The sequence below is a fragment of the Canis lupus genome, chromosome 16, assembly GCF_048164855.1.
Source record: "Canis lupus baileyi chromosome 16, mCanLup2.hap1, whole genome shotgun sequence".
NCBI classification, from domain to species: domain Eukaryota; kingdom Metazoa; phylum Chordata; class Mammalia; order Carnivora; family Canidae; genus Canis; species Canis lupus.
Genome location: NC_132853.1, coordinates 6,275,490 through 6,415,955, shown reverse-complemented (window position 1 = coordinate 6,415,955; position 140,466 = coordinate 6,275,490). Strand labels below are relative to the sequence as shown.

The 140,466-nt window shown below is 47.8% G+C and overlaps 5 protein-coding genes across 30 annotated transcripts; 2 read left to right on the top strand and 3 right to left on the bottom strand.

Annotated features, from left to right (window-relative positions):
• Positions 1-688: 688 nt before the first annotated feature.
• NUP188 (nucleoporin 188) lies at positions 689-55,614 on the bottom strand. Its single transcript, XM_072778204.1, has 44 exons — positions 55,515-55,614; positions 48,000-48,054; positions 46,237-46,310; positions 43,395-43,479; positions 42,747-42,827; positions 42,021-42,065; positions 40,970-41,062; positions 40,700-40,819; positions 29,883-30,094; positions 27,810-27,924; positions 26,767-26,967; positions 25,758-25,847; positions 23,127-23,192; positions 22,029-22,148; positions 21,425-21,551; positions 20,423-20,575; positions 20,113-20,239; positions 19,814-19,901; positions 19,636-19,712; positions 18,975-19,089; positions 17,721-17,841; positions 17,527-17,593; positions 16,196-16,318; positions 15,731-15,870; positions 14,780-14,886; positions 12,612-12,818; positions 12,325-12,494; positions 11,507-11,576; positions 11,060-11,127; positions 10,435-10,630; positions 7,623-7,700; positions 7,244-7,329; positions 6,899-7,044; positions 6,430-6,611; positions 5,065-5,265; positions 4,775-4,867; positions 4,188-4,346; positions 3,844-3,981; positions 2,582-2,656; positions 2,264-2,500; positions 1,998-2,129; positions 1,665-1,738; positions 1,405-1,534; positions 689-1,299 (listed from the first exon to the last, which is right to left on the bottom strand). Exons 1-44 carry the CDS (start codon positions 55,544-55,546, stop codon positions 1,123-1,125), a joined length of 5,253 nt encoding a protein of 1,750 aa, XP_072634305.1. The 5' UTR covers positions 55,547-55,614; the 3' UTR covers positions 689-1,122.
• Positions 55,602-57,722, top strand: DOLK (dolichol kinase). The gene has a single exon (XM_072778227.1). It carries the CDS (start codon positions 55,958-55,960, stop codon positions 57,566-57,568), a length of 1,611 nt encoding a protein of 536 aa, XP_072634328.1. The 5' UTR covers positions 55,602-55,957; the 3' UTR covers positions 57,569-57,722.
• A 2,431-nt stretch (positions 57,723-60,153) lies between these two features.
• On the bottom strand, positions 60,154-73,029 carry PHYHD1 (phytanoyl-CoA dioxygenase domain containing 1). Of its 9 annotated transcripts, none has more exons than XM_072778243.1 (12): positions 72,797-73,023; positions 72,384-72,465; positions 69,721-69,896; positions 66,340-66,440; positions 66,155-66,202; positions 64,080-64,135; positions 63,933-63,995; positions 63,266-63,287; positions 61,914-62,042; positions 61,700-61,816; positions 60,714-60,840; positions 60,154-60,579 (listed from the first exon to the last, which is right to left on the bottom strand). In XM_072778243.1, the coding sequence occupies exons 2-12, from the start codon at positions 72,414-72,416 to the stop codon at positions 60,534-60,536; spliced, it is 918 nt and encodes a 305-aa protein (XP_072634344.1). In that variant the 5' UTR covers positions 72,417-72,465; positions 72,797-73,023; the 3' UTR covers positions 60,154-60,533. The 9 variants fall into 9 exon arrangements, 8 of the variants coding, with proteins under 8 accessions (XP_072634344.1, XP_072634347.1, XP_072634348.1 ...); XM_072778246.1 differs by having other exon boundaries at positions 61,914-62,028; positions 66,340-66,415; positions 72,797-73,022; XM_072778247.1 differs by having other exon boundaries at positions 66,340-66,415; positions 69,738-69,896; positions 72,797-73,019.
• A 2,793-nt stretch (positions 73,030-75,822) lies between these two features.
• Positions 75,823-103,081, bottom strand: LRRC8A (leucine rich repeat containing 8 VRAC subunit A). 4 transcript variants are annotated; one of them, XM_072778206.1, is made up of 5 exons: positions 102,935-103,081; positions 99,657-99,763; positions 99,359-99,416; positions 82,984-85,148; positions 75,823-77,764 (listed from the first exon to the last, which is right to left on the bottom strand). In XM_072778206.1, the coding sequence occupies exons 4-5, from the start codon at positions 85,138-85,140 to the stop codon at positions 77,489-77,491; spliced, it is 2,433 nt and encodes an 810-aa protein (XP_072634307.1). In that variant the 5' UTR covers positions 85,141-85,148; positions 99,359-99,416; positions 99,657-99,763; positions 102,935-103,081; the 3' UTR covers positions 75,823-77,488. The 4 variants fall into 4 exon arrangements, with proteins under 4 accessions (XP_072634307.1, XP_072634308.1, XP_072634306.1 ...); XM_072778207.1 differs by having other exon boundaries at positions 99,359-99,411; XM_072778205.1 differs by lacking the exon at positions 99,359-99,416.
• Positions 103,082-103,188: 107 nt separating this feature from the next.
• KYAT1 (kynurenine aminotransferase 1) lies at positions 103,189-139,830 on the top strand. Of its 15 annotated transcripts, XM_072778209.1 has the most exons (16): positions 103,195-103,347; positions 104,941-105,002; positions 105,515-105,659; positions 127,029-127,228; positions 129,437-129,495; positions 132,538-132,685; positions 135,074-135,223; positions 135,305-135,391; positions 135,633-135,761; positions 137,213-137,333; positions 137,673-137,749; positions 137,878-137,967; positions 138,074-138,260; positions 138,343-138,422; positions 139,094-139,180; positions 139,281-139,830. In XM_072778209.1, the coding sequence occupies exons 2-16, from the start codon at positions 104,958-104,960 to the stop codon at positions 139,344-139,346; spliced, it is 1,671 nt and encodes a 556-aa protein (XP_072634310.1). In that variant the 5' UTR covers positions 103,195-103,347; positions 104,941-104,957; the 3' UTR covers positions 139,347-139,830. The 15 variants fall into 15 exon arrangements, with proteins under 15 accessions (XP_072634312.1, XP_072634320.1, XP_072634324.1 ...); XM_072778210.1 differs by lacking the exon at positions 135,074-135,223 and having other exon boundaries at positions 103,193-103,347; XM_072778217.1 differs by lacking the exon at positions 127,029-127,228 and having other exon boundaries at positions 103,205-103,347.
• The last annotated feature ends 636 nt before the right edge of the window (positions 139,831-140,466 follow it).

The window sequence follows — 140,466 nt, the reverse complement described above, 5'->3', positions numbered from 1 at the left end:
CCCAGACGTGGGCCCAGTGGAGTGGACTGGACAGTACATGACGGTTTCAGCAGCTAATTGCTGGCTACCGGTGCTTCCTTCCTGTGGCCGGCCCCTGAGCCTTGTGCATTCATGTGTGCTTGTGTTGTCCTCACAGATGAGGGAAGAGAGCAGAAAGCCAGCCACCTCCTCAAGGTTCCATAACTGGCAAGTGGCCGCACTCAGGGACTCTAGCCCAGGTCAGTCTGGTTCTAGAAACCTCATGGGGTGGCTCTGGGCTACAAGCCAGGTTTCAGGTGAAGGCCCCTAACCAGGTCCCAGTCTCTCAGTATGAGGTCCTGAGGAGGCTGGAGGCAGATAAGCCACACCCCCCAGGCTTCTGAAGGGGGGCAACAAGGAGCTATAAATAGGAGTGGATCTTCTGGAAAGGCTACACCCCATGATATAAGTTCAGCCAGCTGGTAAATGGAGTGTGGCAGAGGTGAGGGGACGAGAACTGGGCGGGCCAAGGAAGGGAAAGTTAAAGTGTCCACCCAGCTCCCTCGCTTGCTCAGACATTAACAGAGGCATGTTAGCGAGTCAACCATCAATAAATACCCCGCGTGCCCCAAACTTCCACTCCACTTCCGGGTGCCTGGCCAAGGAAGACATGCTTGGTGCAGAAAGCTCGATGTTCATCCCGAGGCCTTGAAGACACGCCACACATCTGTCTATAAACAGCATTTTAATATTTGTATAAATAGACCACAGTATTACCAAAAACTGCAAGAACAGAGCATGGAAAACAGATTTTCAGACCCATGCACACAGCCTCTCCTGGCCGCACGTGACACTGGCTCCGGCCTCAGCTGGGTTGGGGTCCGGGGTCTGGTGCGGTGGGGAATGCTTGAGGGAAGGGCCACACCCTCACGACATTTTTAACTTGAGGGTGTGAGTGCAGCAGACTCCTGGCTCCCACCTGGCTGTGGACCTCTTGATCTATTAGAAAAATAATGGCAGCGGGTGGGCAGCTGGAGTCCTGGCTGCTCTGGGGGGCAGGAGACAGGTGCTGCTCTCAGCCCCACGTGGCTGTCGGGCCGGCTGGCAGCACCCCAGCTGTCCAGGGCTGCCACGCAGGCTGGTGGAGTGGGCCGGGTCGCCACCCTATCTCTGCACGTGCCGCACGAAGGCCTGCACCAGCTGGATCAGAGGCTCCTGGCTCTCTGGGCTGGCCTTGGAGAGAGACGTGGACTTGCCCTGAGGCGAGGGGAGGACGCCAGCAGCCGGGGAGCTGGGGGCCCCCCGGCGGAAGTAGCGGGAGAGGCTGGAGAGCAGCGTGCTCTAGGAGGTAAGAGGTACTAGGTGAGGCCCCTGCGGTGCCCTGGGAGGTGGGGGCCCGTCCCCAGCAGCCACCCCCTCTGGTCCGAGCCCTCTTTCCGTCTGTACCAACTCCGAGCTGAGCTCCTGCTTCATCCGCTGTTTGTCCCGGGGATGCACAGCTGGGTCCCTAAGGTAGCGCACGGCCTGAGAGATGAGCAGGTAGAAGCAGTTCTCCATGGTGAACATCAGGAGGGACCTGGGGAGAGGGCAGGGCGGGCTGCTGCGGAGAGCCATGCTGGCAGGCAGCAGGCATGCCTCCGAGCCAACGAGACGGCTGGCCCACAGCTGCCCGGACCCCAGCTCAAATCCTAGGAGGCCCTTCTTACTTCAGTGTCCTGGTCCCCTCTGCCTGTGTGCTGAGCCCCACAGCCTGGGTGAGCGGCTCCTTCTTCTTATCCAGCTGGAGGAAGAGGAACAGGGTAAAAAAGTAAGGGAACGGTAGCAGGTGTGGCTCAGCGCGAGCTTCCTACTCGGCAGGCTCCACGCGCAGCAGCCGCCTGCTGCCTCACTCGGTCCTCCAGAGAATCCTCCCGGGGAGGCTGAGTCACACTTGTTCAGGAAGAGGAACGGGCTCGGGAGGGCCAATAACGTGCAGGATGCCACAGACAGTGGGACGCTGGGAAGACTGGAAAGACGAGAGTCTAACAGCTGCAGCTTACCTCTCCGAGCATGTTTAGGGCCACATTCACTGTGGCCAGAAGGGTCCCGAAGGAGGGGGCCACTTCAGAGTCAAAGGTGGGAGTGGTAAAGCTCAGGGCAAATAGGAAGTTGTATTCAGCGAGGTCCAGAGACTGCAAGGCAAGACAGGAGCAACATAGAGTGCCGCCTGGAGCCCAGACAGCTCTAAGGGCAGAGCAGGGCACAGGAGAGCCTCGGCAGCTCACCGCTGGGAGGCTGCTGGCCTGGCACACGGGGCAGCCGGTACCTGGTCCAGCAGGATTTGGCAGACATCCGGGGTGAAGTGGCGCAGGGCCGCCAGGGTCCTGCTGAGGATCTTGAGAAGTCCATACTGGACGGTATGTAAGGCTCGCTGCTCGGAGGCCTCGGTGTCAGCAGTGGGCTGCTTGGAGGAGGAGGAGCAGGAGAAGGGAGCGGGGGCAGCAGCGGGGAGCCGCTGGACACGGGGGGCAACAGCTGAGGGAACGCCGTCCCCATTTTTGTTCTAAGGAGACAAGAAATGGAGGTGGGGTCCCGAGAGGCTGGGGTGAGGCCCCACAGGCTGCTGGGCAGGGAGGGCGTGTACCTGCAAGCAGTGCTGCAGCATCTTGCGGCTGTGCAGGAGCGACGTGCAGGCCTGGCACAGGTACCCCAGGCTGACCTGCGTCAGACACAGGGCCAAGGCGGGGGGCACTCAGCAGCAGCCTGACCCAAAGAACCCCAGCCCACTCCCAGTCCTGGTGTGCTTGCTCCATCCCCAAATTCCCATAGCACTTGCCTCCCTCCTTTCTCAGGCTGCAAATCTCACAGCCACTAAGGACACTTGACTACAAGCTGGGGCAAGAGGTGCCTGGGAGGGCTCCCCTGGGCCCTAGCTCGATGTCTAGCATGTGATGGGTTGTAAGGAAAGAAGTAAGAAGGGGGGCAGCCTGGGTAGCTCAGCGGTTTAGTGCCTGCCTCCTTCGGCCCAAGGGCCTGATCCTGGAGACCTGGGATTGAGTCCCATGTTGGGCTCCCTGAGTGGAGCCTGCTTCTCCCTCTGCCTGTGTGTCTGCCTCTGCCTCTCTCTCTCTCTCTCTCTGCCTCTCTCTCTCTCTCTCAATCTCTCATGAATAAATAAATAAAATTTAAAAAAAAAGAAAAAAGAAGGGGAGGGTGCCCCGCTGGCTCAGTTCGGGGAGCATGTGGCTTTGGATCTCAGGGTCATGAGTTCGAGCCCCAAGTTGGGGGTGGAGATTGCTTAAATCAACTTTAAACTATAAAGAAAGGGGATGCCTAGGTGGCTTAGCGGTTGAGCATCTGCCTTTGGCTCAGAGGGTGATCCCAGTCCTGGGATCGAGTCCCATATCGGGCTCCCTGCATGGAGCCTGCTTCTTCCTCTGCCTGTGTCTCTGCCTCTCTGTGTGTCTCTTATGAATAAATAAATAAAATCTTTAAAATAAATAAAAATAAAATGAAATAGAAAGAAAATGGGGATAGTTTCCCGTTTTATAGAAGAAAAAGGCTCAGGAACCATGAAATGACCTGGCCAAGGTCAGACAAATGGCAAGAGCCTGCCTGACTCCAGGACCCTCCAGCTCTGCTGGCCTATAACTAAGGGATGTGAACCAACGTCTCCAACTGAGCCCAAGTTCTTAAGCTACAAGGCTGCCCTTTCCTTGGGAAAGAAAATCTTAGCTTCAGAGAAAACAATGTGAAAAAACCAAAGTCTGTACGTGCTGAGCAAAATGCCCACGTTCTAGTAATGAGCCTGCAATTCACCAGAGGTGCCCCCCAGACAGTGCCCAATGCCCCTCACCCAAGCATATCCCCAGACCACCTCCCAAAGGAACCCAGTCTGAGGCCCACCTGGACATCCCGCATAAGCTGAGGCAGGTGGAAGTGCCATTCCTTCATGAAATTGGAGAGTTGCAGAATGAAGCCCACAGTGTGGTCTGCCTCCTCCAAGCAGGCCAGACTCTGCACTGTCCTCACTGCGCTGAGGCACTAGGAGGGGACAGACAAGGCAGGATGGGGTAAATCAGGAACCTGACCCCCCTGATCCTGCCCTCCTACAGGAGGACAGGCCCTCGGCCCACAAACATAGAGGTGATGGCACAACAGGAATCTTTGCTAAGGAGCTTCTGAATGGTTCTGAATGGCCCAACCCCTGTGACCCTGAGCCCCCACCCGTATGACTGACAGTCCCTTACCTGTAAGGTCCGCTCCTGGTGAACACCCACGAAGTCCAGGGCCTCGGTCAGGAAGTTGTAGCGCAGAGTTTTGAGGAGCCGCTCCATCAAAGACATGGATAGGCGGTAGACTCCTGGCCAAGAGGGGGCATCCACGGACTTCCGAGAGGTGCTAGGTGTCTAAGACACAAAGAGCAGACAAGACCAGGACACAGCACCATGAATCTAGTTGACAGGTACAGCGGGGCCTCCTTGCAACACAGCAGCTAAGGCAGCCTGGCTGCTTGGAGGAGAAAACCTGCAACGGTAACAGCCTGGTGACCAGCAGGGCCACAGAGGGTCCCAGGCCAGTGGTTACAGGGAAAGAGCACTCAGCAGAGGTAGAAGAAGCCTGGGGTCTAGACTCAGGTCAGCCACTAACTAGCTACATGAGCTTGTCTTGCTAGAAATCAGTGTGGGGCAGGGAGGAGTCCACACCATCAGTGCATCACACAGGCCACCAAAGAGCAATTTCCCAGGCAAGTAAAAAACCAAAGACAAGGATGCTTTTCCACTCTAACTGCAGTCTGGTGCCAGTCCAGGCCCCCTGGCAAGTCACTGGAACTCACCTGCACTGTCCCATTGGAGCTAAGCTGGTACACACTCAGGAGGGGCAGACAGATGCTCTGGGTGATGCCAGCTCCAGCTACTGCTGTGGCTCCCTGGGAGGGAAAGACCAGGAACAAGATGGAATTGGGTAAGACCCACTGTTCCTGGGACCCGTCCCCCGCAGCCACCCTGCCCAGGGGCAGCTGGAGCTCTCAGGGCAGACCAGAGCTTCTGGGAGGTCATAGGCAGCGCCAGAACCCACCTAGCACAAGCAAGGAGGCTCCCTTCGGCCCCTGGGCTTGCCTCCTACCTGCTGAGTGCGAGCCAGAGTGAGGAGCAGGTGCAGCGATGCCTCGGTGAAATGCAGGTTCTGCTTCATGCGCAGGCTCACCTCCAGAGTGGTGAAGAGGGTGGGCAGGATGGGGAGCCTGCGAGTCACCTGGAGCCACGAGTCACCATCCTCATCCACCTCACACAGCTCCTTGGCCAAGTGCAGGCCCAAGACACACACCTGCTGGGGCCCAGGGGCAGAGATGGGCAAGAGGGAAGAAAGCAGTGCAGGGGAGAAATATAGGAGGGGGACAGCCCTGCACTGGGCCGGCCCAACCCTCACTTGGTCACACATGTAACAAGTGAGCTTGACTAAAACAACTTGAAGTCTCTCCTGACCTGCTGGGTTCCCGCATCCCCTCATAGGGCTGCCAGCGACTCCATCCTCACTAATGAGCCACTGCCCCTGACCCAGTGATGGTTCTCAACTCCTCCCTCCCCCATTACCAAACTTTACTACCCACACCTGCTCACTGCACCCATCTTTGCCCCTCTTGCTGCACCACTGCACCCACCTCCCAGCTGGTCCTCCCCCAGCCTCCTGGGCCCTCTCCAATGGATTCTTCGTACCAGCGGCTTTTCAAGCTTATTTTTCACCACGATGCACAGTAATATTTTTTACACGTGTGACTGTATACACATGCTGATATATTTTCCTATCCTGCCTGCCTCCAAAGCACACTCATACTTACTTTTACACTTTATCCTACTTCATTAAAAAAAATTTTGGTTGTAACGAAACGAGCTCAGTTTGAGACTCACTATAGCAAGTCATGACCCAGTTTAAAAAACACTCTTCTATAGTGCATCCGGGGTGATCTTTCCAGAGTCCAAATCTGATCATTTCTCTCTCCCTTGCTTAACTCCTTGAGTCCTTTCCTCTTTCACTTGGAACCCAGATCAAAGACGCTGCTAAGGCCCCTGGTCATCCCACCCCCAGCTCTCCAGCCTCTCCTCTGTGTGCAGGGGACTTGGGCCCTGGCTCACAACCCCTGTGGTTGCTCCCCCATCTTCCCTGCTCACTTTGCCTGCCTGGCTCTACCCAAACTTTAAAGTCATGGCTGAAAGAGTCGTTTCTCACTGAGTCCCTCGGTTAGGTGAGAACCCCAAGCTGTAGGTTCTCCTGGTATTTCTCCCATGTGGGACTTGTCACCGTGGAATTCTGACATGTCTGCGTAGGCTGTGATCTGTTAATGTCCTCCACCAGACTGTGAACTCTGTAAGTGCAGGGACTAAGTGTCTCATTTGCTAATCACTCCCAGGGCCTGGCACAGAGCAGGCAGGCAGTGTGCATGTGCCGGATGTGCGTGAGCAGGACACAGTACTCCTCGGGGCGCCCCCTCACCCCATCACGCTGGTCCTTGTGCCGCGGCCGTGAGCAGTCATCCGTCTCCATGCTGTCCTTATCCTCTGTGGCACCGCCTGATGCCAGACTATGGCGGGTCTGGTCGAAGAGAGCAATCACCTCTTCCTGGAGCGTCTCGCAGACGTTCAGCACCAGCTGGGAATACTGGGGGATGTCACTCACTGCAGAGCACAGGCAGGGAAGGACAGTCACGTTCACCACGTTGACTCTCAGTGCATCGACGTTCCCTCCCCAGGCAGGGAGAGAGAACGTACAGTGCTGAGAGTGGGGGTTCTGCCCCGTCTGGGGGGACATACAGAACAGAGAGTCTTCTTGAAGACACATGTTCCAAGACTGACAGCTCAAACCACACAACAGAAACGTCTGGCTCGAAAGCAGGCGAAGCCCCACAAAACCAGCTGCCGGTGGGGTGGGGAGACCACGGTCCGCACTCCCCTCTGCCCCTCACCTCGCATCTCCTTCATCTGCAACACTGTGATGAATGCTGAGAACATCTTGGCCTTGGTCTTCTCCATGAGTTGTTGGTCTGCCTGCAGCACTCCCTCTAGAATCTCCGTCAAGGGCCCAAGGATTTCATCCACAGAACCTAACTCCCTAGAAACAATATGGGGCAGAGAGGGAGGGAGAACACACCCCACATAAAGGCCACAAAATGGCCCCCCCTCACCTCAGGATGCCCAGTGGGCATGTTTGATAGGTCAGTCCCGTCCCTATGATGGCGGGACTAGCCCGATTCACCCCCACTTTCTCCCCTTCAGGAAAGTGAAGGGTCAGTAAAGAGCACAGCGCTCACTTCTTCCACTGCCGGAGGAGGATGAGCAGCAGCGTGCACATCATGGAGCCAAGGCGGAGGCAGTTCACAGAGCCTGGGACCAGTAGCTGAGGAGAGATGGCACATCAGTCAGGAGTCGGTGGTCTTATGAGCTGACATGGCTTAAGGTTTGAGCTCCGCCCACAGGATCCCTCTCAACCTCATGCCTTTCCCTCCCAGCAGTGAGCTCAGAAGGCGTGGGACAAAGGTGAGAGATCACAGAGTAGCATGATGGCCTCAGGTCCCACAGGCTGCCTGAGCCCCCTGACCTGACCGTTGGGCAGCTTCACACTCATGAGCCATCCTGGGCTTTGGAGACCTTCTCCCTAGGAGGAATGTGAACTCTCCCAGACACACTTACTAACGCTTTGGTCCCATCAAGCACGTCGAGAAGGAGCTGGTGACGCACTGCAGAATCAGTCAAGTGCATTACCTCTGCCTGCAAAGGAACAGGAGAAACATGGCATTAGGGCAAATGTCCCAGGTTTTAAAAGCAATGATGAGATATAAGGGTCCTGTCAGACAGGCACAGTCATTGGTAAGCCAGTCTTCTAACTGTCTCCCTGCTGCTTCTTTGTCCACCCTCAGACATGCTCAAAATCGGGTCGGGTTCACCTCTTCCTCTTAATAACATCCCTCTTCTGCTCAGACCCTTGAAAGGTTTCCTTCTCAGTATTCTGGAAAAACAAACAAGGCCAAGAGGCCCCTGCCAGGATCTGGTCCAAATAATTCCGGTATCACCTCCTACTGGCCTCCTTCCTCCTGTTTGAACATAGCATGCCAAGCTCTTTTCCCCTCCGGACCCTTGTACATGTGATACCATCTCCTAAGACTACTCTTTTCCATGTGCTCTCCACCTGGAAGGCTCCTTTGTATATTCGGGTCTCAAGTGGGACATCACCTCCTTAGAGAGGGCCTCCCTGACTGCTCCTATCCTACTTAAGTGCTCACTACCACAGCATTCTGATTATTTCCTTCACAGTGAAATATAATCTCAAACTAGATTTCATTGGGAATCTGTTTACATTTTGCCTTTCTTATGGACCACTCTCCACCAGATCAAAGACCTTCTCTGCCTTATTCACTGCTGAATCCCCAGGTGCCTGAAACATGGTGAATGTTCTGTTAATATATTTTTTTAAGATTTTATTTATTTATTCATGAGAGACAGAGAAAGAGAGGCAGAGACATAAGCACAGAGAGAAGCAGGCTCCATGCAGAAAGCCCGACGTGGGACTCAATCCCGGGACTTCAGGATCATGCCCTGGGCTGAAGGCAGGTGCTCAACTGCTAAGCCACCCATGCGTCCCTCTGTTAATATTTCTTAAATGAATAAGCAAATGGTAGCTATCCTAGACTGAATCAGATAGTTCTGTTAAAAAGAAAGAGGATGGCAGGATTTTCAGAGCCACAACCCAAGACCTGTTGCCTATGTTTTACAGCCTGGGGAACATAGTTAAGAAAACTGTAGCAACTTCGTGTGGTAACGGACGGTAACTGGACTGATCATGGGAATATTTTCATGGTATATAAAATACTGAATTAGGGATCCCTGGGTGGCGTAGCGGTTTAGCTCCTGCCTTTGGCCCAGGGCACGATCCTGGAGACCCAGGATCGAATCCCACGTCGGGCTCCTGGTGCATGGAGCCTGCTTCTCCCTCTGCCTGTGTCTCTGCCTCTCTCTCTCTCACTGTGTGCCTATCATAAGTAAATAAAAATTAAAAAAAAATAAAATCTAAAAAAATAAAAATAAAAATAAAATAAAATTAAAATAAAATAAAATAAAATACTGAATTATTATGATATCCATCTGAAACTAAAAGAACATCATAGGGCAGCCCCAGTGGCACAGCGGTTTAGCGCCGCCTGCAGCCCAGGGCGTGATCCTGGAGACCCTGGATTGAGTCCCACGTCAGGCTCTCCATGGTGCCTGCTTCTCCCTCTGCCTGTGTCTCTGCCTCTCTCTCTCTCTCTCTCTCTCTCTGCATCTCTATGAATAAATAAATAAACTCTTTAAAATAAATAAATAAAAGAACGTTACAGATAAACTATAATAAAAAAAAGAATTAAAGCTTTAATAAAAAAAAGAAAGAAAAAGAGCTGCTGCCCAGCTAGGGCCTAGAGGCAGGTGACACACAGGCTCTCCAAGGAGGAATCGAACATTCTCCAAAGACCGCCGAGTGCTCTGTTGGGTTTGCAGTCTCCGGGGCCTGCAACCACTGTGATACAGCAAAGTCCCAAGGTTGTGGGCAGTCTGGCCCTGGGAACAAGTCATTCGTGGAGGATGTAAGAACACACTTGGAACAAGGGACTTCTATCAAGCCGAAGTTATTCATGAAGTCAAGATACCAATCTGGATTCCCCAAGGAAGAACAGTTCAACACTAAGTTCCCACTGCACAACAGGATAATGTGAAACCACACATACAGACACGCAAAAAAAAAAAAATGCACACACTCTCTCTCTAAAAGCAACTCTCGGGACGCCTGGGTGGCTCAGCAGTTGAGCATCTGCCTTTGGCTCAGGTCATGATCCTGGGGTCCCGGGATCGAGTCCCACATCGGACTCCCTGCATGGAGCTTGCTTCTCCCTTTGCCTGTGTCTCTCTCATAAATAAATAATAATAATAATAAAAATAATAATAATAATAAAAAAAAGAAAAACTCAGTAGACACACAGTGCATAGACAATGCCTCTGTTCTTTTTCTAAGACCAGGAAATGCAGTTTCTAGAAGCAATGAAAACAAACTGCTCTCTAGAGACGGTGTTGCCGCAGCTGTCACAGCTGCCTGCTGACCAGTCGACAAATATTTACTTAGTATGCGCAGGACACGCACCTGAGCAGGTGATGCTACCTGTGCACGAGAAGCAAATGAAGAAGGGGTCTCCTGAGACCCATCTAGGGCCACAAGGGCAGCTACAGGAGGCTGTCTCACAACTGTTGCAAGACATTTTAAATTCCTTCTCTGCGTTTTTCTTTAAGGTCCCTTGTTGGATCCAACATCCTAAATGGCCCACAGAAGCCCCCCCATCTACAAGCACAGAACTGTTACATTTTAGCTCTCAGGGAAAATCCTTGGTTCAACCTTCATCCCAAGGGGCTGTGTTTGTTAGGCATCCCAGCACAGAGTTGCTAGGATACCCAAGTGAAAACCACTCCAAGAGGCTCTTACGTGACTGGTGGCGATGATGAGGAGCATCCTCCAGGCGGAGACCAGCATCTGATACTCCACCAGGGAGGTGCAGCTGCTGCCCTCGGTGTCAGCTGTGTGAACCGCCAAAGACTTGACGTAGCCTGACCAGTAGGCAAAGCGTTTCTCGCTGGAAAATTTCTTAAGTGTATCTTTTAATGACTGATCTAATGAGCCCCTAGGATGTTAAGAAAAGACAAAGCCCACAGTTAGGTTTTGAAAGCAGATGGAGATGTAATGGGCACAGACCCTTGTCGAGGCAGAGAAAGCGACCTCACTTGGGCTTAAAGGCAGACGGCTCCGGTCACCTCCACTGTGAGGGGCTCATACTTCTTGCTCAACATAATGGGTTAGGTTGAGGCCTTTTCCAGGATTCCTCCTCCATAAAATCCCAGGCACATGGAGTTTGCTTCACAATAACTCTCTCTGACAATCATAAATGCCATCAATGGACTGGCCAGGGACACAAATCAGCGGCCCTCCATAAATGGCTCTGAACCAGCTCTCTCCTCTGCCTTGGCTCAAAGAGCCATGCACCCAGTGGCAGGCCACTGGACACCCCCCACCCAAATCTTAAATTCAAATCTCAAAAGGGGAAAAGACTCACTTAACTACATAGTATATCTCCAAGCAAATTATCTTCATGATGAGGGCACAGGTCTCCAGGATGCTGGGCTGTGGAGGGGAGAGCAGAGCACACATCAATCATGAGGAGAAACTCTTCTTTGGTGTCCTCCACAACGGAACAGAGCAGGGACATGATACTTGCAAACAGGGAAATCCAATCTCTAACAAATGTGAACCGCCATCTGCAGTGTTGGGTCCACAGAAGACCATAGAGCCATCAATGCAGAGCAGGGCATGCTACTTTCCTTCCCTTGGCAAGTTTCAAAGGGACAGGAAGCAAGCGTGCCTTTGAGAAAAAAAGTTTCCAGTAAAGAAAGTGCTCTGGTTGCTTAACTGAGAGGAGCTATCATTTCCTATCGCTCAGCCTCACCACCCAGCCTGTCCTTCAGGGACTCTCTGCCCCATCCCACCCTCCACCCCATCTTACCTCAGATGTTTCTGAGGGAGGAGAAAGGGTTCCAAACAGCGGACTGGTTAAATTCTCCCAAAACTTGGGTCTGAAAGGAAAGTACATTTGGAAATTATACTTTTCTCTCATGCGGGCCTTCTCGAAGTTCTGTCCACCCACCTCAGCTGGTTACTTGTCCTTACTGTACCCGTCTCAACCCTAACGTGTCTCATGAGTCACCTGCTCCTACATAAATGCAATAGGTTCCACAGATAAAAATTGTTTTCCTGTTAAGAAACACAATTGTATGTATGTTGTAGAGTCGACCGATAAAAAATGTCATGATTTGTGCTGCTGGACATTTCCCACAGCCTCACAAAGAAGAGAGCAGGGAGGGAAGAGGAAACAGACTCCCATGGTCAGGCTTTTTTAATGTCCCTTCCCTCTTTGCACAAGCAGGGTCCTGGAGAATTGGGGGTTTCATTCAGTTCAAGGGCTTGAACAAGCCACTCTCATCTAAAGCTACTGTTTCTCCACAACAATAGACTGTTTTTGTTTTTGTTTTTCACAACAATTGATTTTGAAGGGGTCAGCAGAGGGAAGAACACAAAAGGCCGGAAAAGGAGGGCACCTTAAGGTAAGGAAGCCTCTGCCTTCAGGTAAAGAGGACACCAGCCAGCGGCAGCACAGAAGAAGATGACTAAGGGGAAAGCTCCCAAACTCTGCATGAGGTACCAAGTGCTCCTCAGGCCTATGCTAAGCGACTGGTCACAAAAAACCCCAAAAGTATAAACTATCGTTACTCCCGTTTTACAGACATGACCTTGGAGATAAATCCCTCCTGGAGTCAGACTCACTTGGTTCTGAGGACCAGCATGGCACTATCGCGCCGGTCCTGCCACAGGGCATGCAGAAAGGCAATGGCTGCCCGATGCAGAAGTGGGGGACACCAGTAGCGGTCTTGCTGCTGGGAATCTATCAGCTCCAGCACCGCATGGAGGCAGCTCCACACCCCAAGGCTGAATTCCTGCAAGAAGGCCAAGCAGACATTCAGTCCTTCAGGTACCACTGGCAAGTGCACCTGTGGGGCCCACACCCACCTTCAGGGAGCTGTCTCCCAGCTTCATCCCCCACACAGGCTCACCTTGGAGCCATTGCTGCCATCCTTCACCTCCAGATTCAGAAACAGCTCAATGAGGCCAGGCTGAGTCTCTACTGCAACTGTTAGGAACTCCAGAATCATGACTTTGATGCGCATGTCCTCAATCTTGCTCTGCAGTCGGGTCAGGAAGGCATCTCGAATGGCGGCCGCATCATTGCCCAGGCAGGCATATACTGACATTGGGGCCACCTGGGAAACCAAACACAGACTTACAGCTCTACTTTCAGAAAAGCCTCAAGAAGCTCCTAGAGAAGGTATTGGAGAACTCGCAGAAAATGAGCAGAAAGGGAAACATCAGATGTATAGCTCCAGATTAGAAGGGACACTGCTTTAAACTACAGTACAAAACGTCCAAAAATTCACAGAAAAAATAGTAATTAACTTAAAAACACACGCGATCTCTCTCGTGGTTAAAGAAACACAGGGTAGAACATGAGACAATACCGATTTGCCTATTTGATTACCAAGTTAAAATATTCATGGGGGGGCAGCGCTCATGGCTCAGCGGTTTAGCGCCGCCTTCAGCCCAGGGCGTAATCCTGGAGACCTGGGACCGAGTTCCATGTCGGACTCCCTGCACGGAGCCTGCTTCTCTCCCTCTGCCTGTGTCTATGCCTCTCTCTCTCTGTGTCTCTCATGAATAAAGAAATAAAATCTTAAAAAAAACAAAACAAAACAAAAACAAAACTCATGGGGTTATCGCAACAAGGATACAAGGCTTGGTGTCTGGCGTACACACTGTCAGGACACCAGCTGGCTTGATCTTGGGGTGGTAAGTTCAAGCACTATGATGGGTGTGGGGTTACATTAAAAAAAAAAAAAAGGAGCATAAACTATTACAATCCTTTTTGGAGGACAACTTAGAAATGTCTAAAAAAAATTAAAACGTTCACTAATACCTAATTTTTAGGAACTGAAAACAGAAGTTTATGGAACTCTATGGACAAGAGCCCCCTGCAGCACTGCCTGTAATAGTGAAAGACAAAAAAAAAGTCCAAATCAATTAGGATGCACCATTCTGTGGCACAACATGTTAGCATTAAAGACAATAAAGTAGCCCAAATGTGCCCATGTGGAAAGACCACAAGATGTGGTATTCCGTGAAGAAAGTTAGTCACTAGTCATAAAACTATATATGGTGCCATTCTACTCTTGTAAAGAACAAAGAGCACACCAAACACCCTCTAATATATAATTACAGATAAAAAGAAATCTGGAGTGGGGCGCCTGGGTGGCTCAGTTGGTTGAGCAACTGACTCTCATTATTGACTCAGGTGATGATCTCGAGGTTATGAGATCAAGTTCCATGTCAGACTCCATGCCGGGTGTGAAACCTGCTTAAGATTCTCTCTGCCCGTTCTCTAGCTCTCAAAAAAAAAAAAAAAAAAAAAAAAAAAAGATAAAAAGAAATTGGAACAATGCATACCAATCTGCTCATAGGGACTCGTGGATCAAAGGGATCATAGAGGACCTTAACTTTCTATGTCACATTTATCTGTAACATTTCAGTATTTTAAAATGAATATGCATGTCTTTTGTAATAGGAAAAAAAACTCCTCATAAAACATCATTTATGTGTGTTGTGTATAGCAACACAATTTGTCTATTGTGCATATGACTGTATCACTTTAAAGTCAGAAAAGTCTTGGGGTACCTGGGTGGCTCAGTCAGTTGAGTGTCCGACTCTTGATTTTGGCTCAGGTTATGATCTCAGGGTCATGGGATCCGGCCCTGTATCAGGCTCTGTCCTGGGCATGGAGTCTGCTTGGGATTCTATCTCCCTCTGTACCCTCACCCCCACCCCCACACACATGTACACTCTCTTTCAAATAAACAAACAAACAAAATCTTTAAAAGTCAGAGAAGGGCAGCCTGGGTGGCTCAACAGTTTAGTGCCACCTTCAGCCTAGGAGTCCTGGGGCCCTGGAATCAAGTCCCATGTCAGGCTCCCTGCATGGAGCCTGCTTCTCCCTCTGTGTCTGTGCTTCTCTCTCTTTGTGTCTCTCATGAATAAATAAATAAAATCCTTAAAAATAAATAAATAAAAGTCAGAGAAGCCCAAGTCAGCTGTTCATCTTAAAAGAAGGCAGGAGCAGTCTAAAGCACAAAGTCAGTTTTCTGGGGCTTTGGCTGATTAAATGGGAACCTACCGTGGCCAGACGTTTCAGCAGCTGGATGGCAAGACGTGGCAAAGCAGGATCATGTTTGTGGTAGATGTATTTGGCAAGAACAGCAATGAGGTTGTTCCCATGGGCACCTGAAGCAGTGCAGGAAACAGGATAGGTATCAAGTGCACCCAAGTCAAGCTCCTAAGAGAGGCTTTAGTCACAAAGGCTCACACACTGAGTGAGTTTACTGCCCTCAAGTACCTGGAGGGCCAGAGCAAATACAGGTGGCCATACCATTCTCTCTTTTCAGTAGCCAAGGGAATAAGCAGGATTTAGAGGTAAAGAGCCCAATTCAATTCATTAAGAGCAGAAAGAGAGACATTTTGGAAAAAAACAAAAAAACAAAAAAACAGGTAGTCTCTTAACAAACAGGTTAGAAAAAGACACCACACTGAAGACCTGCACTGAAATGCAAAAATTATCAAAATCCCAAAATAACACAAGTAGAAGAGATCTCAGACATTACCCAAACAACTACTTAAAAATGAGGAAAACAGGGTCCCAAAGGGATTAAATGAATAGTGTAAGGGCAAAGAGCAAAACAGTCCATATATAACAGGTACCACGAACTTCTCTTCATGATTTACAAGGAGTAATCTTAGCTCCATTGCAATCTATTATCATCATTTTATAGACCAGAAACCTGAGGCAGAGTTTAATAATGAGCCCAAGGTAACATGGCTGATTAGAGCCAAAATCTGAAGCAAGGCAGTGTGACTTTGAACATGGGTTCTTAACTATTATCCTGTCATCAATGGAGGCAGAAGTGGAGGATATTCCACCCCTCTTGTTTCTAAGTCCAGGATGGGAGCTGGTGATCTTTCCCAAATTCCCTCCAGGAATTAGTCAGAATATGCTTCCAGCCTCTAACAACACAGCCTGAAGTATGTCCTTGTGGGCAGAAGCACTGTGGGTCAGAAGCGCAATACATACCATGCTGTGTGAGAGCCTGCTCCAGGGGGGACACCACATTAGAAGGCGGTTTCAGCCGAATAACATTGTTGGTGACGGAGAATGCCAGTTTCACTGTCTTGATCAGCAGCTGGCCCTGCCCCTGGCCCTCTGCCCCATCGCTAGGGTGCCAAATGGAAACCAAAGTGGATTCAGACAACATGACTTCATTCGCAACATATGTGCTCTCATGAATTAGATTCCAACAATAATCCCAGAGTTCAACAGCTTCTGTTACAGGCCCCAGTCCAAACTAGGAGAGAGGTGGAGCAATCAACTCCCTTTGCTGTGTGCCAGTCTACACAGCAGCCACTAGGGTATACAAAGGCTACATCCTAGGGGAAACAAGGCTGTCTTTAAAAAGCTATCGCACATTAACTTACACTAGAATTCTGAGAACATGCAGGCACAGTAAAGATAAATGGAGAGGGAGAGAGGTAGCCCTACCTGCGGGGCTGAGCAGCCATCACCATGTCAATGGTGTCCACACCGACGCCCATGATATTAATGACTGTCTGTCCCGCCTCTGTGTAGGCCAGGCTGCAGATGCAGAGAGACTGAAGACTGGGGCTGTGATGCAAGACAGACATGTCCCCAGTTACCAGGGAGCCGCCAAGTTTATTACCGAAAGGGAAGGGCACTGTCCAAACCAAACCAAGTGGACATCAGTCATACAGCTAAGCTTTGTGACAGATAAACACACTGATCACTTTCCTTAAGTAGACTTAGGGGCACCTGAGAGATTCAGTCAGTTAACATCTGTCTCCGGCTCAGGGCATAATCTTGGGGTCCTGGGATTGAGCCCCACATCAGACTCTCTGCTCAGTGGGGAGTCTGCTTCTCCTTATCCCTCTGCCCCTCTCCACAACTTGTGCTCTCAATCTCTCTCTTTCAAATAAATGGATAAAATCTTTTTTAAAAAATGACCTGATCTTAGAAACCACCCTGAGAAGCTCTCTCAATGTCCGATTAATTAACGGATAGATTTACTGAACTGAATCATTATCAACCCACACAACGGAATGCTCAGAACAAGATAGATCTATGTGAAATGGTATGGAATGAAATTCCAGACCAGTCAATACAAGCAGAGGAAAACACCTGGCAGAAAATATACTAAATTGTAGTCATCTCTGAGAAACAGGTTTTTTTGTTTTTATTTTATTTATATTTAAGATTTTATTTATTCATGAGAGACAGAGAAAAAGAGAGAGAGAGAGAGAGAGGGATAGGGGTAGAGACACAGGCAGAGGGAGAAGCAGGCTCCATGCAGGGAGCCTGACGTGGGACTCAATCCCAGGTCTCCACGATCACGCCCTGCGCTGAAGGTGGCGCTAAACTTCTGAGTCACCTGGGCTGCCCATGTTTTTATTTTTAAAAGATTTTATTCATCCATTTGACAGAGAGAGTGAGCAAGCAAGCACACAAGCAGGTGGAACAGCAGGCAGAGGTTGAAGAAGGACACTTCACAGATTAGTTCCCAATGAACATGTGTAACTTTTGTAAAGACCTTAAAAACAATTTGTGTGTGTGTGCACACGCAATCTCACTGGGGACAGGCTCGTTCCCACTTCATTTCTCTTTTCAACCCACAGGGAGAAAGGATACAGTCCAGTGGAAAGCAAATCAGAACCTCAAGAGTACTGTACTGAGCTCTGGGCTCAAGCAAGCTGAGTTCTCTGGAAGAACGAGGTGGTTCTGCACAGCAGAAACCCTAATACTTTTGGGGAGTGGCAGCATCCAGGTGTACCCTGCTCGAGCAATCACCCCACTCATACCTGCCATGTAGGTCGGCCTCATGGCACAGGTTCAGGATCGCATGAATCAGCTCCAGGATCAGGCAACCTGGATTCCAAAAAAGACACAGCAATGATGTGGCCTTGTGTGATGACCCTCATCCCAAGAAAGGGGAAGACAACATCTCCAGGGAGCCAGGAGTTGCTCAGGTTTTCCCTGTGAACTCCTTCCTTACCAATCTGTTCTCTCACACCATGGGAGTTGTAACGCCACTTGTGATAGCCGGGAAGCATCTCTTTCAGCACAAACATGACACAAGGCACCAGCCCTTGACTCTGGGTACTGCCAAGCTGCCCCTACAAGAAACCATGATGTGAGGACTTACGCCATTTAAGGAAGTCATTTAGCCATCAGAGATTTAACTTGAAACCCACAGGTCCACAGGAAATCGGGGCAAACTCTGGCAAACATCAGAACACTCTGGTTCAACAGGGTCCAAGCTGTGGGTTTCTCTGAAATAGGGAAAAAGACTAATAAGACAAAATTACAATGTCCCAAAAGGCAGCTACATGAAGAGGACAGGGGACTGTTAAACCTGGGGAGAGTGGAGGTACCGTAAACATGAAGGACATGGGGCTGTCAGGGACATTATGTCAGGGTCACAATGCTAGCCACGCCCTTAACCTCTACCCTGCCACTGGAATACCTGCCACTGGAATACCAGAAAGGAGCTCTGATACTCATAATTCTTTGTCTAATGTTACTCATTAACATCAGCTTCCTTACCTTGAAAGTGGGGATTCTTTACTTCTGTGTGAACATATCGATCTTCATCCCTATCTCCACACAGGATGGTTTCTACCTTTGTAAGCACTCGTTCAATGATCCTTGTAGGCAAGATGTAGGCTGAGTGCTTTTCATGTGTGGTCCTCTCCATAACTCCACGGAATAGAGACCATTTACTACTCCTATTTTACAGAGAGTCTAAGAAATTTTATATTCCCTTCTCAGGTCTGGACTGATCTAAGGCTGATGCAGCAGGCAGGTGGTCAACCTGAAACGTAAACCTAATTCTATGGGAATCAAAAATCTGTTTTTCAAACTGAGTTGTGATCCATTAGTGGATTGTGAAATCAGCTTATTAGAAAATAACAAAGTACCTTTTGTGTTGTCAGAGCAGCGCTGAGTTGTGAAACTCTGCTCCAGGGGTCCACACACACATATGTGCATATTGGGCCATGATATAAAACATACATATTACCTTGGGTGCCAATGAAAATAGCTTGATATTCACCAAATCATAGCTCCTGCCTCCGAGTATTACATAAATTAACACAGATAAGGTACTCCAAAAATCAGGCATACAGTCAATTCTCAATACACAGAAAACATTAACGCCATAACTTGAGGACAACTGCTGCGCCTGTAGACAAGAGGACTATAGTTGGAGAGGAAACTATTTGGATGATTCCATCTGACCGGCTCTAACCTTGACAAGAGTGGTGATTAAGCGCAGAAAGGCAACAGTGACCCCGTACTCGCCCTGGGGCTGCTCACTGTTCATCAAGAGGCTTCCGTACCCTCCAGCATTCATCCCCTCAGCGCTGGGAAAGAACAGAGGCAGAGGAATCAGGGTGGAGCAATCTTAGGGTTCCAGAAACTATCACAGAGCATTCTTGTTACTACCTAGATGGCTTGGGCCCCAAATAGAAAATCTGTGCTCAAGAATTTATCAAATCTAGGCTATTTTCTACCCCAGATGAGCATTAAAAACCTCAAAAGGCTTAAAGATCAAATAAACAAAAACGTAAACATAAAAAAAAAAATACTTGTCATAAAAGAGAAAAGAATACAAAGTAGGATATAGGAGGAGCCTGTGTAACAGTAGCTGTCCAGCAAGTACGTTCAAGTCGCTCAAGTAGCCATGAATCAAGGAAAGATACGAGTGACTACAGCCTCAGAAAGGGAAGCCAAGTCTGGATCTAGACACCTCTGGATTCTCCTGAATTTAAAGTTAACTCCCATGCACCTCAGGTGGTTGCCACTGGATACATCCACGGGGAAACTTCTTTGAAAGTAATGAAGCTAGTCTGGACCTGAAATGTGCCTGGTACTCCCATATGCTCTACCCAACCTAAGACGTGGCTTACCTAATCATCTGACTCATGTTGGAGACCTGGTGGGCCACGAAAGGTAAAAAGCCTGTGTGACGAAGATCAGTCCAGACCTGAGAAGGGAAAATAAGAGCCCAGTGTCCACATGTCTTCAGGTATACACCAAACAAGAACAACATTTTTTGGCTATGAGGAAGAGTTGGTTATCTCTCACCTTTGCTGGGTTCCGGGCAGCCAAAACAGTCAAGCAGTTGACACAAGAAGCAATGACATCCACTGGTGGGGAGATCACGGTCGTTAGCCTGGTTAAAGAACAGTGCACTATACTTGGTAAAATGAATAATACAACTTGTCCCACCACAAATATTTTCCAGTTCTCTCTGCCCAAGTCCCTCCTCTCAGCAGGGATGGAAAAACAGGAAGGCCCTCAGCTGGGGATTATATCACCCCAGGCCTTCCCAGAGGGAAAAGAGCATGAACATTAAGCCAGTGGGTGTGTGACCAGATGCTTACCGCTGCAGCAGCATGTAGATGCGAGACGTGATGGGCAAGAGACAGTCTGCTATGGACAGATCTGTGCTGATGACCTTATGGACCAGATCAATGATGGGTCTGACCCGCTGGCAGTGCTGGATTACATCTGTAGGCAAAGAAAGCAAACACTTCCTTTAAGATCACTGAGTAGTCTCTGAGGCCCAGATAAACATTACACTTAGCCCAGTCTGGATGGTTTTCAATTTTATCTTGAGATTCTGTTTGTCCTCCAAATCTAAGCAGGGCCAGTTTTCCTCCCCACAGTCACATTTCCCGGAGCAGACCTCACCTGCGGTGGAAACGACATGCAGCAGCATTTCAATCTCACAGGTAAAGAGGGTCCAGCTGCTGTACGAGTACTCCCAGCGTACCAGGTAAGCCCTGTCATCCAGTACCACTTGGCCCACAGTGCCCTGAGGTATGCGGAGGTTGGTCTGACCCCCTAAAGGAGAGAGGAAGAAAAATGGGTCAAATACCTGAGGATACAACAGGAAAAAGTGACCAGACACCAATACTTAGTGACACAGAGATGTACACTCTCTCTTCCTAGTAGCTAACACTGATAGACTGTTTTTTACCCAAGGTATAGCCTGTGTCAGAATTCCCTTTCTTCTCAAGGCTGGAGTAATATCCCACTCTATGTATGTACCACATTCTGTTTATCAATTTCATCTGCTGGTGGACACTTATTTAAAATTGTTATTATATATACCCTTTTACCCAACAACCTCACTTTGAGGACTCTGTGCACTAAAAGCAAAAGCACCAGTGTATAAAGGGACACGTACCCAAGGCAGCATTGTTTGTAGTGGCAAAAACCTGACACAGCCTACATGTCCTTTAAAAGGGAAAAGATACAAAATTCTGGGAAACTAAGAATAATTCTGTAGTTACTAAAAAGAATGAGTCAGATCCATACATAAAAAAAGCAACTTGCAGAATCTACGAAAATGTACATAGTATATAAAAGGACACACACCAGCTCTTAACACTGACTATCCAACAGACATGTCTGAACAAATGAACTTTGTAAAGCATAAATCTGCACTGTTTCTCATTACAATAAACACACATTATTTTTGAAATAAAACAATCTAATGTAAAAAAGGGAGAAATGCACTAATAAGTTCTCAAAAAGCATAGTGGAGAGAAGGAACTGCTCTAAAGGCAGCTTGTATGAAAAAGTTAAAGCCAAAAAAAAAAAAAAAAAGAAAAAGTTAAAGCAGCATATATGAATTCTAAACTGAGGCTGAGGAAAAGAGGCCACTCAACCGGGGTCTCTCCATCTTACCAAGAGGATAAAGGAGTTTGGACGTTTGCCTCCGCCAGAGTGTTCCATCTTCGTGGGAGACCACATCATGGGGCTTGTGCTTATAAAGTTCATTGTAGAAAGACATCTTATCCAAGAAACTATACACCTGTCAACACACAGAAAAAAATCCAGCCACGTGTTCACCTGGGGGACACACAACAGGTCCCACATCCACTTCTCTGCTCTTTAACCAAACCGTGTATGTGTGGACTCTCAAACTTCTCACAAACCTGCCTCCGCACTCCTTATAGCCCTCACCATTCTCAAACACTAAGCTCACGGACCCCTCACTATAGACAGTCCACTCTCCTGAACAGTGGGTCTCCACTACTCAAATGTCATCGACTGTGTGGCTTTGTTAGTTATTCCCTCGTGTCTACTGTTATTCTCGGCCAATGAGATAGTAAGGAACTTTATATGTTGTCCTACTCCCACAGCATCTACAACAGGTACTTATTTTATAGAACTGAGGCACTAACTCTGGCACTGTTCATTCAACTTCAGACTAATTCTTGCTGTGGTAGTGGCACCCCAAAAAATATCTCCCACACTCTGAATTCAGGCATCTAACTGAACCACCTACCTTTTTGGCAGTGGACTTCCCTGACACGAGGGCTCGTAGCAATTGCAGGAGTGGGGAGAGGAGATGGGGGAACATCCCACATACACTGTCCAGAATGATCCCAAGCCCAGAGGTCGGCTCCTATGGTGGAAGGAGAGAAATCACTGACCTTCATGTTATCCATGAAATTAACACATCTCTGAAGTGCCCAGCAATCTTAAGAAAACCTCAAATCAATCCTTTCCTTCAGACAGACATCTCTCCTCCCTTAACAATTTAGTAAGACTTCCATATGTTCATTGAAAATGACTATCAACAGCAGATCTTGTTAGGACCTGAAAAGAGAACACCACTGCCTCCAGTGACCTTTTCCTGGCCATCCTCCCTCTAGGAAGACAACGGTGTTCAACTCTGCGTGACATGTTGCCAATAAGATAAAAACCATCCAACAACATGTCAGCATTTAGCTACCACACATGGGCAACAGATCCTCAATCTAAATATTGCTTTATACCATCTTCTCCCAAGGAACGGTGTAAGAATGGATAGTAATTCCAGAAGGGGGGGGGAAGACATATAGGCATATCAATCAAGCCACAGCACAGAGGAGAACAGATTTATTCATCAGCTGGACCCTGGGCTTTGGGCTATTGTCAATGCTAAGCCTAAGTACTGGTTAGAAACTGTTCACTCCAAAGCTAAATTCTTATCTAACCAGTTACAATACTCTGACAACTCAGAGTTACAATCCCCCAACAGCATGTTCAAGAGTTATAGTAATACTGGTGTTTGAGACTGTCCATGTGAACAAAGACTTGATGTATAGGAGAGAACATGCTGGTTAGTAATACAGGCTACAGTCTTACATCAGCCAGAATTGCTTCCTGATCCTAACTATTTGTCTAGCCGTGTGACCTTGGACTAATCATTTCACATCTCTGAGCATCACCTTTCCTCATATGCAAAATGGTGATGATGATGGTAATTCTACTCTACAGATTTTTATAAAGATTAATGTGAAAAGACAATTGCTTAATATCAGACATATTGCGAAATAAATGCCTGATAAATTATTTCGCTAAAAGAATATCTTAGCATAATTCCCTCGGACACACTTACTGTTCCCCAGAATAGTTCTGGAAGAGAAGGGTCTGCCAGGACTTCACATGCTGTGTCTATTACATCCTGTTGGGGGGAGGAGGGAGAAAATAGCTTATTTGCCCTCGTTGACCAAGTCTTATCTTTTTTTTATTGTATTCTATTCAAATAAAAACACCAACAATACTTTCACATACTATGTCAGAAAGAACCCTGGGATTAGAAAAGTAAGATTATATCCTGTCTAGGGTGTATATTATATCTGTTGTATGGTGTTAGGTAAGTTAACCTCTCAGAACTTCAAAATCCTTATAAAATGGTGACAATATTATCCGCTTCACAGTATCACTGTAAGGACTAAATGAGATAATGTATGAAGCGGACTATAAATTTTAAGATGCCATGTAAATGGGAGGTATTACTAGGGTCCACTAAACTGTTCTCCTAAGGGGCGAGAATAATACCTTTTTAGGTTTCTTTAATCCTCAGCACCTAGCACAGAACACTGGGAATGTACCAGGTATGTATAGGACTCTTCCAGCCCAGATATGTTAATATCAAGACTCCAGGTATGCAATAGGGTCCCAATGTGACCAGAATTTTGGCAAAGGATGGAAAGCTTACTCTGTGCCCCTAGAGATTTAGAATGGGAGTCTTCCAGTTAATACCAATTTCTTTTCTAATGATAAGAAATCTTCATTTATAGCAACTTCACCAAATTTTTTCAATTTCCAAAACAAGTCATTAAAAACAAATACAATGACTTAATTAAAAAAGAACTGCTCAAACAGCACTTTCCAATGCAAGGAACCATGGTTCCTTGGAGAAATGGCAGATTCCAGGTCTGGGGCAAGAATCTCATAAGATAATCCTACAACATTGTATCGTACCCTAAAGCAATCGAGCTATCAAAGTACGTGAACGTAGTGTCAGACAAACTCAGAAGCTCATCAAAAAGAGTTCTTACTGGCCAAAGGTGGGCAACCTGAGCATAAGAATAGTAACTGTAGTGGATTAAAACACAGCTAACAAGTTTATACACTTCACAACAATGTGTAAAAATTTAAAAACGTCACTAACCACATTAGGACTTTGTAGGATGGTAGGAAAAATTGGTACATAGGAAAATAAGCATGTATAGTACTTTATACCAGAGTATCAGATAGCTAATAGCTAATGAGAGCAGATGTTGAGGTAAAACTGATACAGAATATTAATTTTAGGTGTACAACATAATGATCTAATATTTGCATATACTGTGAAACGCACTTTTCTATAGCAACCTTCCAACCAATAAAAAGAGAAAAGATAGGGATGCCTGGGTGGCTCAGTGGTTTAGCACCTGCCTTTGGCCCAGGGTGTGATCCTGGAATCCCAGGATCAAGTCCCACATCGGGCTCCCTGTGTGGAGCCTGCCTCTCTCTCTGCCTATGTCTCTGCCTCTCCTTTCTCTCTGTGTCTCTCATGAATAAATAAATCTTAAAAAACAAAGGAAAGGAAAGGAAAGGAAAGGAAAGGAAAGGAAAGGAAAGGAAAGGAAAGGAAAGGAAAAGAAAAAAGAAAAGAAAAACTTAAACCTTGACATATTTGAAAATATTGTTTGTTTAGATGTAAAGGTATATGATTGTAAAGTTTTACTAGCTCCTATTCTGGTTCATCAAATATTCATAGATGAAACTAAATGATGTCAGAGATTTGCTTCAAAATAAGGAGGGAAAGGGCAAGATCTGCTGTCAGTTGATACTTTGGAAGCTGATGATAGGACCATTTAAGAGTTTGTTACACAATTTTGTCTTCTTTGATGTAGGTTTAAAATGTTTCTTTTTTTTTTTTTTTTTTTAGTTATTTATTCATTAGAGACACACAGAGAGAGGGAGAGACAGAGAGAGGGAGAAGCAGGCTCCATGTAGGCAGCCCGATGTGGGACTCGATCTGGGGACTCCCAGATCATGCCCTGAGCCAAAGGCTAACACTCAACCACTGAGCCACCCAGGCATCCCTAAAATGTTTCATGTTTTAAAAACATTGCAGAAGGGATCCCTGGGTGGCGCAGCGGTTTGGCGCCTGCCTTTGGCCCAGGGCGCGATCCTGGAGACCTGAGATCGAATCCCATGTCGGGCTCCCAGTGCATGGAGCTTGCTTCTCCCTCTGCCTATGTCTCTGCCTCTCTCTCTCTCTCTCTCTCTCTCTGTGTGACTATCATAAATAAATAAAAATTAAAAAAAAAAAAAAAAACATTGCAGAAGAATATTTATTAGCACCCACAGATGTTTAGGACAGCTGTACTATCCCAAAATGAAATTACAAAGCAGTATATACACTGTGATTCTACTTTTAGAGAAGATTTATTAGATTTTTAACATATACCCACAAACACACATACACACACACAGAAAATGTTTGGAAATGTTAATATCAAAATATTAAGAGAGATTATCCTATGTGGTGGGATTACACTTTTTTCTTTTTATCAGCACTTTCTGATTTTTCTGTCATTAATCTGTATCTTTTGTATAATACAAATGAAAAGAAACAGCAATAAACAAATTAACACCTGAGATATGTGAGTGTGTGTGATATCAGTTCCATATCTTAGAGATATGACTGCAAAGCCAGGCAGTGTAGACAGCCTCACAAAAGCCAGATACCGACCTGCTGATTGCCCAGTGTGTGCAGCTCCAGTGAGGTCAGAACGAAAGAAAGGAGTCCGTAGACACACATGCATGCAGTGCTGGTGGTACACTGTAATGGCAAAGGAGTCAGTGACTAATTCTGAATAACGAAACTCTTTCCCCAGATTCAGCAAAATCCTACACTTTAATATAGTCTCTCTAAACAAATGGGAAGGGAATCCAAGGCTTTGTAATTGTCCTAATTTAGACCCAAAATCAGGAAGACAAGGGGAAAAATGAAAATGCAGGAACCATAAAGATCACCACACAGCCAATAATAAATTCAAAAGGGAACCATTTTCAAAGTGATCAGTTTTCGTGGGGAAGAAAACCACATGCAGTCTAGAGAAAAGATAGAGTCTCTATGTGCTGATATGAATGATGCAGCTGCCTGAACGGTCACCAAGATAAATCAACCAGTGCCAGCCAGTGGGGCCTGCCGGTTGAAATTTCCTGCTCATGGGTCAAAACAAGCTCACTAAACAGTGCTTCTGAAATTAAGCCCCAGTACAACAAGACTCAAGAGAATGGCTAATTTATCCTGCTATGGACTAATGAGTAGGCTCCCAAAAAAGATTTCTCCAGTCAATGTGGTCAAAGCTATCTTCCAGATTACCATACTGGCATAGTATACTATACTGGCAGAGTCAGACACCATGGGTTCAAATTGTACCTACCACTAACTGGCAGTTATTGTTCCTGTGGGCAAATTACATCTCCATGAGTCTCAATTTCCTAATATGTAAAATAGAATGAAAATGCTAGTGCAAAGAAATGGTGAAAATAAAGGAAGAATGAAATAAGAGAATGCAGAGGGTGCTGATAACAGTGTCTAGTCCTACTAAATGCTCTACAAAGTTAGAAACAACATAGTCATCATTTTCCACATTACTATTACACAATATTATTACTACCATCATGATTCATTAACAAGCTTCTGCCCGCTCTCTGGTATACTTTTGCTCAAACACCAATAGCCCGAGCCTCACATCATTTCCCCCACTGGCCAGTGAGCGGAGCAGTCGGGTCAGGTACTGAAAGACATTCAGCTGGATGGCTGTGCCACCTATCTTCCGGACAACACTGCTTGTCTCTTCTGGATGCAGGGTGTGACGGAGAAGAGCCCAGGCCAAAAGCACTGGGGCATGATGTGGAATGTCCCCAAAGGTCAACATCAAACGGTCCATATCCTGATGAAAAGAAAAAAAAAATCTGCATCACTGAAAAGAGAAAGGGTCAGAGCCCTCCACAGGACCCTACGTCACATTTAGTATGTCTTCCATTTGTCCACAGCGGCCCCTTGTCCTATTCTGGGAAATTACTCTATCCCAACCCCCAGCCACCTCACTAATAATAAACCCCTCCATTACTCTTCCTTAACTGCACAATCTTTTATTTTTATTTTTTTAATTTTTATTTATTTATGATAGTCACAGAGAGAGAGGCAGAGACACAGGCAGAGGGAGAAGCAGGCTCCATGCACCGGGAGCCCGATGTGGGATTCGATCCCGGGTCTCCAGGATCGCGCCCTGGGCCAAAGGCAGGCGCCAAACCGCAGCGCCACCCAGGGATCCCCACAATCTTTTTCTCCTAATTTTAAGTCATTTTAACGTAACATTATAGAATACATATTCAAATGGAATTTTCTTTAGAAAGTTTCCTGAGTCTTCTTGAACTTTCTCTGGTCTTTCCCCGCTTTCTGTCTAACCATCACCCCATCTCAATGTGCTTCCCCTTTGCTCTTCTTGCACAAGGTCCAGAAACAAAGACAAGCCCCATGGTTCTATCCTTGGGCCTCTTTTGTCCTGATGCCACCTCTCTGAGTGACTCTACTCACTCTCACAGACTCAACTACCACCAATGTGCAGAAAACTGAAATCGGAGATTTCTTACAGCTCCAATTAACTTAACAATGTAGAACTTCAAATTCCACCACTAGGAAAATTTTATGTAGTAGTATAGTTTAGTGGTTAAAAACATTATCCTGATTATAAACTGTGTAAAAAGAGAAAAGAGGCTATTCCAAGTTCACCTGACAAATAAGCCCATCCTGGGCAAACTGGTGCAGTTCTCTTCGGTCATCCAAAGCACACTTATGCAAGGATTCAATATCCATGCCTTCCACCAGGATAAGGGCACTGAAGTAGCTGGAAAGAAAAAGCGTATTATGGTGTCATGTGTGTTACTCTGAACCTTGCTGGAGAATAAGGTGAAACATTATAGACACTTTATTATCAAAAAAATTACTAATGGTTTTCTCTGCTTTTTTTTTCACACTAGGTTTTCTAAACCTGCATGTATTTTACACTTCCAGCACACTTCAGTTTGTCCAGCCACATTTAAATACTTGACAATCAAAAGGGGGCTTGTGCCTGCCAAAGCACAGATCCTGTACTGGAAGTTTCCACAGCCGCCAATTACAAGTGACCCAGGTAAACCGTCTCATCACTCAAGTGTGTATCTGTTCAGAGAGGAAACTGGCCTCAAACCGTAGATCTACCCATGCAAACCACTGTAACATCATCCTTTTTGTAAAACTGAGTTCCTCCTCACAGACACAGATGCAAAGAGTCAGTTCACCCCAGAGGATACACCAAGAGAGCAGGTAAGAAAATGCTCAATGTCAGAGATAACTAGGGAAAGGCAAATTAGTGCAGCAAAAGAGATCAAACTGAGGGGGATGATAGATAATAACACAGGTTTGCAAGATTGTGGGGAAACTGGTTCTCTCCTCCCACTGTCAGTGAAGTATAAATTGGTACAGCCTTTTGCACAGGACAACTTGGCAATATTTTGTAATACAGACGTACATACCATTCAACCCAACAATTGTATTTCTAGATCTTTTAGAGTCATGTTCACCCAGATGCACAGACAGGCTTGTAAAGAGTGTTCTTTACAGCACCGTTTGAAATATCCAAAATAGCTAACCACCTGCCATTAGGGAAATTGTTAAATAAATATTCCTACAGTGTACTAACATGCAGTAGCTAAAAAACATCCTGAGGTGAAAAGAGTTCCAGGACATCTAGTTATGTGAAAAATTAAGTTGTTTATTTTTTATTTTTATTTTTTTAAAGATTTTATTTATTTATTCATGAGAGACACAGAGAGAGAGAGAGGGGCAGAGACACAGGCAGAGGGAAAAGCAGGCTCCATGCAGGGAGCCTGACGTGGACTCGATCCCGGGTCTCTAGGATCACACCCTGGGCTGCAGGCGGCACTAAACTGCTGCGCCACCAGGGCTGCCCTGAAAAATTAAGTTGTAAAAAAACTATTATTTATATCAAAAAACATAAACATGGCAGCCTGGGTGGCTCAGCGGTTTAGCCAGCCCAGGGCGTGATCCTGGAGACCTGGGATCAAGTCCCACGTCGGGCTTCCTGCATGGAGCCTGCTTCTCCCTCTGCCTGTGTCTCTGCCTCTCCCTCTCTCTCTCTCTGTGTCTCTCATGAATAAATAAATAAATTAAAAAAAAACATGAACGATATCTTTTTGTATATCTGAAAAAAAGATATAGATCTATCCATTGCCATAAAATTCAAAGTCCACAGACGATGACCTCATAGAGGGCAGAGGACACATTCACCTTGTCATTGTCTTCTTAGCATTTGCACTGGCTTACCACTGATATTCACCACATTTTTTGTTAAATGGATGAACCTCTTATATGAAGTTAATAAAATACTAGGGCAGCCTGGGTGGCTCAGCGGTTTAGTGCCGCCTTCAGCCCAGAGCCTGATCCTGATCCTGGAGACCCGGGATCGAGTTCCACGTCAGGCTCCCAGCATGCAGCCTTCTTCTCCCTCTGCCTGTGTCTCTGCCTCTCTCTCTCTCTCTCTCTCTGTCTCTCATGAATAAATAAATAAATCTTAAAAAAAAAGGCAATAAAATACTAGAATGCAATACTTATTTTGAGAAAACATGTCCCTCTCAATCTGAGTCTTTACTCCCCATAGGACTTGGAACATGGTAGTACACTTATCTGTTTCCCTACCACTAAGTGAAAAGTACATCTAGACGGCCCCTCACCCATTCACAGGATCACTGTATCAGTGCTCTAAACATTGTACAAGTTTTGTAGTCTCAACGCATTCAGACTTACCCAATTCGATCCACAAAAGGATCCATGGTTTCATCTACCAGGTGCCTGTTGGTCTGCCTACTACCAAATCCTTGCTCTTTAAACATCTTGGTTAATGCCAACAGGTCACTAGGTGCCATCTCAAAGTACGCATAATAAAGGAAAATAATTTCCAGCAGCATGGACTGTTCCCGAAGGCATTGAACAAACCAGCGAGACACCTGGCGCTCAGTCTGCACAATCCATGAAGAAAAGAATCAGAGAATTAAGGTCAGATTTTAAAACATATTTATGGGGGTAGGGGGATGGGGTAACTGGGTGATGGGCATTAAGGAGGGCATGTGATATAATAAGCACTGGCTGTTATATAAGACTGATTAATCACTGAACTCTACCTCTAAAACCAATAATATATGTTAATTGAATTTAAAGAAAAAAGAAAAAAACATTAAAAATTTTTAAGTTACTTTTTATTAGACAATACATGTATAAAAAGAGAGTAAAAAAATGTCTCCCTCTTTGCCATATATCAAGAAATCTGTTAAAAAGCTTAAAGCAGGGCAGCCCCGGTGACGCAGCGGTTTAGCAGTGCCTGCAGCCCAGGGCGTGATCTTGGAGACCCTGGATCGAGTCCCACATCGGGCTCTCTGTATGATGCCTGCTTCTCCCTCTGCCTGTGACTCTGCCTCCCTCTCTCTCTGTCTCTATGAATAAATAAATAAATAAAACCTTAAAAATAAATAAATAAATAAAAATAAAGAGCTTAAAGCAAAAGGATTTGGGAGAGACACCAAAAAAGTCTCCCTCCCTACAATTCCCATTGCCCAGTCATCCAAACCTGTCACCAGAGGCAACCACCATTAAAGGTTTGTGTTTCTCCTCCCAGTTAAATACCATATACACTCATTTATTCCTTCATTCATTTATTCTAAGGTCTATCTATCTACCTACCTGCCTACCCATCCATCCATTCACTCATCCATCTCTAAACCAAATATACTATACAAATTATTCTGTACTTTACTTTTCTCAAATAACATCGTATCTTACAAATCATTTCTGTTCAACGTACATTAAGAATTTCCTTTTCACCAGTCCCCTCGTTATTTTTAATATAATGTAGTACTCCACTGCATGGAAATGCCATATTTTTATTCATATATTTTGCTATAATTTAAACAACTCCCTTGGATGTACAAACAAGTGTTGGTAAAGATGTAGAGAAAAATGAACTCTTGTGCACTGTCAGGATTCTAAACTGGTGCAGCCACTATGGAAAACAGTATGGAGGTTCCTCAAACAATTAAAAAACAGAGGGACACCTGGGTGGCTCTGACTGAGGTGGGACACCTCAGTTAGGCATCTGACTCTTGCTTTCAGCTCAGGTCATGATCTCAGGGTCATGAGATCGAGCCCTGTGTCAGGCTCTGTGCTGAGAGTGGAGTCTGCTTGGGACTCTCACTCCCTCTCCCTCTGCCCCTCCGTGCCTCATTCATACTCTCCCTAAAAACAAACAAACAAACAAACAAACAAAACAGCACAATTAAAAAACAGAAATGCCATATGATCCAATAATTTCACTACTGAGTATTTACCCAAAAAAAATGAAAACACTAATTCAAAAAGATATAAGCAGGGGTGCCTGGGTGGCTCAGTTGGTTAAGTGTCTGTGTTCAGCTCAGGTCATGATCCTCCCTGCTCAGCAGGGAGTCTGCTTCTCCCTCTCCCTTTCTCCCCTTGCCTCTGCCTCTCTCCCTGCTCATGCATGCACATGCTCTCTCTCTCTTTCAAATAGATAAATAAAATCTTTAAAAAGAATGAACAAACAGGGATCCCTGGGTGGCGCAGCGGTTTGGCGCCTGCCTTTGGCCCAGGGCGCGATCCTGGAGACCCGGGATCGAATCCCACGTTGGGCTCCCGGTGCATGGAGCCTGCTTCTCCCTCTGCCTGTGTCTCTGTGCCTCTCTCTCTCTCTGTGACTATCATAAATAAATAAAAATTAAAAAAAAAAGAATGAACAAACAAAAGATGCACCCCTATGTTTACTGAAGCATTACTTACAATAGCAAAGACAGGGAAGCAACCTATGTGTCCAATAATAAACAAATAAAGAAGATATGGTAGGTGCACAGGTGCACTGGAATTCTACACAGCCACAAAAAGAATGAGATGTTGCCATTTGCAATAACATGGATGGACCTAGAAGGTATTATGTATGCTAAGTGAAGTGAATTAGACTGAGAAAGACAAATACCATATGACTTTATTCATATCTGGAATAAAAAAAAACAAAACAAGTGAAGAAATAAACAAAAAACAGAACCAGGCCTATAAATACAGAGAACAAACTGATGGTTGCCAGAAGGAAAGTGGGTGGAAGACAGGCAAAATAGGTGAAAAGGAGTGGGAGACACAGGCTTCCAGTTGTGGAATGAGTAAGTCATGAGAATAAAGGCACAGAATAGAAATATAGTCAATGGCGCTATAATAACATTGTTTGGTGACAGATGGTAGCTACGTTTGTGGTGACCACAGCATAACATAAAAAAATGGTAAATCACTATGCTGTACACCAGTGTCACCTACATTCCAAAAAATTAAAAATAAATTTTAAAAATGTATGATTGACAACAAATATACAAAAAAATTGGCAAAACCTCAGATCCAAATATCTCAACCTGACTAGTATTTCTCACCAGCACACTCAACTACTTCCAAATACACATTCTTTTTACGTGTACAGGGTAGATCCACCAAGATAGATAATATAATGGGCCATAACCCATGGGATAGTAAATTTTAAAAGATTTAAATGATACAGAGTGTGTTCTTTTTTTCTTTTTAAGATTTTATTCATTTATTCATGAGAGAGACAGAGAGAGAGGCAGAGACACAGGCAGAGGGAGAAGCAGGCTCCATGCAGGGAGCCTGACATGGGACTTGATCCCAGGTCACCAGGATCAGGCCCTGGGCTGAAGGGGGCGCTAAACCACTGAGACACCCGGGCTGCCTGAGTGTATGTTCTTTAATGATAATGGAGTCAAATTAAAAACCAGCAGGTTATCCATTGTTTGGAAATTAAACAACACACTCACAGTAATAATGAAAGGGTCAAAGAATATCACAAGGGGAATTAGAAACTATTTTGAATGAATGACAGTGAAAATACAGCATTTCAAGATTTTTAGGATATAGCTAAAAGCAATACTGACATCATCTCTGGTTATTTAATAAGAATGTTCTAAAATCTATTAGATATCTAAGTTTCTAACTTAAAAATTAGAAAAAGAGCAAATTAAATCCAAAATAAATAAACAGAAAGAAATACTAAAGAGCAGAAACCAGCATAATATAAAATGGACAAGCAATAGAGAAATATGAAGACAAAACTACCATTATCAGAAATCAGAAGACATCATCACAGATCCTCCAAAGAGTAAAAGCATAACAAGAAAATATTATCAGCTTTATACAAATAAGTTTGGCTACTTAGATGATATCATTACATCCCTTGAAACACAAAAAATTACCAAAACTGACCCAAAAAGAAATAGCAAACGTGAACAGCTCTCTAATAATTACAGAAAACTGAATTCCAAATTAAAAACTTGAGAGTGCCTGGCTAATTCAATCAGAAGAGCATGCAACTCTTGATCTCAGAGTCATGAGTTCGAGCCCATATTGGGTGTAGAGCTTACATAAATAAATATTAACTGATTGTTTGACTAATTAATTAAAAACTTGCCCATAAAGAAAGCTGTAGGCTGAGATGGTTTCACTGGTAAATTGTCATACATTTAAGGAAGAAATAATACCAGCACTACAAAAATTCTTTCAGAAAATAGAGGAAAAAGGAAAATTTTTCTTTTCTGAAAAGTTCTTTCTTTTCTGAAAGTTTTATATCATAACTTATGATATAACTTATGAACTTTCTTTTCTGAAAGTTCTATATAATAACTTATTTTATGAAGCCAATATTACACTAATACCAAAACCAGACAAAGACGTGACAAGAAAACTACAGTTTAATATCCCTCATGAACAGAGACTAACAAATTTTTTTTAAATTTTATTTATTTATGATAGTTACAGAGAGAGAAAGGCAGAGACACAGGCAGAGGGAGAAGCAGGCTCCATGCACCGGGAGCCCGACGTGGGATTCGATCCCGGGTCTCCAGGATCACGCCCTGGGCCAAAGGCAGGCGTCAAACCGCTGCGCCACCCAGGGATCCCGAGACTAACAAAATTTTAGCAAGACAAATCCAACAATATATAAAGAGCAAAATATATCATAACTAAGAAGAGTTTATGCCAGGAATTCAAGATTGATCTGACATCCAAAAACTCCATGTAATTCACAATAGAGCAAAAGAGAAAAGCCGTAAGGTCACTTCAATAAATGCAAAACAAATGGACAGGATTTAACAGTCATTTATAATAAAAAATAAAACCCTCAACAAATGTAAAAGGTAATTTGTTCATTTTGATAATGAACACTACAAAAATAATTTACAACAACACATTCAATGGTAAATGACTAAATGCTTTCTACCCAAGATCATGAACAAGGTAAGAATGTCGGCTCTCCTATCACTTCTATTCATCACTATACTGGAGGCCCTAATCAGCTAATAAGGCAAGAGAAAAATAAAAGGCATACAGATTTGAAAAGAAGTTAAATTGTCATTTACAGACAACACGATCAAGTATATTAGAAAATCCTATCAGAAGAAACCCACTTAGTGGAGCACGTAGGTGTCTCAGTCGGATGAACATCCGACTCGTTGATTTCAGCTCAGGTCATGATCTCAGGGTCATGGGATCAGGCCCATATTAGGCTCCATGCTCCAAAGGGAGTCTGCTTGGGATTCTCTCTCCTCCCTCTCCCGCTCCCTCCACGACACTCACATGCTCTCTCTCTCAAATAAATAAATCTTAAAAAAATACAAAAGAAAAAGAAAAAAAATACTATAAGTGAATTTAGCAAGGCCACAAGATACAAGATTAATGTAAAAAATCAACTGTATTTCTAAATACTAACAATAAACTGAAAAATGAATTCTAAAAAATATTTACAGTAGCATCAAAAAATTAAATATTTAAGGCTAAATTTAGTAAAAGATACGTAATCCATGAATACTGAAAACAAAAACTTATTTAGGGATATTTTTAAGAGTTTTTTTTTTAATTTATTCATGAGAGACACACACAGAGAGAGAGAGAGAGAGAGAGGCAGAGACACAAGCAGAGAGAGAAACAGGCTCCACACAGGGAGCCCAACGTGGGACTGGATCCCGGGTCTCCAGGATCACGCTCTGGGCTGAAGGTGGCGCTAAACCGTTGAGCCACCGGGGCTGCCCTTATTTAGGGATATTAAACAAGACATACATAAATGAAGAGATATATCAGGTTCAAAGATTGGAATATTTAGTAACATTATTAAGATGGTAATTCTCTTCAAATTAAAGATTCAATAAAATTCTGACCAAAATCCTTGAGAGCTTTTTTTTTTGGAGAAACTAATCTAAGGTTGATATGGAAAAGGAAAGGACCTACAATAGTCAAAACATTTTTTTTTTTAATTTTTATTTATTTATGATAGTCACACAGAGAGAGAGAGAAGCAGAGACATAGGCAGAGGGAGAAGCAGGCTCCATGCACCGGGAGCCCGACATGGGATTCGATCCTGGGTCTCCAGGATCACGCCCCGGGCCAAAGGCAGGCGCTAAACCGCTGCGCCACCCAGGGATCCCTAGTCAAAACATTTTGAAAAAGAACAAGGCTGAAAGATTTACACTACTTGATTTTAAGATTTGCTAAATAAAACTATTGTAATCCAGACAGTGTGATATAAACATAAAGATAGATATAAAATTCAGTGGATCACAGACAGACCCACATTAATATGAACAACTGAGTTTTTACAAAGGTCCCAAGGTAATCCAATGGGAAAAGACAATCTTTTCCATAAATGGTACTAGAAGAAGATATCTATATGGGGAAAAAATAAATCTTATCCCTTACTTCACACCATGCAATAAAATTAACTAAAAAGTAATTACTGACCTAAATGTATATGCTAAAACTATAAAACTTCTAAAAGAAAACAAAATATTTGAGACATTAGGTTAAGCAAAGATTTCTAAAACGAGGCCCAAAAGGGAAGAATCCTCACAGAAAAAAAAAACAAACAAAACCTGACAAAAGAGATTTTATAAAAATTTATGTTTGCTCTTATTTTTTATTTATTTTGGTGGGGGAAAGGTAGAGAGAGAATCTTAAGCAGACTCCATGCCCAGCGTGGAGCCAAATGCGGGGTTCAATCTCATAGCCCTGAGCACATGACCTGAGCTGAAGTCAAGAGTCAGATGCTTAACCAATGAGCCACCCAGTCGCCCTAAGTTTTGTTCTTGGACACTAAGTGAGAAAAAAAAGCAAGCAAGCCTCGGAGTGAAATATTTCTAAAACATTTACCTGTCAAATGGCTTATCTCCAGAATACATAAAGAACTCTTAAAATTCAGTAAAAAAAAAAAAAAAAAATCTAAAAAAAGAAAAAGGCAGAAACTGATAAACACTTCAACAAAAAAGATAAAAGATATAAGCAAACAGGCACGTAAAAAGATGCTCAACATCACTAGTCATCATGGAAACACAAATTAAAACCTATCAGATGTCTAAAATTAAAAACAATGACCATACCAAGTATTGGTAAGGATACAAAACATGAAGAATTCTCAGAAATGCTGTTAAGAATGCTGGAGCACCGGGATCCCTGAGTGGCGCAGCGGTTTGGCGCCTGCCTTTGGCCCAGGGCACGATCCTGGAGACCTGGGATCGAATCCCACGTTGGGTTCCCGGTGCATGGAGCCTGCTTCTCCCTCTGCCTGTGTCTCTGCCTCTCTCTCTCTCTCTCTCTCTGTGTGACTATCATAAATAAATAAAAATTAAAAAAAAAAGAATGCTGCAGCACCTAGGAAGCTTAGTCAGTTGAGTGTCTGATTCTTTTTTTTTTTTCTTTAATATTTTATTTATGATCGACAGAGAGGGAGGGAGAGAGAGAGAGAGAGAGGCAGAGACACAGGCAGAGGGAGAAGCAGGCTCCATGCACCGGAGCCCGACGTGGGATTCGATCCCGGGTCTCCAGGATCGCGCCCTGGGCCAAAGGCAGGCGCTAAACCGCTGCGCCACCCAGGGATCCCGAGTGTCTGATTCTTGATTTCGGTTCAGGTTGTGCTCTTGGGGTCATGGGATGGAGCCCTGTTGTCAGGATCTGTGCTCAGCATGGTGGAGTCTGTGTGGGATTCCCTCTCCTCTGCCCCTCCCCCCAAATAAATAAATCTTTTATAAATAAATAAATAAAATGTCCTGTCCACACAAAGACTTGTATGTTAATGGTCACTGCACATTACTTATAATAATCAAAAAAACAGAACTCAAATATGTACCAAATGAATGGATAAACAAAACATGGCATACATCCACACTGAAATGCTGTTCAACAACCATAAATAAGAATGAAGTACTGTCACATGATATAACATGGATGAATCTCAAAAACAGTATGCTAAGTGAGAAAAGCCAAACAGAAGACTACACATTATATGGTTCTATTTACGTGAAATTCTAGAAATGGCAAAATTATAGTGACAGTTACACTTATAAATGGTTAAAACAAAGGGTGCCTGGATGGCAAACTTGGTTGAGTGGCCAATCTTGGTTTCAGCTCAGGTTGTGACCTCCTGGGATCAAGCCTTGCATTGGGCTCCATGCTCAGGGCAGAGTCTGTTTAAGACTCTCCCTCTCACTATACCCCTATACCCTGTGCTATTTCTCTCTCTCTCTCTCAAATAAATTCTTTTTTTTTTTTTTTAAAGATTTTATTTATTCATGATAGTCACATAGAGAGAGAGAGAGAGAGAGGCAGAGACACAGGCAGAGGGAGAAGCAGGCTCCATGCAGGGAGCCCGACGTGGGATTCGATCCCGGGTCTCCAGGATCGTGCCCTGGGCCAAAGGCAGGCGCCAAACCGCTGCGCCACCCAGGGATCCCAATTCTTTTTTTTTTTTTTTTTTATAGATTTTATTTATTCGTGAGAGACACAGACAGAGAGGCAGAGACACAGGCAGAGGGAGAAGCAGGCTCCATGCAGGGAGCCCGACGTGGGACTCAATCCCGGGTCTCCAGGTTGAAGGCAGGCACTGAACCGCTGAGCCACCCAGGCTGCCCTCTCAAATAAATTCTTAAGAAATAAAAATAAAATAGTTAAAATGGTAAGTTTTCATTATGTATTATTTTGACAGAACTTAAAAAAACATGGTTTAAAAAACAAAAACTATACTGACAGAGAACAGATTAATGGTCACATCTGGGGCCAGAGATCAAAGATTGACCATAAACTTTCTAGGGGAGACTGAAATGTTCTTTTTTTTTTTTTTTTAATTTTTATTTATTTATGATAGTCACACAGAGAGAGAGAGAGAGGCAGAGACACAGGCAGAGGGAGAAGCAGGCTCCGTGCACCGGGAGCCCGACGTGGGATTCGATCTCAGGTCTCCAGGATCGCGCCCTGGTCCAAAGGCAGGCGCCAAACCGCTGTGCCACCCAGGGATCCCTTTTTTTTTTTTTTTTTTTTTTAATTTAGAAATGTTCTATATAATGATTATGCATATGACTACATACAACTGTCAAAGCTGTACACTTAAGATCAGGGAATTTTATTGGATGGAAATTATACCTGAATAAAGCAGGGGATGGGAATGTTACATATTTGTCATTTACACAAGTTGTTTCACACAAGTGTGAATGAATGTATTTATCAGATAAACTCTTAAACTGGAACTGCTTGGTCAATAAACATGTACTTTTCAATTTTTTTTTGTACTTTTCAATTTTTAAATATTGTCCTATATTCCACTAAAAAAATATTGATTTATACAGCAAGATATAAGTACCCATTATCCCAACCCTCAGACAAGAGTGTTGTCATGTGAATATGTTACTGCTTTTGTCTATTTTTCTACTGGTCTTCGTGATTTACAGGAGTTCTATTTTAACAACCCTTTATGATATGAGGTTGTCTTACTTTGTTTACTGCACCCTTTTTTGTTTTTGTTTTTGCCTTGCAAAAGTGTTTGATTTGATATTGCTGGGTTTATAATTATTTTTCTGTCATGGCTTTTGAGTTTTACTTTAAAAAGTCTTCTCCACTCCAAACAAAACAAAACCACTTCCCTTGTTTTCTTTCAATACTTAAAATTTTTTTTTCTAAGTGCACTCTACACCTAACATGGGGCTTCAATTCAAGACCCCAAGAACAGGGGATGCATGCTCTACTGACTAAGCCAGTCAGGAGCCCCTACTGTTACTTTTAATTTAAATCATTGCTCTGATCTTCTTTTGGTAGAGGCAGGAGATAGAGATACAATGCAATTTTTCTCCCCATGGTTATCCAGTAGTTCAAGATCTTCTATTGAAAAATATACTATTTCTCACTGATTGAAATGCTGCCTTTATCACACATTAACTCATTCTGGGTCTATAACTAGACCTCCTATTATGCTCTATTTAGAAGTCTATTCATGTGCCAATGTCATGCTACAAATTACTGTAGTATTAATTATCTAATAAGACTAATTCATCTTTTTTCAAAAATTTCCTGGCTATTCTTACTTATCTTTCATATGGATTTGAGAATCAGCCTGTCCAGTTCCAAAATAAAAGGCAAAACAAACACTTGCTAGTATTTTTTTGGTATTGCACTTAATTCATAGGTTAACATAAGAAGTACTGACACTTTTATAGTGGTGTCTTTATATTCAAGAATGTGGTGTGTCTTTCCATTCAGTTATGACTTCTTTTATACCCTTTACAGCACTGGGGCACCTGGGTGGCTCAGTTGGTTAAGCATCCAACTCTTGATTTCAGCTTGGGTCATGATCTCAGAGTCATGAGATCAAACCTCAAGTTGGGCTCTGCGTTGACAGTGGAGCCTGCTTACGATTCTTTCTCTCCCTCTCCCTGCCAACTCGTGTGTGCTTTCTCTCTCTCTGAATAAATAACAAAATAATAAAATAAATACCCTTTATAGCATTTTAAAATTCTCTTCATTTAGATTTGGATTGTCACAAGCTTATTCCTTTTTTTTTTAACTGTTTTTTTTTTTTTTCAATTTTATTTATTCATGATAGAGAGAGAGAGAGAGAGAGGCAGAGACACAGGAGGAGGGAGAAGCAGGCTCCATGCCAGGAGCCCGACGGGGGACTCGATCCCGGGTCTCCAGGATCACGCCCTGGGCCAAAGGCAGGTGCTAAACCGCTGCGCCACCCAGGGATCCCTATTCCTAAGAAATGTATGCTTTTATTGCTATTATAAATGGGCCCTTTTCTTCTACAAAATATTTTCAATAGTTCTTGTTCATGTTTTGGCTGAATTATTTTAATAAACGTACTATTTTCAAAATAAAAAAGGGCATGGTCTAATCTATAAATGTAGGCTGCTTTACAATTTAGAATAAAATAATCAGACTAGTGTCACATACTTAATAATGATAATAAAGAAGATGAAATCTTGAATTTAGAGTTCCATTAATGACTAAGAAAAGATTTTAGGCAAGAACAGAAAGTAAATTGACTAGATAGACAAAGTCACATGAAAACATCCAGAATTAAATACCATTACATAAAGTCATCAGTGTTTTGATCCGTGACATGTATAAACTTTTCTGAAGAAATATTATCAATAAACATTATAAGTTAATAAATGAATAATTTAACTGGAAGCTCTATGCACAAGGTTTACAATTCTCCTAAATTACAGGAGGGCCCAGTAACCACATACCATGAGATTTCCATGTGTCTCCCATGTTGGTGCTTCGGTTTTATAAAGCTCTTCAAACTGCTGTCTGTATTTTATAACTAGTTCCTTCTCCAATTTATCAACACAGTCTGCATATTCAACCTTAAAAAAAAAAAAAAAAAAAAACCCAGAGTAACTTACATCTAGAATAAAAGGTAAATGTTCAAATGAGTGTGAATGTGAATAATATAAAATATTAAATAATGTTGGATTTTATACATACAGAGAACCACAAGGATTAAATGGGCTTACCCTATAGGGGTGTCTTTCATCTTGGAAATAAGTGAGAAGGTGTAAAATACAACGAAGAATACAGGTTCTTTCTTCATAGTAATAATCTGCAATCTGGGAAGAAACCCAAGATGCAAAATCAGTTACTCACCTTTGCACAAAGAACATACAATTTAAAGTTTTTCTTTTCAACTTTTAAAAGAGATTATTTATTTATTTATTCATGAGAGACACAGAGAGAGAGGCAGAGACATAGGCAGAAAGAGAAGCAGGCTTCCTGCAAGGAGCTCAATGTGGGACTCGATCTCGGATCCTGGGATCATGCCCTGAGCCAAAGGCAGACACTCAACTACTGAGTCACCCAGGTGTCCCCAATTTTAAGTTTATTAATAAAGAGATCACTTAAAGATGTGAATGGAAAAGTCTGATTTCTTCAAGCAATCACAGAAACAAAAAGATGGTGTTAGGCCAATAGAAAGCAAAAGACCTTCATTAACTAGGATATAAGTAAAGCCATGCAAGATAAAAGGAATTATTGAAAAATATAAACATGTTGTCTTGCAGGATTTCTCAGAGCATTCAAGAAACACACAATGCTATAACTGACAGGCCAAATACATGAAAGCAAATATGAAAGCATCACTGGTACATATCTAACTGCTTATAACTAATGTACTTGGTTCTCACTAAATACCAAATAGGAAACTACTTCTGAAGTCACAGTCAAATTCCATTTTATATGAGATCTTAAATGAGAGGCGGCTTTGTGGGCTAGGGGGAGATAAGGAATAAAGAAATATAAATTAACTTTCTTGCATTTAGACCTAGAGAAAAAATACACATGAAGCATTTTTTATTCCCAGTAGCTGAAGGGTCTCCTTAGGAAAAGGTCTCAGCTAGGGCCAGTGGATAAAAGTGTCTTGTTTCACAACTATGTTACTAAGCTACTTCATTAAGATCTCAATGCTTACCCAACAAAAAGAGTCCAAAGCCAGCAATGCCCAGGAGAATAAGGTCAAGAAGCCATCACCCAATTTCACGTCAAAGAATGAAAACAGTGACTACTGCTCACCTTCAAGATTAAGGCCTGGCTCTGCCTCTCGTCTTGTAGTACTGTCTGAAGGAAAAAAGAACAGTCCAGTAGCCATCTTATTATTTTTTTTTTTTTCAGTAGCCATCTTATAAGCAAAGTTCAATTAACAAAGAGAAAGATAAATATCTTCACCCACCTTTCAAGATTATAAGTGCCCATTCATTTCTGGAAATTTTCTTTTTAAAGATTTATTTGTTTATTCATGAGACAGAGAGAAAGAGGCAGAGACATAGAAAGAGGACTTTCTCTCCTCACAGGGAGCCTGATGTGGATTCAATCCCCTAACCTGGGATTACGTCCTGAGCCCAAGGCAGATGCCTAAACGCTGAGCCACCCAGGGGTCTCTCTGGAAATATTTTTTACCTAAGTGTATCCAAATCTGTGCTCAAATCTCTGCCCACTCCTCTAGACTCATTTGTAAAATGACGGACAATACAAACTGCACATGGTCCCAGGTCATTTTCAGCTCTGATTTCTTCAGATTCTATCCTTAACATGTCAATCTTTGACCTCTCCAGCCCCCAAAGTCTAAGGACAGACCTCAGTTTACATGTTTTTTAAGCCTTTAGAAAGTCTCTCCTGAGAATCACTGTATCTGATCACCTACCTCTATTGCAAAGAACCAGTCAAAAAATGCTTAAACACCTAAAACCAACAAGGAAAATGGGAGAAGGCAGGAGAAAGGAGCTGGACATAACTACAAACCTTTAGTGAGTCACGGGTACCTCTATAATCCTCTTGAAGGTAACACTGGAGTAACTGCACACTCTGTTCTTCGTCAAGACCCTGAAACACAGGGGTCATAAGTGAGGAACAGCACCTCAGCTCAGGAAACAGATAGGATGCAAAGCATTCTAAAGATTTGTCCTCTAGAATGAACACAGAACTTGAATAAACAACAATCCTTTCTAAAGATTTCACACAACATAATTTTCCCCCAAATAGGAGAAAAACGAGGCAGTCAGACATGCAATTTACATGACAACTAAATTTACAATATCAGAAACAACTGTGCTTATTTACCAAGCCACTGGAACAGTCATAGGCATGATCCAGGTTTCCAAAATTAAAAAGAAACAGCTACAGATTTAAATATAATCTAGGCAATTTAAGGAACACTACTACATGCATGATGAGAAAACTCTATGATACGTATATAGTAAACAGGTCTGGCAACTTAATTTATGGCTTTTAGCAAGAAGAGTTGCAACTTGGATATTTTCGAAATCCAACATGCTCAATTTAATCTCCCAAACTGAAATAAACTGAATTTTCACCAATAATCACTAACAATAAAACAATGCACATTCGCAGTGAAGATAGCAAGCTGAGCCAGTCCTAATTTTTACTCACCAAAAACTTGCTGATTCTTAAACCCAGCTCCTTCAACGGTGAAGCCACATCTTTATTAGCTTTCACTTTTTCAGCTGAATTTGGACTATGAAAAGAACAATGAATCATTTCCTCGTTCTCAATGACCCTCTAAGGATTTTAAATAAACATACCTAAAGATATTTTTATAACAGACCTTTTTCTGCCCTTTAGGTGCCTACAAAAATACACACACACACACAACAAATTCATCTATACAGACTTTATAACACAGAACTACTTATGCCTAAATAATAAATACAGTATATATCTCCTACAAACTATAGTTATAATAGTACTATATGTGGATATATTAAGTTATGTTATTTTTGATCCTTACAACTATGAAAGGGAAATATTACTATCCCCATTTTACAAATGGGATTACTAATACCCAGAAACAATAAATAACTTACCAAAAATCCCACAGCTAATAAAAAGTTAAGATTAAATTTAAAACCAGGTCTGTTAGTATACATACATATATTACCTAGCTCTACCCACTGAGAAAGCCTAGAAGCTAAAACCCCTGTAGCAATGAGCACACTCAGTACCCAGATCTTGGTTTCTAATACCAATAACTAGTAAGAGTTACCAGGACTCCTTAGAGAAACAGCCAATTCTACAGCTGGGGCGGGGAAAATACTAGATGAGCCTGGAGCATCTTGTAATGCCATAAAGAAAGGAAATATTAAGAAAACAAAAGGATGGGGAAATGTCAAGACGACACAGAAGCCAAACCAAAAGAACTTCCAGTGACTAAAGCTAAAATAAGGTATAAACAAAGAATAAAATAAATATACAGGAGCCCATAGAATACAAACAAATAAATAGGGAGAAGGGAAAAATCTTCCTTACAAAAGAAGACCAAACTCCCTTCAGGAGGTAGAGTTTAATTCCACTATACCCTCACCCAGAGAGTGGGCTAGGCTTAATGACCCACTTTTAAAACACAGAGAAGGGAAAAGAGAAAAAGTGACTTTACAGAAGAGAAACTTGGCAAATGCTACCTTACCCAAGTGAGCAAAGTTAACATTACCAGTAATTTTATGTGGATAACCACATCCTCTGTTACAGTAAGAATTGTACCTCACGTCTATGCATTCTTCCCCAAAACTCAAAATCCCAATCTAATAATGAGAAAAACATGAGACAAATCCAAATTGAGGACAACATTCTACAAAATACTTGACCAGTCCTCCTCAAAACTATTCAAGATCATGAAAATTAAGGGATGACTGAGATGCTGTCACAGCTATGAGCTAAGGCAACATGACAACTAAATGCAATATGGGATCCTGGACTGGATCTGGAGACAGAGAGAAGACATTAAAGAGAAAGAAAAAAATAAAAAAAGGTTAAATTCAAATAAAGCCTGAAGTTACAAAAAAAAAAAAAAAACAACCCTCTGTTGGGCTTCGAATCTCATGCTACTTATAAAAGAAACTTTTGGGGCAGCCCTGGTGGCTCAGCGGTTTAGCACCGCCTTCGGCCCAGGGTGTGATCCTGGGACCCGGGATCAAGTCCCACGTCGGCCTCCCTGCATGGGGCCTGTTTCTCCCTCTGCCTGTGTCTCTGCCTCTCTCTCTCTCTCTCTCTGTGTCTGTCATGAATGAATAAATAAAAATCTTTAAAAAAATTAAAAAATTAAAAATTAAAAAAACAAACACGAAACTTTTGTCTTTTAAAAAAAGAAAGTAATGCCATGAATGTCCATTCTGTGAACTACAAGCATGTTGTTGTTGGATTTTTTTTTTTAGAGAGACTCTCACATTTCACAGGAAATCCACAACACAAAGGCTAGGTAAGGTGAAATAGGTCTGAAAGAGGCAACACAGAATGATGATTGAGAACACAGACACTGGAGTAACACTGCCAGGTTCAAATCCTGGTTCTACACTTACTAGCTGTGTGACCTTGGGCAAGTTACTTAACCTCTTTGTGCCTCAGTTTCCCCATCTGTAAAACGGAAACGATAATAATAAAAGTACCTATATGTAATAATAGTGATTATCTTCTTTTTTTTTTAAGTCCATATATTTTAGATACATGGTAGTTACCGATCAAACAACATGATGTCTGGGAGTTACTTCAAAACAAGTATGGGGGAAGGGTTCATGAACAAAAAGAAAGCTCTTCATTAACCTAAAGAAATGAAGATGGAAGGTGAAGATGTAAAAAAAAAACAGATGCTCAGAAGTAGAAAGGAAATGAGGGTGGCTTGGCAACTATGATGCACCACAGAACGCTATCTGGACTAGGAGTTAATTTAAAGAGTCTAGTCCTACAAGATGTATTCTCTTCTTTTTTAAACTAGGTTATATGTTATTGTTTTCCATTGCCCACTAAAAAATATATATATATATATTCAAGCACTGAATAAAAATAGTATCTATCTTAGTGGGCTTTTATGAGGCCTATGATACTCAGAATAGTAACTGATACACAGTAAACACTCTGTAAGTGGTCAGCTACTCTTATCACTGCTCACTGCCCTAGCCTAGCACCTGGTGCCAACAGCACTGTACACAAACACAGTGGACCAAAATAAACACTAGAACTATTAATTGAAAAGTTAATGACTCCCCCTCCCCAAATACTAGAGTTATATAACTAGATTCAACAACACTATATTTCTAAAAGGAATTTCCCTTCCTTTCAACAGACAGAAAAAATGTGCCCAACTCTCTTCCACTGGTAACCAAACTGTATTCTCTATAATCTACCTGACCCAGCAGTATCACAAAATCATACACAACAACAGTTTCACTACCCCAGCTTCCTCAGGGGAATTACTCTAACCAGACGCATGGAATAGCCATACCTGGGTGGTTTATAGTAGGACAGCCCTTCTAAGAGCCGCTGCCAATGTTTATTCAGTTCTGCCTCGATCTGATTCTGGAAAAGAACAAAGAAATTATATAAGGGTTTACATAATCCTAAGTCTTTTTTAATATGCTTTTCCCCACAGCTGAAATCATTTTGAAAAGAGAATTCTCAGGGCACCTGAGTGGCTCAGTTGGTTGAGCATCTGACTTTGGCTCAGGTCATATCTCAGGATCCTGGGGTCAAGCCCCACGTCGGGCTCCCTGCTCAGTGGGGAGTCTGCTTCTCCCTCACACTTCTCCCCTCATCCCGTTCATGCTCTCTCTAATAAATAAATAAAATCTTAAAAAAAAAAAAGAATTCTGTAGCCTCTTTTCCTTCCTTAACATTCTAACGATGATTTAACCTGATTATGAAAATCTTGATAAATACTCTTTCTAGTGGTTGCATAATATTTTATCAAGTGGCTGGATAATAATTTATTTACCATACCTCTATTGTTAGATAAACTTAAGCGGTGACTCCTTATTAATATAAATAACACTATGTAAGGGCACCTGGGTGGTTCCATCAGTTGGGTGTCTGCCTTCGGCTCAGGTCATGATCCCAGGGTTCTGGGATGGAGCCCCATATAGGGCTCCCTGCTCAACAGGGAGCCTGCTTCTCCCTCTGCCCCTCCCCCTGCTCATGCTTTCTCTTTCTCTCAAATAAATAAAAAATAAATTTTAAAAATACTATGGTAAAGAGCTTTGTGCACAAAACTTTTTCAGGATTTCTTTCTTGTAAGACATATTCCTAGAAGTAGAGTTATCAGACGAAAGCATATAAAAGATGTGAAGACTTTATAGTGGATCTTGGATAGGTCAGATGGTAGAGCATGAGACTCTTGATTTCAAGGTCATGAGTTCAAGCCCCATGTAGCCTACTGGCCATGTAGCCTACCTAAAAAAAAAAAAAAAAAAAAGGCTCTAGGGATGCCTGAGTGGCTTTTTTTTTTTTTTAAAGATTTTATTTATTTATTCATGAGAGACACAGAGAGAGAGAGAGGCACAGACACAGGCAGAGAGAGAAGCAGGCTCCATGCAGGTAGCCCAACGTGGGACTCAGTCCCAGGTCTCCAGGATCATGCCCTGGGCTGCAGGCAGACGCTAAACCGCTGAGCCACCGGGGCTGCCCATAAATAAAATCTTAAAAAAAAAAAAATTAAAGCTCTGAAAAAAGGTATAACATTATGTTAATTACCATAATAATAATAGCAATAATTGAACATCATCTTAACACTTTACCCTCACAGGGTCGGTTAAAACACTAAGGATCAACATTATGAACTGTCCTTTACTATACTTGGAAATGTCCTAGAAAGCACAGCCTCTGTGACCTAAGGAGCTAGCAACATGTTAAAAAAAAGAAAAGGCAAGTAAAGTCCAAGACAGAGAAAAGGCCTGAGCATTTTCCTTAGCCTGAGGGAGCAAAATGGTATTTGTCCCTCAACCCTGAGCAGCTAGTTGAACAGCACTGGTATCTTTTCAGATAAGGAATCACCAAAGAACAAAGAGAAGTGGTTTAGAAACCTTAGCAGCTGGGCTAGAAGATACAACATGGTTCAGCACAGAGAAACAGGGAATACATCATGTTTATAAAGTTTTAGGAATAAAAAAATGCATTTACTTCTTCCATCAAAGACAAGGCAGTTTTGGGAGCTTATTGTAACACAAGCTACATAAAAACTACAGAATCCACTCAAGAACACCACCCACTTACCAGTTCTCTCAGAGCTGACCTTCCAAGCAGAATTGTCCATAGTTCCCGGCTGCTCCTGAAAAATAATGGGAATTTTGCACTTTCAGATTATACAAATTTGACCAAGCTGTCTCGCAGTATTTCATCTATTCTCTGAAACCAGGAAACTCAATGTACAAAACAATTTATTAAAACTCTGGACATTAATCCCATTACATTGTTCTTAAAAGTTTGATGTTCAAAATAAAAATTAAGAAGCTGACACATAACCTAAACCAAGCAGATGTGTTAAAAATGAGGATTGCGGGCAGCCCCAGTGGCGCAGTGGTTTAGCACCGCCTGCAGCCCAGGGCGTGATCCTGGAGACCCTGGATCGAGTCCCATGTCAGGCTCTCTGCATGGTGCCTGCTTCTCTCTCTGCCTGTGTCTCTGCCTCTCTCTCTGTCTCTATGAATAAATAAAGTCTTTAAAAAAAAAAAAGAGGATTGCCACCATACTTTAATGCATTTAAGATACAATTAATTGCAGGATACATGATTATTTATGTTCTACCAGCCATCGATAATAAAATACATAGCAGTATAAAGAAATGTATATTTGAGAATTAATGAACTACAATAATTAGTGAATTATCTTACATCTTCTATGCTAAGAAGCCACCTCAGGGTAGTATTTCTATCTCCTCCCTTCTCATTAAAATGTAGTGACCAAAAAGGAGAATACAGAAAAGGACTATGTATATTTCAAGCCCCCTCATCAACTCCAGAAATTTTATCTTTCTTTTTTTTTTTTTTTTTTTGTTTTGTTTTAAGATTTTATTTGACAGAGAGATAACACACAAGCTAGGGGAGCTGCAGAGGGAAGAGAAGCAGACTCCCCACTAAGCAGGGAGCCCATTGTGGGGCTCGATTCCAGGACCCTGAGATCATGACCTGGGCCGAAGGCACTTAACCCACTGAGCCACTCAAGTGCCCCAATTTTCTTTTTTTTAAGATTTACTTAAGTAATCTCTCTACCCAACACGGGGCTCAAACTCATGACCCCAAGACCAAGAGTCAAACACTCTACTGACTGAGCTAGCCAGGTACCTTCAGAAAATTTTCTAAATGCAATATTCGTTCACTTATTAATTAGCACTAGGTACCACATACAGTGCAAGACACTATATTAAAAACAACACATTATTGTCACTATTCCTGGTAAACTCTTTAAATATACCCTTCACCATGTGCTTACCCAAGTTCCTTCCCTCATCCATGCCTTTGGAACTTCAGGAAACACCTTATGGGGTTTTCTAAAGTCTAGAACTAAATTTCAAAATGTAACCACTAAGAAATTCTCCCAAGAGGCTCCTGGATGGTTCAGTTGGTTAGGAGTCTCAGGTCATGATTTCAGGTTTGTGGGATTAAGCCCCAATTCCCCCTCCAAGCTCAGCATAGAGTAAGCTTGAGATTTTCTCCCTCTCTCTCTCTGCCCCTCCCCCTGCTTTCTCCCCCCCCCCTTAAAAAAAAAAACTGCTTAGAAAGCTAGTCTATAGAGATGAAAAGGTCTAGGAAAATATACTAAACATTTGACAGAAAGGATGCAAGTTCTCTTAAAAATGAGGATAAACTGAAAAATGTTTTTCCCATGAAGACTTACATCAAGCACTAGCTATGCTTAAAAATTTTCTTTCAAGGGGTGTCTGGCTGGCTCAGTGGGTGGAACCGACAACTCTTGATCTCAGGGTTGCTAGTTCAAGGCCCAGACTGGGTGTAGATTACTTAAAAATAAAATCTTTACCACCACCACCCCCAAAAAAGTCTTTCAACATTTTCCCATCAAAAGAGGTTTAAATCTCTTTTCTAAGGGTTAATGCTTTTAAGAAAACACTTGAGCTCTGCTGCATCAATAAACATCTGCTCCCTCGATGGCTCTGTGAGATCACTAATCATTTTTCTGATGACAAGACAGCATTCACTATGCAAAAATCAGGAGATGAGATCTAGTTAATGAAACAAATAGGACCCTTTACTCACAATTATATTAAAAGGTCTGAGTAAACCACGCTGTAAGCAATTAAGAACAGAGGCAAGCTCACCATTTAAAGAAATTTATAGTAAAATTTTAAAGTTAGACTGCCTTTTGTAAAGAGAATAATTATATTCTAACTTAATTGTTTGATAAATCTGAATTAACAAAAAAATAAGGAAGGGCTTCATTTAATGTGGCATATACTTCGGGATGCCTGGGTGGCTCAGCAGTTGAGCATCTGCCTTCGGCTCAAGGAGTGATCCCAGAGTTCTGGGATCGAGTCCCACGTTGGGGCTCCCCGTAGGGAGCCTGCTTCTCCCTCTGCCTATGTCTCTGCCTTCTCTCTGTATCTCTCATGAACAAATAAGTAAAATCTTTTAAAAAAAATATTTAAAAAAAAGTATACAGCATACACTTGAACTTCTGATTTGTACAGAATGCATTAGATTCCTACTATATAACACATAGCTAATAAGGGGGTAACGGTACACCAATATTAATGGAAAGAAATTTGTCTTTAATTGAAGGCATTTGTATGCCTAAGCTAATATATCAAATCACTGTTGATCATCCATCTTCCAATTTCAAAAGCCCAGGTATCACTGAGCTTTATTTTTTTTTTTAAGATTTTATTTATTTATTCATGAGAGATACAGATAGAGAGAGAGAGCGAGGGAGAGAGAGAGAGAGGCAGAGACACAGGCAGAGGGAGAAGCAGGCTCCATGCAGGGAGCCTGATACGGGACTCGATTGCAGGACTCCAGGATCAGGCAGGCCCTGGGCTGAAGGCAGGCGCTAAACCACTGAGCCACCCAGGGATCCCATCACTGAGCTTTAATTTACCCACATTTGCTTTCAGAACTTAAGTCTCTAGTTAGCTAGGTAGCTAGCAGGGATTCACAGAAGAAACTATGAAGACGGGATGCTTGGGTGGCTCAGCAGTTGGGCCTCTGTCTTCAGCTCAGGGTGTGATCCTGGGACTCGGGATCGAGTCCCACATCGGGCTCCCTGCATGGAGCCTGCTTCTCTCTCTCTGGCTATGTCTGCCTCTCTCTCTCTCTCATGAATGAATGAATAAATAAAAATCTTAAAAAAAAAAAATTAAGGGGATCCCTGGGTGGCTGAGCAGTTTAGCGCCTGCCTTCAGCCCAGGGTGTGATCCCGGTATTCCGGGATCAAGTCCCACATCGGGCTCCCTGCATGGAGCCTGCTTCTCCCTCTGCCTGTGTCTCTGCCTCTCTTTCTCTCTGTCATGAATAAATAAAATCTTAAAAAAAAAAAAAAAAAAAAAAGATTTTTATTTATTTGAGAGAAAGAGAGCAGAGGGAAGGGCAGAGGGAGAAGCAGATTCCCCATTTAGCAGGGAGCCTGGAGATCAGGTCTTGGGAGATCATGACCTGAGCCAAAGGCAGCCACTTAACACACAGAGCCACCCAGGTGCCCTGGAAATCTACATTTTAAAACTCCACAAATGAATTCCTAAATTACCACTGCTCCAGGGTATCAATTTGTTTCAGAGGAGCAGGTAAAAGACCTGGTCCTTGGGGATCCCTGGGTGGCGCAGCGGTTGGGCGCCTGCCTTTGGCCCAGGGCGCGATCTTGCAGACCCGGGATCAAATCCCACGTCGGGCTCCCGGTGCATGGAGCCTGCACTCCCTCTGCCTGTGTCTTTGCCTCTCTCTCTCTCTCTCTCTCTCTCTGTGACTATCATAAATTTAAAAAAATATAAAAAAATTATAAAGAAAAAAGACCTGGTCCTTTTATGTTTAATACATTAGCCTATTTTGCAGAGACGGGGAGAGAAAGACTCTGCTACTAAACAAGATTGGAGATCACTGTCCTGGAGTAAAGCAGTAACTTTTATACTTACTACTCAAGAAAAAAAAAAAGTGTTCTTTAGAAATTAAAATTTTTTTTTGGCAAAAAGAAAAAAAATTTTATTGGCAAAACCATGTCATGCAATATATATTCCTTTTGTTATGTCAAAATCAATAATCTCTATTGAAAATGAGCTTTTGATAATAAGAATAGCCAACATTAATCAAGCATTTATAATATGCAGGCACTGTGTTAAGCATTTTACATTCTGTCTTATTGAATATTGACAATTCATATATGAAGCTGATGCTCTTATTATCCCCATTATCTCATCAGGAAACTAAAGTTTAAGAGTAGTTAAATAATTTGTCTAAGGTCACAAAGCTAATATATAATAGAGCCAAGGCTTGAACCCGAGTTTGCATGACTCCAGAGTTTCATCATTACATTATACTGCATCAAGACACACTCAAGAATTCATCCTACAAGTATGCAAAGGTGGAGGTGAGGCTTTCTATTTTACAATGGCAAAACATACCCTTAACATAGTGGCTGGCAAAGAGATGCTCAAAGAATATATGCTGATGAAGAAGTACCAAAGATGGAGAATGAGAGGAGTCCCTTTTAGACCTGCAAGGCCTGCAATCTAAGTGGAACAGAAAAATTAGAAAACCAGTATTATATGCAGAAGTGCCAAGAGAAGGCAGGATAAAGGAGACAACAGTAGGGATGCCTGGGTATCTCAGTTAAGTGTGTGTCCAACTCTTGATTTCAGCACAGGTCATGATCTCAGAGTCATGGGACAGAGCCCTGTGTTGGGTCCGTGATCAGAAGGGAGTCTGCTGGAGATATGCTCTGTCCCTCTACCCCTGCCCCAAACTACCCCCTCCAAATAAATAAATCTTAAAAAAAAAAAAAAAAAAAGGAGAAGGGGCACTTGGGTGGCTCAGTGGTTGAGCATCTGTCTTCGGCTCAGGTCCTGATCCCGGGATCCTGGGATCAAGTCCCGTCCTGGGATCAGGTCCCGCACCAGGTTCCCCCGCAGGGAGCTTGCCTCTCCCTCTGTCTCTGCCTCTCTCTCTGTGTGTCTCATGAATAAATAAATAAAATATTTTTAAAAAAAGGGCGGGGGGGGACAGTAATTAATCAGGAAGGGAATCCTTGTGGAAACATGTGCCACTGGTTCTTCCATTCCTACATTTTCTGGTCTAGGAATAAAGAGGATACAAATGAATCAAAGACGCTTCTGATACTCCAAAGTTTAGTGTTGGGAATGACAAAGGACATTAAGTACATATTACACAATCAGCAAGAAAGTAGAAAGTAATAAAAAGTATGATCCTAAGAATTAGGCACTACAAAGGTTTAGCAGGATACAACCATGGCCAGAACTGTGGTGTCTAATCCAAAGCTATAATGTCTCTCATCTCTTTGCATAATTAATAAGTCTGATCTAAGTATTTGGAGGAAACCAAAGCACAGAAACTAAAAACATTGCCTCAAAGGTAGAGTTTTAAAAATTTATGGACTTTCAGCCCAATGTTCCAACAGAAAACACGGAACTCCATTTCTAAAAGAGTTGGACTAAATGGAAACTGGAAACAATCTTCCTGAAAGAAATCCATGCAGTTGGAAATTTCCAGAGGAAAGCTACTAGGAGGTTAGGAAGAAGAGCCTCTACGACAGAGTCCTTTTGGTACAAAGCTGAGACACAGCCAACCTACTCTGAAATAGTTCTTTTGAGAAAGTTATATTCCACAGGGAGATAATAAATGTGGCCACTGTCCACGGATGCCCTTACTCCACAGAGGAGGTACATGCCTCTTGTGTGAACTGAGATTTAAGCTTAACCAGAAGCTTTTCAAACCACTGGTGTTTTTGTTTTTTTGTTTTTTTTTTTTAGCATACATACACCACCATGACTTCTACAAACACATTAACTGAAGGACAAAAAAGATATCTAAAAATGCCAATATTCAAAATGACTGTCTGCCAAACCCTAAGGGACCTTCCTAAAACCCTGAGTGATTTAAGTGTATTATTCTATTTTTGACTAGTGCCAGCTAGCAACACACACAAGGATTCTCCTATATGCTTCAGAGCCATTTCAATACTACTCTGAAAAGGGCTCATATTTGGGAAAAAAACAGGTTCCAAGGGTAAAGTGGACTGTCTGAGGTCACTTGCAAATCAGCAGGCACCAGGAATAGATTTTAAGTTTTCTCTTAGTCCAGACCTCCAGGCATTCCAAACAGAAGGCTGCTACTCAGTATAATCCCAACAGCTATAATGTGCTTTCCAGCACAAAAAGATCACTCTAATCCCTACTCTGAGCAAAGCAGTGCCTAGAAATCCTAGTGTCATTTCTTCCATCTTCAAGTGTGAGTTTGGTACGTTCCCAGGGACATCAAAGCATCTTTCAAGCAAACCAACCCCTTCCCTTCCCCTGTTCTCTATTGAAGAGGATGCCTTACCCTACAGGAGCTAGATCTACCCAACCTCCACAATGACTACCAGATAAATACAAATAAGGGGGGGGGGGGCACAAAGACCACAATGCTGCCAGATGAAACAGCTAGGGAGGAAAAAGAAAAGTCATCCTAGCAAAGTTCAGTAGTCCAGTGGAAAGCCCAAAGAAGATCTCACTAGAGCGGGGAGGTGAAGTCAGTGGTAACAAAGAAGATAAGCAATGTGTGTAGTATTTACCGAGCGCCTATTACGTGCTCTTCTGGGTGCTGAGGACACAGCAGTGCATAAAAGTGGGGAGCCAGGGCTGGCACAGTGAGTGACAGGCATGTTGAATTTTAGGGCGGAGGGTGGTAGGGACGATGGAAGACACTTGAAGCGGAAAGGTGGAAGATGGAGGTGCGCTGACCTGGCTGAGGCTTCGGAGTCGGGCAGGCTTAGGTCTGAATCCTCACTTGACCACCTAGCTAGCGCTTAGCTGGACTCGTGAATCATCGGTAAAGAGGGTGCCTCTCGGTCTTGGGAGGGTTTCAATGAGCTAATGCACAGGAAGCGCTTCGCCAGCGTCTGGCGCTAGTAAGCGCTCTGTAAAGTAAGAACTGTCTCTTGTTTTAACATTTCATCTTCTCGTTCCCAAAGTCCACTACGGAGCCTGGGATCGCCTAAAAGACCCGGGCACGTCGGCCGACGGAGCCAATGCAGGAGGAAATGAGAAGATGGATGAATGAAAGGCTGCGAGGAGAAAGAGGGCAGCAACTGCAGCGAGGTGGCTCGGCCACACGCGGAACAGACCTCCCAACGAGCACATGGAGGAACCCGGGAACGTCGCCGGGGCAGGCAGGGCAACCGGCTGCAGCGGGGACAGAGGCGGGGGCTCCCCCCGGGCGACCGCGAAGCGCCCCGTCGCGCCTCGAGGGAGCGTCACGCCGGACAAGGAAGCGCGGGGTGGGGGGGGGCGGCGAGGAACGCGGGAGGAAGGCAAAGAGACTGGATGAAGAGACGGGAGGCCGGCGTGAGGCAAGGGGAGAGGCACCGGCCCCGTCTTGGAGAAGTCGCCTGGGATCCCCGCGCGCGGGGACCGTTTGGACGTAACCGCCTCCCGTCTCGGCGCCCGTCCACCTAGCGGGGCTTCACCCCGCTACCGCCGCCACACGTCTCGCCCGCAAGTCCCGCCCGGCTTCCGCTCGACTTCGACCCCACGCCTCACTGCCACCCCCGCCGATTCGGCCCGCTCCGCACCTCACACACTGCCCGCCGGCGGCCGCCGCCATCTTCGCGCGCGCGCGCCCCGGCCCCGCCCCCAGACGCCGCAGCCACGTGACCGTTCGCCTCCGGCCGGGCTGTGGGCGGTGTTTCTTGTCACGTGACGGCGGGCGGGGCCAAGATGGCGACGCCCAGAGAGGTGAGGAAGCCGCGGTGGGAGCAGCACGGGCTGTAAAGAAAGCGGCGGAGTAGCAACGTCTGCGTCCTAGGTGCGAGGCCGTGGAGGATAGCTGGGCGCCAGTTCCCGAGCCGCAGAGAGAGGCTTGCCTACAGTGGAGCTTCCCTCCTCGCAGCTGGAGAACGGAAAGAGGAGGTGCTGGCTGTGTGAAGCTGCCGCTTTCGGCTTGACAAGGCTTGAGGGACCCAGAGGCCAAGGCGTCGCTAGTCACTCCGGTTTCTCCGGGGCCCGGTCTAGAGACATGACCCGAGAGCACGCTCCCCCGGTCCCCGGGGCTCCGCTGAGTGGGTCAGTGCTGGCGGAGGCAGCAGTAGTGTTCGCAGTGGTGCTGAGCATCCACGCAGCCGTGTGGGACCGATACTCGTGGTGCGCCGTGGCTCTCGCAGTGCAGGCCTTCTACGTCCAGTACAAGTGGGACCGGCTGCTGCAGCAGGGAAGCGCTGTCTTCCAGTTCCGCATGTCCGCAAACAGTGGCCTGCTGCCCGCATCAATGGTCATGCCTTTGTTCGGACTGGTCATGAAGGAGCGCTGCCAGTCCATGGGGAACCCATATTTTGAGCGCTTTGGAATTGTGGTGGCAGCCACTGGGATGGCAGTGGCCCTCTTCTCGTCGGTACTGGCACTGGGCATCACTCGCCCAGTGCCCACCAACACTTGTGTCATCTCAGGCTTGGCTGGAGGTGTCATCATTTATATCATGAAGCACTCACTGAGTGTGGGCGAGGTGATCGAGGTCCTGGAGGTCCTGCTGATCTTCGTCTACCTCAACATGATCCTGTTGTACCTGCTGCCCCGCTGCTTTACCCCTGGGGAGGCACTGCTTGTATTAGGTGGCATCAGCTTCATGCTCAACCAGCTCATCAAGCGTTCTCTGACTGTGGTGGAGAGCCAGGGCGACCCAGTGGATTTCTTCCTGCTGGTGGTGGTAGTAGGGATGGTGCTTATGGGCGTCTTCTTCAGCACACTCTTTGTCTTCATGGACTCAGGTACCTGGGCTTCCTCCATCTTCTTCCACCTTATGACTTGTGTGCTGGGCCTTGGCGTGGTCCTTCCCTGGCTGCACCGGCTTATCCGCAAGAACCCCCTGCTCTGGCTTCTTCAATTCCTCTTCCAGACAGAGACCCGCATCTACCTCCTGGTCTACTGGTCTCTGCTGGCCACCTTAGCCTGCCTGGTGGTGCTTTACCAGAATGCCAAGCGGTCATCTTCTGAGTCTAAGAAGCACCAGGCCCCCACCATTGCCCGAAAGTATTTCCACTTCATTGTGGTGGCCACCTACATCCCCGGTATCATCCTTGACCGGACACTGCTCTATGTAGCTGCCACCATATGCCTAACAGTCTTTATCTTCCTAGAATATGTGCGCTATTTCCGCATCAAGCCCCTGGGCCACACTCTGAGGAGCCTCCTGTCCCTTTTCTTAGATGAACGAGACAGTGGACCACTCATCCTGACACATATCTACCTGCTCTTGGGCATGTCTCTTCCAATTTGGCTGGTTCCCAGGCCCTGCACACAGAAGGGCAACTTGGGGGGAGCAAGAGCCCTAGTCCCTTATGCAGGAGTCCTGTCTGTGGGTGTGGGGGACACTGTGGCCTCCATTTTTGGCAGCACAATGGGGGAAATCCACTGGCCTGGAACCAAAAAGACCTTTGAGGGGACCATGACCTCTATATTTGCCCAGATCATTTCTGTAGCTCTGATCTTAATCTTTGATAGTGGAGTGGACCTAAACTACAGTTATGTTTGGATTTTGGGCTCTATCAGCATCGTGTCCCTCCTAGAAGCATACACGACACAGATAGACAATCTCCTGTTGCCTCTCTACCTCCTGATATTGCTGATGGCATAGCTGCTGCATAGCAATGATGGGAAGAAATGGACCTGGGGAGGATGAATGGTCCCCACAGCAGCCAGCCATTTTGGGCATGAAGAGCCAAGGGGTGAGAAGCAGATTTGATTTCTTCAATTGATTCAGATTCAAAATAAAAATCAAAGAACTCCTGGTTTTAGTTTTGCTGATATTTTAAAAGAGACAAAAAGGCTTAAAGACAGCACAACAATACAAAGAGGCTGAGAGTGGTATAGGACACACACACACACCCATACCCACACCTGTCATCTTGCGATTCTTGGAGGGGACCCGAGCGGGATCCTGGAGTCAGGAGTGTGTAATGGTCACCACTTCAGGTTCTGGAGTCAAAGTAACCTGGTTGAGACTCTGAGTCCTTGACTGTACTATTTAACTATGTGAGTTGCTTAACCACCCTGGGCCTCAATTCCCTTGTCTACAAGATGGGAATAGTAAGATCCCATCTACTGTTAGTTACTAGCTGAGGATCCAGTGAGATGAGGTAGGTGTGTGAAAGGTCCAGCCCACAGCCCATGTATAATGAACAATAGTAAGTGTCATTATTAGTCAAGGCTAGCCCTCATGTCAGCAAAAAGCCAGGCCAGCCAAGAGGTTTCATGGATTGTGCTTGGAGACCAGAGTGACTCTACTCCCCTGGCAACATTTGGAGGAGAGCCCAAGAGGAAAATAGCCAAGCGCATGTGCTCTCTCCCCTTTGAGCTGAAGGGAAGAGGTGAGACATCTGTTGCATGCGCAGAAGGGCTGGAGGAAGAGTATCAAGCCTGGTGGGCTGACTTCCTGTTTGAGCCAACTCCCCTCCTGCCTCAAGGCCTCTGCTGCCTGGCTGAGTGGTACTGATAAAGGACACATGATGATGATGCTGGCAGGCACAGGGTCCTTAACAAGGGGTCCCTCCTGAGACCCTCTCATACACCAGTCATCTCGAAACCTGTGTTTCTTCTCTTGGTAAGAAGTTAAGAGACTGAGGGCTGGCGGGATTTACTGAGAGTTCAGAATGGCTCTACTGTGGGGCCCATGCTGTATCCTTGCTCTGTGTGAGGACAGACTTCAGGGCTGTCCATTTCCCCACCATACCCTCCAGCGCCAGCAGAACCTGGCATTGTAGCGGGAACCCAGGGGACATTTGCCAAGTGGGTGAACATTTCCCATCCGTGGGAAGATAGCATAGTGAGTTGCTTAAGGCTGGACAAGGTTCTCTGCTCCTTACCCAGCCCAACAGGAAGGGGCCTAACTGTAAGATACGAGAACTTTGGCCTACCAGGGCCAGAAGCCAGGAGCAGAGCTCTAGCAGGGATCACTGTTGAGCCCTCTCCCTCAGAGGAAAGTGTCAAGACATTCCTTTGGGGCTCAAAAAAGACTTAAGAAACCCTTCCCTTCTCCCAGGCTCCCTTCTACTTGCAAAAAGAGGTGGCAAAATGCCAAAGAGGCGGCAAAATGCCAATGCTTTGCCTCACTGGCTGCCTGGGTAACACCTGGGAGGGATCCTCCCAGCCTTGGTTTATTAACAAACACAGTGGGGACTGAAAATTAAGGTCACAAATTCATATGGCTGCTGAGGCTGGGCAGGTAATGCCATAGAGGAAGGGAAAGTGAGGCGTATAGGAGCCTCCAGGAAGTTGTTCTAGCCAAGCATCACCATGCCCAGAGCAGCTGACCTGCTCATTCAAAGAAGTTTAGAAATGTGCATTGTTGGGATGGCTGGGTGGCTCAGCGGTTGAGTGTCTGCCTTTGGTTCAGGGCATGATCCTGGTCCCGGGATCGAGTCCCACATCCGGCTCCCTGCATGGAGCCTGCTTCTTCCTCTCCCAGAAAGTCTGGGTGCCTGTCAAAAATGCCCACAGAGAGGGACCGTGGGGGCCTCATTTGGCCCCTTGATTGTATAGGTGGCAAACCGGGCCCAGAGAGGAGTCTGGCTTGGGACTGGAAAACAAATTGGTCACAAGGCCAGGCCCAGAATCTGGGACTGTATTCCCCAAGCTTGGTCTTCTCTCCCCAAGCAAGGAGTATTGGGAGCACAAAGGTGACAAGCACAGGGGCACCTGGATGGCTTGGTCAGTTAAGCGTCTGCCTTCAGCTCAAGTCGTGATCCTGGGGTCCTGGGATGGAGCCCCACATCCCTCTCTCGCTCAGCGGGGAGCCTGCTTCTCCCTCTCCCTGTGCAGTTCTCTCTGCTACTCCTCTCTCTCTCTCTGTTAAATAAATAATAAAATCTAAAAAAAAAAAAAAAAAAACCCAAAGGTGAGAAGCACATGTGCTGGATCAGGCTGAGTCACTCAACAACTGAAATAGCCCTTGGGACTGGAGCAGGTCACTGAAACTTCCCACACCATGTGGTAGCTTCACCATCTATAAACACAGATGGTAAGAGCACCTACCTGGAAGGTGTCAGGACACAGTGAGACAAAACACTTACAGCTCTGGGCATGGTGAATGCCCACTAAATGTTATTGTCATTAAAACTGTGCAGACCTCACCAGGCAGGGCTGGGATGCCTGGGATAACTTACAGCAGGGCTCTTCTCTTGAAAGAAAGGCTATTTGGGAAAGAAGAGTCAGGAGGCTGCATTCAGAAATCGCTTTTATTGCATGTCCTGCACTGTAATAATTAGAATTGCATCTGAGAGGAGGGAACAGGGGGTAGCTAGCAGAGAAATAGCCACAATGCTATCATGGCGAGAGGCTGCCTCCAGCAGGAGGTTGGGTTGGGGCAGGGGAGAGGCAGAGAGACAGAGGTGTCCAGAAAGCCAGCCAGCCAGGCTCCTGGGGCCCACCTGCCACCCCTCACCTGCCTGTCTACAGGGCTCAGGGGCACAGACGCTGGCAGGGAGAAAGCACAAGGGAAGAGATTTAGCTTCCCCTTTGCAGCTGGGTGGTCGGGCGAGGCGCTGGTGCTTGCAACCCACAGCTTCCCCTGGAGGGGCTGGGCCCCAGCCCTGAGAGGCGGTTCAGGTGTACAGAGGGGGAAAGGGCAGCTCAGCTGTTGGCTGGAGCCTGTGGAGATAGAGAAGACCCTGAGGCACCAGCATCACTGCTCTGGGCCTCCAGGACCTCTTCAGGAGCCTGTCCAGGGCACGCGCGCGCGCACACACACACACACACACACACACACACACCCTGCCACCTACCAGTTCTCCGGGCTCCACATGGTGCCCAAGGACTCCATGAGGTGGAAAGTATAGGCATGGCGTGAGCGGTCAGAAAGGTTCTGCTCACTCTTGTGCACTACTTCTCCGTGGATTAGGATAAGGGCCCCTGGCAGGAATGCAGCAGGTCAGGAGAACATTTGGCAGAGAGAGATAAAGGCCCCTCCTCCCTCAAGTGATTCTGTGGCCTGTTCATCCCCATTCCCATCCCTGAAAGCTCAGGGTCAGAGGCCATGCTACTGCTCAGAGGTTCCCCTGGGACCAATTCCCTTCTGCTGTGACCTATGCCTTTGGCAAGCCTTGGCAAGAGCATCCCCTTCTATGATGTTTGCGGAACCAGGCCAGAGTGTCTGTACTATGCCAGTCAGCTGGGACCTCGCCATCAAAAGCTGGGCTGTGGAGTGCCTGGGTGGCTCCATGGTGAAGTGTCTGCCTTCGGCTCCGGTCATGATCTCAGGGTCCTGGGATCAAACCTCATGGTGGGCTCCCTGCTCAATGAGTTTGCTTCTCCTTCTCCCTGTGTCCCTGCCCCCCAAATCCCTGTTCGTGCCATCTTTCTCTCTCTCTGTCAAAAAATATACATATAAAATCTTAAAAAAAAAAAAAAGCCAGGCTGGATGTCAGGTTGCCCTGTTCTAAAAGGAATGGCCAGCATCTGTTTAGCATCTGCCATGTGCCACATCTTAAGCACATCATCTATCTCACTGACTTCCCTGCTTTACATTTGGGGAAACTGAGGCTCAGAGAGATTCAGTCATTTGCCCAAAAGGACAGTGGAGTCTGGACTCTAGCCTGATCCAGGATGCCTTAGGGAAAATTGTGTGGTTTTCAGGCTTCCCTATGCCTGTCCACCCCCACCTCCCATCCCGTAACTTCACAGCCCTCAGGGAAGCTGGGCGGTCAGAGCAAGCACAGACCCACACACACAGCCTCAGAGCCTGCCTCCCTGCCCTCTGCATCCCACCTACCTCTCTGCACTGGTGTGGGTACAAATAGGCTGTCATCCCAGACAGGCTCTGACCCAAGGAATCTGGTGTTGAGCTTCAAGCCAGCAAAGGCCCGGACCATCCTTCTTGACACCCCACCTGTGGCCAAGGGGGGAGCCTTTAGCCTCTCTTATTTTCCGGGTCTCTCTTCCACGGGGACTGGATATGGGTGGGCAGGGAGAACAGGTGTCCTTACCGGTATGGGAGCCTGGGATGAACCAGAGGCAGCCATTCTCCAGAGTGGCATCCTCCAATGCGATCCATATGCCCAGCACCCGGCCCAGGGGCTCCGTGTACAGGAAGGTGGAGTCCTGGTGAGGGGAAACTGCAGCAGCCCCCACCCTGGACATAAGGAACCTGGCTTGCTTCACCTTGTCCTTATTCCCCACTGGTGCTCTCACAGCCTTCCAAGGGTCAGTTGGAATCCCACCACCTCCTGGCCTGGAGACTCAGGGCATGAGATTTCACCTCTCAAAACCTCCTTTTTCTAAACCATGAAGTGACCTCAGCAGGAACCTACCTCATGGCGTTGCTGGAGGACCCGATGCCACAGGGTGTGGAAAGTGCTTAGTACAGGGCCCAACACCATAATTGCTAAAAAGTTGCTGCTAGTGTTTGATTTCAGCCAGGCAACTAAAGCCACCATCCTTAACCAGAACAAGGACCTCCAGCCACCAGATGATCCACTGGGCGGTGTGAGGCTGAGTACAAAAGGCGAAGACGGGGTGCAACTAGCCCCCATCCACATTTTAACACCCTCCATGTGATGCTGGGACCCCACCAGGATGGAGAACCCCTGAACAAAGGACTTTAGACAGTAGATGCTTGTTCCATCTCCTTCCCAGGGAACCATGGGTTTTCCAAGCCCTAAGAGGGACTTGAACAATCCGGACAATGTCCAGAGGGAGGTGTCCTGGTGGTGGGCAATCCAAAGCATTTGGAGCAGGACTGACTGCAGGAGATGGGGATACTGAATGCGGGGAGAGGCTGCTCATCACCTCAAGAGACCATCCCCGGGCTGGATGGGAGGGAGGAGTGTGTGGTCACAAGGAGGGCAACTTGGGCTCATGCAAGGAAGGAAAGGGCTGACTGTGAGGGGATGAGCCCCCTGTCACTGGAGGTATTTAAGCAGAAGTAGAGGGAGGCTAAACAGAGTATTTGTGCATACAGGGAGGTTTGAAGTTAGATCTGCAATTCCTCTGTCAAATCAGTCCTCCAGGGAACTTGTTAAAAATACAGGTTCACAGGTCCTTGCAGCCCTACTGACTCAAGATCTCAGGGACTGGGGACTGAGGGCCCCAGAACTGATATTTTTAACTAGCGAGAAGTCACTGCCAGGTTCAAGAACCACTGCCAAAGTCTCCAGAACACCCTCCCAATCGATAGTTCCAAAAAGGAACAGAAGGGAGCTTCTCCCTCCTGGCCCAGGCTCTTGCCCATAGACATCTCAGCAAGCGCCATCCCTCCCTCCAAAGACCTGACAACCACAAATGTCCCAGATCTCCCACCGTGGCCTTTGCTGGACCCCATGGCCTGTTCTCAGCTCACCTTCACCACCAAAGTGAGGTTGCTGCAAGAGAGAAGAAGGGCCAGATGAGGCCAGAGGCCAGTGGGGAGGGGCAGGGCTGCTCTGAGTCTTGTGGGATGCCCTAACTTGGCCACAGGTGTCTACCTCCAAGGATTCCACACCAGCACCCAGCCATGGAGTACTCCCTGTGTGCCAGGCCTAGGAGGACTGCAAAGAGAAAAAGCACTCTGCCCATGGAGTACTCCAAGTCTGAGCACACAGCATGCCTACCGAGGGCAAAGGCAGAATTGAGGAGCAGCAAGAGCAGCTGGGGCCCAGGTCTGAGATTAAGCCTCTCAGCCCCAGGATCAGAAATGGGGCCCTCTCTTCCCCAGGGAAAAACTAGAAGGTTTCTTGGAGGAGGTGGCACCAAATCGGGCCTTGAAGCTGGGAGCAGAGCATCTTAATGGCAAAAGAAGGGAGCAAGGGGTTCGGGGGGGTCTCCTTCCCTCCTGCCACCAAATTTTAACTAAGCACCAACTAAATGCCAGGCACCTTACCCAGAAGGTAAGATTTTGCATGTTCTCCTTGAAACTTAGTAATTCCTCAGGGAAGCAGCTTTTGGCCCATCAAAAGGAGGGGTTTGGTATGAGTACCCTGCCCATATTCAGAGGGTAAACTGAGGTCTGGGGAGGACAGGGAGCTCACCTTGAAGATGTACATGCTCTGCACCACCACGGGCATCTGGAGGCCCAGACTTTTGGCCAAGGCCTGAAAGGGGGCAGAAGTCAGACTTCCAGCCTGCTCTCATTCACACCTGGGCCACTCCCCACCCTCACCCACACCCCTGCTTACCTGTACCTTGGGAGAGTGTGTGACATGTCTGAAGACAGGGTCGTGGGCATGCAGAGCTGCAGAACAGAGGCAGACTAGTGGGCCAGCCCCCCACCCCCATAGGTCCCTCTGTGCCTGGTCCTGGGCGCCCCTACACAGGCCTCGTCAGCCTCACCGGGGCTTCTCACCTATTTGTATGTGTTGAGCTCTCTGCTGGTTTCTAACCAAGGGATGGGCCCACAGTGCCTGCACCCTACTCCAACTAAGACATAATTCTCCACCTTCCAGCCATCTGGAAACGTCACTCCAGACCTGACTTAAAGGGACCTGTTACATAGTAGCGATCTGGGACGCCTGGTTGGCTCAGCAGTTGATCGTCTGCCTTCAACTCAGGGTGTGATCCTGGGGTCCCGGGATCGAGTCCCACATCAGGCTCCCTGCATGGAGCCTGCCTCTCCCTCGGCCTGTGTCTCTGCCTCTGTGTGTGTGTGACTCTCATGAATAAATAAATAAAATCTTAAAAAAAAAAAAAACCATAGTAGCGATTTTGGGCCTGCCTCTTTCTCTGAGCTGCTCCAAGTGACTATTTCTCTCCTATAAGCCTGTTTCTCCTCCGTACTGCAGAACCAGAAAGCCAACCCTGCCTCTCAGGCTGCCACAACACTCGGGGTAATGCCTACACACCCTCAGGTCACAGCCTGGCATCAAATACCTGATCGTGGGCAGCCCCGGGGGCGCAGCGGTTTAGCGCCGCCTGCAGCCTGGGGTGTGATCCTGGGGACCCGGGATTGAGTCCCACATCAGGCTTCCTGCATGGAGCCTGTTTCTCCCTCTGCCTGTGTTTCTGCCTCTCTCTCTCTCTCTCTCTCTCTGAATAAATAAATAAATCTTTAAAAAAAAAAACAAATACCTGATCGTCTTGTTATTTGCTATTATTGTTGTTATTATAAAAAGTAAGGGTTGAGAGTTACGTGGGTGGCTCAATCGGTTAAGCATCTGCCTTTGGCTCGGGTCCTGATCTCAGGGTCCTGGGATCAAGCCCCTCCTGGGATCAAGCCCCGCATGAGGATCCCTCTCCAACTACCCCTCCCTCCACTCGCTCGCGTGCTCTCTCTCTCTCAAGTAAATAAATAAAATCCTTCTTTTAAAAGTAAGGGTTAGATATAATTATTGATACTGATTTGTACACTTAAAAATGGTTATGATGGCAAATTTTATATGCCTTTTACCACAATTCTTTGTACAAAGCTACCACAATATAACTTCAAGTTTAAAAATGAGTGGGGGTGCCTGGGTGGTTCAGTGTTTTGAGCATCCGACTTGATTTCGGTTCAGTTCATGATTTCAGGGTCGTGGGAGGGAGCTCCTGCTGCACTGAGCTTGGTGCTCAGTGGAGAGTCTGCCTGAGATTCTCTCTCTTCCTCTCCCTGTGCCCCTCCCCCTGCTCACACACTCTCTTTCTCTCTCCAAATAAATAAAATCTTTTGATTTTAAGATTTTATTTATTTATTCATGAGAGACACACAGAGAGAGGCAGAGACATAGGCAGAGGAAGAAGCAGGCTTTCTCTAGGGAGCCTGATACAGGAATCTATCCTAGGACCCCGGGATCACTACCTGAGCCAAGGAGTTGCTCAACCACTGAGGCACCCAGGCATCTCATAAATAAAATCTTAAAAAAAAATAGGTGGTTTCCAAAATAAATTACAATGTATGATCCTAGAAAAAACAAGGAGGATATCCTAGCTTCATTTTGGGGTCTCAGAATGGAGACCATGTCAACATGTTAGGTGCCTCTGAAGGAGGCTCCAGGAATCAGTGGGAGCCAGGAGCCCCCCATGCCCGAGGCCTGGATCATCTTCAGGCCAGGCAGAGGAGGGTCTGCACAGGTCCATCTGCACGGGTGGGTGGCTCAAGTGGTTTCTCTTCCCAGTGTCATATGATTAGCACCATAAGGCCAGAAGAGCAGACCCAGAGGGGAAGTTGCAGCCAGAAATGCCATTTACTGGGCCACTAACTTACTGTGGGCCTTGGGTTAGGCCTCAAGGCTTTTCGGGCCTCAGTTTCCCTGTATCCTTCCCCCAGGTACTGGCTTACCGTGGCCAATTTTATTGATGGATTTCTCTGGAGGGACCAGGAAATTTCCTGTAACACAAGAAACAAGTAAAGACAAAAGAGTTGGAGTCCGCTCTTCCCTGGGCAACTGGTCCTGGTGCCCACCCAGCACCTGGAGATACCCCAGGCAGGCCTTTCCCACAACCCTGGGGTTCCCGGCTCCCAACCTTTCTCGTCGAAAACGCCTTTCTCAAAGAAGAATCGAATCTTGTCGCCACTGCTAAGGAAATAGTCTTTCTTGCCCTGCAGAGAGGGGATGTTAACGGGGCTGATAGAGCAACATGGGGTCAGAGCTGGGCCTGACAAAAAAGGAAGGGGACATTCATGCTTCCCAACCCCGCAGGGCTGCAGACCCCACTGTTACTTCTCAAACTCGTCTACTGAGGTAGACAGTGAACAGGAGCCCCAAGTTCGTGGAAGCACAGCTGGAAGCCACAAGCATTAAATTTCTTGGACACCTCTTAATAAAGTCACAGAACTCTTATGCTTGATACAGTGTGACTCTGAACATAGGATGGTAATCAAACAGGCGTGGTTCCCAGGCAGCCTTGGGTCACCTGTTTTACCACTCAACACCTATTTCCTCATTTGTAAAAGGGAAATAATAATAGAACTGACCTCCTCTGGATTGTTGGAGGTTTCAGGTAGAGGCTGAATCTTACAAGAGTTGAAAGCACAGACCCTAGAGCTATAATACTTGGGTTCAAATCCCAGCTCCGCCATGGAGTTGCTGTGTGACCACCACCACATTACTGAACCTCTCTGGGCTTAGTTTCCTCATAAAATATAGATGTTATCAAAGGTATCTCATGGGGTGTTGTAGAGATTACGAATTGGTGTACATAAGGCACTAGAACAGTCTTTGGAATGTGGAAAGTGCTGCATGAATATCTGCTTTTATCATCATCACTACTGCTGTTGCTAAACAGAAAACACTCAGCCAAGGCATGGCTAAAAGCTTGATGAATATAAACTATTACTCATCTTTTTCTTTTTTCTTAATAACATTCCCTTGTTAATTTTAGTATCATGTTTTTCATTTATTTTTTTAAAAGATTTATTTATTTTAGAGAGAGTAATGAGCATGCCCTGGGGGAGGAGGAGCAGAGGGAAAGGGAGATAGAATCTCAAGCAGACTCCCCGCTGAGCGCAGAGTCCCATGAGATCACGACCTGAGGAGAAACCAATAGTAGAATGCTTAACCATCTGTGCCACCCAGGCACCCCCATATTTTACATTTCTTAGCATCATATGAAAATGATGCTTCAGGAAGATGCCCAATGTTTTCCCTGTGGTTCTAGCTGCCCTCAGCCACCTTTATGTAGATAGATCTCTCTACCTTCCTGTGTAGACACACAAGTGGAACTGAGGGCACCGACCCCTGGGTTTTCCAGGTGGCACAGTCCCATGGCTCCCCTCCTGTGTGCACACATGTGCCTGCGGGCTCTGTGGTGACCTGCCTGGCCCTTTCACAGCCTTTCCCACTGAAAAATATACATTTGTTTTAGCAGCATTCATAGCTGTTCTGTATCAGGATCAGGGTGAGAGAAACAAGTCAAGGAAGCATAATTAATAATAATAACAATATTAAAGATAATGAGCACCTGGGTGGCTCAGTTGGTTAAGCGTCCAACTCTTGATCTCAGCACAGGTCTAGATCTCAAGGTTGTGAGTTCAAGCCCTGTGTTTGACTCCATGCTGGGTGTGGAGCCTACTTAAGAAAATAATAATAATTACAGAAAATGAAGCTAAACATGTCAAAGATTCTACTTGACTCCTTAATTCACAAGAGAACCAGTAAGATGTTCAAAGAATTCCAAGAACTGCATACAGATAGGTGGTAACAAATGCTGAAATGAGTTTGCAGATAGATGGAACAGGAATAGATCTCCAGGCGATTACTTCATTCTCCTGTCCATTTCTGTGGACAGTATTATCAGGTTTTTAAAAAAATTTTAAAAAATTTTAGTGACCTCTACACTCAATGTGGGGCTTGAGGGGATCCCTGGGTGGCTCAGCGGTTCGGCGCCTGCCTTTGGCCCAGGGCGCGGTCCCAGAGTCCCGGGATCGAATCCCACGTCGGGCTCCCGGCATGGAGCCTGCTTCTCCCTCCTCCTGTGTCTCTGCCTCTTTCTCTCTCTCTCTATGTCTATCATAAATAAAAATAAGTAAATAAATCTTTTTAAAAAAATGTGGGGCTTGAACTCATGACCCCAATATCAAGAGCCGCATGGTCTACCAACTGAGCCAGCCAGGCTCCCCTATCAGTTCTATACAACTTGCAGAGTTGGAAAATAACTCAAAGTAAGCTGGAAGGGAGAACTGGATGGAACATCCACTGATCTTTTTTAATTTTTCCTTTTTTTTTTAAGATTTTGTATTTATTTGAGAGACACAGAGAGAGAGAGAGAGAGAGAGAGAGAGCATTGGCTGGGGGAGGGGCAAGGGAGAGGGAGAAGCAGGCTCCCCACTGAGCAGGGAGCCTGACACAGGGCTGGATTCTAGGACCCTAGATCAGGATCCTGAGCTGAGGTCAGATGCTTAACCCACTGAGCTACCCCGGGCCTCTGATCTTTTTCCTTTTAATGCTCATCTCAAAGTCTTAATACTAATGGTGAATGATGAGGGTTTACTGAGTACCCAGCACTGCACTGAGCTCTTTGCAAGCATTCTAAACTAGGATACATACACTTCATTCTCCCATCCTCCCCTCAACCCTTCGCTGGTCTTTGGAACATTCTCAGAAGGCAGCTTGGGAGGCACAAGATCAGCCCCCTCATTCCTTGGGGCTGTGAGTGACCTGTCTCTAGACACTGGACCCCTATGCCTGCTAGAAGGCATCGGTGAGATGTATTCCTTAGTCCACCCTCCCAGCCTGGTCTCTGGGTTGTGAGCCATCGGGCCATTGTAATTCCCACTATGCCCACCGGATGGCAGGAGAGCCTCAGCATGAAGGAGCCGCGTTGATGGCCCCGGGCCACAGGTTTGGCTTGGCGGCCGCACCACAGCCAGGCTCCTGGAGGGTTAAGTTAGAACGTGTGGGAGAACCCCGAGTTTCCACTCACCCATCTCAAACACTATTGCGTACTATTAAGTCACAAGAGGTGGGGATGGAGAAGCTGAGTTTCTAGTCTCACTGGGGTATGAGGCTGACACAAAAGCAGGTCCCTTGGAATCATTTGGCTCTTTCTGGGGTTTCTGGCCCAACTACTGAGGAAACACAGCAGAGCACTGAACAGCACGGACTTCATATCAGGCCGATCTGGGTTCAAATCCTCACTCTATAGTTACTAACAATGTGGTTTGGGGCAAGTAACCCAAGCCTCGTTTTCCCCACCTGTCAAATGGGAGTAATAAGATCAACCTTATAAGTCCATAGTGAGGAGTGAAGGACATACACCTAGAAGGCACTTAGCTGGGCACAGGGAGGAACCAGGGCCCAATCTGTTACCAGAACAAGTGCTCATGGGCCTTGGGGCCTTCCCATCCAGGCTGCAGCTCTGCCTGGGGACTGAGCCCCCCCATGAAAGACCAGATCCCATTCTCACCTGCCCCGGACACCTACTTGGCTTCTCAGCTGCTCTTCTTCCTGGGTGGAAAATTCTATGCGGCAGTGCAGAGGGACGTCCATGTCAGCCACTAGCTCGCCAATCCTCTGTTGCATGGCTACACACTCATCTGCAGATAAAAATCCTTCCAGCACCAGAAATCCGTCCTCCTGAAACTGAAGGCAGGAAGCAAACTCAGGCTTCCCTCGGCCCTCAAATGCTCTTTATGAGGACTGACATTACCTCTCCCTCAAACCCAAAGCTGTGTGAGGGCAGGACCAAGAATCCTATTTATTGCTCTGTCTCCCCCTCCCACCCACCCACCCCCACTCAGGTCATGGTGCCTGGAACCATGGTGAGGAGCAACCAATAGTGGTTGCCTGAATGAAGGAAGAAGGAAGGGGAGGTGTCCTCATCCTTCCCCTCCAGTGGGGCTTGGGTCACATGGGAATATTACCCCGTTCATTTATTCAACTGAAATTTATTGAGCATCTACTGTGTACCAGGCATGGTTTTAGGAGCTGGAGCTACAGTAATGAGCAAGCCAGCCATGATACCTGCCATCCTGGAGCTTAAAGTCTAGCAAAGGAGGCTGACATCAAGCAAAACAGCATGTGGGGTAGAGTGGTGGGGTGTGTGCTATCACAAACCGCTGCGTGCAAGGAGGGAGAAGGCAGATTCAAGAGCTAAAGGCAGAAGTGTCCAATGTGGGGATCCCTGGGTGGCGCAGCGGTTTGGCGCCTGCCTTTGGCCCAGGGCGCGATCCTGGAGACCTGGGATCGAATCCCACGTCGGGCTTCCGGTGCATGGAGCCTGCTTCTCCCTCTGCCTATGTCTCTGCCTCTCTCTCCTTCTCCCTCTGTGACTATCATAAATAAATAAAAATTTAAAAAAAAAAAAAAAAAAAAAGAAGTGTCCAATGTAAAAGGATTGGGGTGGGGGACAGAGAAGTCTCAGGGCAGCAGCTCTGAGGAGGTGGCATTTAAAGGGGACCAGCAGGATAAGGGGGGGTTGAAGAGACAAGGATGAATATTTAAGTCCCAGAGTGCAGGATGTGTGAAGCCCCTGAGCACAGGAGGGACACAAGGAATTGAGGCCAGATGGAGGGAAGTAAGCGTGGGGGCTGAAGGGAGGCAGGAGGGTGGTGGGAGCCAAGCCAGGCAAGGAGGTGGGCTTTGTGCTGAATGTGTGGACAGCCAGGGGGGAGGGGAGTTAAAACAGCTAGTTTAAATTCTAATTTGCCTCCAGACCTCTTATTCTGTGGCTATTGAGAGACATAAGGAGAGAAAGAACATCTACATGTTTGCTTGCAGACCATTATAAAATCTTAGCATTGGAAGTCACCTCTTGAACCCACTGTGAAGTATCTGATTCCCAATTACTAACCTCCCCTTCCCTCCTTCACTCCCTCATAGATGCCTGCCTTCCACATTGTGGGATGTTGGGACATTCATGCCCACCCACTGTGGGCCCTTTCATCTCTGGAAAGCTCTGTAATAGGTACTCAATCCTCCCATCAGTATCAAGCTGAACATTTCCTCCTTGGGAACTGGGTCACCCACAGCAAACTGCGTGACCCAGCAAATACACTCAGACGAGAACTTGTTGACATACATTGGGGGCTTAACAAATAGAGGAGCAAAGATGTATTAATTAAGGGTATTCACTGATGCTGGTTGAATGAGAACAATACATCAGAAACAACCTAAATGCTCAGCGCAAGGATGGTCATTCAACAAAGTATGTTTTATCTATCTGGAACCCAACACTGCTGATAAAAATCATGTGGTAGAAAAATATTTACTGACATGGCATATGTGCCCGATATACTGTGAGATGGGGAAAAAAAAAAAAAGCTGAACACGGATTTAGTATTTTAGCCATTGCAAGATCTTGGGCGACCGCCTTGGCCCTCAGACCATCAAGTCGGAGGCACTTTAGCGTCTCCTTTATAAAACGGTGGGCAAGCACTCACAAGCGGTAGCTATTATGTTCGCCTTTTAAAGATTCTAGGGCTGTCTACTACCAAAATACTAAGTCTCAGGGTAGGAAATTATGGGTGGTTTTTCATTTTCTTTTTTGAGATTTTCTGTATTTTTCAGCATTTTTCCCTTATCAGCAACAAACAAGGATCACGTGTTTTGTTTTTGTTTTTTGTTTTTGTTTTGTTTTGTTTTTAAGTCTGTGTCACTCTAATTCCTAAGAGTCAGCTTTCCGTGTAAGGACAGCAGGTGGGACCCAGCCGCCCTCTCCTGGCTCCGGGCCGGGGCGGGGCCGGGGGTGGGGCGGCCTGCCCTCCGTTGACCCCGCCCCATCACGGGTCCTGGCTCCGCCCTCCCCCTCCCCCGCTGTCCCTCCTCCTCCTCCCCCTCTGCTCCTAGGACCCAGTCCTGGGGCTGGACTGGCTGGCTGATCTTTACTCTTTATTCTGGTTTCCATCACACGTACACATTCCCACCTCATCCCGGCCCCGTGGTCCTGACGCCCCCGGCTGTGAGTGCAGAAGTTAGGCGTTGTGGTTGGAAACTGACAGCTCTGAGCTTCTGTTTCCTCTTCTGAAAAATGCAGGGGGTGGGGTTGAGTTCCCAGGGTCTTCTGGAGGTCTGGAGGGACCCCCAGCTCTTATGTGACCCTCTCGGACCCCCACCTAGCAGATGCCCTACCTTCTGGAGCTGCGAGGGGCTCAGGCAGGCCATGAGGATGAGGCAGGCACACAGATGGTTCCGGTTGCTGCAGGGCCAGAGGCTGGAGAGGAAAAAGTACAGGGAGGCAGAGTAGTTGGAGCCTGGGAGATCCAGAAGGACTTAACCCTTGCCTACCCAAAGGAAACCCAATCCCTACCCCCAGCCCTCGCCCTCCTCCCCCAAACACACACAGATCAGCCTGGAAACCACCCTCTCCCCCTCATCATTTCTGTGCCTGGATGAAGTTCTTGCCTTTGACTTAGCTCAATAACCTGCGTCCATCCCCCCAGTTAGTCCAGGATTAGCCCTTTCCACCTTTTCCAATCTCCTTCATGGTTTTTAACGCTACCTCCCAGTTTCTTTGCACAAACCAAACCCCTCTGGCTGCTTACCAGGTGTCTAGAAGTTGCAGTCCAGGAGTGTCAGGGCAAAGAAGCTGGGTAGGCTGGAGGACCCCTGAGTCCCAGTTCAGGTACCACGACTCACTGTGACCTCTGATGAATGGCAGCCCCTCTCAGTTTTTTAGTATATGTACTGCTGAAGGGAGCACAGATATCAGCCCCTCTCTGGACATCATGCGTGGATTAGAAAGTCTCTAGGCCACCAGCATCAACATGGGGTGGGGATGGGGGGATCGGGGTGGGTCTGGAGGACTTACACAACAGATTGGTCACATTGGGCCAAGTAGCTTTGCATTCCAAAGACGCAAAAGGTCCTCAGAGAATTGTCAGGGCCCCGCTCAGCTCTGATTCTCTGAAACTCTGTCTTGGGAGGTTTAGGGACAGTGGAGGGGTCAGCCTACAGCTCAGAGGAAAGATAGCAGATAAAGGGAAATCTTTGAAAGGGAAACGGACTAGGGGCACCTGGTTGGCTCAGTTGGAAGAGCATGTGCCTTTTGATCTCTGGACTCTTGATCTCTGGGTCCTGAGTTCAAACCCCACATTGGGTACAGACATTATTTACTTACTTACTTACTTACTTACTTACTTACTTACTTACTTACTTACATAAATAAAAAAGAAAAAAAAGAAAGAAAAGAAAGAAAGAAAGAAAGAAAGAAAGAAAGAAAGAAAGAAAGAAAGAAAGAAAGAAAGAAAGAAAGAAAGAAAGAAAGAAAGAAAGAAAGAAAGAAAGAAAGAAAGGAAGGAAGGAAGGAAGAAAGAAAGAAAGAAAGAAAGAAAGAAAGAAAGAAAGAAAGAAAGAAAGAAAGAAAGAAAGAAAGAAAGAAAGAAAGAAAGAAAAAGAAAAGAGGAAGGGGAAGGGGAAGGGACTATAGATGGGGGCCTGGGTCTCCAGAATAAGGGATGGAGGAATGCTGGTTCCTGTTCCCCATCCTCCGGGCCCAAGGTGTTTGGTTTCTCAAATTCAGCTGGCACAATAGACTCACTAGTCCTGTTCAGCAGTTGACAGGGCCATTCTGGCTGCAGCTCCTGAAGACTGGCCACTGACCTTCCCTGAAATGACATTTTTCTGAATGGCAAAGGGACAGAATGTCTTGGGAGTAAGCACAGGGACATGAGCTCAGCCTTCAGGAGCCTTGGACCCAAGTCAAGTTGTGTTTTCTGGGCCACCGCACTAGGAGTAGCTGCTCAATGCTGAATTCCTGAGGGCCAAGGAGAGGGAACTAGGCTCCTGAGAACAGAGAGGAGGTTCTGAGGAGTTGGGCTGGGTAAGGAGGGCAGGCAGAGCAATGCAGGAAATACAGTGAGACTCAGCCCACTTAAGGCCAGGTGCATTCCCAGCTGTCCTGGCCTTGTCTGATGCGGTTGCCCAACAAGTATAGGAACACCGCCTACCGTATGCCAGGGACACAGTGAGGGTCCCATCATGCTGGGCTAGCAGCTCTCCGGGGAACTCCCACCAAAGGCTTGTAGTGGAGGCTTAGTGGGACAGACTGGGTTTGAGTCCAGGCCTGGGCCTTCCTTACCCCATCTGTAATTTGGGGATAACATAATTTGGGGATAACATAAATACCTCTTGTAAAGAGAAAGAGGAATGGTTGAGCTTGGCACAGGGCCCGGCATTTACTAAGTGCCTACCAGCTGTTCACCAAGAGTTAGCTGGGGCTGTTCTGGGTGGAATGTGAGGTTATTTTTATTTTATTTTTGAACTTCCCCCAGTTTTCCAAACTGCTGTTGTAATCAGAGGAAAGACTATACCACTGAGGTTTGGAGTGGACAACCTTGGGGGTCTGGATGGAGGGAGGAGGGGCTGAGCCTCTGAGATTTGTTCATTCATTCTGTCCAGGCTTTGAGAATTGGGTTTGCATTGTGGGATTTTTCCCTCAAAGCTAACCAGCTCCAGATCCAACACTCCTGGTTCCTGGTGACACTGGGCAGCCCCAAGCCTGGGCAGGGGGAGTGGGAGTTGGTAGGGAAGTACAGACAGTAGGGGAGGATCTCCATTGTGGAGACACAGGAGGGTCTCAGAGGGTATCACAGCCCAGAGGTCACCTGGAAGGGTCACAGTCCCATGGAGGGAGGAAGGACAGACTCAGGCCTGTCCCAGGGGAGGTGCCCAAGTAGTAGCTCAGGCCTAATCTGTAAGGCTGACATCAGAGACAATGACCTCTCTTTTTCACCAAAAGCCCGCTGCCCCTGGATCCCCACATCAGCCCAGTGCAAACCTCAGTGGTCCAGGAGGAAGGTATCAGTTACTGGGCACTAAAAGCCCTCTGAACAGAGGCCAGGCCCTCTGTTCAAAATTCCACCTACCACATAATCATCAAGCAAGCCTCAGAGCAATCCTGCAAGATTGCCAATACTAGCCTGATTTTACAGACAAGGAAACCGTCTAAAACAGTCAGATAAATGGCACAGCTATGATTTCAAGGCCAATTTCAAGGCCACTCAGTGTATCTCCATGAGCCTCTGACCTTGACCACAGCACCTGCAGCAGGTTCCCCGAGGGCCTAGGAGCCGGCTCCCCCACAGCGACTCTCAGCCTTACCTCTGTGGAGCGGGGAGGGGGGTGGGGGAAATGTCTGTTGGAAATTACAAGGGACCTATGAGAGCACAGAGTAGAAACGCCCATTGCATAGATGGGAATATAGAGGCCATGGGAGGGAGGGGGTCAGCCCAGCTTCATGCAGGGAAGGCTACTGGCTCCCATTCCAGTGTCCTCCCACCCCCACCCCAGCTGCCCCACCCATCAAACCTCATGAAGGCCCAAACCACCGGTGATGGCCAGCTGTGGGATTCCCTGCTCAGGCCACAGCTGGCATGTAACAGGTGCTCTGTCCAGCCCATGCCCAGTCGCTGTCTGTCAGGAGCTTGCGATCTCCCAGGGCAGGGAGAGGGGCAGTTAACCACCTTCTAGGTGCCCATCAGTGGCCATTCAACAAACTAATCCACAGGGCCCAGCAGGACTCAGGGAGCTGAGGGAAGGCTCCCCCCACGACACCGAGACCTCCAAAAGCTACTTTCTGTTATAGATTTATTTGATATTTGAACAGAGTCTACAAGTTCAGACCCTCATGTAACGGATTGCTTCATGGTCATCAAAGGCTAGTGTGCATTATCTGAGGATTACATCCGCGGACATGACGCAGAAAACACAAATGGACAGACAAATGGACATAATCTTTAAGACAAGAGACGCTAAAACGTGCCTTAGTGTCCAAGTGATTGATCTAAGGTGGGGACCCTTCTAACACGGGAGACCCCCGGTGAGTGATCTAAAGTGAGGTGGCTTCTAGCCACCAGGCGCTGAGAGGGCTATGTGTGTGCCAGGCGCCTGGGACAGAAACTGGAACCAAAATCTGGGGAGTCTGCCCTCCCAATGGCGACCTCCCCACCCAAGACCCCGCCTCCAAGTGTCTCTTCTGAAGGACCATGTGGTAACAGGGCTGATGTCAGCAGCTGAGGCTAGTGGTGGCACTGGGCAAACTCATGACACACGAGATGGGAAAGCAGAGGCCGGGCGAGGTAGCTCCTCCTGGCTCCTTAACACTGTGACGAGGAATGGGGAGGATGGAGCACCGTTCATCCGGGAATTAGCCAACCCGAGTCTCCTCCTTTCTTGGCAGCTCCCGAACATTCCCTTTGGCCAACAGCCACAGAAATGAGTGCCTGCCAAGACACATGGAGGAAAAAGAAAACAAGACACCAAAAACAAAACAAATAATAATAATAAAAAAAAAATCCGCCCTCGGAGAGGAGAGGAACAAACAGAACTCCTGGACCAAGGTCACACCAGACTCGGAAGACATCCTGCAACCTGCACCCCGGGGGGAAGGAAATACAGTTCAGTGTCTTGCTGCTCTGCTCAAGGAAAGCTGCCGTCCTGCCCTGAGACCTCAACTCAACTCACTGGCCTTTGCCGTCTTTTTTTTTTTTTAGTTTTTTTTTTTTTAGTTTTTTTCTTTTTAATACCCAAACCATCAATTTTCAAAGCTTTTAAAAAAAAAAAAAAAAAAAAAAAAGTTGTTTTTTTTTGTTTTGTTTTGTTTTTTTACTTAAAAAAAAAAAAAAATCTAAAACTGATGAGACAAGCCCCAGGCCTGGCCTTCCCACCTGGCGGTCTGCCGTCCCATGGGCCACACCGCCAGAGCCCAGCCTGGCACTGCTGGGGCAACTGTCACAGCAGGTTCTCCCTGACCCCTCTGCTCGAGTCTGGGTAGTACTGCCAATGGCATCACCAAAAGAAAAGGGAAACTGCCCACCCTTCCTTAAACATTCCCGATCTGAGCTGAGCTTTCCTGGGAATGTATAAGTTATCTGGAAGGAGGGGATGGGAAGTGGAAGAAAATAAATACCAAGAGCTAAGTAGGCATCCCTGGGCCTCTGGCGTCAGCTCAGCCTCTTGGGCAGAGATGGCCTCCAGTGGGGAGGCCCTGATTGTCCAAATACTGCGCTCAAAGACACAGGTGTCTAATCTCCCCAACAGGCACCCGCCCTGGGGGGCATGAGTCTCAGAAGGACAAAAGGGGCCAGCCCCTCAGGTACTGTCCTGAGGCTGCAGCCCAGCTGACAGCCGGCCCCAGGCTCCTGTCTTGGCTGAGGCCCGGCTGGCCACCCCTGGGCATCTGGGTCCCTGGGCCTGAGGACTCCGAAGCGGGCCGATGCTCAGCTGTCCGCCAGCACTCAGGCCTGCTCCTTGTCGGCCCTCCACAGCCGTTCCTTCACCTCAGGTGGCAACGTATTGAACAGATCCTCCTCAACCACCAGGCCACTGCGCTTGAGCAGTGGGCACTCGCCCAGCTCCACGGGCAGGCACTCCAGCCGGTTGCCCCGCAGCTCAATCTGGGTTAGGTTGGTCAGCTCACCCACCCTCGAGGGCAGGGACTGCAGCACGTTGTTGCCCAGGTGCAGGGCCCGCAGCTTCCGGCACTGGAAGAGTTCCGGGGGCAGCGCCTCAATCTGGAAGAGCAGGAGCAGAGGACCAAAGTGAGGCGGGGAGGCAGCTCAGCCCTGGGGCCTTGGCCACAGTGTCTCCCCCCACCCCTGGCCCCAGGCACTAGCATCTTCTCTGAGGCCACAGTGTCTCCCCCCACCCCTGGCCCCAGGCACTAGCATCTTCTCTGAGGCTTCTTCACCAGCTCCCTGGGCCCATACCGCAGCACCCTCTGGCCTAAAAGCCTGGCTGACTACCATCTGTATGTGAAGTCTCAGCTCCACAGTCACTTCCTCCAGGAAGCCTTCTCTGACCTCTTGGGTTAAACTATGGCACCCATGACCCCAGCAGCACTAATCTCCCCCGTGGTGAGGCTGTTTGATCACCTGTCACTCCAGACCAGGCTGTGAGAAGGCAGGGCTGGAGCAGCCCGGTTCCCTGTTGTCTCCCGACACCTGGTACCCTAAGAAGCCTATCACACTAGCTGGCTACTATCAACTCTGCCCCCTCCTCCACTGTCTCTCCAGGGCTCATTAGGAACCATGCTGTGGGGCCTGTCTGGTTTAAGAACAATTTATAAAAGAGAGTGGCATGCTGAGAAAATCACATGCCCCAGTTGCTGAGCACTGTGGGGATGTGCCAGTAGGGGGTGGGGACCCCAGCTCTGTCACTTCCATGTCCAGGGACTCAGTCTCCTCATCTGTCAAGTCACACCCTAATCATAAGTGCAGGGAGCCCAGTATTGACCATTCCTCTCCTGATTTTGCAAAAGTTCAATGATGGGCAACACCCACATGCAACTTCCTACACAGCAGGCTTGCTCAGAGCACTAATGCTATTAACTTACTTACCCTATGAAACCACCTGCAAATACCCTATAAACACCACTTCTGCTTTAGAGATGGGGTAACTTTTCCCCAGAGGCTCTTAGGAAGCTAACGTGCCCAAAGTCTCACAGCTGGGAAGTGGTGAGCCAAGACTGAACCAGGCTGGGCAGCTCATGCTCTGCTATCTGTCTGCACTGTCAGTGGAGCAAGGAGCAAACAGTGGGGTCCCAGTGGGGACCTGCTGTGTCCCCGGGCACACAGGAAAAGCTCCATGAATGCCACCTTCTTTCCTGCCCTTCTGTGAGGAGTCAGCTAGAAACATGGATTCTTACTGAACCTGTCGGCCAGAACCATCTCCTTCAGATGTGCTGGGCAGGAGGGACCCATGTGACCCCACGTGAGGATGACGGAGAGCCCATTTAATAACCCCCCTGAGGTGGCTCTGTCACTGTCCCCATTGTCCTCTGGAGGCCTACAGAAGTGAAATGCAACATGTCCAAGATTGCACAGGAGAGGATGTAAGTAAGCCTTGCTTCCTCTGATTCAGAGCATGTGCTACACTCCCATCCTGCCAAATACAGTGCTCACTGGCGGTATAACCCTGGGCAAGTCCCCTTCCCTCCCTGAGCCTTGGTTTCCTCCTCTGTAGAATGAAAGGTAGGACTAGAAACACCTCTCGCCTTCAAGGCTGAGGGCCTTCGGGCAGACCTGGACCTTAGGTACCTTGGTGTTTTAAAAAAGACTCCTGACCTGAGCCTCCCCAAATAGCCACTGTTGTGCCCAGCAGTCAAGGGATGGAGCCAAGGTGGCTTCCAGGTGAGCAGGGCTGAAGGTCAGGGACACGACGGTTGAGAGGGCATGACGGGAAGTGGGCTCTGGCTGGACTGAGTGGCCTGAGCCTCCTGGAGAGCCCACTCCCTGCCACAGTGGACTCCTCTATCAACCCAGGCAGCAGTCAGGGCCGCATGAAAGGCCTGGCCCAGTGAGTGGCACAGCTGGGGTTCATGTGCAGAGCTCCCTCCCTAGAACGCCCCCATTTCCAGAGCACCCTCCACCCCAGTGTGAGCTCTCTCCAGGTCCTTTTTTTTTTTTTTTTCTCTCCAGGTCCTACAGAGAAAAGAGAAGGTGTCCCAGTGGCTTGGTGCCCCACCACAGCCACCCGTGTCCTTTGGACTCATCCTCTTCCCAAGGTGTCACTCAACTGCTGAAGGCTTGAGGTCCTTTCCCATCACCTCAATCCTGTTCCCTCCTACCTTCCAGGGACCTCAATGGCTCCCTCATCAGCACTGAAGTAGTCTCAAGTCCACCTAGTCTTTAAAAGAAGAGACAACCCTCCCAAAAGCCTCTGCGACTGCTCCACTGCCCTCCATTCCGCCTAACAAATCATATGGAAAAAGCACTGTCTCTCTTTCACTGTGATCCAGCTTCTGCCCCTGTCCACCCCTGAAACTATCTGGCCAGAGTCACCAACATTCCCTCCTAATCCACTGAACCTGAATCTGCTCTTTCGCCTAACTGTCCCACACACTCCTGCCCTGCCTTGCTCCCACTCCCACCCCAGAGGTGTGACCCAGACTCCTTTCTCCATCCATCTACTCCCTGGGGGTCTCAACAAGGACCCTTCTCCATCCAGGACCCCGAGTGGGGACAGGGAGGACAGCTTGAGCTTCAGGCTCACTCAACACAGTCCCTGGGATGTCCCAGGGGCCCTAGATGCCCAACAAGGGACATATGCTCTCCTCTCTGAAAACCAGTAACTCCTCCTGCATCCTGTTTCAATGACCCATTTTCCTAGGCAGCCAAGTGAGACCTCTCCACTTGTCCCCATCGGATCCAGCCTCAACCCGCAGATTCTCCTGCCAAGGTCTCTCTCCCCAGGGCAGCCTCTCGGTCCCGGCCTCACCCCTCCCATGGCTACATCCAGGTTTTCGGCCAGCTCTTGACCACTCTCTTCTCGCCCCTCAAACCTACCCCCTCACAATGCAGCAAGAGAATCACTCCTAATCCATCTACTCGATCAAAAAGAATTAGCTGAACATTTGTTGTGTGTCGGGCACTGAACGAAAGAGCTAACTAAGATCCACGGCACCAGAAAAGGGGAACAGAGAAGATCCAATGGAAGTGAGGGAGTGGGAATGGGAAGAACTGGACTCCCCTTATAGACCTGGCCTCAGGGGAAAGTCCAAATTCCAGGGGCTGCTCAGCTCATCGCTCCTCCCCCACTGACAGAAAGAAAGCTCTCCCTTTCTAGAGTCTCCCTTTCTTTTTTATCTGGCTAACTCCCCTTGTCCATCCTCAGGGCCAGATAGGATGTCCCCTCCCTCCAGGAGGTCTGCCTGCCCTAAATTTGCATTGAGACCACTCCTGTGTGCGCCCAGGAGCCTTGAGAGGGGCAGCCAGTGGGCCCCGTTTATCCCTATGTCCCTAGCACCTTGCTCTGCCCTACGAGTGTTCAAAAAAATTTGCCAAATCAATGAGAGAATGAATAAATGGATCTGTAGGCAAATGAACGCATCTTCCATGTCCATTCGCCTGAGTTTAAATCTAGGAAAAGAGCAGCAAAGGGCCTGAGCCTGTCACACCTACCCCTCCCTGTCTACCTGCAGCCCAGGGTGGCTGGCAAAGGAGGAGGAGAAGGACTCCAGCTTAAAAGGATGAGCCCACAAGCAGCAGCCCAAATGAACTTTTTCCCTACAAAGGCCTCTGGCATTCCAGGGGCGGAGACAGGATGTGATTAAGCAGTGTGCAAAACAGGGCGTGCAGAGGGTCTCCTTCCTTGGACGGACAGACAGCGTGCCTGTCGCCAGCTCCTTTCCTGAGGGGTGACCTCAGCCGACAGACATGACCTAACAGGTCTCCTTAGGGTGAGGAGCTGGGAGCAGGGGATAGAACTGTGAGCCAGGCTGGATGCCTGCTGGGCCCTCTACCAGGAAGGAGGGTTCAGCAAGCCTCAGGTGCCCACACACAGCCCGCAGGCAGCCAGGACAAAGGAGGCATGTTACAAAGGGTCGTGAGATGCTTAAGTTGGACCCAACTCCAGGGGCAATCTGGCCCCTGCCCAATGCTCTAGGGGAACCCTTAAAGAAGGGGTTAGGGTCTGTCTGGTGCTCCCCAAATGTGGCTTTTCCCCCAAAGAGTCCAATTTTCTTGATCAGTGGCCTATCCCAGGCCCTGGGGGCAGATGTTCCCACATGAAGCAATCTGGGATCTGACCTTCACCCTTATATACTAACAGTCATAATTTGGGGGAGGAAGATAGGATTTTCCACAAACTAATACATGGGGGAGTCTGGTTGGTTTGCAGCAAGAGAGGCTTAGGGAAGAGGGGAGGGGGGCCCAGACCCTCCCAGACCCTTCAACTTGAGTGACATTGAAGAAGGTGTGTCCTTTCCCGGGGCAGGGGCATTTCAAGGACTGCCTGCCTCTGAGTCTGAGGCTGCTGAAGAGAACTCCAATCAGGAGCATCGTGCCCTGTGCAGCGTGGGCTGCTTTGTGCCACCGGCTGCAGTGCAGGCGCAGAGCTGGTGTCTGGGCTCCCACCACCATCTGCCTCACTGTGCCAGTCTCTACCTTAAAAGTAGGAAGCGAGAACAGGTCACCCTTCCTGCAGGTCCCCAGGAGGCATAGGCAGGGGGAGGAGGTCCTTCTAGTGGTTGTGGCTTTGTTTGCACTACAGGGGCCAGACCACAAAGCCACAGGAGCACCCTTCCCTCATCCCCACCCACCTGCCTCTGAGAAGCAGCCTATGGGTGGGGGGCTTCCCTGGCCAGGCAAGGGGCTGGCACATAGGGCTACCAATGATTTGCAAGGCGTCACCTCCCATACTGCTGGCCTGAAACGGTTTGCACAATTTCCTCTCCAGAAAGGCAGGTGGTGACAAGCAGAGGGGGAAGGGTGTAAGCGGGGCCAAGAGCTACAGAGACCACCTGGCTTCACCTCCATGAGTACCAGCCACTCATGGTTTCTGTCCCTGGTAGATCCAGATCCGCCCTTCAGCTCCAGATGTGGTCTAGAACAAACTGTAGGCTAAGTCCTGCCTCCCACAAGCCAGCCCTTGGACCTCTTGCCCCTCCACATCCCTGTCTACAAGGAACCCACCCCAGGTCACCTCAGGGACAGACCCCACCTGACCACATCATCCCTCCCAGATGGATGCAACATCCTGTGGCAAAGACAGGCTCCCCGACCCAGAGACCCAAGACAGCGGGTCTGTGCGGTGCAGCAGTGAGGGGATCTGTATTCTCAAAAAGCTCCTCCCAGGTGGCTCTGGGAGTCATGTGAAGACCCCCAATCCAGGAGGATCAAACCATCCTGGCCACCCTGAGACACCGTGCCTCCTGAGCAAACCTCCCCACCACTCCTCACCATGGGCCTCAGCCAGTCCACCGACAGAGCCAGCCGCGGCATCGGCCACTCACCCGGTTGGCCGTGACAGCCAGGTTCTGGAGGTTCTGCAAGAGGCCGATGTCGGCAGGGAGGAAGGTCAAATTGTTGTGGCTGAGGTCCAGGTAGCGCAGCTTGCGGCAGTAGAAGAGCTGGGTGGGGATCTTCTCGATCTTGTTGCGGTTTAGGTAGAGGCGCTCAAGGTTGGTGAGATTGCCAATCTGGATGGGGATGTAGGCGATGTGGTTGTACCACAGCTTAAGGCAGGTGAGGCGGTGCAGGTGCTGGAAGCTGATGATCTCCTCGATGGTCTTGAGGTTGTTGTCCTTGAGGTCGATCTCCTGCAGGTTATGGAGGCTAAAGATGGAGTGCGGGATCCGCTCCAGGTCGCAGCGTATCAGCTCCAGCTCCGTCAGGTTCACCATCTTCTTGAGGCTATTGAGGACGATGAGCTTGGTGCCCTCATTGTTGATGGACAGTTTCTGCAGGTGCACGCCCACGTCGGTGACCACTTGTGGCAGCTTACTCAGATTGCTCTTGAGCCGCAGCACCTTGAGGCGCTTGAGCTCACGCAGCCCGTCAATGACGATGTAGCGGTTGTTGTCAGCACTCAGGTTGCCCGTCAAGTGCAGCTCCTCTAGCGTCTTCAGGCTGTAGATCCACAGTGGGATCTCCTTGATGTCCGTGAACTTGATGTGCAGGGCCCGCAGGTTCTCGCGCAGGAAGGCCAGGGCAGGTGCCTCAATCTTGGCTGCTGTGTGGTACAGCCACAGCTCCTTGAGGCCTGTGAGCTGCGCAATGCTGGGCGGAATGGTCACGTCTGGGATCAGCTCCAGCTTCAGCACCTCTAGCTCCACCAGATCGAACACGGTGTCAGGGATGCCGCTGAGCATGAACAGGTGCAGCTCCAACTTGTCCTGTGCATTCTTCGTGAGCCGCTGGCGCAGCTTGTCCAGTGTCCACTCATTATTGAGGTTCAGCTGCCGCAGCTTGTTCTCACTCACTTCCGAGAGGAAGACAGCAAAGCGCTTTGAGTAGAGTGGGTCGTACTGGTCGATGAGGTGGAGCATAAAGGCAAAGTCATTCTTGACGTCGGGGATGTCACTATAACTGCTCTCCTCACGGATCGACTCAAATGAGTACTTCTTGAGGGACCGTCGCAACATCCACCACAGTGTGTACATGCAGATGAGCCCATAGAAGATGACCAAGCTAATATAGAAGGATGCCAGGATCTTGAAGAGCGTGGCCAGGGGGTGGGCACAGCGGTAGGTGCGATAGCCCGTCAGGCTCTCGATGTCGACTGTACAGTCCACGTCGAACTTGATGTTGTGCACGTAGTAGACAGTGTAGCAGATGATGAGCATGAACTTAATCACCTTGATGATGGTCTGCCGCATATAGAGGCGGTACACGATGTCCCCCTCCTCCACGTGGGTCCGGAACTTCTTGACCTTCTCAAACAGCGCCTTGGCCTGCTCCCCCTCTTTCTTGTCCAGCACACCTGTCTCTGAGCGGTCCACAATGCCCTGCTCGATCCGTGACTTGGTCCGCTGCAGCATGGGCACAGTGGCCTCCACATCTTCACTGACCGTCGACGACTTCTTGTCCATGGAGCCATTCATCTTGCTGAAGGCCGGCTTGGGGTCGCTCTCTTCCACCACCGTCTCTGACAGGGCCCGCGTAGTCCATGGTGAGTCAAAGCACTTGAGCAGGATAGACACAAAGTGCTCTAGCTTCGAGCTGGTGCGCGGAAACTTGAACCAGAAGTTGCTACAGGCCAGGAAGATGAGCGTGTGCAGGAGCACCAGATAGGGGAAGTACTTGGCAAACCAGTGCAGGCGGTTCTCGTAGCACACAGCATCCACGTAGTTGTATTGGTGCCGGTCGAGATCGTACTTGATGCCTGTGGGGCCTGTGCCAGGGGGCGGTGGGACCGTGGAGTTTGGGTAGGTGGGCTCTGGGCCTGGGGCTGCCCAGCCTCGGAATGAGTCATTGCAGGAATCCTTGGTGACCCACTTACAAGGCAGGCAGATCATCTTGTCCTGGGTGACCTGCAGCGTGCCCCCAAAGACTGCGATCATCAACATCACAATGGAGATATAGTCTGTGAACACGTCCCACCATGGCTTCAGGATCCGGTACGCTGGCTGCGTGTCTGCAAAGTAGCGGAGCTCTGTCACTGGAATCATGGTTCAACCTGCAAAGGACCCACAGGACGGGATTACTGCAGTGTGGCCTGGCTGTCTGGGACCCAGGCGACAATTGGCCCATCGCCCAAAATCCCACCTCAAGTCTAGCTGGGAGTCACAGTGTGACCACTCACAGGGTGGCCGACCAATTAGCTTCTCCCCAGAAACCATGTGGCCACCAGGCAGCGGGGAAACCACCATGAGGGAAGGCAGGCGGCCTCCCCACCTAACAAAGACCAAGCACTATAAAGTCAGGACCGTCAGGACCCACGCCAACAGATTGCTAATGTGGCCTCCCCCTGCATTCCAGCAGGAGCATATGGGAATTCCTGTCCAGACTCCATCCTATTTATGATCGGGCTGACCAGAGGGGCTTGTGGAAAACTCTTCAGTTCACTTGGAACCAGATGCCGTGACGTTGCCCCAGTGACCAGAAGAGGTTCCCTCAAAGTATGGGAACTCCAGATATAGAAGAGGAAACTTGATGTGAACTCACTTTTGTAAAACAAACAGGGACGTTTAAAAAATTCTACAAGGGTACACGTAATTATGTCCCTACAGGATCCTGAGGGGAGACACACACACACACACACACACACACACACACACACAAAAGAGGGGGTGGGGCCAGCAGAGAAAGGACAAGAAAACAAGACCGGTTTCCACCTCATGCTAGATGACATCACATTTATTATTATTTATTGTCTCTGGCTGGGTGCATCTACGTGTATAAGGAACTAAGCTCAGGAAAGTAAAGTCACCTGTCCAATATCACCCTACTACTCAGGGCAGTGCCTGTCCCTCCACCTCCCTACTTGGGTCTTCATTGCTGTGCAGGCTCACTGTCCACCTGACTATGCCAAGAGTACCAAGAGACTACGCCCCAGAGTCCAGCTTTCCTGTCCCCTGGGGTTCCCAGAACTCAGGTCACCACGGGGCCAGCAGACGCCACTATCCACCCTGGGCCACCAGCTCCGGCCCAGAGATCGGCCCTCCTGGTGAGGCTAGGACTCACAGGCCAGGGTGAGTGGCCACCCCACAGGAAGGCCTGGGCCTCTAATGACCGGCTGGCTTCTCATACCACCCACACTCCGGGAAGGGGGCACTCCAGGGAAGGGCCCGCTGAATCATGCAACCAGCCTCCAGCTGAAAGAAACTTGTCTCTCCCTCCCTGGTTCCCCAAATCCACATCTAGGCAGGCACCCAAAGACTGGGGACAGGAAGGGAGGAGGGCCCAAGACGAAGGGCCTGAGGGCGTGCAGCAGCCTGCCCCTGGAGTGTCCCGAAAGAGACTGCCACGGCAGGACGCCAGACGCTGGGGGCGGTGCAGTTTATGAGCAGGCAGGATGTGGCTGCAGCCTCCTAGTTTTGGAGGGAGAGTGGGTGTGCCAACCTAGAGGGGACACCCGGTCTCCTGGTGAGGAGTGGCCTCTGGGCCCCTGCTGTCCGGGGCTTTGCCCGTGTTGTCTCTTGACTTCCAAGGTGGGAACTGTTCACAGCTCCGTTTACAGGTGAGGGAACAGGAGGCTGAGAGAAGGAAACAATCCCGTCCATTCCATTCTGGTATGTCTGGTCCTTATCCTCCCCTGACCCCAAATACCTGGTCTCAAGAGCATCCTGAACTCGCCACCATCCAGGCCTTGGCTCAGCCCTCCAGGGACAATCAAAGTGACCAAAGTGTCCTTGCCTCTGGGGCCTCTTGGTACAGTGTGAGCATGTGGGCCGCAGAGGGCGAGGCAGAGGAGTGCCCAAATCATCGGCCCTACGACAGGGCAAGGGGCAGCTGTGGCTACAGCTTGAAATAGGTGCCACCTTCCTGCTGAGAAGGGCTTCATAGAGGTTTGGGGCGGGGGGCAGAGCTGGGAGTCCAGTGCAGGACCAGCCTCTTGGAGGTGGACTGCCTGGAAGGTGGGGGACACCCTCTAGCTGCACGCCGTGTTTCTGCCTCACCTCTGCCACTGACTCACTGTGGAACTCTAAACGAGTCACCGCCCCTCGTTGACTGGGTTTTGGGAGAAAGCTGGAAAGAAGGTACAGGTACCAAACCTGAGGCCTTAGTCCCGGGGATGCCAGGGAAGGGGCACCCGCCCCATGACCCAACCCCCGAGAAGAAACAGGTGGCTGGGCCAGCCCCCGCTCAAGTAGCTCTTGCTGAGGACTGAGGACGGGGTTGGGGGGAGAAGCAGTGGCACTGAGTCGGCCTCTGCCAGCCCTGACCTCACTGCGGGGCCATAGGCGAGGTCCTCACTGGCTCTCGGCCTCAGGTTCTGCACACACCCCACAGGGTTGCTGGGAAGCATCCATGGTATTTCAGGCTTTTACAGTGCGTAGCACAGAGCGGGGCAGGCAGGCAGTTTGGCACCTCCTTGTCATGCTCCTCTGGGCAGAAGTCTTTGGAACACAGGAGGTGCTCAATAAAAATCAATGGGTCTCAAGAGAGGGCCTGAGAAGGGGACAGGGCAGGCATGGGGCCCAGGGGAGGGCAGGGCCCGGGTGTGGCAGGGAGGGAAGGCAACAGTGAGTTTCAGGTGGATGTGGGCAGGGCTGCACATCCTCACAAGGAGGAAGCTGAGGCAGAAGCTCCCAGCCCTCTCTGCTTGGCCCAACCCAGAGGGCCCTGGGGAAAGGAAACAGACCCCCCAGGTAGGGATCTCCAGTGCAGGGACACGCCCCAGGAGCCAGTGGTGACTCAAGAGCACTAAATACCCGTGGGGGTGGGGTGTGGGCGCAGCTCCCAGTCCCAGACTGGAGACTCAGGGCCAAGTCCAGGATGTACACATTGTTCTAGCACACCCCCCCCCACTTTTTTTTAAAGTAAGCTCTACACCCAACGTGGTGAATTCACAATCTCAAGATCAAGAGTCACATTCTAGCGAGTAAGCCACCCAGGCGCCCCACTTCTTTCTGTCTCTATAAAGTTGACTAGCCTAGGTACTTCATAAAATTGGAATCGTAACAATATTTGTCTTTTTGTGTCTGGCTTATTTTGTTTAATATAATGCCCTCAAAGTTGGTCCACATTTTAGAATGGATGTCAGAATTCCCTTCCTTTTTAAGGCTGAAATAGTCCCCATAACCATTTTACAGATGGGGAAATTGGGGCTCTGAAAGAGATGCCATTTGCCCAACTTCACACTACCTGTAAGTGACAGAGGCCACCTTCACAGCCAGATCCATGGTGGAGCCCAGATAGGCAGTGCCTCCGGGTAGCCACTCGGGTGAAGCAGATCCCACTTGGCAGCAGCCCTAGGACCCACTGGATATATACGGTCAGGAGAGCACCACTGGGAAATGGGGAAGATTCAAGGAAGTGGGGATCTTGTTCCCCAGTTACAGAAAATACCCCTTTCAGGACGTTTCCTGCAGGCGGTATGTTCATCCCCGCCCTGTGCTGAGCCCTCCCTAACCGGTATAGCCTCCTAGCAGAGGTATGCAACAGCTTCTCTCCCACGGCCTGGTTCCCTGTCCCAAAGGGAACAAAGATTCTGTCATGGATGTGACCACATTTTATAAAAGGTAGTCAAGGTACCAAGGGGTATGTGATCCCAGGCCTGTGCCCACCCTGTACATGTCTCCCTTCCCAATGACTGCAGCCCACCCTGAGCAAGTCAGCCAGCAAGGCTTGGCTCTAGAACCACTCATGCCACGAGACACCCCCTTGTCCTGGCCACCCTTGCGTGTAGCCAGCAGGGAGGGAACAGCAAGTTCAGAAGCCCGGACTCCTTTCCGTCATGACACATTGGTTTCCCCGTCCATAGACTAGGGGGTGAGAACAGGTACCCTGCCAAGCTCTCAGGATTATCAGAAATCACAGAAATGAGCCTCCCCAAACTGTCTGTGTATGGCCCCTTGGTCAAGTGGAGAGTAAGCCTCAAGCTCCATGATATGAGCTTAGCGCTGGAGGGACAGCCGGGCCAGTCTGGGCTCTGCCCTGGGTAGTGTAGTCACCCTGGGCAGGCATCTTCATGTCTCTGAGCCTTAGCACTGCCCCATCTGTGGAAGGGGGCTTAAACAGACATGGGCCTGGCCCTCCAGAGCAATCCTGACTTCAACAGTCAGAGGTAATTGAAAAGTACACAGGACAGGAGCACAAGGGAAGGAAATGGAAGAAGGAAAACCCACCTGTCTGGCTCAGGGCTCAGGACTCAAAGATACCCAGGAGAGACATAGGTAGGCAAGGCCTGGCCCACAGTAGGTGGGCAGTAAGCACGTCCTGCCACTAAAACACAACATGGCCTTTTCAATGAAACCAAGTAGCTGTAATGCCACTGTGAAAAAAAAGTGAGATTCAGAAAAATAAATAGAAATTCATTCTGATAAACCCTTGACCAACAGTCCCTGCACCATGGGAAGGGATTCCCTCTTAAGAGTGGAAATAAGAAACAGAATGAATGGAAACTGATTTTTTTTTTTTTACCAGCATGTAATATCTTTGTGATTGAAAAAAATTGTAGAGTTCCAAAGAAACAGAGCCGAAAGAAAGAAACAAAGAGTAAGATAGATCAGCCCTTGAGTATGGGGATCAGGTGTTTTTTGAAGCTCTGAGAGGACAGTTTGGGGAGGGCAATGGGGAGCTAGGTCAGATCAGGTTACATCTCTGCCCCAAGAGGTGGGGAATTTGGAGAGGATCCTGAATAGAGGATAAAGATGAATGAGTTTAACTCAGGAGGTTGAGAGAAGGCAAAAAGGCAATGTGCCTTGCTGTCCTCTGAGCTCTGGTCTGGCTACTTGTTCTTCCAGAACAGAGCTAGACACTGTACCTTCCTAGAAATCAGGAATTAACATCCATCAGTGAGGTGGGAGACCCCTGGCTATACCCAAGAAAAGCTCAGGAGGCAGTGGGCAAGGGGCCATCGAGGAGCCAGGGTACTGGGGAAACTGAGAGTCCCACAGGACAAGGCACTCCAGATTCATGTGGGTCCCTTGTACAGAGCCCATGATACGGAGATGGAGAGAAGATCTGCTGAATCGGGTGGGAACTCAGGAAGAAGGCAGCTGGAGGGAGGATAGCGATTGTCTGGGAATGATTCTAGGACAAGAATCAGTTACAGGAATGTTCATCACAGTGTTATTTATGCCCTAGGAAAATTGGAAACAACTCAGATGCCCATTATTGGTGACTGGTTAAATACTTATTAAATGATCAGATGATAGACTATGAAATGAAAACATGTTACAGCAAGACACCCACTGACTTGATAAGAGGAAAACTGTCTGAAGCATGTTACCTGCAAAAGTAGGTAACAGGGGTGCCTGAGTGGCTCAGTCAGTTGAACAATTGACTCTTGATTTCAGTTCAGGTCATGACCTCAGGGTCGTGAGATCAAGCCCCAAGTCAGCATGGAGTCTGCCTGAAATTCTCTCCCTCTGCCCCTCCCCCTGTTCATGCTCTCTCTCTCACAAGTAAATAAATAAAATCTTAAAAGAAAAAAAAAAGAATAGCTAAAATAATTTGGAAGAACAAGGTGAGAGGAGACTTACTACAAAGCTACAAGAAGTCAGCCAATGTGATGTTGATGTAAGCATAGCTGGATAGAGGAGCAAGCCTAGAGATAGACCGTGAAGTACCTGGAAAGAGACACGACAGTGTTGGCTTTCCAGGTTAGAGGAAAGGAACGGTCATCAACAAATTGAGCTGGCTCTCAGTTATTCATGTGAAAAAAACATAGCCTTGTCTAGTTCCTTATATGAAAATAAACTCCAATGAACTGAAGACCTAAACCAAAACCTGAAAATGTCTAAAGAAAGAGCTAAGAAATCAAGTTAGGACAGGAAAGGATTTCCTATCACAAAGAGTACAAATCCTTACAGGAGACGATTGATATTCTGATCACATTAAGTTAAAATATATGTATCCTCAAAGAACATAATAATAAGCAAGTAAAAAGAATCCACAGGGCTGTTAGAGATATTTGCAATGTGCACAGCTACCAAAGGATTATTATCCAGGACAAATACAGAACTTCTAAAACACAAGAAAGAGACAATCTAATAGAAAAAAATGGCAAAATACATGAATGGGGGGGGGCGCCTGGGTGGCTCAGGTGGTTGAGCATCTGACTCTTGATTTTAGCTCAGGTGATTATATCTCAGGGTCGTGAGATCAAGCCCCAAGTGAGGCCCACTCAGCAGGGAATCTGCTTGAGATTTTCTCCCTCTCTCTCTTTCCTTTTGCCCATCCCCCCGCTCCCTGGCTTGAGATTCTTTCTCTCAAAATTAAATAAATAAATCTAAAAATAAAAAATAAAAAACATGAATAGACAACTCACAAGGAAAAATGCAAGTGGAAATTAGTTAATGTATGAAATTAATTCCTAATCTCATAACTAATCAGGGAATGCAATCAGATGCCATTTCACTCACCTGTGACTGACAAAAATGCTGAATTCCTAGATGAGGTTAGGATGCACACATCCTACAATCCAGCAACTTCTCTCCTAGCTATAGATCTCAGAGAGTCGTTTTACACACACACATTAAGCCGTGAACAAAAATGCTCATTGAAGAGTTAGCCTAACAGCCCCAAATCAGCAGCAACCCATCCATCAACAGGAGAAAAGATAAATCATTATTGTCATACAATGGAATGCTAAAGCAATGAGTTAATGATCTATATCTACATGTACCAATATGAACAGACCTCAAAAAAAACAAGCTACAGAATAACACGTTATGCATTATGTAAGGGTTTCTGTAATATATATATATATATATATATATATATATATATATATATATATACACATACATACATATATATATATCCAAGTGTAATAAAGTTATAAAAAACCTGGATGGCTGGAGAGCCCCAAAATCAAGACACTAATTACATCCAGAAAGGGAAGAGAAAGGGATTGGGAAAGAGGCTTCACTTGTGTCTGAAATATTTTGATAGAGAATATATCTGAAGCAACTGTTATAAAATTACGGTCTGACAAAGCTGAATCCTGAATACAAAGATATTTGTTCTGGTTTTATACTTTTCTGTGTGCTTAAACTATTTCATACAAATTTACCAAAATAGTCATCCGTTTCTACCTGTCCTGGTGGGTCGTCTCTCTGGTCCTCACACCTGCCAGGCTCAGCTGGAGGCTACCACTGCCAGAGTAGCAAATTCAGCCTGTTCTTCCAACTGGCCTGCTCCTGACCGGTGCAGCGGCACCTGTGGTCTCTGAGGATCCTGCAGATAGCAGTACCAGCCCTGCCTGGTGCTGCCCTGCCCCCAGGGCACTGCCAAAGTAGGTAGAAGGCAGCCAGACAGACCCTTTCCCCATCATGGTACACACAGGTGGGGAGAAGGGGGTCCAGGTTCCCGTGGCAAGACAGGAGTATCCCTGCCCCTGGGATGGGGGGTATCAGAGAAGCAACCTGGAGAGCCCCTACTTTCCCCCAGTGGCAGGCAGATCTCAGGGAGTGCAAAGTGCAAGAGTTCTGAAGCTGCGAAGACACAGGTTCAAAGCCAGCTCTTGCCTGAAGTCATTCCACAAGCCCAGGCAAAGTATTAGCCCGAGCCTCTGCTTTTACCACTTTAAAATAAGAATAGTGCTCCCTACTTTATATATCTGTATACAGGGACCCAAAGGTATCCAAGAGATTAAAAAGAAGAAGAAGAAGAAGAAGAAGAAGAAGAAGCAGCAGCAGCAGTAACAGCTGTCTAGTAGGGAAATATACGCTCCATGAAAGAAGCCAGTCACAAAAGGACAAATGCTGCAGGGAATCCATTCATATGAGGCAAATAGTCAAATTCATAAACACAGAAAGTAGAATGGTGGGGGAGGGGAGGGTGCAGACCTAGTGCTTAGCTGGTGTTTAACAGGTACAGAGTTTCAGTTTTGCAAGACGAAAACAAATCTGGAGATCAGGGGTGATGGTGGTGGTTGCACATCGATGCAATGGTATTAATGCCACTGAAGCACACACTTACATATGGTTAAGAGGTAATTTTCAAGATATGTATTTTACTGCAATTTAACAAGATTAGGGATTCCTCTTTTTAAAAAAATTGTATAGTAACTTATTACTGTACGCATAGAAAAATCGGGAAAGCTATACATAGACCTATATGCAGTTAAGTCTGAGGGCGGATAAGATTGTAGAGGATTGTCTATACTACATACTCTTCTATTATTTAAATTTGGTACTTTTGTGAGTAGGAAAAATACCTGGGGAGAAAACTAAAAGAGCTTCCTCACTGTGTGGTTTCTGAGTATTGTAAAAGTTTACGAGAAGTACATGCCATCTTCTGCTAGACAGTTGGCCCACCCTGCCTGCCCCACCCTGGTGACAGCTACTCCACAGGGCGCTGCCCTCCTTGTAGGGGAAGCTCAGACCTTGGGGATGCATGACTTCTCCTGAGCCTCAGTCTCATCAACTGCAAAATGGGAATATTGCCATACTTACCTCAGAGGCTTACTGTGACTTTTTTTTTTTAAAGGTTTTATTTATTTATTCATGAGAGAGAGAGAGAGAGAGAGAGGCAGAGACACAGGCAGAAGGAGAGGCAGGCTCCATGCAGGGAGCCCGACGTAGGACTTGATCCCGGAACTCCAGAATCACACCCTGGGCTGAAGGCAGGCACTAAACTGCTGAGCCACCCAGGGATTTCCCCCTTACTGTGACTACTTAAGTGACATAAGGTGTGTAATCCAGAGGAAGGTGCACTATACTTACTACAACCCACCGCCATCCCAGAAAACCCTACTAGAGCTCAGTGGGGGAAGACACCCAGGTGAGGACAGAGCCACACAGGGACAGGTATCTCCATGCACAGACCGGACCACCCTTGGCCCTCCAGGGCCTGACCGGTCTCACAGATCACACTCAAGCCTTGGACTTCTGGATCCCCTGCCAGGCTCAGGACCCCAGGAAAGGACAGAGGCAGAGAGGTGGTGATATGCTCTCAAAATCACCCCTTAGGTATCCATTGACATTGTTTATTTCTCCTTGATGCTTCTTACAGATGGGGAGGGGAGTCTAAAGAAATGACATGCTGCCCACTCCGTCCCCGAGGGGGACCACCCAAGCATGCTCCAGCCCTCACATCGGCCTGCAGAGCTTTGGCTTTCACACCCGAGCCACCATGGCAGGCAGGCTGGGCTTCGGCAGGCAGGCTGGGCTTCGGCAGGCAGGCTGGGCTTCAGCAGGCAGGCTGGGCTTCGGGTAAACAGGGAATAGAGAGCCTTTTGTTAAAGCCCAAACAGAGATGCTGGGCAAGCTTCCCAGGCAAGAGGGGAAGCAGGAGGCTGGCGCCCCTCCTTGTACCACACTTAGGAAGGCTGTCTGTCCCTCCACTGCTCTCCCAGGGTGGGGGGAAGGGCGACTCCCGAGAAGCCTGAGGAGGACCGTGGGTCAGTGGCCCTGTGCCAGAAGGGCTCTGGGCCTGCGAATCTGTTCCTCAGTCAGCACCCCTGGGCCTCCTCTGGTCCCAGGGCTGGGAGTGGGAGGAAAGGTCTCACCTCATCATCTGGTGTATAGAGCTCCCACCCACTCAAGAACAGGGCATTGCCCTCTAGGCCCCCACACACACTGGGATGAGTCAGCAGCGGGCTGGGGGCATTGCCTGGCACTCACCCCACAGAGAAAGGCACACCCGCACTTCCTGGGAAAGGAAGAGGGGACACGGTCAGGGCAGAATGGGGAAGGGACAAGTTTCACTTCCAAACTGCTCTCACATTTGGGCTGGGCTTCCCAAACAGGTCCATCCTCATGTAATCTCGCAAGGCTGAAGGCTGTGGCCTGCGTTAGAGGGTGAGGGGTGACAAGTGAGGAACACCTATCTGGGGCTCCCAAGACACACACGCATGGAGCAGCAGGCCAGACTGGAGGCCCAAGCTGCCCCCTGGCCCCACTAGGCTGGCCTTGGAGCTCCCAGCTACTGACATGGACGACATGCCAACCCCACATCCAGCACTTCCTATGCCTCAGCTCCCCATCCCCAAGGACAGCAGTAAGGTGGCTCCCTACTTCACCAGTGGGTGACCTTGGGAAAGTCACTTTAGGTCCCAAGGCCTCTGGTTTCCTCTTCTGTAAAATGGTTCATGAGTCGTAGTGAGGACTGAATGATGTGGTCCATTGAAAGCTTTTGGCCCAGGGCCCGCCACATATTAAGACTGCAATGTTAGCTGCTGTCATTGTTATGGTAGGTTTCATCAGTCCCTTTATGGGAGAGAGCTTAAGTGACCTGCCCACGGCCACAGAATGTGGAGAAGAAGGGCAGATCACCACAAGGCTGATTTTCCATTGTGCCAATCTGCCTCACAGGCAAGCAGGTCTCCTGAGCCTACCTGAGCACCCAGAACCCTGGAAATGCTTCCTAGGACAAGACCAACCCCCTTCTCCTGAGGGGCACATGGAGTCAAGGCCTCCCTGGGGAACCATAACAGAACATACTCAGATGCCTCTGGTATCCTGGGCATAGCTTTAAGGAAACTCAAGAAGGGAGCCCCCCTCTGTCGGGTCTCAGCCCAGAAGCCAGGTGCCATATGTAGGCCTATGGGGACAGAGGGGCCTTGACCTGTCGGGAGCACTGGCACTGCCTGTCTGGACAGGATGGGGGCAGGAGCAGCCACAGGAGGTCGCAGACACATCTGCTGAGACCCCTGGCGGACCGGGGCCGAGGCCAAGGTGAGCTGCCTAAGGCCCGGCTCTGGGGCTGGAGGGGGCTGCTTCCAGAGATCGAGATGCAGGCTGCCAGGTAAGAGGCCAGATCCCTGTGTGCCCAGCCCCCAGTCAGCACAGCTGTCAACACCCGACTCTGTCAGAGGGCACAGGGCTGGCAGTGGCACCTCCGAGGGCGTCCAGGTGGCATGTGAGAGCCGTGGAATTTTACAGCTACTTTTACTCCAGGGGAACATCACCTTGGGCAAAGGCTATCCTACAGCAGTCCATTTAATTTTGAGGTTTTAGGCTCTCGAGAGATGGTTAAACATAGAACTTGCTACGAGATGCAGGAGCAATGCAATGGGAAAGATAGCAAGGAAGTTTGTGGCTGGGAGTAAAAGCTGTTCTAGAAACCTCAGTCCCACACATCCTTGAGGGGGGGTGTGCTAACCCCACCCCTACCCCACCACACATCACTAGGACCCCTGGTCCTGAGGGGAGCTCGGCCCTGCCTCTACAACAAGGACATTAGAGGGACTCCCTGGCTACTGGCTAGACGTGGGGAGCAGGGCTGCGAGCGTCACTCTGTTCAGCGTCTCCTGGCACGGTCTGCAGACCACCAGCCTCATGACAGCCTGGGAGCATCCTCAAAATCCTGTCCCCTGGCTCTATCCCCAGCTGGGACTCAGCAGGTGTGTGGTGGTGGGTTCTGGGGAACAGCGCCATGAGCCAGCCCCTGGGCAGCTCTGAAATACCTCCGAAACTGAGAACCCAGAGAAAAAGAAAAACGGAAGATGGGGTAGCCAAAAACATTCCGGTTTAAGGCCTGGCTTCACCACCTGAAGCAAAAGCCCTCGTCCCTCCGAGCCTTGGCCTTGAGCCTGTAAAACGGTGGAACCACCTCACAGAGGAGAGCTGCCATTGTGTACATGGTGACTCGGCACACCATCCGGTGCTTGGACTGTGACCACTGAGGACGACTGTGGGACAAGGCCCTGCTGCTAGGAGGAGGGAGGAGGTGGAGAGGCCAATTCCTGGGGCCAGAAGCATCTGGAGCGAGAAGAGAAAGAGACTGTAGGAAAGAATAGGAGGAAGAAACACAGGTGAGGAAGATGGTCAGGCCAGTGAGCCCGAGAAGACCACCAAGTCAGAGAAGACCACCAAGTAAGGGACACCTCATTCCCAGCTCGACCCTGCCAGACCACAAAACCAGGCTGCCAGGCCTGAAATCCCTCCTGCCCCAACAGAGCATCTTTTTTTTTTTTTTTTTTTTTTTTTTTAAGATTTTATTTATTTATTCATGAGAGACACAGAGAGAAAGAGAGGCAGAGACACAGGCAGAGGGAGAAGCAGGCTCCATGCAGGGAGCCCGATGCAGGACTCGATCCCAGGTCTCCAGTATCAGGCCCTGGGCTGAAGGCAGCGCTAAACCACTGAGCCACCCAGGCTGCCCCCAACAGAGCATCTTTGAACCCAGGTCACAGGGAAGCCTTCTCCTCACCTGCCCACCCTTGGGGTTAAAACCTAAAAGGAGGGGGGCCTGGCTGGTTCTGTCAGTTAAGTGTCTGCCTTTGGCTCAGGTCATAATCTTGGTGTCCTGGGATAGAGTCCTGTGGGGAGTCTGCTTCTTCCCTCTCCCTCTTCCCCTGCTTCTTCTCAAGCTCTTGCTCTTACTCAGTCTCTCTCAAATGAATAAAATTAAAAATATTAAAAAAAAAAACCCACAAAACTTGAAAGGAGAGGGGCACCCATCTGGCTCAGTCTGTGGAGCATGTGACTCCTGATTTTGGGATTGTGAGTTCGAGCCCCACATTGGGTGTAGAGATGACTTAAAAATAAAATCATAAAAAAAAAAAAAAAAAAAAAAAATCCAAAACCTGAAAGGAGCATTCCAAAGGGACCAAGACATCCCCCAGGAATCGCCAGGGAAAATGAGTCAGGGCCACACACAGGCAACATGGCAACTCATGCGTGTCCCTCCCAACCCCCAACCTGGCCCCTGCACTAGGCAGTCAGCAGAGGCTGAAACCTCTCAGGCCAGCCCATGCCATTCCCTCCAAGCTGTCCCTGGTACGGAGGAGGAATTCTGATCTCAGATAAGTAGGACCCTGCTGCTTCCTGCTCATCCCCGGCCAGAGAGACCTCAGCTCAGGCCGTGCCTCCCCTCTCCTCTCCCGGAGGTTGAGTTCCTCAAAACCAATAGGAAACTCCAGCAGGGCAGGGCTAGGGTTGGCTGACCTTGTCCCAATAAACAGGAGAGTCAACAAAAATCACACACCAGGCATTTCCTACCCTCCCTGGGCTGCTGTAAATGCCCTCACAAACAGATCCAAACCCCGGGATGGTGAGGAGGGGAGCACCAGGGTTATGCTGATGGGACTCATACACACAGCACATACCCTGTTGCCAGGAAAGAGGTCCTGTGGGAGCCAGGAAATGAAACAAAACAGGAGCAAACTGTGAACCAGCAGCCCTCACAAAACATGACAGGGAAAAAATAAGCAAACAGTAATAATACAGTGGAATAATACACTCCTCCTCATTCATATCTCTGGAGATGGGGATCATGGGAGACTTTCGCATTCCATGATATCAGTTATAAAAACATGGCAAACATACAACTATGTTGGTAATTACAAAAAATTAAAAAAAAAAAAAAACTATTTCTTTTAAAATCTAGGCTGGGGAGGGCCAGGTCTTCTTTAACCAAAGGCTGAGGAGGTGACAGGTGGATATAGGGAGGCCTTGGGCACAGAACAAAGGACCTTGGCCTGGGATTCCAGGATCTGAGTCTAGTCCCACATCCCTCCTTCCTTCCTGAACTCTTGGGCAAGCTGCTTCCTCTCTCTGAACCTGTTTCCACATCTGTAAACTAAGGACAAAGGCCAGTGCCTGAGCCTCCTCAAGTGGTGAGAGGAAACCATTGATAAGGGTGTTCTTTTTTTTTTAAAGATTTTATTTATTTATTCATAGAGACAGAGAGAGAGAGAGAGGCAGAGACACAGGCAGAGGAAGTAGCAGGCATCATACAGAGAGCCTGACGTGGGACTCAATCCAGGGTCTCCAGGATCACACCCTGGGCTGCAGGTGGTGCTAAACCTCTGCGCCACCGGGGCTGCCCAAGGGTGTTCTTATAAATTCTAAAGTAGTCCATCCAATACCGCTAAGGTTATGGAACACATCCTAGGACATACTCTGTTAAGTGGCTTCCCTTAATCAACATATTTAATCTTCAAAATACCCTAAAGGGAAGTAGGGTGCTAAAATTATTGCCTTTTTACAGCTAAGGAAACTGAGACTCAGAGAGGTACGGTGACTGGCCCACAGTTCCTCACTGAACACAAGACGGCTAGGAGTCAAATCCGGGTCTAAGAAGTCTAGGTCCTATCCAGTGCACTTGCCTGCTTTGGGAACCAGTTTCCAAAATGTAGGCCAAGGAACCCCGGTTCCCAAAGGTGTCCACATGACCAAGTAAGTATGGGGACACACGTCCTGCTGGTTCCCTCTCCAAGACTCATCATGCTCACTTCAATGCTAAGAGTCATGCAGCAAGGACAAGTTGTTTTCCAGAGTTATCTAGCTACTGCGACCACAGAAACTAGTGTTCTAGGGAACATACCTTGGGAAATGTGGTCACAAGACAGTCTGGCTAACAACCCGGCCTGACAAGATCTGTGCTGAAAGAGAAAAAATAGAGGTTCACAATGAAATTTAACATTGGCATGTAAAGCCCAGCGGCCACTGAGTCAGGAGAAGGAAGAAGTGTTCTGTCTCCTGCCACCTCTGCCCTAGATGCCCTGGACCTACAGTAAGAAAAGCAAAGGATTGCAGAGATGGAGATCCTGCCCTTTGCCCCCTATGCTGGTGAAGGCACCTGACTGGAGGCTGGCCTGGAGGGAGAGGGGCCCAGTCCTTACCCCGTGGACGGCTCTGCTATCTGCGTGTTGCCTGTCGGTGCTGAGGCTGGCCGACGTCTGTCTGGGCAGGGTCTTGGCATTCCTCTCGCTCCATGGAACCTGCCTCCCTATGAGGAAGCAAGAGCTACTGTCAGCAGGGATGTGTGACTGTCAGAATTACCTGCTGTGCTGCCAACATTTTCTGAGTGCTTGCTCGGTGCCAGGCCCTAGGCTGGGCCCTCAGGGTGACAAGAAAGAACCAGACAGGCTATTGGGAGATGCCAAGTCTACAATTACCACTGGCTGCTGGGAGCCCAGAGCTCTGCTGGGGGTACCCAGAAGCTAAGGGAATATGGACAAAGCATTAGACCCAGACCAGTGGGGTCAGAGAAGGCTCCCTGGGAATGATGTTGCCTGAGTTGACTCCTGGGGAAGGTCAGAAGCTGGAGGAAGAGCATTCCAGGCAGAAGGAACAGCACAAGTTTGCCTGGGAGAGAACATGATGTCTAGACGATGCTGAGTGGCTCAGTCTGGCTAGATCTCTGACCAGAGGTGGGAGGTGGCAGGACAGGAGCTATAGCGGCGCAAGCCAGGTCCAGGCAAAGACACAGCCTCAGCCCAGACACACGAGTTTACCTCAAATACAAAATCCAACCAGCATCTGGTAGTCGGAGAGCATTTAGTGAGCATCTACTACATGTCAGGCACTCTGCTGAGAACCAGTCACAAGGCTGAAAAGGACAAGTCAGCAGGGTGGGGAAAGAAGTGCGAGAAGACTACAGTAAGGCTGGGGGGGGGGGGGGGCGGAATATCTAATCCACTAGGAGTCAGGATTGTGGCTCAGCCATCAGGAAGGCCAAAGGATAAGCAGGAGTTAAGAGGAAGGAGGGAGTGCAGGGCAGACCAAGAGACCCGAATGGCTCTAGGAGGGACCGTGGAGCCTTTTAACCACGTATGCTGGGGAGCATTTAACACACTTACTCAGTGCTAGGCACTGTGCTGAGAGGAAAGAACAAGACAGTTCCCAGCCTGGAGGAGAGATAGGTCAATAACCCAGGAAACCCACACAGGGTGACAGCACCTAGCAATAAAGCACCTAGAGCTATAAAGGCACAGACATCTCTAAGACAGACTTTACCCCTACCCTGCGCTCCTCAAGGACAGGGCAGCCCAGCCACTTGCCCATGGCACAGCCTGAACCAGAACTCAGGCCTCAGGACTCCCTGTCACTGATTCTACTAGTCCTCCCTCTTTCAGGAAATACACACTCACCACCCCCAACAGAGCTAATGCCTCCTTCCTCCCTAATATTGCTATTATTATGCTGGCCACTGTATCCACGTTGTCCTGCCTGCATCTCCTCCCAGACTGCAGCTCAAAGGAGGCCAGGGACTGTTCTCCAGCATCATTCCTGGTCCAGGCCAGGCACATCCTAAAGAATGGCTAAATGGATGATTGGGCGAATGAATGTTTGAATGATCAAGGGATGGAGAGATGGTGTGCTGGGCTCTAGGGCTCCATATCCAGCCCACTGACTCTTCATAAGGTCTTAGGCCATTAACCTGTGCCTCAGTGTCCCCATGTGAAAACCTAGAATCACCTTCACTCTCAGGAGAGGGGGTCAGGAACCAGGCTCATATCTTCCCTCCAGCTCCTACAAGTGAGGTCTAGGCCAAGCCAGGCAGCAACCCAAGGCCCAGCCACTTCCCCAAGTTCTGACCCAATGGGGCAATCCTCAGGAGCCCACCCTGTCCAGAAAGGCCACTCAAAGTTTGTAGAGGAAACTGCTTCCTAGTGGGTGTGCCCAAGGCATGGAGTACAAAAGCATATCACTGAGTTGAGGCTGGGGCGTCACAAAGATTTCTTGGGCCCCTGCTCTGTATCCTGGAAGGCAGAGGGGCATTATTAGACCAGACCCCAAAGCACCTCTAAGACAGGAAGGCAGAGGCCGGTCATTCACACCCCAGCATCTCTCCAGTCTGCCAGCACATCATCTGTCCTTGCCTCCCCCCGTAAACCAGAGGAAGACCTGACCTTCATGAAAGCAATGCCAGTGTGGCTGAGACCATGGGCACTGCCCAGTCCCTCTGAACAAACTCCCACTCTCCCATCCCCTCCACAGGAAATATCACCAACAGCAGACCTCCTCCCCTTCCTCCTCCTGCCTCCAGTCAGCCTGCTGGTCTGCCTGCCCAGAGGGGTTAAAGAAACTCCTAATGGAAAAAGTAGGTGAGTCCCAGGGGAGCTTTTCAGCTCCACCAAATCCCTCCTCCAGGATTTAGGCCCAAATTCCCTTTCCCTCACCAAGCTCTCTCCCTCCTCATCCTCACACCTCATCCTCAAAAGGCTTCCTGGGACAGAGCTGGGGAAGAAGCATCAGGGGAGTGTGGTCAGCCCCACCCTTCCAGGCAAGTGCTGATCAGAAGGGTGTCGGACACCCCCCAACCATCTCTCCTCCTTCCCAAAAAAGGCAGTCGGTAGTTGCATCAGCTGAACACCAGCCCAATCTTGGTTCACTTCAGCCCCGACCGACGGAGAGGAAGAAGCAGTTAACAAAAGCAGCAGAATCATCGTGAACCCAAACCACCTTGGCTATGCTCCTTCAGCCTGGGAGCCAACTTTGCAGGATCTCCAGCCCGGACCCCATCAGATCTGGCTCTCCGGCCCATATGGATGCACAGCACATGGGCAGGGCCTGGGGCCTCAGACCCCGAGCAGATCTTCCCGGGAACCCCTGTCCAAACCGGCCCCAAGATCTTAGCCAGGGATCCTGCCCCCAAATCAGGGCCCTGTTCCAGCGGACCAAGAGGAGGGAGGGGTCCAAGGGAAGAGGAGGGGGCCAGGAGCCCAGGAGAAGAGAACAGGGGAAACCTCTGAAAACGAAAGGGAAGAAAAAAAAAAAGCTGCCAAGGAGAGCCCAGAGGTGGAACCTCTAGGAAGTGGGGAGAGTGTGCGTATAGGAGTCAGGATCTGGGGGAACTCGGGGGATGACAGGGGGGCCAGGGGGAGCCCAGGCGGAAACTCCCGGTGTGTAGAGCGCAGGGAGGCACTGGGGTGCCTGGGAGGGGGCTCGCGCGCCGCGGCACCGCGGAGAGGGTGGGGCCCGGGAGACCTGGAGTACGGGGGAGCCTGGAGGTAGGCCAAACTGGGCTGCCGCGGGAGGCCCCCCGGGAGCCAGCCGCTGCTAGGAAAGCCCGAGCTGCCCGGGGCGCCCGGGGCCGAGCAGCTGGCCGGGGGCGTGTAAGAGTGGGTTTCGAGAAGTGACAGCTCGTGCCCCTTTCCCCGCCCCACCCACTCACCTGGTCCCGCCGGGTCCGGCCGCCCAGCAGGCAGCCCCGCGCCCCCGCCGCTCCGTCTCGCCGCCGGCCGCTGCGCCCCTCCGGCGCCTCCTTTTGTTTGTCCCTCACTGCACCACTCATCCTCCTCCGCCCCGGAAGTGACGTCACCACCGGCGCGAGCGCGGCGGCTGGGGAGTCGCCATCTTTTTGGTGGGAACACTCTTTGCGTCTTCACACCCTCGGCTTCCAGGTGGCGCCATGTTGGTTTGGGGCGGAAGTAGCCTAGATCGGGCTCGGCCCTCTTAAGGGGACAGGGCCGGCTGTAACCTTCGGGGCGAGCTGGGGGACAAGCGGGGAAGCCCGCACGGCGAGAGTAAGTAGCCGGTGCCTGCGCGTTGCTGCCCCGAGGCCGGGTGCCGAGGCCGGAGGACCTGGTAAGCGGTTCCGCGCTCGTTTGTGCCGGAATACTCGCTGCGTTTGATGCTGCTGGTACCGCGGAGTGGCTGCGCCGAAATCTTAACCCAGCCTGGAGCCGCCCGCGGGGATAAATTGCGCGCGCTTGACACCGACCCGCACTCGGACGGTCCTCTCTGCAATCACATGCCGCACCCCCAGCCCCGCGATAGTGTCAGTGGAGAGGAAGAAATCCGAGGCAGCTCGGCCATTAGCGGGCAGAGCCGGGGCTGGAACCGATACCCTCTCCATGGAGCCCGAGCCCTCGCAGGTCCCACACTGACAGCAGTAACGGCAATCCCGTTGAGAAATAATCCATACCGTGGAACGCGGTGCAGCCACTAAAACGAAAAATGTTCCATATGCACTAACATGGAACCACTTCCAGGATACCTTAGTTGAAACAAGGAAGGGCCAAAGAGCTGCGATGATCGGCACTGCAGTTTGTGGAATAGAGCGTGTGTGAGAGTGCGTGTCTGCAGGTGTGCACACCTGCCGGCTGGTAGGATGCACCAGTGGTTAACTGTGGTGGCCTCGGACAGGAGAGCTGGAGCCCTGAGGACCCAGGCCACGGGGGGGGGGGGGGGGGGGATTGATTGATTGATTGATTGGTTGCTGGTGGAGATATAAAGGCTCGCCATCCATCAAGCCTTGAGCCAGTGCCTGGGTTCAGCCCTCCTGCTGGAAGGTCTGATTTTCCCGTCATGAGAGGAGGGAATAAGGCTCAGAGATTAGGGACTTTAGTAATGTCTCATGGAAGGAGAGAAGCTGGAATTTGACCTCTGGAGGGTTTTACACTAATGACCAGGGTCTCCTTATCCCACTTCCCACTAGGAAGCTTTTTTGTTACCAGCCGTGTGACACCCACCATGGGGTCTGGCACACAGTCAGCATCCAGTAACTGTGTATTGTCTGTTTACTGATTGAACAGATAAAACAGATCAGAGGGAGACATATAGAATGAAGAGAGGAACCACTGGAGGCCAGAGCCCAGACTAGAGTTCAAGGCTTGCCCCTCTCCAGCCTCAAGACTGTGAACCTGGCACATCCCTCCCTGAGCCTCCCTGTCCTCACCAAAGAACTAGCAAGCAGGACCACAGCTGCCACTGGTGCTCCCATCTACTTTGTGTTTTACATGCAGATTAGCCCCCATTTTACAGATCAGTAAGTGAAGCATAGAGAAATTAAGGAAGTTGCCCAAAGGGGGTCCCCACAAGACCCGACTCCCCCACTAACTGAGAGGTTGCTGGGCTCTGGGGTCTCCCTCAGCTTCCAGAGATCATCAGCACTAATGCTTTGGGAGATCTACGGTCCTAGTTGAGCCTCCAGAGGCTGAGGATCTGGTGGAAAACAGGACAGACACACTGTTCCTGCTCTTGAAGTCTAGTGAGGGTGACAGACAACCCAGCAGTTAGCATCTGTGATGGGCAATTAGCATCTCTGATGAGCTCTGTGGTCCCTGGAAGCTCAGACCTTGGGAGCACAATGGCAGGAACATCTGGCTCAGCCCTGGTGGAGTCAGAGAGGGCTTCTCCAAGTAGGTGACTTTTCATCTGTGTCTGAAAAATGTGTAGGATATCTGGAAGGAGGAATGATGAGGCTGGAGACCCAAGCAGAGGTGTGCTCATCCCTGAAGGTAACCAACATGATAAGAGACCATGCATGTAAGAAATGTTCAGTCTGGCTTCTGCATGAATCACTTCTTCCCCCTGGAGAATGCCTTCCCATGCCAACATCTGTGGCTTTCCACCCTCCACTCCACACTTAACTTTTGTGTATCTCGGAAGAGTAGGACTTCCCGATTTTATAATCCAGGTGGGGGCGATAAAGAACACAGGAAAGTTAATAACAAGGAAGAACTTTACTGACACATTCACCTCTCACCTGGACACCCCCTTCCCCACCCCCACACCTGAATTCCTTCCCACTCCAGATTGGCAGCCAACTTGCTGTAGCAGGAACTCTGCCCTTATGAATAAAGGTGCTGGTACAGGAAGTTTCTGTCTATCCGGCTGTTTATGCTCACATGGGTTCTCAGATTGCCAAGTGTTGGGCATGACCTCTTTCCCTGATTCTGTAGCCAGCAGGCCAAAGTCACTCTAGCTACCTACTGTGGGAGAGGAATCACTGCCACTCCTGTCCCCACAGATGTGGGGCCACATCCCATGTGGCACTGCCAGCTCCTTGAAAAAATCAGCAAATGCTCATCCTACTTCCTCATTCCTGGACAGTGGTATAAGCTTTGGATTTGCAGCTGAGGTCTTTCTGTGCTTTTCTGGGACTCTGACTTTGGGTAAGTCATTTCCCTGCTCTGAACCTTAGTTTCTCCATCTGTAAAACTGACGTGACTCTCTTTAATATTCTTGCCGGGCATTAAATATATAAATTCATATATTCCCTCTCCCCCCATGTGTAAGACTGCCTTAAAGAGTGATATTTCGATTTTGGGACTGGATCCTGTGCCAGGAGGAATAAGGAGTGAGCTACCTACTTTGTGTCTCACTCAGGGTCTCTACCCACCACACCCCGTGGCCTGGAAACCAGAAGTCATTTCTTTCTCCTTTGCCAATTCCCAAGTCAAGGGAAACTGTGTGTAAGTCACTATGCTTCTTAGATCTCTCCAGACAAGATGTTGCCTCCCTTCGGGAGAACCATCGACTCAAGTTTTCACGAAACCTTTGTCTTATACAGACTCTCTGTTTTTAGATTGAAAAAAAAAAGAGGAAAAAAAGAAAAACCAGGCAAGAGACTTTGTTGTCCTGCTTGGTTAGCTAAGTTTTGTGGAAAGGATTGGGTTTTTGTGTTGTTGTTTTGTTTTTGTTTTGGTGGTTTTTTTTTTTTTTTTTTTTAGATTAGTGTTTGTTTGAGAGTGAGCAACCACAGTAGAGGGAAGGAGCAGAGGGAGAGGGAAAAGCAGACTTCCCACTGAGCAGGCAGCTCAACACTGGGCTTGATCCCAGGACCCTGAGATCATGACCTGAGCTGAAAGGCAGACGCTCAACCAACTGAGCCACCCAGGTGCCCCAAGTTAACAGCTTCTTAGTGACAGGTTCCTGTGGGCAAAGACCTGTACTGAATGCTTTCTGTGAATGACTGCATCATTGTTACACCTTTGTACAGAGTAGGAAGCTGAGCCTGACCTTGCAACATGGCACAACCAAGGTCCCATAGCTGGTTCAGAGTGAAGCTTGGGATCATTCTGTCCATGTCCATGCCTTCATTTTCTGGGCTGTTATGTAACTGGCTGGTCTTGCCTGGGCATGGTCCCCCTCCTGAGGCCGCTTCTCCAGAGGCACTATGGTTTGTGTTTTCTCAGTATTTGGAGGCCCCTGATATTTGAGCTCAGGAGATCCTAAATATCCTTCCAGACCGGATAGCTCTGTCTAATAAAGAACTGACTCGCCCCGAACACCAAGTGTACCCCTTTTGAGAAACACTAAAACCAACTCTCCATATTGCATAGAATTGGTTTAGGTGGCATGGGGCCAGGCTGCAAAGCCAAAATTCCCTTGCCTGCCCTTGCAAGCTGCCATGTGGATTAGAAGCCCAAAGGGGCATGGCTCCAGTCCCCAAGGGCTGCAGTCTGCAGCCAGGGGAGCTGATAGAGGCAGCAGCACCCACGTCCTGAAAGAGGGATGTTGGGGGAAAGACTTTGGACTATTGGAGCCAGGCAAACCAGGATTTGAATCGCAGCTCAGGCTCTCAGCTGAGTAAGCTTTGTTTTTTCTCCTCTGATCAAAATAAGGATGATAATTCCTTCTTAGTAGATTGTTTTGAAGATTAAGGAATTTAACATAGGGGTCAGATGTATAGTAGGTGCTCTGTGAGTTCAGAAGAAGGCCCAGGTGGACACAGAGGCAGAGCTGGGACTAGGGGGCATGCTAGGCAGGGGCACAGGTGTCTATCCAAAAGCAGGGGATCCCTGGGTGGCGCAGCGGTTTAGCGCCTGCCTTTGGCCCAGGGCGCGATCCTGGAGACCCGGGATCGAATCCCACGTCGGGCTCCCGGTGCATGGAGCCTGCTTCTCCCTCTGCCTGTGTCTCTGCCTCTCTCTCTCTCTCTCTCTGTGTGACTATCATAAATAAATAAAAATTAAAAAAAAAAAAAACAAAAAAAACAAAAGCAAACGAGGGGTGCCTGCCTGGCTCCGGTGGTAGAGCATGCAACTCTTGTTGATCTCAGAGTATATTTAAGCCCTATGTTGGGCATGGAACCTACTTAAAATTAAAAATTAAAAAAATGGCACCTGGGTGGCTCAGTTGGTTAAGCCTTTGACTCTTGATTTTAGTTCAGCTCATGATCTCAGGGTCGTGGGATCGAGCCCCACACTGGGCTCTGCACTGGGCATGGAGCCTGCATGAGATTCTCTCTGTCCCTCTCCCTCTGCCATCCCCCCCCCACCCTTCTCTCCCTATCTCTAAAAAAAATAAAAAACAAAAGTAAGTGATTTGTATGTTCGGAAGAGGAGAGAATGTGTGGAAGCTGCAAAATGTACATTCAGGCCAACTCTAAAAGCTGCTTGGCAAGGTTAGTCCAATGGGAGGTGTAGCTGACATCAGCCTGCCAGGGGCTTGTCACTGAGGCATTTCCCTAGAGGTCATTCACCTGCTGGCCAAGAAGGTGGCCCAGTAGCTGCGGAGGCTAATGGAGGCGTGTGTTTTTGGGGAGGGCACTAATCACTGGCAGCTGGCCCCTGGCCTGGCAGTATGGAAGCCTGAGACCTTAGATGCCTGGGGAGCTACCCTGGAAGGTGTCCTCAAGGTCATCTGGTGCCTATCCACTCTCCCTCCAGGCGGCCTGGCTTCCGAGAGCTGCCACAGCACCCACAGTGCCCACACTGCAGTACTCTGGCTAATATTGGAGGAATAACAATAACAGTGATGATATTTGTGAAACACAGACTCTTTCTGGGCACCACACTAAGTGATTTTCATGTGTCATCTCATTGACTTCTCACGACAACTCTATGAGGTGGCTGCTATCATTATTCCGATTCAGAAATGGTTCTCAGAAAGCTTTAATAATTTGGGGTGCCTGGGTGGCTCAGTCCATTAAGTGTCTGCCTTCGTCTGGGGTCATGATCCCAGTCTGTTTGCCCCTCTCCCTCTGCCTCTCCCCTAGCTCATGCTTTCTTTTTCTTGCTCTCTTTTATTAAATAAAATAAAATCTTTTTTTAAAAAAGCTTTAATAAAAAAAAAGCTTTAATAATATGCTAAAAACTATACAGCTAGTAAATGGCTTCAGTCTAAGCCTGTTTGATCCTAAAGCCTCACAGCCCCCCCCCCCAAAAAAAAGTATTGAAGTTTATAAGACTCCAACCCAATCCCAAAGGAAACCACTATTAATAACTTAGCAGTGTCCTTGGAGACAGCCTTATGTACAAACATATACATAATCAAGCAGTCCTTTGCACAGCAGAACGAGTTTCAGGCACCAAGGTTCAGTTAAATAACACTAGCCTCAACAACACTGTCCTAATTTCAGTTGTGATATTCTATTAACTATGAGTAATTTCATAAAGTACGAACTTTGCTACTCTGTAGTCCACAAATCCCTGTGGAAATAACAGATGTACTTTGTGGTCGGTGACTAATCATCACTTCTTTCAAAGCCTGTCAGTGATTGGTCACCGTGCATGCTATTCAGTTGACACACAGATACCAAAGCTTGGAGTTGTGTTGCCTCCTGCCTCCCAGTGATAAGCCCATGCGGCAGGCTACAAAAATGGATAACCAGGAGAGGGAATTGGTCAACAAAGACGAAAGTGCTGCAAAGACATGCAAAGCGATAAGGCTGAATGGGAAGTTTGCATTGAACCTAAGTGGAATGATGAAACAAAGAGTTGGCTGTGGGAAAGTTGACAGCCCAGTTGTTTGCTGTTCCAGAAACTTTAGATATGCAACCAGAGAAATTTAGTGAAGGTAGATTGACCAACACACAGAATGCACGCCTTTCTGACCAAAAGGATGAAGGCGTCCCAGAGGAAGGGATGCCAGCAAAAACATCACATCAAAGGAACACCCAGATCTACTTCACAACCTTGAAAGTACAAGGCATGAAATATTTGAAGTTGATGTAAACTCAGGAGCTGGTTAACTCATGAATGCTGAGAACAGATGCTTGTTCTATATCCTGTTATGCTACTAGAAACCAAGCACTGGTCACGCTCCTCTGGATAATTTACCCCCAGGTTTATTGAATTATAATTGACAAATAAAATTGTCATACATTCAAAGTGTACAACGTAATGAGGGGGTGCCTGAGTGGCTCGGTTGCTTAAGTGTCCAACTCTTGATTTCGGCTCAGCTCATGATCTCAGTGTCATTAGATCAAGCCCCACTTCAGATCTCTACACTGGGCCTGGAGCCTGCTTAAGATTCTCTCACCCTTTGCTCCTCCCACCCCCTCTCCCTCCTTCTGTAAAAAAAGGTTTTTTTTAAGTGCACAGCATGATGATTTGATATGTGTAGACATTGTGAAATGACTCTCACTATCAATTAACATCCATCACCTTAGAGAGCTGTGTGTGTGTGTGTGTGTGTGTGTGTGTGTGTGTGTGTATGAGAGAGAGAGAGAGAGAGAGAGAAGTTTAAGGTCTACTCTCCTAGCAAATTTAAATTCTGCAATACGGGCAACCCCAGTGGCTCAGCGGTTTAGCACTGCCTTCAGCCCGGGGTGTGATCCTGGAGACCAGGGATCGAGTCCCATGTCAGGCTCCCTGCGTGGAGCCTGCTTCTCCCTCTGCCTGTGTCTCTGCCTCTCTCTCTGTCTGTCATGAATGAATAAATAAAATCTTTTAAAAATAATAAAATAAATAAATAACTATTTTTAAAAATCCCACATATAAATGACGCCACACAACCTTTGTCTGGCTTATTTCAACTGGCATTACACCCTCCAGATTCATTCATGGTGTAGCAAATGGCAGGCTTTCCTTTTTTTTTTTTTTTTTTAAGGCTGAATAACATTCCATTGTATACGTAGGCAGACCATGTTTTCTTTAGTCATCCTTCCATCAATGAACCTATAAGATGTTTCCGTATCTTGACTATTGTGAATCATGCTGCAATGAACAGGGGAGTACAGATATCTCTTTGAAATAGTGATTTCATTTCCTTTGGGTATCTACCCCAAAGATCATCCCTGATATTTTTTTAAAGTAGGCTCTGTGCCCAATGTGAGGCTCAAATGCATGACCCCAAGATCAAGTCGCACATTCTACCGACTGAACCAGCTAGGCACCCCATTGATATATATAATTTTAAATATTTATATATTTATTTATTTGCGAGAGCACACACCTGTATGCACAAGTAGGGGAAGGGGCAAAGGCAAAGGGAGGAAGAATTTCAAGGAGACTCCCCCCACTAAATGCAGAACAGCCCCCACAGCCCTGAGATCAGAACCTGAGCCAAAATCAAGAGTCGGACATTTAGGGACACTTGGGTGGCTCAGTGTTTGAGTGTGTGCCTTTGGCTCAGGTCATGATCCTGGGGTTCTGGTATCAAGTCCCACATCAGGCTCCCCGTGGGGAGCCTGCTTCTCCCTCTGCCTATGTCTCTGCCTCTCTCTCTGTGTCTTTCATGAATAAATAAATAAATAAAATATGAAAAAAAAAAGTCAGACATTTAGCTGATTAAGCCACTTAGGCACCCCTCATTGACATATTTTTAAAAAGAAAGAAAACACATAATTCTTACTATTTTGTACTTATATTACATTAGTAATTCAGTAAATATTAAATGTATTGCTTTTAGTTTTACTATTTTTCTTTTTTTTTAAGATTTTATTTATTCATAAGAGACCTAGAGAGAGAGGCAGAGACAGAGGCAGAGGGAGAAGCAGGCTCTCTGCGGGGAGCCCGATGTGGAACTCGATCCCAGGACTGAGGCATCATGCCCTGAACCAAAGGCAGACACTCAACCACTGAGCCACCCAGACGTTCCAGTTTAACTATTTTTTAATTTCTCTGTACATTTAAAACAAACCATTAGAGAGTTTTTAATGTTCTCACAGCAACTTCCCAAGGTCACAGAACAATCATAATTTTTTCCACTAATTATTAAGTTCTCTTTGAATGATTTTGGCTTACATGGTTATTTTTTACAGCTCCTCACGATAATAAGGAAAGAAGACTGTCTGAATGTGTATGGATATATGCACACACCGTCACATACCTATTTGTCTCTCTGTAATTTAAAAAAGGCCACTAGGGTTATATTGTTCTTCAACCAGCTGTTTTTTTATTACTGTACATTTTACAAATTGAGATGAAATTTACATAACATACAGTCAACTATTCCAAAGAGCACAAGTCAGTGGCATTTAGGGCGTTCACGACATGGTACAACTTCCACCTCTAGTTTCAGAACTTTCTCATTATCTCAGAAAAACACCCTTCCCCATTAAATAATCAGTCCTCATTTCTCCCTCCCATCTCCTGGTAACTACTAACCTTCTGACTGTAAGGATTTGCCTATTATGGATATATCATATGAAAGGAACCATATACTACATGACCTCCTATGTCTGGCTTCTGTCACTCAGTGTAATGTTTTCAAAGCACAGCCGAGTTGCAGAGTGGGTTGGTACGTCCCTTATTCCTTTTTTTATTATTATTCATTTATTTATTCATGAGAGACACAGAGAGAAGGCAGAGACAAAGGCAGAGGGAGAAGCAGGCTCCTTGCAGGGAGCCCAATGTGGGACTCAATCCCAGGACCCCGGGATCATGCCCTGAGCCGAAGGCAGACACCCAACCACAGAGCCACCCAGGCATCTCTATGTGCAAGTTTCTGTGTGCATGTGCATTTTCATTTCTTTTCATTGTATACCTAGGAGTGGAATTGCCAGGTTGTAAGGTTATTCTATGTTTGGACTTAGTAAAAATTAAAATTCATGCATCAAAGGAAATGATCAAGAATGTTGATCAAGGTCATTGATTCATTTCGAGTCAATTTTTGTGGATTGGGTGAACTAGAGGTCCCACTCCATTCTTTTGTATATGACTACCCAGCTGTCCAGCACATTTGTTGGAATTAAGTCATTTTGACATGTTTGTCAAAAATCAGTTGCCCAGGGGCAACTGGCTGGCTCAGTCAGAGGAGCATGCAACTCTTGACTCAGGGTCATGAGTTCAAACCACATGTTAGATGTGGAGATTACTTAAAAAAAAGAAAAAAAGACTTAAAAAAAATCAATTGAGGGCAGCCCCGGTGGTGCAGTGGTTTAACGCCGGCTGCACCTTGGGGTGTGATCCTGGGGACCTGGGATCGAGTCCCGTGTCGGGCTCCCTGCATGGAGCCTGCTTCTCCCTCTGCCTGTGTCTCTGCCTCTCTCTGTCTCTCTGTGTTTCTCATGAATAAATAAATTAAATCTTTAAAAAAAAATCAATTGATCATAGTTGTTTGGGTTTATTTCTAAGCTCTGTATTCTGTTCAAGCGGTCTGTGTGTCTATGCCAGTACCACACTATTTTGCTTGCTGCAGCTTTGTAGTAAGCTTTGATATCAACCTGCCTTTTTCATGTAATCTATACATCTTTCCATGTTACAATGCTAAGGGCAATCTTAATCTTACTCCCTTTAGTGGCTGCACCATTTCCCACTGTATGGATAACTCACAGTATATTGGACCAGCCCCCAAATGATGAACACTGGATTGTCTCCAGGTTTTTCTGTCTCACACACAATGCTGCATTGATCATCCAGATGTATACTTCTTTGTGTATATGTGTGAATGTTCCTGTAAGATAAATTCCTAGAGAGGAAATATTGAGTCAAAGAGTAATGTATGTTGTTATTGTGAAGTTGCCCCCTACAACTTATACCAATGAACACTCTAACTTGGTGTTTCCCAGATTGTGGATTATGACCTGTTAGTGCATGGTGGTATCAATTTAGTGAGTCTCAATTTTCTTATTCTCAACCTATCTAAGAGGCAGAGCATAGTATTTCATTTTAGTTTGCATTTTATTAATTATGAGTAAGATTCAGCATCTTTTCAAGTTTATTGACTACTTTCTGTTTTGTGAATTTGTATCTCTTGCCCACTTTTTTTTTTCTATTGAGATGCTGGTCTTTCATTATTGATTTATAAGAACTGTTTATATATTGAGGCTCATACTAAATTCAAATGGCCTCATTACTTGTCTCCTTCATTAGATTGTGTACTCCTTGAAGAAAAGGAAGGTATCCTATTCACCATTACATACCTGGTAGCTAGCATAGGGCATAGCGTGTAATAGAAGTTCAATAAATATTTGCTGAAGCAATGAAAGATAGGCATCTACTTTGTGGCAGGCACTGAGCCAAGTGGTAATGATAAAAAGATGAACAGAGGCAAGTCCTCATTCTGACTGAGCTCACTGTCTGGTGAGAGTGATAGACATTCATTCTCTCAACAAAAGTTTATGGAGCAGCTTACTCTCTGCCTGGTACATAATGTCTATTGGAAGAGCCAGCCTACTCACATGAGAAACATGCCAGGACTGTGACTCAGATGACCATGTCCTAGGGGAATCTGAGCTGATCGTCTCTCCTCCCTAGTCATCAGTATCTCTATCCATAATATGTGAGTGACTAGACCAAAATCCCTTATTTCCCATTGAGTATCCATCTATCTGTGCTTCTTTCTGGAAATCTGACCCAAGGGGCCACCATGTCACTGCTTGGAGCCCCCCCCTTGTCCCACAGTGGCAGTGAATACGGGCTCTGAGAAGTCAGAGTCCTGAGTTTAAATTCCAGCTCTGCTGCTTGCTAACTGTGGCTTCACATGTGTGACTTAGACTCTTGATGGAGCCTTTCTCGTAGGTTTTAAAGTGATGGAATCTATATAGTGCTGGCAGGCTGCCTGGCACAGAGAAAGTGTGAAGTAATTAAAAGTCCACTCTCATTACACTTAGGACAGATCTTGGGGCTATAGGACAGTTGGCCAGGAAGGACCTGTGTCCTAGAAGTTGAGGGGTGATGCATGGCGAGTCGTAGGTGGGTATGGCTTGGGAAAGGTGGCCTGCAGAGCCCTCAGGTGCCTGTGAATGAAGTGTCTGTGGAGGTCCCTGGGTCAGCCCAGGCCGTGGGAGGACTCTAGACTGGAAGGCCAGCAGTCCTACCTCACCGTAGGCTCAGACCATCACACTCCCTGCTGTGGGCCTCCTCTGTGAAGTGAAGCCACAGTCCCTCCTTGAGGCATAAAGGTTGCCCTCTGCCCAAAAGTGTGGAGTCCCAGGGCCAGCTAGCCGAAAGTCTAGACAGAGCTGGTTTGGCGCGCTCCCTGCTGGCAGCTTCCAGAACAACAAGCCCCCAAGCCCCCTCCTTGAGGGCACCACCTTGGCACCTGCTGGTGTTTCTGGGTGACAGCAACCCACAGGGCCCCCTGCCCTTCCTGCCCTTGGCTCAGACCTCCCAGTAGCTTCTTCCTCTGCTTCAGATTTATGGAAACTGCTCCCACTACACCCGCATGCTCACAGATACAGAGATGTGTGCATACTCAATGCAACTGCTCATATTTATACATGAAGTCATAACCACAGACAATTTACCTATGTTCAAGGCCACATTATGATTTTTATGAATTCCTTTCTCCATTAAAAAAGTCAAAGTTATATATATTTGGGGGGGCGGTCAGAGGGAGACAGAGAGAATCTTAAGCAGGCTCCATGTTCAATGCAGAGCCCAACACAGGGCTGGATCTCATGACCCTGAGATCATGACCTGAGCTGGAATCAAGTCAGATACCTAACTGACTGAGCCACACAGGCACCCCAGTAGAAATTATATTTTACAACTATGTGGTATAAAGAATGATTATCATCCAGGCTGGATTCATTATTATACATTCATCATTATTACATTCCTCCCCTTTTTTTCTTATTTTATTTTATTTTTTTTAAAGATTTATTTATTTATTTATTCATGAGAGAGAGAGAGAGAGAGAGAGAGAGAGAGAGGCAGAGACACAGGAGGAGGGAGAAGCAGGCTCCATGCACCGGGAGCCCGATGTGGGATTCGATCCCAGGACTCCAGGATCGCGCCCTGGGCCAAAGACAGGCGCTAAACCGCTGAGCCACCCAGGGATCCCCTTATTTATTTTTAAATTTAAAAAAAATATTTTATTTATTTATCCGTGAGAGACACATGGAAAGAGGTAGAAATATAGGCAGAGGGAAAAGCAGACTCCTGTCAGGGAGCCCCATGCAGGACTAGATTCCAGGACTCCAGGATCATGATCCGAGCCAAAGGCAGACATTCAACCACTGAGCCACCCAGGTGCCCTTTTTTTCTTATTTTAAAATAAGTTACAATTAAAATATTTTATGGGCTCCTCAAAGAATTGTGGGTCCTCAGAATCAACCATGGCAACTGAGGAGGCCTCATAGAGAAGTCAGCCCTGCCAGCAAACGGGAGTGAATCCACACACATCTAGCCCCTACGTGTCATATTATAGTGATTCAAAGAGTGCCTACTCTGTTATGAACATCTATCATAACTGGGCACCTTTTTTAAAAAAATACTTTAGGGCAGCCCGGGTGGCTCAGCGGTTTGGCACCTGCCTTTGGCCCAGAGTGTGATCCTGGAGACCCTGGATCGAGTCCCACATCAGGCTCCCTGCATGGAGCCTGCTTCTCCCCCTGCCTGTGTCTCTGCCTCTCTATGTGTGTCTCTCTCATGAATAAATAAATAAAATCTTTATTTAAAAATATTTATTTATTCATGAGAGGCACAGAGAGAGAGGCAGAGATAGAGGCAGAGGGAGAAGCAGGCTCCCTACGGGAAGCCCAACACAGGACTCATCCCAGGATCATGACCTGAGCCAAAGGTAGACACTCAACGACTGAGCCACCCAAGTGCCCCTACTGGGCACCTTTTATGTGTCAGGCATTAAGGAATGTATTTTCCAAGAATCATCAGGGGTTTTTTAATAGTTTTTTTTATTTATTTAAGTAATCTCTACATTCCATATGGGACTCAAACTCACAACCCCAAGATCAAGAGTTACACACCCTTCTGATTGAGCCAGCCAGGAGCCCCTGAATTATCTTATTTTTATTTATTTTATCCATAGGGAAACTGGTACTTAGAGAGGTGAATGAGCCAAGGTGCCTTGGCTCACACAGCCAAGATCTGAGTGATACCAAAGTCTGATATAATCCTCTCCCCGGGGGGTTATTCAGGGCCCAGTTCTGGGCAGGCACAGAGTTTGGCAGCAGTAGAGCAGACATGCCCCACAGGTGGCAGTGTGATGCTCATTCCCATACCCCAAGACTCGCCCCAGGCACAGACACCGCCCCCCCCCCCAACCACCACCTGGGAAGTTTCCTGCCATGAGAGCCAGCTCCTGGTTTCCAGCTCTAACTCCGAGGCAGTGGGACTGGTTAAGTACATCCTCACCAGTGTGGGGTCTCTGTGGAGCCAGGGGGGTGCCCAGGCCACCTTACCCCAAGGAACCAACCTTTTCCCAGAGCAGGCAGTGCCCAGAGAGGGGGAAGAGCTGAGGTTGTAGCAGAGGAGAGGGGAGGCCACGAGCTGGATCTTTCCCCTCTCGAGTGTGACCTTCTGCCCGTGCTGGGCACTGGGTGATACAGACCCTCTTTCAACCTGCAGGAGCTCAATATGAGTGTTAGTTGTTATTTTATCATTATTACCAGTGTCTTTGCCTGTTAATGGAGGTAAGAAAGCGCCTGCTTACCAGGGCTGTTTAAAGGGACCGATGACATATGGTCCTTAGCACAGTGCCTGGTACAAAGTAAGCCCTCAGGAGATTAGAGCTGATTGCTGATTTCATTATTATTATTCCCACCACTGTGATCCAGTGAGATGATAAAAGTATAATTTTTTTTTAATTTTTATTTATTTATGGTAGTCACAGAGAGACAGAGGCAGAGACACAGGCAGAGGGAGAAGCAGGCTCCATGCACCGGGAGCCTGATGTGGGATTCAATCCCGGGTCTCCGGGATCGCGCCCTGGGCCAAAGGCAGGCACCAAACCGCTGCGCCACCCAGGGATCCCTAAAAGTATAATTTAAGGCAGAGAACGTACAGTCACTTTAGGAGAAAGGACAGAATTCATAGACATGGAATGATGTGGGTGAGGGTGTCGGAAAGAGGATCAGCCTGCTGGACGTGTGTAGATTTTGGTCAGGAGGGGGCAGGTGAGAGTCCATCTGGAGGAGTCAGCAGGATACCAAACTCCAATTTTTAGTATATGTGCTGCCGAAGCGAGCACAGGATACCAAACTCCGAACAGAGGCAGCCATCCCTGCATTCGGCCAATCCAAGGGGACCAATCATCCCCATTTGTCCAGGATGGTCCCAGTCCTGAGACACCCCTCACTCTTGGGCAGACAGGACAGTTGGCCCCCCCTAGAATATGCAACAGGCATACAGTAGGTACCTACTGTGACCAGCGCTGGACTCAGACCTGGCCATGGGCTTCATGTCCCCTGGCCGAGTGAGGCTGGAGCACACTGACACCTTCCCCCATGTGACACACATGGAATGTCCCTCCATGGATAATAATCATGTTCCCCTTTGTTGCTCAAAGCTCTGGTTCTTAGCTATAGCAACGAGGGAGTACTTCCTGCAGGGGTTCCCCTGGGAAGTGACTCATTTCTGAGAAATTAGAGAGTAAACTCTGGCCAGACTGACTCCTCAGCTCCTGGCATCTCGCAGTTCTCTTCCACTCCTGGGTCTTTGCACCGTCCCCTCCGCCAGGCACACCTTTCCTGCTTTGGGACTCAGCTCGATGCCACATCCTCCAAGAGCCCTCCCAAACTGCCAGGTACCTGGGCAGGTGCCAAGAGCGCCTTCTAGTGTCCCACTGCATTAATTTCCAGGAGCTGCTGGGACAAAGTACCCCAAGCTGGATGGTTTTACACAACAGAAAGTTTTTCATCACAGTTCCAATGACTCAATGTCCAAAAGCAAGATGTCAGCAGGGTCATGCTTTCTCTGAAGGTTATAGAGGTGAATATGTCCCATGCTTTCCTCTTAGTTTGTAGTGTTTCCAACCAGCCATGGGGTTCCATGGCTTGTAGATCCTACCCTAAACTCCACCTCTGTCTTCACGTGGACTTTTGCCTGTGTGTCTGTGACTCTTCTCCCTTCTTCTTCTTCTTTTTTTTTTTTAAGATTTTATTTATTTATGCATGAGAGACATAGAGAGAGAGGCAGAGACACAGGCAGAAGGAGAAGCAGGCTCCATGCAGGGAGCCCAACACAGGACTCGATCCTGAGTCTCCAGTATCAGGCCCTGGGCTGAAGGCAGCGCTAAACTGCTGAGCCATCGGGGCTGCCCCTCTTCTCCCTTCTAAGGACACCAGTCATATTGGATTAAAATCCATTCTATTCCAGCATGACCTCACCCTACATTGATTACCTCTACAAAAATCCTATTTCCATTCATAGGTACTAGGGGTCAGGACTTCAACATACACTATTGGAGGGCACAGTTCAAACCAACACATGCCTTTGTACTTGTCAGGGAATATTTGCTGGATGAATGAAGGAGAGATTGCTTGGGGATATCTCTTCTTCCCTCTGCCCCCTCAGGGACTGACTGGTGTGGTAGGGCCCTGTCAGGCTTGGTCCCTATTGTAATCTCAACCCTAGGCCAGGGCTTGGCCCAAGAAGATACTCTGGAGAGGTGATTGAAGAATGTAAGGAGGAAGTGCCCCCACCTTTGGACAGATGGCTGATGGCCAGTGCTCTGAAATGCTTTGGAACACCCTGGGGGAAGAGGCTCAGCTGGGTTGGGGTTTAGGAAGGATTAGCTGGGTAGCTGCCCTGGTCAGGCTGAGCTTTTCTTTCTTTCTTTCTTTCTTTCTTTCTTTCTTTCTTTCTTTCTTTCTTTCTTTCTTTCTTTCTATCTGTCTTTATTTAAGACTTTTTATTTATTTATTTGACAGAGAGAAAGAACATAAGCAGGGGGAGGGGCAGAGGGAGAGGGAGAAGCAGGCTCCCTGCTCAGCAGGGAGCCCGACTCAGGGCAAATAAATTCCCAGGACCCAGGGATCATAACCTGAGCCAAAGGCAGATTCTTAATCGACTGAGCCACCCAGGTGCCCCTAAACTTACTTCTTCTAAGCAGGTGCAAGCAACTATCTACTTCATGGAATCTTCTAGAGTGGGCAAGCCTAACTATTGTGTTAGAAATTATTTTCCTTATTTCTCCTATAATGAAATTGGAGCATTATAGTGATAGTTATGAAATTATGTGAACAGGTAAAGTTACATTGGACATTTGGTTTCCAGTCCCGTGAGCAAGGAGCTTGGAAGTCATCCTTCTACTTCACAAGCAGAACACTGAACAAACCAAAAAATCAACACCTCTTCTTCGATCCATTTGAGAAGTGAAGTCAAGGGGCAAACAGTTGCCCCCAAATTTAGGGAGACAAACCATCAGAGGAGCTGTGACAGAAACTATATCTTGCAAAGCCCAGAGTATTTACTCTGGCCCCGTACAGAAAAAGTTTGCTGATGCTGCTCTAGAAGAAGAGTGGATATAAAGATACAACTAATAGGTAGACAGAACTGGCAAGTGTGGCTGGGGAATAGCAATGAAAAGGGACAGTGGCAGGACAGGACCTGGGACAGGTGGCCTCACATCTGATTTAACAGCGCCTTCTAGTACATGATAAAGACTTTGGATTCTATTCCTAGCACAAAGATTTAGGAAGAGAAAAGCAGCCTTGGGAATCCAGGAGCTGACCTGGCACCTACAGATAGGACTTGTGTTGTGTTGAACATGAACAACTGCACAGAACATCATTATCTGACAAGGCCACACTGTGACCATAACAAATCCACACATGGAGAAAACACTCTGTAATCACGTCTGAACACAGATGAACATGAACATTGTCGAAGCCACAGGAAACCCAGCGCCCCCCTCTCCTGGCACACATGGGTGGCTGCTCCTCCACCAGTTATAGCCAGCCTCACTCAGGCCTGCTTCCTATCCATAAGATTACTGTGGGGGCACCTGGGTGGCTCAGTCCGTTTAGCGTCCAACTCTTGATTTTGGGTCAGGTCATGATCTCAGGGTCCTGAGATCAAGCCCTGCCTTTGGGTTCTGCGCTCAGAGGGGAGTCTGCTTGTCCCTCTCCCGCAGCGCCTCCCCCCACTATCGAGTGTGCACATGCTCTCCCTTGCATAAATTAATAAATAAAATCTTTAAAAAAAATGATTGGGGCACCAGGGTGGCTCAGTGGTTGAGCATCTGCTTTTGGCTCAGGTCGTTATCCCAGGGTCCTGGGATCAAGTCCCGTATCAGCCCCCCACACACACACCGGGGAGCCTGCTTCTTCCTCTGCCTGGGTCTCTGCCTCTCTCTCTCTGTGTCTCATGAATAAATAAATAAAATCTTAAAAACAAAAAAAGAAACAAGGGATGCCTGGGTGGCTCTATGGTTTGGCGCCTGCCTTTGGCCCAGGGCCTGATCCTGGCGTCGCAGGATCGAGTCTCGTGTCGGGTTCCCCACAAGGAGCCTGCTTCTCCCTCTGCCTATGTCTCAGCCTCTCTCTCCTCTCTCTCTCTCTCTCTGTGTCTCTCATGAATAAATAAATTAAAACTTAAAAAAAAAAATCTTAAAAAAAAAAAAAGAAAACTAACAAGTCCTAAGTAGTCAAGCTTCCAGGGGATGGGGGCAGAGTCCCAGGGAGGCTGGGGACACCATTACCTGGGGATCCTGGGGTGGCTAGTTCAAAACCAAGCAGCCTCTTTCTCTCTCACTCCCGCCAGGGCAGAGGTGGGGTTTCTCCACACGCTACCCCTAGGGTGTGCATTCTCTCTATATTTATCTCTTGATCTCTCCATCTCTGGCTCAGAGATGGAGAGATCCATCCACATCCTCAGGTCAGAGAGGTCCAGTTCAGCTCGTTCTTCCCTCTCCTGTAACCCTGCTCGCTCAATCAGTTACCAAACTTTCCAGACTTTCCTAAGAGATTGATAAGGAATAAGCGCCTTAGTGGGTTTTTCTTGAGTGCTTGCCCCACAGAGGAGCCACCATTTAGAACCGGTTTTTTTCGAATCACAGTCCCAGTGCATCTGGTAGCCTCCTTTGCCTCTCAGCTTACTGTTTTGACAAAGTCGGACCTACAGAAGAGGTGAAAGAACTGTGCAGTGGCCACATGTCTGCCTAGCACCCAGATTCAGCTCTCCCTCACGTTGCACCACATTTGCCAACGCCTCTCTCTGCCCTGCCCTTGTATGTGAATGTCTTTGCTGAATCTTTTTTTTTAATTTTTTAATTTAATTTTATTTATTTATGATAGCCACACAGTGAGAGAGAGAGAGGCAGAGACATAAGCAGAGGGAGAAGCAGGCTCCATGCACCGGGAGCCCGACGTGGGATTCGATCCCGGGTCTCCAGGATCGTGCCCTGGGCCAAAGGCAGGCGCCAAACCGCTGCGCCACCCAGGGATCCCTGCTGAATCTTTTGAAAGCAAGTTGCAGACATCCTGACCCTTCACTCCTAAATACTTCATGTGCCTCCGAAGAATGGCATCCCCCCACATAAACACCCCTCATTATCACCCCCAAGGAAATTGGCCAGTGATTCAATCATGCCATCTCATGTACCGATTTCTCCAGCTGTGCCACAAATGTCTTTTGGGAACTTTCCCTGTTCTTGTCACCAATCCAGGATCCAGTTAAGGGTCACATGTTGCATTTGCTTACTGAGTCTCTTTGACAGCCCCATCCTCCCCAGGGCCCCCAAACCCTCACCTCTTTTTCTGTGTTCTGACCCCCTTGGAGAAGAGAGGGAAGGAAGGAAGGCTGGAAGGAAAAGTCTCAGACTGCAGTGCAATTCTCAGAAAATTTCAGCAAAACCAATGGGAGTCCTTGGGAGTGCCCTGTCTTTCATACACTGGCTAGAGGAGCCAGGGAATCTCATTGAATCACTGCCTTAGTGTTAAAGACCTGGGATGGATTTCTCAGCACAACTGTCTCCTCAATCAGGCTCCTGCCACTCAGAGAGACACATTATTGTGGCCACCACAAGGGTACTGCCTTAAAAAAAAAAAAGTGGCGATTTTTATTTTATTTTACTTTATTTTTATTTTTTTAAGTTTATTTATTTATTATTCTTTTTTCTTTTTAAAGATTTTATTTATTTATTCATGAGAAACACAGAGAGAGAGAGAGAGAGAGAGAGGCAGAGACACAGGCAGAGGGAGAAGCAGGCTCCATGCAGGGAGCCCAATACAGGACTCAACCCAGGGACTCCAGGATCACACCCTGGGCCGAAGGCAGGCCCTAAACCGCTGAGCCACCCAGGCGTCCCATTTTTTAAGTCATCTCTATACACAGCGTGGAGCTCAAACTTACGACCCAGAAATCAAAAGAGTCGCATGCCCCACTCACTGAGCCAGCCAGGCACCCCTAAATCTTGGTGATTTTTTTTTTAATTTTATTTATTTATTCATGAGAGACACACAGAGAGAGAGGCAGAGACACAGGCAGAGGGAGAAGCAGGCTTCATGCAGGGAGCCTGATGTGGGACTTGATCCAGGGTCTCCAGGATCATGCCCTGGGCTTAAGGCGGCGCTAAACCGCTGAGCCACCAGAGCTGCCCTTGGTGATTTTTTTTTTAAGATTTTTATTTATTTATTCATGAGAGACACACACAGAGAGAGAGGCACAGACACAGGCAGAGGGAGAAGCAGGCTCCATTTGGGGAGCCTGACGTGGGACTCGATACCCGGTCTCCAGAATCACACCCTGGGCTGAAGGCGGCACTACCGCTGAGCCACCTGGGCTGCCCAACCTTGGTGATTTTTTTTTTTTTTAAGATTTTATTTATTTATTCATGAGAGACAGAGAGAGAGAGAAAGAGAGAGAGAGAGAGGCAGAGGGAGAAGCAGGCTCCATGCAGGGAGCCCGACATGGGACCCGATCCCGGGTCTCCAGGATCACATCTTGGACAGAAGGCCGTGCCAAACAGCTGAGCCACCGGGGCTGCCCAACCTTGGTGATTTTTAAAAACCATTTTGAGACAGAATTATACGCACATACCGTATAATTGAACCATTTCAAGTGTACTGTTCACTGGATTTTAGTATGGCCACACCACAATCTAACTCTTTTTTGAAGATTTTAGGGATCCCTGGGTGGTGCAGCGGTTTGGCGCCTGCCTTTGGCCCAGGGCGCAATCCTGGAGACCTGGGATCGAATCCCACGTCGGGCTCCCGGTGCATGGAGCCTGCTTCTCCCTCTGCCTGTGTCTCTGCCTCTCTCTCTCTCTCTCTCTCTCACTGTGTGCCTATCATAAATAAATAAATAAATAATTAAAAAAATAAAGATTTTATTTATTTATTTGACGGAGAGAGGAGCAAGCAAGCACAAGCAGGGGAGCAATAGGAGAGGGAGCAGCAGGCAATAGGAGAGGGAGAAGCAGGCTCCCCTTGAGCAGGAAGCCCGGCATGAGACTTGATCCCAGAACCCCAGGATCATGACCTGAGCTGAAGGCAGATGCTTAACTGACTGAGCCACCCAGGTACCCCCCACCACAGTCTAACTTTAGAACATTTTCATTATGCCAAAAAAATATCCAGTAACTCTGTCTCTAGAGCTTTGCCTGTTTCATATAAATGGAATCATGTAGTGCTTGGCCTCATGTGGTTGGCTTCTTTTAGCAAAATGTTGTCAGGGGGGATCCCTGGGTGGCGCAGTGGTTTGGCGCCTGCCTTTGGCCCAGGGCGCGATCCTGGAGACCCGGGATCGAATCCCACGTCGGGCTCCCGGTGCATGGAGACTGCTTCTCCCCCTGCCTGTGTCTCTGCCTCTCTCTCTCTCTCTCTCTCTCTCTCTCTCGATCTTTCTGTGACTATCATAAATAAATAAAACGCATTAAAAAAAAAAACAGCATGAGGAATCTGGGCTGGTTAAGTTAAAAAAAAAATGTTGTCAGGGTGGTTCATCCATGTTACGGCAGGTGTTAGAAACTCATTCCCTTTTATTGCCAAATGACATTCCATCACATGGATTTACCACATTTTGTTGATCAATTGATGTCATCAACCAGCAAGGCTTTAGGTTGCTTCCACTTTAGGCTATTATGAATAATGCTGTAGGATCCCTGGGTGGCTCAGTGGTTTAGAGCCTGCCTTCTGCTCAAGGGTGTGACCCTGGAGTCCCTGGGTCGAGTCCTGTATCGGGCTCCCTGCATGGAGCCTGCTTCTCCCTCTGCCTGTGTCTCTGCCTCTCTCTGTGTCTCTCATGAATAAATAAATAAAATCTTAAAAAAATAATAATGCTCCTGTAAATGCACGTACAACTCTTTGTATGGACACATGTTTTTCTTTCTCTGGGGCACATACCTAGGAGGGGAGTTGCTGAGTCATATATTACATGTTTAACATTTGGAAGACCTGCCAGACTGTTGCAGAATAGTTGTGCCATTTTACCTTCCCAGAAGCAATGTCCCAGGATTCCAGTTTCTCAATGTCCCTGAAGCATCTTTAAATGTTTGTAATTCTCTGATTTTTGTATTTGTTTTGTTCGTTTTTTCCTGGTGCCCAAGTGTATTTAGTGTACCCTCTGGCAGTTGGGCCAAAGAAAGAGAAAGATGGCATTTGGGGGAGGGGTGGCAATGCAATTTATTTTTGGCATTTTGATCTTAAATGCAACCACCTTGCTGAACTTTTTTGTTAGTTTTACTAGTTTGTGTATTTGTTTGAACTGCCCCTCCCACCCACTCAAGCTTTCTCCCCCTACCCAAATAAATAAAATCTTTAAAAAAATAAAACTAAAGGGAATTTGTTTTGCCATATAAGTTTCTAGTTGATAAACTTTATATATCCTTGAAGCACTTGTAATTATCCCTGGTATTTCTTTTTTTTTTAATTTTTTATTTATTTATGATAGTCACAGAGAGAGAAAGAGAGAGAGGCAGAGACACAGGCAGAGGGAGAAGCAGGCTCCATGCACCGGGAGCCCGACGTGGGATTCAATCCCGGGTCTCCAGGATCGTGCCCTGGGCCAAAGGCAGGCGCCAAACCGCTGCGCCACCCAGGGATCCCTATCCCTGGTATTTCTTGTAGCCATCCGAAATGCACTTGTTGCCATTTGCCCAATGACTAAGGATGTTGAGCATCTTTTCATATGCCTGTCAGTCATTTATATATCTCCTTTGGAGAAATTCAGATTTATGATTCACAAATATTTACTCCCATACTTTAGTCTTTTTTTAAGCATTTATTCATTTACTTGAGAGAGAGAGAGAGCAAGTGCAAGTGAGAGAGAGAGAGCACAAGTGGAGCCAGGGTCAGAAAGGGACAGAGGAAGAGGGAGAAGCAGATTCCCCATTGAGCAGGGAGCCCTACACGGGGCTCGATCCCAGGACCCCAGGATCATGACCTGAGCCCAAAGCAGAGGCTTATCTGGCTGAGCCTCCCAGGCACCCCCCTCCTTTTATCTTTTCATTTTCTTGGCAGTATCCTTTGAGGCACAAAAGTTTTTGATGTTGGTGAAGTCTGCTGTATCTGCTTTTTCCTTTTGTTGCTTATGCCTTTGGTGTTGTATCTAAGAAATTGTCTTCTAATGCAAGATCACAAAGATATACTCTTGTTTTCTTCTGGGAGTTTTATAGTTTTAGCTCTTGTATTTAGGTCCATGATCCACTTTGAGTGAGTTTTGTATATGGTATAAGGTAGGGGTCCAAAATCATTCTTCTGCCTGTGGATATCTTTTTTTTTTTTAAGATTTTATTTATTTATTCATGAGAGACAGAAAGAGAAAGAGAGAGGCAGAGACATAAGCAGAGGGACCATTCAGGGACCCCGATGCGGGATTCGATCCTGGGACTCCAGGATCATGCCCTGAGCTGAAGGCAGGCACTAAACTCCTGAGCCACCCAGGGATCCCCTTTCCTTGGTTCCTATTGCTTTTCAGTAACCTTTGAAATTTTTTCAGTACATCCTCCAATGTTTTTGTTTCTTTTCAAAGCATTCACTTTTTAAGTGTGTCTTTTAAGTTTCTTTTAATTTATTATGCCCTGGACCTTTATCCCCATGTGCTTTATTTATCGAAGAAACCGTCATTTGTACACCACCTCTTCATGGTGTCATTTAACATGTTCTTTGGTCCCTTGTGTTTTAGTAATCCAGTGGCATGATCTGATTTAGATTTAATTTTAGCACAGGAATAATTTGCAAGAGGTGGGATCCCTGGGTGGCGCAGCGGTTTGGCGCCTGCCTTTGGCCCAGGGCGCGATCCTGGAGACCCGGGATCGAATCCCACATCGGGCTCCTGGTGCATGGAGCCTGCTTCTCCCTCTGCCTGTGTCTCCGCCTCTCTCTCTCTCTCTGTGTGTGACTATCATAAATAAAAAAATAAAAAAAAAAATTTGCAAGAGGTATGTGTGTATGTGTGTGTGTTAGTGTGTGTTTCCAGAGTCAGAACATACTGTAGAGTTGACTCTCCCTGTGATGTTAGGGGCCATCCATGATCTTCACCTGAATCTTTTTTTTTTTTTTCATTAGAAGTAATTTACATATTGAAAGGGTCACTCTGGTTGCTGGGGGTTAGGAGGTTGTAGGTATGAAAGATAATCATGCAATAAAGCACTTGTCGCCATGCCTGGCACACAGTGACCACTCAATAAATATTAGCTGCTGCTGTTGTTGTTGTTGTTGTTGTTGTTGTTGTTGTTGTTGTTGTTAGAGCTGTTTGTGGGGACCCAGAAGTCATTTTTTGGCCAGAGTGATCTCCACATTCTCCTCAGCCCCTGGAGGAGAAGCCGCCGGTGTCCCAAGGCTCTGGGAGGCATGTTCAGGAATGTGGCAGCCATCTCTTTGCACCTGATTGGGCCCCTCCAGAGAAAGAAGGCTGGAACTTCTCTCACTCGGTGCTTGCACCAGACTGTAAGTGCTCTAGCCCCATGTGCTTTGCTGCCTAAACACAGGGTCTCTGTGATCTGGCATGGTCCTGGCTTCAAAACTGTGCATGAGCCTCCTCTTTCAGGAAGCCTTCCCTGACTGTAGCCTAGATGAGAACCCTTCCTTGAGCTTGCCTCTAATGTAGAACTTGTAGCTCTGCATTTGAATGGTCTGCAGAGCGCTACTGCCTCCCCATCATCCTGTAAGCCTACCCCAGTGTTTGATACACAGTAGGTGCTCAATAGATGTTGTCTGAGGAATACATTATACACAAGTCCAAGAACAGGCACTGTTTCTTCATTTATGCAATTACTGTGTGACATACTTAAAGGTCACTCGTTTGAGTTCCCCAAATTTTGTGGCTCCCCCATTATTTTTACCTCCCTCCTATACTCATTCACCTCCATTCATCTCTTTTGTTGTCTCTTTTTTTTTTTAATTTTTTATTTATTTATGATAGTCACACAGAGAGAGAGAGAGAGAGAGAGAGGCAGAGACATAGGCAGAGGGAGAAGCAGGCTCCATGCACCGGGAGCCCGACATGGGATTCGATCCCGGGTCTCCAGGATCGTGCCCTGGGCCAAAGGCAGGCGCCAAACCGCTGCGCCACCCAGGGATCCCTTGTTGTCTCTTTCTATATGCCTCTGTACCCCCTACTCCTTTTTTTTGTATCCCCTACTCCTTACTGCATCCCAACCTTCTCAAACTTCCCTCACTCCAATTTGTGTCTCCTACCTTCCCCCCCAACTCATTGCACTGTACATTTTTCAAGAGTTTATTTTTAAGTAATCTCTGCACCCGATGTGGGACTCAAACTCACAACCCCAAGATCAAATGTCACATGCTCTACCGATTGCGCCAGCCAAGCACGCCTCTATTTTTTAAAAATATGATGCATCCCCAATTCAAAAGTAATTCCTATAGCATTGAAACCATGATGCCATCAATGTAAGATGCATTGTTACTATATGAACTAGTAAGGGGCGGGGGGAATGTCAATTAACCTCCTGCTATAGATTCTGAGACACATCTGAATTCGGAGAATGTGCAAGGCAAAAAAAAATGCACCTGTCAGAATCAGTCAAATATGGTGTGATCTCCATACAAAAAATTTGGAAGCATGGAATAGCACACACATGGGGCACCTGGTTGTATGCTCAGTTGGAAGAGCATACAACTTTTGATCTCAGGGTTATGAGTTCGAGCTCCACGTTGGGTGTAGACATCATTTAAATACATAGACTTAAAAAAGAAAAAGGCACACACATTAAATTAAATCACCTATAATTCCACAATAGAAAACGTATTACCAAAATCCATCTCTCATTTTCAAATAAAATTTTCCATCATGATCTCAAGCAGAGAGAACCTTTGTTAATATTTTGCTAGATTTCCCTTCCAAACTTTTTTTGTCTGCTCACGTATAGTCATAGAAAAATGTACAATGTATACACAAGTATATGTTCGGGTGCATTTTTTTACAAAACCTAATTATACTGTACATACTACTTTGTAGCCCGTTTTATTGATGTCGGCATATCACAATGATAAAAACTCTTCTAACAGGTGATTTTGGCTGGTTCAGTCAGTAGACCATGAGACTCTTGGTCTCAGGGTCCATGTGGGGTGTAAAATTTACTTTAAAAAAGCTATTTTTTAAAAGGGGGGGAGGGATTTCTCTCCTCTACAAAATGGGCCCAGCCAGATTGTTCCGAGTTTAGAGAGATTCCTACTTGGCTCAGCGGTTTAGCGCCTGCCTTTGGCCCAGGGCGGGATCCTGGAGACCCGGGATCGAGTCCCACATCGGGCTCCCTGCGTGGAGCCTGCTTCTCCCTCTGCCTGTGTCTCTGCCCCCCCCCCTCTGTCTCTCATGAATAAATAAATAAATTGAAAAAAATATATTGTTCTGAGTTTAGCAAGAGCGCCTGAGGGCAGTGTGCTGCCACCACGTTCTCCACGGTGCCGCGGCTCTCTGCCTCCCCAGCCCGGCCCAACCTGGTCTGAGCCTCAGGGCTCGCGGAGCCGGGGCTGGCGGGCCGAGCAGGTGCAGCGCAGGGAAGGGGCGCGGCCGGGCGGCGAGGCGGGCTGAAGCCCCTCCCGCGCTCCAGTGCAGGCCGGCGTCTGTCGCTCAGGGGCTGTGGTCTCAGGAGTGGCGTCTCCACCTCTCTGACCTGCTGCTTGCTCTTTCTCCAGCTCACCATGGCCACGCGGCTGCAGGCTCGCAGGCTGGACGGGATTGACCACAACCCCTGGTGAGCTCCGCGGGGCCGGGACGCGTGCGGGCGGGACGGGCTGGAGGTGCCTGGGTTTGCTGTCGCCCGGCGGCTCCCGGGGCTGCCACCGTGCCCCGGACTGCGAGGTTTGCAGCCACAGCCTCAGAGAGGTGGGAGCAGAAGCAGCGGGCCTGGGCTGGAATCTCAGCGTCACCCCGCTTGGCCGAGGCGCGGGGGGCCAGTGTCGCACCGGCTCTGAGCCTCGGCCACAGCTGCAAAATGAAGATACTTACATCTGCTTTGAAGGGCCTTGGGAGGATAGGGCGAAAGGCTGTATGAAAGCAGTGGCCATTACCTAGGCCCCAGGCTTTGGGCTTTCCAGGGACTATTTTATTTCACACTTAGTACAGAGTAATATAAGGTAAAATACAGGCAGCTCCGCACTGGACTTTTGCTGAGGTTAATTTCTTTTCTTTGTTTCTTGTTCTAAATATGAAAGAAGTGTGTGTCCATTGTTACTACTAATACAATGGATGCAGTGGGAAGGTGTGTAAGAAAAATGTGTAGATTTTTCCTAATCCCTCCCCACAACCTTTGGCCACCAGCATAGAGGCTCAGACTTATGACCAGGAGATCAACAAGAGACCAAGAGCTGCTTGCTCCACCCACCCAGCTATCCAGTCACCCCCTACCCCCCTGTACTTTCAAAAAAAAGTTGCTAGCTCTTGTTTTTACAAAACATGGAGCTGTTTTTCTGTTGTTTCTTTTACTTTTTTTTTTTTTTTTTTTTTAAGACAGAGCAGGTGTGCTTGTGAGGGAGGGGTGGGAAATGGGGGAAAGATGGGCAGTGAGAAGAGAGAGAAAGAATCTTAAACATGGGCAGCCCGGGTGGCTGAGCGGTTTAGCGCTGCCTTCAGCCCAGGGCGGGATCCTGGAGACCTGGGATCGAGTCCCACGTTGGGCTCCTTGCATGGAGCCTGCTTCTCCCTCTGCCTGTGTCTCTGCCCCTCTCTCTCTCTCTCTCTCTCTGTGTGTATCTCTCATGAATAAATAAATAAAATCTTAAAAAAAAAAAAAAAGAATCTTAAACAGGCTCCATGCTCAGCACCCAGCACAGTGCAAGGCTCAATTTCACAATCCTGAGACTAGGTCCTGAGCCGAAACCAAGAGTTGAATGCTCAACAGACTGAGCCACCCAGGCTCCTCCCTCCACCCCCCATTTTTTTTTTCTTTCAAACTCCTCTCATGTACAAAACACATTGTGTTTTGCAAAGATCTTCCACCTGGTGCTCCATGGTGTTTGGGACAGAGGAGCCAGTCCCCAAACCCCTATAGTGTCTGACCGCCTTCTTGCTTGTACCACCTTCTGTCCTATGTGTGAGAGGGGCTGGGCAGCATCGTAGGCTATGGCAGATAAGGTAGAGTCCAACTCAGAGGGAGGAAATGACAAGAAGGCAGGCTGGGAGAGGCAGCAAGACTCTTGAGCCCACCACCCCATTTTACAGAAGGGAAGATTGACACCAGAAGAGGCCAAGTCTCCTGCAAAGGCAGGGCAGAGCAGAAACAGGCCTGGGGAGAATGTACAGGACATCTATCCTCTCAGGCCTGTTTCCCTGAAGAGGTAGTCACCAGCCGGGGCCAGAAGAAAGGTTGTTGGGGGGCCAGAAATGGCAAATGGGAGGGCTGGTGGGGGCCCCAGTCTGTCCAGGCTAATGGTCTAGAATCAAAGGCTGACTGGGCAGTGCACTGACTGGGAGTCCTTGGGTAGATCATTGCCAACCTCAGCTTCTCCATCCCCATTGTGACTCAGGAATAGGACATGCCTCGTATGTATTGGAAGTTTATTGAGCACACATTTCAAACTCTGGTCAGTGAAATATCCACTTAGGAAGTCTCAACAAATATTTTTAAAGAATGGAGCAGGATAGGGGCACCTGGGGAGCTCAGTTGGTGGAGCATCTGGCTCCCGATCCCACCTCAGGTCTTGATCTCAGGGTGTGAGTTCAAATCCCACATTGGGCTCCATGTGGGGCATGGAGCCTACTTAAAAAAAAAAAAAAATGGAGCCAGTGATGACGAAGAGGAGGACTAAACCCACCCTTCCATCCCTTTCAGGGCCCGTGGGTTATCTAGTTTTCTAGGCCAATAATAAAACAGTGTTTGGAATCGTTAAAAAAAAAAAAAAGAATAGAGTAGGGTAGGGGCATCTGGTTGGCTCAGTATGAAGAGCATGGGACTCTGGATCTTGGGGTCATGAGTTAGAGCCCCACACCGGGTATAGAGATTACTTAAATAAGTAAAACTTTAAAAGAGGGTGGGGGGCACCTGAGTGGCTCAGTCAATTAGACGTCTGCCTTTGGTTCAGGTCATGATCTTAAGGTCCTGGGATCGAACACCCCATTGGGCTCCCTGCTCTGTGAAGAGTCTGCTTCTCCCTCTCCCTCTGCTCCTCCCCCCTGCTCATGCTGTCTCTTTCTCTCTCCCTCCCTCCCTCTTCCTCGCCCCTCTGTCCCCCACAAATAATTTATTTTTATTTTTTTAAGATTTTCTTTATTTATTCATGGGAGACACACAGAGAGAGGCAGAGACATAGGCTGAGGGAGAAGCAGGTTCCTCGCAGGGACCCTGATGTGGGACTCGATCCCGGACCCCTGGATCACGCCCTGAGCCAAAGGCAGACGCTCAACCGCTGAGCCACCCAGGCATCCCAATAATTTTTTTTTAATCTTAAAAAAAGAATAGGATAGGATAGGAAATTCTGTCATAGATCACGCCAGAAGGATAACATTGATTCCGTGTTTGTGCTCTATGAGGTTTGTGATGTGAAGATGATTTCCTATTGTGGATCATGGTTGGGAAGTTTGAAAACCCCTGGGCTGAGACACGGGATTGGCACAGTGCTTGGCCCAGGGAATCCCAAAGCAGGGACCAGTTTTGGCCCTCAAGCAGATCTCAGGCTGGGACAGATGCCAACTGTCTAGTTTTTCTGGAATGAGCCTGGTGCACTGTTCATCCTGCCCTGGAAACAGGTGTAAGTCCAGGTCAGGGTGGGCTGGTATCAATTCTCTATTTGTTGCTCAGGGTGGAGTGCACCAAAATGGCCAGCGAGTATGATGCCGTAAACTTGGGCCAAGGCTTCCCCGACTTCCCACCCCCAGACTTCGCACTTCAAGCCTTTCAGCTGGCTCTCAGCAGTGACTTCATGCTCAACCAGTACACCAAGGCGTTTGTGAGTTTCCCAGCCTCACCTGGGCCCTGGGACACAGGCCTCAAGGAGGCCCCGGGGGAGGAAGGGTCAAGCCGTTCTGAGCATCATGCCTACGTGGGTGTCAGGGTTCTGGGGCAAAGTCCTGAGAATTTAGTGTGGCTATGGTTCAGTATTCACTGAGTGTCTTCTCTGTTTCAGGCTCTGGGACAACTCATGGTCTGGGGAAAGATAGACAAAAAACTATGAGCTGGGAGCTCAGGGCCTAGGAGGAAAAGAAGGCAAAAAAACAAAACAAAACAAAACAAAACAAAACAAAACAAGGCAGTTGATATGCTGTAATAGGGGAGGATGGAATGCTGTGGAAGCAGGAAGAAGGGAATGAAATCTGGGGAGAACAGAGAAGGCTTCCTGGAGCAGGTGACACCTAAGCTGAGTCCTGAAAGACAAGCTGCTGACTGATCTGACTCTAATCCAAACTCTTTCTATAAAGGTCACAGGGTAAATATTTGCCAGTCCTTGGTTTAGTAAAGCAGCAAATGGTTCTTAAACTTTGGTATGCCTCAGAATTACCTGGGGGGAAATTCCCTCCAGTTCCACCATCCAGAGATAATTATGGCCAAGAGTTTGCTATTTGACTGAGCTCTTAGACTTTTAAACTTTTAACTTTTTATTTTGTTTTAAAGATTTTATTTTTATTTATTCATGAGAGACAGAGACACAGAGAGAGAGAGAGAGAGAGAGAGAGGCAGAGACACAGGCAGAGGGAGAAGCAGGCTCCATGCAGGGAGCCCGATGTGGGACTTGATCCTAGGACTCCAGGATCACACCCTGGGCCAAAGGCAGGCACTAAACCGCTGAGCCACCCAGGGATTCCCAACTTTTAACTTTTTAAAGTGCTTATTTGAACACACACACTCGCATATATGTAACATACGAGATTTGGGTTTTTTAACACAATTGGACTCATGAATAATGCTCTGTAACCTGATTATTTCACTAAACAGCATGTCATGGACAACTTTCCATGTCAGAACAGCCTCGTCCTTTTTAAGGGCCACCTAGTATTCCAATTGCATAGCTGTGCCATTGTTTCCTGAACCAGCCCTGCCCTAATGGCCCAATTTGGCTATCTCCCTATTAGAAACAATGGCACAGTGAATATTTCTGGGTATATATCGTTGTACACACATGTAAGCGTTTCTCTCAGACAAATCCCTAGAAGTAAAACTAGAGAGTCAGAGAGTGTAAGAATTTATTTTTTTTTATTTTTTTAAGATTTTATTTATTTATTCATGAGAGACACACATACAGAGAGAGAGAGAGAGAGAGTCAGAGACACAGGCAGAGGGAGAAGCAGGCTCCACGCAGGGAGCCCGATGTGGGACTCGATCCTGGGTCTCCAGGATCACACCCTAAGCCAAAGGCGGCGCTAAACCGCTGAGCCACCCAGGCTGCCCAGGGTGTAAGAATTTAAACCTGTGATGGATGTTGTCAAACTGCCTTCCAAAAAGGTTTACTCACATCCCCACCAACACACTAGTCTCATACTCTTGCCAACCACGGGCGGCATTATCAGTCTTTCATATTGATATTATATTCTTATAGCAATATTTCATTGTTACTTTTATTTGCTTTTTTTCTATCATTATCCTTTTCCTATGTGCATTGGGCATCGGTAATTTTTCTTTCAGGACTGGCTCCTTTTTTTTAGTTAAGTCTATATCTTTGTCTTCTTGTTTTTGTATACCTTTTTCTCTTAGTTTTGTCTTTTAACTTTGCCCATAGTATATTTTGCTGTACAGGAATTTTTAATTTTTACATGGTCAAGTCCAGTTGAGTGAATTATTTAGTGAAGTTCTAGACCTTGAGGTTTCAGTCATTTGGTTCAACCTGAGTGTTTTATAAATGTCCTCTGCAAACAGGCATATGAATCCAGTCTTCCTCTCAATGGGGTGCTTCCATAATAAAATCCTATTCCTGCACCTTAACTGTGCATGAGCTTGAGCAAGTCACTTCTTGTCTCTGGGTCTCTGTTTTTCTACCTGCCAAATGGTGGGGATCAAATAATACAGGTACTGCAAGGCTGCTGGGATGAGCAGATGGTACACATGTGCTTCTTAAACTAAGAGGGAGGTGGTTAAATTGTGGAGTGGAGTGGAGGCCTCCACCAAGGCATGTACTCTGTCCAGTTCTCCACTGAATCCCAGCCCTGGATGTTGGGCCTGCACAGAACAGGCCTGATGGCCAGTGCTGGTGGAGGAGATGAAAGAACTCACCCTGTAGGAGTGAACTTTGCCTCAGCCCTGCTGCTAGAGAGTGCTAGAACTGCCTGGATGCGGCTGAGCGGGAGGGTGGGTGCAAACTGAGCCAGGCAGGCGGCTGACCGGCTGACCGCTGCTGTCCTGACAGGGTTACCCACCTCTGACAAAAATCCTGGCAAGTTTCTTTGGGAAGCTGCTGGGACAGGAGATAGACCCACTCAAGAACGTGTTGGTGACCGTGGGTGCCTACGGGGCCCTGTTCACAGCCTTCCAGGCCCTGGTGGATGAAGGAGACGAGGTGAGGGAGCAAGGCTTGGGCTGGGTAGGGATGAGGGGCGAGGGGCAATGCTGATACTAGCTAATCTGGTCCTTCTGCTAGGTCATCATCATAGAGCCATTTTTTGACTGTTATGAACCCATGACGTTGATGGCAGGGGGTCACCCTGTGTTTGTGACCCTGAAGCCGGTAAGGATGCTGGTCGGGATGTTTGTAGGCAGAGGGGTCCAAGGAGTGTGTTGTGTTGGCCCTTGGGAGGTGGGAAAAAAGTAAGGAGGTAAAGGAGGCCAGTTTCTCCAGGGTGGGGAGGGATATCCAGACTCCCAGAGGAGAGAGGTTGGGGACAGATACCTATGAAGGAGGGCGAGATCCTTGGAGCTGAATGCCAGGTCTGTAATTAATTGCCATTCCCTCCCACCTCCTCTTACAGAGCCCCACCCAGGATGGGGAACTGGATTCCGCCAGCAACTGGCAGCTGGACCCCACAGAGCTGGCCAGCAAGTTTACTTCTCGTACCAAAGCCCTAATCCTCAACACACCCAACAACCCCGTGGGAAAGGTACCTGAGAGACCTCCTTCCAGGGACCCCTCCGGACTGGGTTCAAGTCCCTGCTGTGTTACTGATATGCTGCGTTGGGCCTCAGTTTCTTCATCTGTGAAATAGGAGGGCAACTTGTAATGAGCTCTGAGGACCGAGGCTCCCCAAGGTCCTGGGGACAGGGGCAGGAATCCCCAGGGAGGGTGTGAAAGGTATAAGTGCTGGTGGTGTAGCAGCCTGGGTGCCTCCCTGGCTCCCCCAAGACCCTGGGGTAACCTCACCTCTCAGATTGCCTTCTCATATGTAAATTGGTAATGTGAGAGACGTGATGCAGAAGAAACTCCAGTTATCCAACTGAGTGTCTTTCCTCTCACGTGACCACTGCACTTACAACACTCTGACCCTGGTGGTGGGACGTCCCACACCCAGTAATTCTGCAACACCAGCTGGGGTAATGTCAGATCCCATAGGCTAGGGCTCAGCTGCACAAGGCTGCCTACCCTTCAGATGCCAGTTCAGCTTGTCACCTGCGCTTCTGACCAATGGGCTATAAATTAGAGGTTCCCATCACCCCCTTGGGTTCTGTTAGTTGGCCATAATGGCTCACAGAACTCAGAAAACACTTACTTAGGCTTATCAGTTTATTAAAGGAGATGAGAAACTATACAGATGAGAAAGGACACAACGTCAGAGGAAGAGATACACACAGAGTGAGGTCTGAGAGGGTCCCAAGGAGCTATGGTGCATCACCCTCCCAGTATATGGATGTGTTCACCAATCTGGAAGCACCCCAAACACTGTACTATTGGTATTTTATGAAGGCTTCCTCTCATAGTCATGATCAATTATTATTTTTTAAAGATCTTATTTATTTATTTGACAGAGAGAGAGAGCATACAAGCAGGGGGAGGAGAGGAGGCAGAGGGAGAAGTAACTTCCCCAGTGAGCAGGGAGCCTGATGCACGGCTCAGTCCCAGGACCCTGGGATCACAGCCTGAGCTGAAGGCAGATGCTCAACCAACTGAGCCACCAGGTGCCCCACAATCAATTATTATTAACTCCATTTCCAGCCCTTCTGCTCTCTTTAGGATGAAGGTGGGGATGAAAATCCAAGCTTTTGATCATGGCTTAGGCATTCTGGTGACCAGCCCTGACCCTAGAGCCACCCAGGTGTCTACCCAGAGTCATCTCATTAGAACAAAACACATTTCTAGTGCTCTTATCACTTAGGAATTCGGTGAGAGTTTCAGGAGCCCTGTGTCAGGGTCAAAGACCAAATATTAGCACAAGAGATGCTCCTTGCTCCTTGTCACCACAAGGGTTTTAGGAGCTCTATGCCAGGAACTGGGTGCAGAGACCAATATATATATTTCGTATTATCTTGCAGCAGACCTCCCAGGGTCAGTGTTGCAAGGAATGATATCTGTTCATCTCTCTGAGAAGGCCTCTCTGTTTGGGGGTGGGCCCCACAGGTGTTCTCCAAGGCAGAGTTGGAGCTGGTGGCCAACCTGTGCCAGCAGCACGACGTGATATGCATCACCGATGAGGTCTACCAGTGGCTGGTCTACGATGGTTACCAGCACACCAGCATTGGTGAGCCATGCCAGCCTGGGGGCCTCCATTCCCCTGGATATTTGTAGTGGGGCCTTGAGCCCAATCTGGGAGTCAGTGCAGGCCCCGTGATTGGATCTAGAGCCACACAGGTCGTGCGTGTGATCTGGGGCAGCGGCTTTACCTCTCTGAGAGCCGGAGAACACAATGGCACTGCTCCCAGGGTTCTCATGATGATGAGCCGAAATAAGCCCTGTAAATAGCTTAGCACAGAGCCCGGTCTAGAGGGTTAAGAGCCCGAGTGCCCACCGGGGCCCAGCTACTACCCCTCCCCTGCTCCTCACTTCCGTCTCAGTCACTATTCTCTTTGGCCTTGGGCAGCAAGCCTCCCTGGCATGTGGGAACGCACCCTGACCATTGGCAGCGCTGGGAAGAGTTTTAGCGCCACTGGCTGGAAGGTGAGTAGATGAGGGTTGGGGTACCACCTCCCCCCACGATCCTGGGCAGGCAAGGCTGCGCCAAGAATTAAGAAGGAGTATGGCCAAGTCCTGAAGGGCCTCACCCCCTCCCTGTGTTCCTGGTCCAGGTGGGCTGGGTCCTGGGCCCAGATAGCCTCGTGAAGCACCTGCGCACCGTGCACCAGAACTCTATCTATCACTGCCCCACGCAGGGCCAGGTGAGGAGAGGCAGGGGACCCCACTGTGGGGGGAGAGGCAATAACAGAGCCCCAGGGTCAGATCATCCCCCCCAACCTGTTTGTGCACCCTCTCCAACCCCCCCAGGCTGCAGTAGCCCAGAGCTTCCAACATGAGCAGCTGCACTTTGGCCAACCCAGCAGCTACTTTGTGCAGTTCCCACAAGCCATGCAGCGCTGTCGGGACCACATGATACGAAGCCTGCAGTCTGTAGGCCTGAAGCCCGTGATCCCCCAGGGCAGCTACTTCTTCATCGCAGACATCTCAGACTTCAGTGAGCAGAACTGACCAGGCTGGGCCGGGGATGGGGTGGGGGCTGGAGGCCACCCAGGGCTCAGCGTGGCTTCTGTCCCCAGAGAAGAAGATGCCTGACTTGCCTGGTGACAAGGATGAGCCTTACGACAGACGCTTCGTCAAGTGGATGATCAAGAACAAGGTGGGCCAGGCTCTGCCGGGGCCCCTGTGTGTTTTTTTACAGGCTGGGCACAAATCCAGCCCAGCGTCTGCTATCAGCCCTGGAACAGGGGTGCATCTCTGTCAAGGAATGGGGAGTCTGTCTGGAATTTGCCAAAAGCTGCTGGGGCAGGCTGGTAGGAATCCCTGCCCTCTCGGGTGCGGAGTTGATGCATTCAGCCTGAGCTCGTGCAGCTCTGAGCTCTGACCCTAAGGCTTATTCTTCTTGTCCTGTGCCCTGACCTGCCAGGTGGCACTCCCTGCTCGCAGCCTCCACCTCACCTCTGTTGTTGTTTTTTTTAAAGATTTTATTTATTTATTCATGAGAGAGGCAGAGGAAGAAGCAGGCTCCCTGCAGGGAGCCCGATGCAGGACTCCATCCCAGGACCCCAGGAGCATGATCTGAGCCAAAGGCAGCTGCTCAACCACTGAGCCACCCAGGCGTCCCTCCACCTCCCCTCTGTACGCAGGGAGGGCCTGGGAACCGAGCTCTGCCATTCTTTTCCCCTGACTTGGCCCAGCCCTGGGAGGTGCTGCATGGAAGCTAACTTCCCCTCCCCCAGCCCCTCGTGGGAAGCCCTCTGTCTGCCCCCCACCAGCCAAGGTCTGCCATGCTGTGGGGCTGTGTTGAGACGTGCACTTCTTCCTCCCCAGGGCTTGGCGGCCATTCCGACTTCCATCTTCTACAGCAGGCCACATCAGAAGCACTTTGACCACTATATCCGCTTCTGTTTTGTGAAGGTAAAGGACGGGTGTCCGAAGGGAGGGCGGGCCTCCTCCAGACCCCTGCAGCCTGTTGGTGGTGTGGGGAGAGGGGTAGGACCCATCTGTGTCCGCACAGGATGAGTCCACACTGCAGGCCATGGATGAGAAGCTGCAAAAATGGAAGGAAGAGCTCAGGCCCTGACGTCGCCTGCTCCACCCTGCCCCACCTGGTTCCTGCTTGCTCTTTATCTGGGTTTCAGCCATTCCCAGGTTGGGTGTAGATTGAGCCTGGGCCCCCTTCTCTGTGTCATGGGATGCCCCCTTTCATGGAAGAAAGGAAGAGCCCTCTTTCTTGGTCCTGGTGGATTCACGAGCACTTCCCACAGTGCCTATATTCCTGTCATGGTGGTGAGGTGGACCTGACCTGGGCCTCTCCCTGCTCCTCCCTAGATTGGGTCATAGTCTTGGGCCCCCTCCATATTCTCCCCAGACTTGCCTGGGACTCAACGGACAGAGTCCATCAGTGCACTGGTCTTGAGCCCCAGCCCTGCACTGGCCCCAGCGAAGGCTCCAGCATCCCTCCCTTTTCTTATCTAGTTCAATAACCTTGGGAAGTAGTAGTCTTTAGGCTTGAGTCCTCCAAGCTAGTACTCTTCACCCATAATAAAGTTTTAAGTTATTCCGGCTCTTATTTGCTCCTTCTCTCTGCTTCACGCCGTGGTGTTGATCACTGATGGGGACTTGGGCAGAGTGGGTGTGGAAGGCGCCTCTTTGGAGCTTAGACTCCAGCCCCTCTTTGTACAGATGTGTTTTGTGGAGTCAAACAGAGGCTTAGAAAAGGGCAGAGACTGGGGACTTGTCCGAAGTCACAGTTAGTGGGAAAACGGGCTTAGAACTTAGGGCTCAGATGGGGGTCAGGGGGTGTCTCTGTAGCATGTGTACATGTGTATAGGAGATGGGGGGCCTCAGCTGAGTGTCTACACAGGCCTATCCCACAGGGGTTAGAGTGCAGGCCAGGAGGGCCAGGGAGTTTAGACAGAAGGGGAAGGAAGTAGCTCGTTGAATTGTGCACCCCCATGTGCCACAGGCCTACATGCCCACCATCTCGTTGAACAGCCCTCTGAGATGGGAGTTACTATCTGCGTTTTAACAGTGAGGAAGCCACTTTGGAGGTGATGTGACCTGGCAAGGGTAGAAATGGGTTTGTTCCCAGGGGTGGGCATCTCACTGGAAGGCAAAGATGTAGCTCCTAAATTCATCTGGAAGATGATGCTGGGAACTTGAAGTTGGATTACATTGCAGATCCATGTGCTTGCTCATAT

Coding starts and splice junctions, on each gene's coding strand:
- NUP188 (XM_072778204.1), bottom strand. CDS start 55,546: ATGGCGGCGGCCGCCGGCGGGCAGTGTGTGAG. Junction 30,095..40,699: donor AGACACATGGAAATCTCATG/GTATGTGGTTAC, acceptor TGGATTGTGCAG/ACTGAGCGCCAGGTGTCTCG. Junction 2,657..3,843: donor AGCTTATGCGGGATGTCCAG/GTGGGCCTCAGA, acceptor TGTCTGACGCAG/GTCAGCCTGGGGTACCTGTG.
- DOLK (XM_072778227.1), top strand. CDS start 55,958: ATGACCCGAGAGCACGCTCCCCCGGTCCCCGGGGCTCCGCTGAGTGGG.
- PHYHD1 (XM_072778243.1), bottom strand. CDS start 72,416: ATGGCCTGCCTGAGCCCCTCGCAGCTCCAGAAG. Junction 63,288..63,932: donor AGAGCATGTACATCTTCAAG/GTGAGCTCCCTG, acceptor TCTCTCTTGCAG/CAACCTCACTTTGGTGGTGA. Junction 61,817..61,913: donor CATCCCAGGCTCCCATACCG/GTAAGGACACCT, acceptor CCTTGGCCACAG/GTGGGGTGTCAAGAAGGATG.
- LRRC8A (XM_072778206.1), bottom strand. CDS start 85,140: ATGATTCCAGTGACAGAGCTCCGCTACTTTGCAGACACGCAGCCAGCG. Junction 77,765..82,983: donor TGGCTGTCACGGCCAACCGG/GTGAGTGGCCGA, acceptor CTGCTCTTCCAG/ATTGAGGCGCTGCCCCCGGA.
- KYAT1 (XM_072778209.1), top strand. CDS start 104,958: ATGATGAGGCTGGAGACCCAAGCAGAGGTGTGCTCATCCCTGAAG. Junction 135,224..135,304: donor TGGTGGATGAAGGAGACGAG/GTGAGGGAGCAA, acceptor TCCTTCTGCTAG/GTCATCATCATAGAGCCATT. Junction 135,392..135,632: donor TGTTTGTGACCCTGAAGCCG/GTAAGGATGCTG, acceptor CTCCTCTTACAG/AGCCCCACCCAGGATGGGGA.